Raw genomic sequence first — 107,552 nt, forward strand, 5'->3', positions numbered from 1 at the left:
AAAAAAAAAAAAAAACAACACAGACTCTTGATTCCTTAATGTAAGTGTGTTTTTCATAACTTCAGTATGTTTTTCAGCTTCTGTGTATGGAGCAATTACAAGTGCCTCTATGAAGAAATTAAGAGGCTTTGAACATATCGAATACATGTTTCTCTATTTCTTTCTCAGTTCCTTTCTTTTTGCTGGCAAGAACAGGTTTGCCAGTGCTCTTCCTCTATGTGCTGTGATTTAAGAGCACACTTCCATTTGGCTCAGGGTCATTTTGGATATTGACCTATTTGTAACTTAAAACGTGCATGGAAGGGAACATAAGCAGGAAATCTTCTGTTTTCATCTATGGAAAGAATTGATCTGAAGGTTTTGTATCCTTTTCCTTTGCCACCTTCACCGTGTGGTAGAATATACTCAGGATACTACTCTGTCGCACCTGTTCTTTCAATCTCAGCTTCAGGACCACTGCCATCCTCCTTTCTGGCTGTGCGCTTATTGCCCATGCAGCCAGTAAAATTCCTTGGGCTCACATTCTCCCTTCCTCCCTCCCTTCTTCTTCCTCTGTCTTATTCCTGTTGGCATACCATTTTCCACAGACTCTATTTCAGATCTTTTTTTCAGTAACCTAAAGGGCTTTTTTGAGATTCGCTACTAGCTTTCATGTGCTTAAAAGCTGTTGCTTGCAGCTCAGTTCTGACATAACATCCTTTATGTGAAGTGACACCAACATGAAGGGCTGCCTTTTGCTTCACTGCAAAGACTGTCATGGAGCTTCTACTTTGGAAAAAGATAGCACAGGGAAAGTAGGAGAGTACATCTGTCTCTGGTTCATAGATAAAAATCATTTTTAGGGACACCAATCTCTAAGGCCAGGTCTTTACCACATTGAACGCTGTGGGAATATTGCTTTGAGTTCAGTGAGAATAATGTGAAGCCCTAAAATGTTAGCATGAAAAGCTTGTAAAACATCAGTAGAATTATGCAATACAGTGTGTGTGTTATTTTCCTCACATTGTCCAGCGGCACTGCTTTGAACAGCAGTGAGGTTATTGTTTAACCAGGGGCATCATTCTAGCAACACCAGAAATCTCATAAACTATTGATGTCTCTTGTCTTCTGTGAAATCTTTGATATTGCAAAGGTAAGAATAAGCGAAAGAAAATATGTGAATCCCGTCTTCCATTCACTTACTGCTGCAGAAAACACAACCATTTTCCTAAGAAAGGTCTTTGTAAAAGAACTCTTTCCTGGCCAGAACCCAGGCTGTCTTGTAATTCCTTTCTGTGTACTCCTGTTGTCCACCTCAACATCTGAGAATAATGGCTGTGCAATGACTACCTCTGGACAGAGCAAGGTAGCCAGACAACAAAGCTGTCATTTCTAGGCATTGGCACAGAGCATGAAGAAAAGCAGTGTAAGAAACAAAAGGAAAAAAAAGCCATTGCCCACAGCCTGAGCGTTATGTCTGCAGTTCACATGGGATTAAACAAATCCTGTATTGTTGCTTACAGACTGATGTGATGAGTAATCTCTTAAAGGTTCTGTTAATATTTTATTTTTGTACCCGTGGAGAGCGTGGATATTCAGTATCAGTGTTACTGAAGTGGGATTCCTGCCAAACACTGTGTGGTCCAGTGATAGCTCTGGGCTAGAGCTTGAGGATCTTCTCTCTGGTTCCTAGCTCTGATGCTGGCTTATTTGCAGGGATGGATAAAATCATTTTGCATCAGTTTTCACATTTGTAAATAGTGGTTTGGCTTATAGAAAAGAAGAATTCTTTGTAAGTGCTTTTGTCTTGTTACAAAGAGGCTAAGTGACCTAGAAAACAGATAAAGTCTCCTGGTATCCAATAGGATTATGATCTGTACACACTTACAAAGTAGCTATCTACAAGCTGTCTTTCATGCTGATGGTTTTTAGACAGCATCAAACCTGAATGCTGATCAAAATAAGCAGCATTTCATTGTGAAATAAATAGCATTTTACCACGCTTCTGGCCGCGTGGAAAGCCCAGCTCAATGGCCACTGTATTAGGACTGTGTGTGGCAGGGGATCATGCAGGTACATACTGGCTGATCTGTTCTGCATGCTGTGGGGCACTGCTCAGGGATCTGCAAGGGCCAAGAACTGTGTGGTACATGTGGAATGAGACACAGGCCAAGTCCCACCTGCTATTTCTCTTGCAATTACCTCAATAGTTGTTCTGTGCTTCTGCTCATATTCTCACCCAGCTGCCCATGCAATTTTGGCGTGTTGTTTAGGTGGTCTGTGACCAGAACTGAGTGAATGGAGTTGTTCTGCACCATCTAGTCAAAACAGGAGAGTGACACTGATATTTCCCCGATATCTTCTGGTTCTGGTGGGAATGGGATGCGATTTTTCTCCCTATTCTCCTTTTAGTATGGCTTCCTCTCATCTGCCTGGTGTTAATAATCCACATATTTCACTAACATGTTTCACTCTTATATCCTAACTCCTCCCTGCTATTTTTACCTCCCCATCAAGTGGTGCCTCAGCTCCCCAAGAAAAAGGGTTAAGCTTTGATAAAGCTGAAAACAAATGGAAACAACAATCAGGGAGGTGGTGAGAGGGAAGCTCAGCTGCCCATGATACAACCAGCCCCTCCTGCCCTCATCAAGGAGTGTGGTGGAGGAGAAGGCAAATATTGGATGCACTGATATGGAGGGGCTGTCAGAATTGCAGGGCACAGAGGACAACAGTGTGGTTTCTGGCTCAGTTTCAGCTGGTTGGAACAGGGCATACAGCTACAGAAATAGGCAATGTTGTTGTTGACTTGTTGTTGACATTTAGATTGATGGGAAATCCAGGATAGATCTGCAAAAGAAATTTTTCTTTTCTTCCTCATCTGACCTGTAACTGTAACTGTAAAGGGACAGAATAATTTTTTGAGTTCAAAGAATCAAGGCTCAATCGTATCAAACATGAAATAACTTTCTGCTTAGGCAATAAAGAACTGTATTTTCTCTCAAAGCAGTGAGTTCTATAAACCATACATTGATCTGAGAAGAAAATTGTTAACTTTAAAAAATGAGGGTGTATATTTCTCTGAAATTGAGTTAGTTCTATTATCACTGAGGGCCAGCCTGCTTGGATAAATCGGCTTCTAGTGACTTAGAAGTCACAGTGAAGATAGTGTCTGGTCAATAGCTTAACACTTCGTTTCAGGGAATAGAGGCATTGTTGACCTAGCCAGAACCAGACAGAGGCTATTGTGGAAAATGTCAGCAAAACCCAGTATGAAATAGCCCAGGTAAAGTATGAATCATCAAGAACTAATGACAGAAATGACATTTTCTTTTTAAGATTACTCAATAGAAAAGCAAGTGCATTTGGTTTACATTTTAAGTGGTTTGACTTACCTTTCACTTCCTTTGAGCTGAAAATGAGCCTGGTTTAGAGTGTTTGTCCTGTGACAGCTTATCCATCATCCATCATACACTGTGCACACAGGCAAAACCATTACCAGAGCGTTCAATCCATCACAGACCTTGCACCCTTGCATTTTGGTCTGTAATTTATCCCAGAATTTGTGTGCACTTATGAAACATTTCCAGGCATATGACTGTATTTCTAGCTTTGATTCTCAGTGGCAACAGAGTGGCAAGGACCACCACTATCTTTCCCTAATGATTTTTAGAACCTTCTTTTTTTGATTGCTACATCTTTACTAAAATTTTTGTTCAGGCTGAAATTTGTTATGGTAGAGCAGCAGCAAAAAATGTAGAGCTTTTTTTTATTTTATTTATTATTTTTTTTGGCAGTTCTTCCATGTGTATTGTTGTCTGCTACAATGAAGGCATGCTCCACCCTTCAGTATAATTGCAACCTTAACTAGGTAAGACACAATTTTTCTGTATCCCACCTGGGACAGGAGCCAGATGACTTGTCATTCCGTAGGACAGCTTTAGTTGATTTGGGCAATTTTTGCAACATTGCTGGGAAGAACTTTTTGTCTCAGAGAGTGGTCAGGCACTGGAATGGCTGCCCAGGGAGGTGGTGGAGTCGCCTTACCTGGCAGTGTTCAAGAGGCGTCTGGACGATGTGCTGCATGATATGGCTTAGTGCTTGTGGCGGCAGTGGTGGTGAGGAGACGGTTGGACTAGATGATCTTGTAGGTCATTTCCAACCTTATGATTCTATTCTATGGTTCTATGATTCTATGAAGTAAAAAAAAAAAAAAAAAAAAGAGCATTTTAAGATCTCATGCTTGTCCTTCAGCTTTGATTAGGATCCCGAAAGCTTACTGTCGAGCTGCCTCCTCTGGGTTGTCTATCAGTGACAATACTGAAATACTTATGAACAAGTCGGACTGAGGCATCTCCCTCTTCCCACTGACACCAAGTGCTGGAAGTGACAGAGCTCAGCTATGTTCTTCAGTAGCAATATTTTTTTTTAAATGAAAGGGAAGGAGAAAGAGAGAATGAGACCACACCAACTGACAGGCAATGGGAACACCTCAGATTGTGACTTCTGTCACCATTACACTCCTTAGGCCAACCTTACATCCCTTACTGTATGAACCTGAGAGAACATGCATTTTGGGTGGACTGTGCTTTACCACATTTAATTCTCATATTTGTAATCTGCTATTTCCCCTGAGCTGAGGTGAGCTGGAGCAAAGAACCAGATGGCAAAGCATTATTTTCCTAAAGTAACATGCTCTATATCACAGTTACAGGAGCACTGCACTGCAGCCCTACTGTCAGCCCCTACTGGTGCTGCTGTGTCTGGGTTTAAATAAACTTTAAAAGCATCAGGATTTAGGACTTGGATTCCATAATCCTTATAGGTATCCAATGAGGGGTATTTTATGGTTTATTACTTGATTTTTATTATCTACTCCAACCCCCCTGCTAAAGCCTAGAGTAGATTACACAGGAAAATGTCCAGGCAGGTTTTGAGTATTTCCAGAGAATAAGACTCCACAACCTCTCTGGGCAACTGTGTCACTCTCACAATAAATAATTTCTCCCTCATGTTCATAGGGAGCTTCCTGTGTTTCAGTTTATGACCATTGCCCCCTGTCCTGTCACTGGGCGCACGCTGAGAAGAGCCTGGCCACATCTGCTTCGCATTTGTCCATTAGATATTAATTGATAAGATCCCCCTCAGCCTTCTCTTCTCTAGGCTGACCAGCCCCATGTCTCTCAGCCTCTCCTCACAGGAGAGATGCTCCAGGCCCTTCATAATCTTTGTGGCCCTCCACTGGACTCCTTCTAAGAGATCCCCATCTTTCTTGAACTGGTAAGCCCAGAATTGGAACAGTACTCCAGACACATCCTCACCAGGGCAGAGTAGGAGAGGAGGATCACCTCCCTTGACCTCCTGGCCACTCTTTTTAATGCTCCCCAGGATCCCATTGGCCTTGATGGCCACAAGGGCACACTGCTGGCTCGTGGCCAACCTGTCATCTACCAATACACCCAGGTCCTTCTCCTCAGAGCTCCTTTCCAGCAGGTCAGCCCCTAACCTGTACCAATGCACATGTTCATTCCTGTGGATGGTAGTCCTGATGTGAGTGCATCATTTTCTCTGTCTCTTCCTTGAACCTTGTGGGAACAGAAATAGACAATTTGACTATCTGGCCATCAGAACAAGTGCCCAGGCACCTAGCCACTGCATTTGGCTTGTGTGGGACTCCCTGCACACAGCATAAGTGTTTCTGGAGACAATTTCCCAGACAGAGAGACAAGAACCCTACCACTGGCAGACTTCAGGGGTGTTCAACAGAACGTGTGATTTACACTAATTGCTTGAAGTGATAGAAGCACAAAAAACCTCAGCAGCTGTTTTTGACTACAGGGAATACGCAATATCAGAACTACTATTTTTTTCTTTCACCTACACTAAAGTGAAAGACTGGAGCACAACAACCTGATTTCACTGAACTATGTGAGTGTATTTAAAATCTGTCACTTTAGGCTTGGACTTGCACTGAAAGGAGTTAGTAGGTGCCAGGCATCCCCACAGAGGGACAGGGCTTTCCAGAGGTCTGCCCAATACAGTGTCAGAGCAAGCTGTGACAGATGGGCCTGCAGCAATCTAAGGGAGAGGAAAGGATCACCATATCAGCATTTAATAAGTTCATTCAGCATCTTTTGAACACTGCTACCCTATATTAGCACATGGATGATTTTTTTCTATTTTTCTGCGGACCTGGAAATAACAACCTTTATTTAAGTGCTTATATTCAGCCATATCGGATCTTCATGTTCCAGCATTAAGGCTTTGAAAGGGATATTTAATATGAAACGAATATTTGCTAAGCCATCAAGTTCAAAAGCAGATTTTTGGAAATGGACATGACCTGCAAACAGCTTTTCAACACTCAGCAGTTTTGCCTCTGCCCCGTATGGTGTCTCTTATTAATCAGAGTGAGGACCAGAGTGCATTTCTAAGCACAGAGCCACTCAGATCTTACTGTTCCTTCCCAGCACAGCAATCTCTTTAAAATAATCACTTTGGTTCTTCTGTTCACCCTTCCATCTCTGACCTTGCAAGGACCAACAAAACTTGTGGAACGATAAAATCATAAATAGTGTTCTAATGGTTACAGCTCAGCCTCCCTTTTGAATGCTGCTTATGCTAACAACAAAGTACTCCAAAATAAATGAAAGTCTATTTTTTTTGCTAAAAATAAAAGACCATGTAATTAAAGGCATTGCAGGTACCATTGAATTATTGTTATACATAATTAAAATGCATTCTCAAATTCTTCAGCTTGGATTTTTGGTGACTCATCCAGTGCTTTTCTCCCTGTATCTGGATATTTTTGGAGCGTGGATTCATTCCAAGTATTAAATCTCAATTTAGACAGGATAAAAGAGATAACAGCACATTGGGAAAATGACCAAACTAAAGCCAAATTTGTATCAGCTGCTTTGGTGAAAATGATCCCTTCTTTTCTGCCATAGCATCCTGTGTTCTGGCTGAGGCAAGCTGAAAAGAGCTTCACCTGGGTTGGGGGCATTGCTGCAAGAGGCAACAAGCCCAGTCTAACTCCTCTGGAATTCTTTTTGGGAGAAAACTCCAAAGCCAGCATCCCCCATGGCCACCTCTGCTCCTTTGGTATGATACCTAACCAGAACTTCCCCTGGCACAGTTTGAGGCCATTCCCTCTCATCTTGCCGCTGTTACTCAGGAGAAGAGGCTGACCGCACCTCACCACAACCTCCTTTCAGGGAGCTTTATAAATTCAGGTAGTTTTATCCATAACTAGCTGCCAGGAAGCAGTCCTTGCATTTGGAGAGGGACCCAAGGGGAAAAGCTCACATCCCCACGGGGAGCAAAAGGCTTCATCATTCCCAGTTGCTTTCCCATTACCCTCTTCCCATGTTCAGCAGGTGCCCTTTCCTCTCACATCATTCAGCTGCTCACTTCCAGGTTTTTTTTTTAAAGGTTTCTTCTGCTGCAAAAGACAGAAAGAAGAGGGAATTTGAGTGGTTAGAAATGGAGGCATGTAATGGGTAGTGCTGCTCATGAGAGCAGTACTGGGACCACCACTCTGATGACTCTCAGACATGTAGTGCAGGTGTGTCCCAGTGAAGAGAATTTAGATTGATTGCAATCCTTACTACATATAGGGAAAAAAATGTTTTAATCATTACAACTAATATAGAAAATACTGCTCTAATCTAGCAGTGCTACACAAAAGGAAGTCCCTGTGGCTGATTTGGGGGCATGTCAGTGGTCACATTGGGTGTGAAGGGGGCACATGCATTCGCAGCAGTGCCTGTATGCTGGAGAGCTACTGGCATGCAGGATAAAACCCATTGAGCATTGTCACGCCACGTTTAAAATATGTCAAGAGTGTCATTTTTTGGTGGCTACTATAAAGACAAAGGAGTTGTTTTCCCATATCTTAACTCCCACTGGGAATTCACAAGATGTGAATGATAAGCTAAGCTTGAATCTGAAGTTACCAAACAATTTGCTCAGAGTGATTTCTGAGTAAGCGATGCTACCCTTAATATAACTGAATAGATCCTTATGAGATATTTAAAGTTGAGTATTAGTGTTTTAACATGCAGATGGAGGATGGGCTCTAACTGAAGTTCATTTGGCTAACGTGTAACGCAGGCTGGGACTGCCAGAAAGGCAATAAACAAGAAGTGGGTCCTGTGGAAACCCCTGATTTGTGATTGAGGAGTTTTTTCGATGAAACAAAGGCTGTTAGAAAGACACTGACAATGAGATGAAGCAGACAAAACACTGAAGAGTGCAGTGCCTAGCACCCTATTGCAGAGCAAGGGGATCTGAGTGGAGCTTTGCCTCTTACCTGACATGCCATGGAAGGGAAATGGAAGCTTTCTTTTGACAAAGCTTCCTGCTTCCCACTGCAATGCTGCCAAAGTGATGGGCCTCAATATTGTGGTGAATTTGTTGATTTATCGGCTTCTGGGTTTGCATCTGTAAGGTGAAAATAGGGTCTTACAGTCACGATGAAATTCATACATATTATCACGTTCTCACAGGGGTCTTCTTGAAGAGTTGGGCTTGTTCTTTTTCCTGTGTGTGTAAATAGGGCCTAATAACATCATTAAATTAATTCTTGTTGCTATGGGAACACACCATTACACAGCAAGCGTATGCAACAGATGTAGGCTGTAACACTTGCACGGAAGTACATTATCAAGCACACGTTTTCTTTTTCAAAGCAGACAGCGGAAAAAACTGACCTGAAGGCAGTGTACAGACTAACCAGCATTCACACCTGAGATGCGAAGCCACCACCTTGCACTCAGTCAGTCTTGCACTTCAAGGAGGTGAGGGGTAAGTGAACTGGGCAGTGGGAGCACGACACAAAGTTCATGACACAAAGACACATCTCAGTAATGGGTTCATCTGTGTGGGGGAAAAAAAACCCAGCCCCAAACCCGCTGAGGATCAGAAGCTTGCAAGTTTGCCTATTGTCCCATGGAAATACTGCTGACGCACTCCGGGAACAGTTGGCACTGGTATTTTTCCAGTCTCTGCTCCCAAACCCATGTCCCCTGTCTAGGTGGAGAAAGGGCAACAAATTGCCCCCTCATTGGTGGGAGCCCTTTTGGAAGCAACATAGCCCAGAGAGTCAAATTGTGAGGACTTAAGCACTGTGTTATTTGCAGGCAGCGAGGTAATGAGCAAACAAGCAGTGATTAATTCACAAACCCCACACAAGGCAGTAAAACCCCTAGTGTCAGCTACTCTCTGGTAGTGGTAGGGGACTGACAAAGGGAGGTGTGCCCAGCACATGAACCACATCTGCCCTGCAATCAGCTAGAAAGCCATACCTCCACCACAAGGGACCGCAGGTTAACACCATGTCGTCTCAGAGGACACAACCTGCACTTAAATAATTATTCATGAGTAACAACAAAAAAATTAAAGTTAAGTCAGAGGTGTATCAGGGAAACATAATTCCTTAAGACACCGTTCTGGAGAAGGAAAAGCTGCCTGCTGAAAGCAGCTGAAGTTGAAGAGCGAGGTCTGAAGATAACTGCCTTGATGCAGAAATGAAGCTATCTGAGCATTTCGCAGCATTGGTGTCATTGCAGAACTGATGGGAAAGGTATGAAGTGACTCAGAATCATAGGATGGCTGAGGTTGGCAGGGACCCCTGGATCCATCTATCCAATCGCTGCCCAAGTAGCAATACCCAGAGCAGAGTACCTAGACCCACGTCCAGGTGGTTCTTCAAGAAACTCAAGAGCTGGAAAGACCCACCACTCCAGTGCACTCGTCTAATTTAGTCCTACTCACTCCTCCACGCTGCCCAGAGCCTGGCTTATCATGTCTTAAAAATGACTGTTAATTTATATTTTAACAAAGCTTTTTTTTTTTTTTCCCCCATAACATAGATAGAAAATGTGTCTATCTGTGACAACTCCACACTCCTCTAAGTTGCATCTTCCATAAAACGGCTTCCTTCTTTAGGCAGAGATTCTACAATTTGCTCCCAAATGGCTCGCTTGGCCTTTAATTGTAATTGAAATGCATTTTATCAGCTCGCAATCTTTCAACCAGATGATCCCACTTCTCCTAGAACAGTACTTTGTTTTTCTGCTCATTACAGATTTACTAATCTTCATGCTGCCTCTGAACAGTTGTGGGTTTGTTGTTTGTTTTTTGTTTTTTTTTTTTCCTTATCATTTTTCTGAGTTGTTGATAGTAAATGATTCAAAAAAAAAGAAAAAATTATTAGGAGACATCAGTGACAGCAAGAGCCATTGACTTTCCCCTCCTCACCCCTGCACTCCTTGTTGCCATCTGACTGCGAGTCTGTTTATCAGCCCTCCGCTGCATGCCCAGTTAACAGTGCATTACACAAATATTTAAACAGCACGTCACGCAGTTTGAAGTCAAATGCTTTGGAGAAATGTGTTTTTCTACACAGGGATGCTCATCCATCTCGTCTCATTTAAGAAAAAAAAAAAAAAAAAGGAAAAATGTATGTTTTTTTGTAATGTGATTTACCTTCTACCCGCATCAGCTAGGTTTTCAGCATGTTGCACCCAGTGGAGAGAGCTAATTTTGCATCTTTGTAGAGTCATTGAATGGCTTATGCTGGAGGGGGCCCTAAAGATCACCTAGTTCAACCCCTCTTGCCCCCCAGCCATGGACAAAGTCACCAGCTGTCACCAGCCACCAGTACAGGGTGCACAGGACTCCATCCTACCTGTCCATAGAATTATGGAATCTTCCTTTTACCAGGATAGCATCCCTCCAGTAAAGTGTACTGTGCGGTGTTTGAGGGTTTATTTCAAGCTTTTTACAATATCTGTAAAGCTGAATCCTCAATGGCAACCACAGAGTGAATTTTAATGATATCCAGGTGGCATCAGCATTTTTACCAGTGCATTTATATTCCTGGTCACTACTTTAGCCTTTGGAAAACTGGCCGTAAAATGGCCAGCCCTAAATATATATCTGCCTGGTTGGTTGTGCATTCTGTTTGCACAACATAAATGTCAACAGAGCCTGACCAGGGATACCTAGGCAACAGCTAATTTTTAGGTCAGTGATTAACTCTTCTTTGTCACAATGTAATTTACCATCAAATTATCTCTTGCTGAATATAGCACTTTCTGGATTAAAAAAAATAATAATAAAAAGGGACCTGTTATTTTTAGATACTCAGTCAGTTCACTGGATGCATGTGAAGCTTGCTGTATTTTCACCTGCTGCAGGGATCTTGGCAATGGGAATGGTGCTGTGGAGACTGCCCCTTTTGCAGGGGTTCAGTTCCCAAGAAGTTGTACCAGAAGAGCAGTTCAGCTGCCTCCTGCCACACTGCTATCTTTGTGACAATAGCAGGAAGCAATTGATGTGTAATTTATATGGCACATATTCACACTTCCTTGATTAGATAAAAACTAGATGCTACCAATTAGTACACGCATGAACAGCTCATAAAATACTGACACTCACCTTACCTTGTACCTCTTCACTGCTGCTTCAGAAAACTTTGCTGCTTTCTGATCTCCAAACTGTCATTTCTGTTAATGACTCAAAACATATTTTCATTTTTAAGCTTCTGTATTCCAGCATGGTGTTTCAAATTTGTTTTGCCAACATATTGAGACTTTTGGATAAACTAGTGAAAATCAACCTCTAATGCATATGGGTAAATGTCACTGTAGTGGTCATTGCAGGAAATATAACCGTTTACAGAAATACAGGGATTGCTTAATAGCAATCATCCCTCTTCCTGAACAACCACTAATTTGTAATCTATATCACTAAGAGAGTGCATTGTTTTCAAGACGAGACATAAGGATACTGCCACATATGGGGCAAAATGGATATGGGGCTCTGCTTACTGAGCCAAGCTGAGCACATCCACACTTAAGGGGTGATGGTGATAGTAGGGCAATGGGTTTTGCTGCATGCCAGAACCTGAGTGTTGCTTTACCCCTGGATTTTTCACAGCTGTTCCTTCTACCTTGAGAAATGCAGCTGTCCACATCCCTCAATTCTGCCTTGTAAACACTGTGACTTCAACCCTGTCACTTTTACTTTTGAACTGCTTCTATAATAAAGTTGACACCACTGGGGAAAAATAAAATAAAATAAAATAACACACCAAGTCAACATTTGTTGAGAATTTACAATTCTCATTTACTACTTCAACTGAAGAATCATCACTTTGTTTCCTGCTGGCAGGAACCCAGGCTGCTGAGCAGTAACAGACTTGTTTTGAAGTTACTTTAATTCATTCCCTTAGAAATGTCTTTGCTAAGTGTTGTCAAGCAGGCATGTCAAGAAAAATGCAACTAGATTTCTTTAAAGACTTTATCACATTTAGAGCACTCAAAACACATAGAGGATGAAACATGATAAGAATCATAGGCCCTATTGGCTTAAGTATGAATTGTTAATGTCTGTAAGTAATGCCTAATTTGCCATATGATACATTTGGCTGTGATGCCTAAACCCCAGACCAAGCACCCTGAGCAACATTCCCACTGGGGATTTTGTCTGTCTTACCATTGGTCTCACCACTGTCAGTGCAGCCTTTCTCCCTTCAGTATTTTCACATCCATTTTCCTGCCACTAACTACCAGATCTTATGTTTCCTTTGGTGACTTTTCAGTAAAGATTTTTCTACAGTGTCTATGGTCTTGTAAACTTTATTGAGACAAGACCATCTATCCAGCATTTCTTGGGCAAAACTGCACAATTTGAGTTGTGTCACAAAACTCTAGCACAGAGGGCATTAAGGGCCAGTTGGACACTCACCTATTAGGGATCGATTAAGCATGGTTATTTTGTATTTAGACTGTGTGAAGAAGGACCAGAGCAAGCATATGAAAGAGAAAATGCCTGCAGCCTGCGAATGAGGAAAGATGTAGATTTTGGTCACTTCTCAAAGGATTGTTCCTACATTACAAAGAGTAGCTCTTTAATGCCACACAGTTGTTTATCCAAAGATTTGGTAGGGTATGTAGTAGTTTATTCCTCTGAGAGTTGTGGGGTAGGAAGGGAACAGTAAACAATAGGTGAGTACATAAATGGCTGCATCTGGTCAAATAAAAAATCTTCTTAAAAAAAAAAAAAAAAAAAAAAAAAAAAAAAAAAAAAAAAAAAAAAAAGCACTGCTTAGGTTTTAAAAAAATAATACTGGGTTTAGGGAGAGAGTTCTGATGCAGACCCTTTGCACTCAGAGGTTTCTGCTGGCTTGAGACAGCATTGCCTCCTTCATCCCATCCCTCAACAGTTCCACCAAGGTCAAAGTAGATGCTGAGCTTATTCTCTTTTCAGTTTAGATCTTAGAGTAGTAAGGCACTAGCACAGGCTGCCTAGAGAAGTTGTGGGTGCTCCATCCCTGGAGATGCTCAAGACCAGGTTGGTTGGGCCCTGAGCAGCTGAGCTGGGGGATGGCAGCCCAACTCACAGCAGGAGTTGGGACTGGGTGGGCTTTGAGGTCTCCTCCAACTCAAACCACTCTGTTATTTGCTGTTAATAGTTTCTTTCCCTCATCAGAGCAAGAAAGAAGGAGAGGAAAAGCTGCAAAATGTTTATCTTACTTCAGTATATTCATCACTAATCCACAGTAATACACAGAGTGGAACAGAAAATGTGTTTTTCAGTAAAGGTGAACTACACTGTGCTTTTCCTAATAGCCTGTGTACAAACCGATGTGCAACACTTTCAGCATCCATATGTAACTTACAGTCATTATTTGGAAACTAAGTCAGTTCCTCTGAAGCCCTTAGTCTGGTTGCCTGATGAAGCAGACTGAAAGATATGTGGCATGCAATACAGAGGTATAGATCACTTTCACATCCATTGTGTCCTACATTCACAGAATTGGATGGGCTGGAACCCATTGACCTCAAGAGATTGAGTCCAACATCACTGCTAAAGCAGGCAGCCTCCAATAGGTCACACAGGTAGATGTCCAGACAGGTCTTGAATATCTCCATAGAAGGAGACTCCAAAACCTCTCTGAGCAGCCTGTTCCACTGCTCTGTCACCCCCATAGTAAAGAAATTTTTCTACACAGTAATACACAACGTCTAATGCTCAAGTTTTAGGCCATTACTCCTTGTTCTACCACTAAACACCACCGAAAAGAGCCTGGCCTCATCTATTTGCATCCCACTTCTCAGGCCCCATCCAGTGTTCTCCACTCCAGGCTGAACAGACATCTCACTTACCCTTTCCTCATAGGGGAGATGCTCCAGGCCCTTTGTCATCTTTTTGGTCCTCCACTGGACTCCTTCTAGAAGATCCCTGTCTTTCTTGAACTGGGGAGCCCAAAATTGGACACAATACTCCACATGTGCTCACGCTAGTGCAGAGTAGAGGGGGAGGATCACCTCCCTTGACCTGCTGTCTACTGTTTTTAACGCACCCCAGGATTCCACTAGCATGATTAAGCCACAAGGGCACACTAATGGCTCGTGGCCAACCAGTAGTCCACCAGAACTCCCAGATCCTTCTCCACAGAGCTCTTTTCCAGCATCCTCTAACCAGTACTGACGCGTGAAGTTGTTCCTCCCCAGGTGCAAGACTCTACACTTGTTTTTGTTAAACCTCGTCAGGTTTATCCCTGCCCACATTTCCAGCCTGTCCAGGTCTTGTTGAATGGTAGCACAGCCTTCAGGTGAGTCTGCCAATCTTCCCAGCTTCATATCATCAGCAAACTTGATGAAGATGTTCAACAAGACTAGGCTCAGCACGAGTCCCTGGGGAACACTGCTAGTTATAAGCCTCCAAACAGACTCTGAATTGCTGATGATAGCAATTGACCTCTGCCTGTCAGCTAGTTCTCAAACCAGCTCACCATTCACCTATCTATCATCTATATAAGATTATGCTAGTCATAGAACACTCAAGAACCCCCAGGGAATAAACATCTTCAAGTTATGAACACTAAGAAGATGTGGTCCCAGGGCAGAGGCCCTGCCTGACTGAGCTTGAAACCTCAACACATAGGAAGTGGTAGTGAACAGGGACAGAAGGGCTCATAACCTGGCTCTATGCCACAGCCAACCCTAGGCTATAAGCAGACCCAGCATCTCCCAAAACTAATGGAATGGGGGAAGAATAGGGAAGGCTAGGGGAAATGACAGCCCAGCACACAAAGGGAATGGAGGAGAAGACACACCTGGTGGACTAGCAGAAGTAGAAATGACTGAATGAGATATTTTCTATTTCAGTGATTACACTCTCTTATGTATTTATATATATATCATATATACATACACACAGAGAAAAAAAAAATATATATATATACAATATTCAGTGATATACCCTCTTATACGGTCTAGTCCAAGATAAAGAAGTGGGTGGCTGTGTGAGCTTTCAAATTGCATACAGCTTGTGTAAAATATATTTGAAATGTTGGTTTGAGCTCTAAGAGTCCGTCCATCTGGAAGAACTAATGAGAACTCGTGTCTGCCCTTTCTCTGTTTCTTCTGTGCTACCTAGACTATTTCTAACACTTTGTTCAGTCAGCAGTGTCCTAAGTTTGTAGAAGAGTACTTTTAAGAGATTCTGTTTACCTTGAAGTTTTAATGGCGACTTATGATGCTTCCAGGACACTATTGCTGTCACAGGGTGACCTCCTTCTTTATTTGGCTTTAAGGTGCTGTAAAGCCCTTTAAGAACCATTAATTAAACCTCTTGAAAGCACTACCTGTTCTTCTACATTTCCACACATAACCACAGTTACACTTTCTTCTTAATGAAAAAAAAAAAAAACAAATAGTTCAAGAACTCCTCAGGTTTCAACCTGAAACTTGATATTAAGCATTTATTACACTATTTAAAGCAGATATAATCTGTATACATGATACCACAAAGCAGAATAATTTACGGGCTTGCTAGTAGACTGACTTCCCTAGATCTTACCTTGGTAAAGGCCCAAGAAGACAAGCAGCTGAAAGACTAGTCAAAAAAGACTGAAGGTACAGTGCATTCTCAGCACGAAGCATAGTCAAGAACCACATAAGAAACAGAATCTGCGGAAGAAAAAAAGAAAAAAAGAAAAAAAGAAAAAAAGAAAAAAAGAAAAAAAATTATACAGGATTAAATTTAAATTCTAAAAGTCAGCTGAATCTCTCTGCAGTTCATTTTGTCAGTGGCTTTTGTAAGTGTTTGCAGGTGGGCATCTGCCTAAATCTGACCAGTCAGATAGGAGTAATGTTAATGAAATCATCAGCAATACCAGGTGATATGGCTGAGTTTGCCAAGTCAGGAAACTGATGAACTTGAAGTTGTGCCTAAATGCATTCCTAAGTGCTTAAAACATCTTTTCACACCAGCTGTATAGAAAGCTCTAAAATGTCAGCACTGCTTAGTTTACCATCTGTGTTATCCCCACTCCCTCTTCCCTCTTTTATTTTAAGGTTTCTTTATGTTGCCAGAAGAAAAATGACTCCTAAATATTTTCAGCATGTTATTGGAAAGATAAATTTTTGAAGGGCTTTTTTGTTCTAACTCATGCTATGTAAAGCACGTTTAATAATGCTTAACATTTAGTCAGCCTACTTATTAATCATTAAAATAATATCAGCTATCAAAATAATCCATAGTTAACTGAAATTAAGTAATCACATATTAAAATTACACTGCAATATTGCTCTGCTTTAAAAACAGATGGAAGAATTCAAGCAAAGATTTTTAGGCCATTTATTTCAGCAACTGTTTAATGTTAATTCCGTTAAATTTTCAGAAAATTTCTAAGATAAATCTTTAATTATATTATGCATTCTGTATAGGTGTGTACTGTCAGAACATAACTTTTTTCTTTTTTTTCTTTTTTAGATTCTCCCATGACGTCTGCAGATCCAGTCTCAGATAGGAAGTCAGGGTGAAAACACTTTGATAATAATGTGAGACATTTATCTTCTCTCCCTACTGCTCTTATGTTGACATATTAAATGAATGCAACTGCAGGGAAAAACAGCTGGGGAACCTCATTTATACCCTACATGTACTCACCCTCCTTTTGTCTATGGGATAACCTTAAGGAGTAATGAAATGTTTTGTTTCTGTACTTTTTCTATAGGCTAACTATTATTCTGAATGACTGCCTACTGCAACTTATTATTAAGTTTCCAATAATGAAATGCACTTGGCTCAAAACCTGGATATTTTATGACATCTTTACCTACTTTTTGAATCCCCTTTTTGCTACAATTAAAATTAAGACCACAGCAGAGGCACACCTTTTGATGAGTGATCTTGGAATGATTGATGCAAGAAGTTGCACTAGGAAGACAAAAGATCTTTAGCAATAGTTTTGGTAACATACTTCCTGGAGAAATGCAACCATTTATTTAAGTAGGAGTTGGTCAATATTTATCCCAAATGACAGTTGGCACTGTGTAGAATTCGGCTGGGAAAGACATGGAGCAGAGCTCACAAAATGCAGTGCATGAGAGCATGACATAAGCTGTAAAAACATCCTCCTCTTGAAAGGGTTAAAATCTAGAGAAATACATGGAGTAAAGAGCCTGCCTGATGAACTCAGAATATCCTCAGCCTCCTCTTCTCTTGGCCAAAGAAACCACGGGACCTCAGCTGCTCCTTACGCATTTTGCTCTTCGGACCGTTTCCCATCTTTGTAGACCTCCTTTGGACTCTCACACCTTTATAACATACAGACTGCTACAGAAAGTATCTGTCACACATCTGTTTCCCAGAAGTAATATTTTGTTCAAAGGTTTGACAAATCAGCTACAACCAAGAAGTTTCACACCCCATTTCATTACCAAAAAGCAGATGAATTACTTGTTTCTCTCTTCATTTTATAAATGCCACAAAGTGCTACAGATTTTAATGTTTTGTTTTGGAACCTGTCTGGTTCATATTCGCAAACTTACTTGCTAAGTTTGAATGGTGTCTTTTAAAATCCATGTTGAAATTTGTTTGGAGTAATTTATTCTGTTGTAGTCATTTTAATTCATGTTGCAATAAGCCATCTCTGTCTAGGGACTAGACTGAAGGATTTCCTCTGATCAATTCCAAATTTGCACTCTACCTCAGATGTTACTTTGCCTCCTGTCACTCTCCTCTGTAGCATCCATTACTGAAGTAGTATGCCAGTGTTCTCAGTCTTAGTTTCAGTCCAAGCTGCTTTTTACATAAGCATCTTGTCCTCTATATGGCAAAAAGGAATAAGGTAACACTATATTTTCTGTACTTCAGTGGGGGTACAGGACTAAGTGCTTCAGCCATGTAGATGTGCAAATCTTTATTAAACCTTTTGGCAGCGAGTTTGCTGCAATTATAAATGATATTGTAATTCTTGCTTAGGCATAGTAGAATGTGTGGGACACTATACAGGAGGAAGGACTATGTGCACAAGTTATATTAAAGGAAATTGCAACTACGCAAAAGGAAATATAGTATTTATAGTGAGGGTGAAGCCCTGGCACAGGTTGCCTGGAGAGGCTGCCTCAAAGTTATTCAGACATGACCAAATGAAGCCCTTAAAGATAGCACAGACTTGACCCTTCTAAACTAAATTATCTGAGACTCCGTGTTTGAGAAATCCTTGGAAGCACTGCTTTGGTTTGTCTACAAAAATACAAAGTGTTCACAGGTTGTCTGGATAATAGTATTTATCCTTCAGAATGCAGATCGGTACTGAATGTAATGAAAGCTGACATTCTAATTCCCTTGAAAAGTGTTCGCTTTTAATGTGGTAAGGCCTGTGTGACTTATTCATTTGGACTGTCAAAGACAGTAAGCACATTTTCTTCTAATGATTTTTTCAAAATCATGTCTAAATGGTTTGCATGGCGTTCCAATAACAAAGATGTAATTGTATTTCCGCATTCTTCTGACTAGTAGGTATAGGACATGTTCTTCCGGACCTGGGTACCTTTTGGCTTGTTCCCTTAATAACAAAAAAAGCCACTCTATCACAGATGTGCTCTGCTTGCTGCATGTGTTTGCTATTGGCTGTGATAGTGAGTGGCATGGAGTGCTTAGTTACTCTTGATTTTATCTATTAAGATACTTCAGAGAAGATACCTTGGAAGGCAGTACAGGTGCTTGTGCCTGTAAACAGACTGATAACTGTGGGTAGGGGTTCTCTTGCACAGCGTTTTTGAGTACTATTCTTCAACATTTATATTCAACAGCACACGAAGCTCACAGCCAGGTTCAGAGCCAGTATAGTGAGTGCAGCACAGAAATAAAACTCACCATATTCTTCCTATAAACACACTGCAGCTAGTTTTCAAAGCAGAGAACTGTCTTGACAAAGAAGTAGAGGGAAATGAAAGAGAGGAGGAACACTGCTCCTCCTGAGCAAGCTGCAACAGCAAATGTTCATTCCTATGCTCCCACAGCCCCAGTCCAGCTCTCTGCCGAACCTTTCAGAGTGTGGGACTGAGAGCATTCATACACAAGAGCTGTGAAAAACGGGGTGCAAGGAATACGCGAGGGAACACCAAGACGACCTCACTGCTACCTAAGAGGCTGTTCAGCAGCCTCTGTACATTCATGAGAGGGCAGAGCCGGAGGGGAGCTGTGATTAAAGGCGTCTCTTTTTCACTGCGACAGTGAAGAACCTCCGACCCCGGGCTGCACTCTGAAACCCTCGGCACCTCTCCCTCCGCACGCACGGCGGCACAGCGAAGGTCCGACCCGCTAGCGCCCACCAACCCCGACGGCGGGCCCGCGCTCCGCGCCCCGCCTCCCGCTGAGCCGCTCCCGCCCCCGGTGGTGGTTGCCCCCGCCCCTTCTGGAGCCGGCGGCGGGTCGGTGGCGAGCGCCCTGCCCCCGGCGGCGGGCCGCCATTTACGTCAGCCCCGTGCTGCCCGGCCCGCCCCGTCGGCCGCCCGCTCCCGCCAAAGCCGCCGCCGAAGCCGCAGCGAGCGGAGCGCGGGGATCGGCGGCGGCCGGGACGGCGGGGAAACTTCGGGCGGTGGAGCCGCGCACGAGCAGAGCTTCGCGGCACCGCGGGCTGCGGCGTTCAGCACCGCGGACAGAGTGCTTCAGCACCACGGACAGAGGTGGTCGGCACCACGGACAGGGCGGCGGCCCCGCCCGGCATGCGCGCCCCGCGCCCCGCCGCACCTCCGCTCACAGCTACTGCCCTGCACTGGCGGCCCCGGCGGCGATGGAGCCAACGGCGGCCCTGAACGAGAGCTCGGCTGCGGTCCCCTGGCTGCCCGCCCGCGCCGGCAACGCCTCGCTGGAACTGGCGTCGCGGCCCCCCGCGCCCACCGCCATCAACCCCTGGGACGTGATGCTGTGCGTCTCCGGCACCGCCATCGCCTGCGAGAATGCCATCGTGGTGGCCATCATCTGCTACTCGCCCACCCTGCGCACCCCCATGTTTGTGCTCATCGGGAGCCTGGCCACTGCCGACCTGCTGGCCGGGATCGGCCTCATCCTCAACTTTGTTTTCCAGTACGTGATCCGTTCCGAGACAGTCAGCCTCCTCACCGTGGGCTTCCTCGTTGCCTCTTTCACCGCCTCTGTGAGTAGCTTGCTGGCCATCACGGTCGACCGTTACCTCTCTCTCTACAATGCTCTCACCTACTACTCAGAGAGGACGGTGCTGTGCATCCACACTATGCTGGTGTGCACCTGGGGGGTCTCCCTCTGCTTGGGGCTGCTGCCAGTCCTGGGCTGGAACTGCCTCCATGACCATGCTGCCTGTAGCATTGTCAAACCCTTGACCAAGAGCAACGTGACTCTGCTGTCTGCCTCTTTCTTTCTCATTTTTATCATCATGCTCCATCTCTACATTGAAATCTGTAAAATAGTTTGCAGACATGCCCATCAGATAGCTCTCCAGCAACATTTTCTGACTGCATCACACTATGTTGCTACCAAAAAGGGAGTGTCTACTCTTGCTATAATTCTCGGGACTTTTGGAGCAAGCTGGCTACCTTTTGCCATCTACTGTGTGGTTGGGGATCCCAACTACCCTTCTGTGTACACTTATGCCACGCTTCTACCTGCTACCTACAACTCCATGATCAATCCTATTATTTACGCCTACAGAAACCAAGAAATTCAGAGGTCCATGTGGGTTCTCTTCTGTGGCTGCTTTCAGTCTAAAGTGTCCTTTCGCTCCCGGTCCCCTAGCGATGTCTGAGTGACTTTTCTTTTTGTAGTACTGCACCAAGTGACAATCCACTTAGTGAATTATTACAGTGCCTGTTATAAACTTCAAACTCTGTTGTGAAGTCATTGAAAACATGCTTAAATATTAGCACTTTATACATGTTTGTATCTTTGAAAGTGTTCAGGGTATAAACTTTTCAGTTCTGTGGAAAAAAAAAAAAAATGGTTGTACATAAATTTGCACATCACATTGGTAAAGTGAAGATGTTCTGATACTGCTTAATTATAGCACCTTATTTCTAGCTGCTGATCTGCCAAAACAGTGTTGCCTTTCTGAAGGGCAGAGAGAAAGGGAGTTGGTTTTTGTGTTATATTTGTACCTGTGTATGTTTTGCGGGAAGGGAATGTATGTGTGAATGTGTGCAATACCTTGCTGCATAATATTGATAAATTATAACATTTTGTACACAAATAAAAGCATTTAAGATGTAAGAAAATTTGTGTGTTCATATGATTTTAGAAATAAGTGAGATGGAAAACTTTCCAGGTAAGCAATGTTCCTTTGTTTACTTTTGAAAGCTTACCATTTAATTCCACTTATAGAGATCATCATTTACTATGGAGATGAAATATTGTACCAAGAAAGGAACCTTTCTGCTTGCTTGTTTGTTTGCTCTGTTCTTCTTTTAGACGAAGAAAGAGCAAAGAAGAGAACAAACTCCTTTTTATTCTCTACTGAAAAGGTAACAAAAGACCCAGGCAAGTAGGCTACCAATCGTAATTATTCTCCAGGCCTCCATGTAGGTTTCATTTTCAATTTATAAGCTAGCCATTTATGATGATGCCATATTTAAAAGTTATTAAACTGTGGGGGAAAATCAAACTCAACACTGTGCTCTTCTTACAGTCTAACATTTCACAGTAAAAAAGAAAAAAAGGAGAAAAAATTCTCCTTTCCTAAAAGCCTGTATAACGCCATAATACATTGACTTTCCTTATCATCTGCAGTTCTGTGGGTAATATGAATTGCTCCTCCCCCTCCTTTTTTTGATAGTGCACTGCAGAAAAAATCATTTAAGTGCATCTTTGCTGTCTCCCTGTCTCAGAGCAGTACACAGTTTTCAGATAATCCCATAGCTAGCGGCTTCAAAGAGTCCATCAGAGGTCAATACTGTTCAGAGTTCGGAAAACATTTCTTCACTCAGGTTCAAATTCAAATTCACAGACAACAGATTTGTTTGAAGCAAGAAGATGCACAGTATATTTCAAAAGCAGTATTATTTCTTGTTTATTTATAGTTACCTTACATTTCCCATTATGGCTATGTGATATCTTGTCACTCTCAGTTCAGTTTGTATTTAAGATTAATCTAGTGTGCATAGTGCTGTATAAAGAGTTTGGACTAGTATGTTTCACAGCTTATGAGTGGCAACACATCAAGCACCTCCCTGCTGGAGCAGCCAGCACAACAGGAAGGCTGTAATACTGTATGAGTATTACAGTATTGAAGTAATCAGAAATGCTTTACTTCTGTGAAAACAGGTATTATAAGTAAAATTTAACAGAGAATACAAAGATATTTCATTTTAGGTGTGACCTGATTGGAAAACTATATTCCAGACTCAGGAATCACCATTATTTTTATCGGTTCAAACTGATGGATGCATTCAGGCACATTCAGGCATCAGGAGAGACATAGACTTGTTAAAAGGAACTAGAGGAGGGCCAAAAAATGTTCAAAGGATGAAACACTTCCCCTATGAGGACAGGCTGAGAGAGCTGGAGCTGTTCATCCTGGAGAAGAGAAGGCTCTGGAGAGACCTGGTAGCTGCCTTTCAGTATCTAAAAGGGGGCTATAAGAAAGAAGTAGACAGAATTTAGCAGGATCTGTTGTGGTAGGACAGGGGAAATTATTTCAAACATAAAAAAAAAGGTGATTTAAATTGGATATAAGAAAAGAATTTTATGAGAGGTGTAAGAAACACTGGAACAGGCTGCCGAGGTGGATGCCCCATCCTTGGAGACATTCAAGGTCAGGATGGATGGGGCTCTGAGCACCCTACTCAAGGAGTATGTGTTCCTGTTCATTGCAATGAAGTTGAACTAGGTGGCCTTCCAACTCAAATTATTCTGCAATTCTATGATTCTGCGATTGTTCTTCACAGTACCCTTGCAGTGTTGTTACAGATGTGATATAAAACAGATCTTATGAAAGGCCCAAATGCTGATAAGATTAAGAACTGTAAAATTGTTAGTGAGAAGCAATATTTTCCCCCTCTTTTCTGTTGTCAAAAGCAACAAAACCCCAGAATTTTTCATCTCATACATCTGAACTACTGAATGAAACAAAGCAAAGACTGCTTCTAGCCCTGTCACAAAACACATCTGAATACTTTTCCCTCTGCAAAATCAGAGTAACTGTGACTGAACTGTGGACTGGAAACATCCACTGGCATGTGCAACGCACTACATTGGCAACTTGACCAAACAGGGATGGCAGAGAACACTGAGACTTCATCCTGGCCCTGCTCTAGCAACTTGTATAGACTTGGCCCAAGGTGCTCTACCATCAATGTTAACTGCTGAGAGATAAAACCAATAAGAGCTTTGGACTAGTGAAATCTGATAAAAATGTATGGTAAAACTGGAAAACTTACCATCTCCTAGGCTTTAATTTCGTAAGTCTTTGTCACAAACGAAAAAACTACTGAAGGAAGCTTCTTATGTCTACTTCTGAGCACTAAAGTTAAGGAGAGAAAATCTGCTGGAGAAAAACACAGATGCCCACGTCCCTCCACTGACTTTACCAGGAACTTACTTTTACCACAAATCCATTAAGCAGCTACAACTCATGTAAAAATTAATTGTGGAAATCTTAGATTTCTACTTCGGCAATAAATGACTTAATCCAAGACTTGAAAACTTACATGATTTTCCGCTGTTTTGCACAACATACTCTAGCTTTGATTTGATTTTAAATACATGACCACGCTTTTATTTTAGTACTTCTCTCTGTGACTTTTTTCTACCTACAAAATAAAGTTGAACCACTCCTGTTAAAAACACAACAATTTCAAGGTATTTTCCTGAGAATTCTTCCCCACTACTAGGAAACAAATTTGTTTTCAGCAAGGTTATCCATTTATTTTATTGGGACATTACAAATGTTCTTCTTTTCTACATACTCTCTTCAGAAAGCTTTTGCTGTCTCATAATTTCTGAGAAAGGCTAATGCAAAAGGGGAGAGGGTATTTTGTTCGGTTTTGGTCATCCCTGAGAGTGGTATTGGCATCAACCTCATTACAGTAAAAACAGCCTTTCATTTCCAAAGCTAGTCTGTAGGGGTAACTGAGCAGAATAAGAGAAAGTAGACAACGTGATCTCTGTCTCCCACTGTAACATCTCACTTTAGAAAAAGAGGAGCTGCAGCCCCTGGTAGTATCCACAATTCCTGATAGGGCAAGCCTGAGAATTTTGTGTAGCATGATACCTGTATTTTTCTTGCTGAGTTTTTTGCTGAAACAACAACAAATGAAACAACAGACATTTATTTGTGAAAATGGTACTATATTTGCATTATCTGCATCCACAGACTCATGTTGTCAGACCAATGACATCTAATTTACTCATGAAGTGAGTCTTGGAAGACAAAAACGAGAATTCCTGGAATCCCCAGTGCCAGTCTGCTGCAAGACACGCTCCCTTAATCCTCACACAGACTTAACATCAGCTGTCCTTCTGCTGTCACTGCCTGTAGTGCTGCTGAGGACAATCACGTACTGTGTGTCTGATCTTGTATTTCCACAAGTCAATGGGCAATTTTGTCTACACAAGGGCTGCACAATTGCAGCAGTAATTGCTGTTACCACCAGTGAGCACAGATCTTTCCTTGTATTTGTGGGCCCATGTGCTTACTGTTATTCATGTTCTCAACTCAGTGGTATTATCTTCCAGGGGAGAAAATGTATGCTGAGTTAGGTACAAGGATCAGGCTCAACATTTGGTAATGATATATGATGTGCAGTCTTAGCTGGAAAAGAAAACGAAATTTCCAACTTCACTACCCTTAAAAATTGCTTCGTTGTTTTATTCTGAGGTAGGTAACATCAACATTGGTCAAAAAGTTACAAGTCTGTGCTCACTAAAACTGTGTTTCTGTCTATTGCAAATGAGCCAAGATAATCATAGAATAATGGCTGCATCATAATGACAGCATCTCACTGAAAACCATACAATTTTGAGATGGGAAGTCCTCAGCCTCAGCTCCGATTTTCATTACTGAACAATATTTTATTACTGAACTTGAAAATAATATGAGACTCGAAATGTCTCTAAAGGCCAGATTATGGCAATTTTACATATGTGAAGTGTCTCTGTGCTCAGCTCCATAATTTTGGTGGGAGTAATTGCAGAGAGCAGCACAGCTCTGGTGAGCAAGAGCTGGTCTGGGGCTGGTCTAAAAGCAGCACACAGCACTTGGTTTCCTGTAGGGTTTTTGCTGCAATCAGTGGTATAATACCACTGCAAATGGAATGAGAACCACTCTGCAGGCTGCTGTGTATGAATCATTGTATATTAAAAAAACCAGCAGGATTCAAAATCACAGGTCAAACAAAACCCCTTTTTTAGCTAGCCAAACAAAATGACAAAATACTTTTAAACCTAAAAACTGAATATGTGCATATTTTTATGAATGTAATGAACCACAGGTACTAAATCACACACAGAGAGGTAATAAAAGCTCTCATCTCCATTCTGCTGCAGTAATTTTTAAAGGACTTTTTTTTTTTTTAATGAACTACAAATAATTTCTGATAGTACAGCTACTTGTAAGTTCTTCAACCATTTTTCTTGACATTCACTTTAAAAGGAAAAGACTAGGAGAAAAAAACACCACATTTTCTCCTTCCTGCTGCTTCACGGCAGGGATGTGCACACTGGAGGGAAAGCAGCAACCAAGCAGCTGTGTTTCAGCTCTGCCAGGATGCTGAGAACATCTGGAGCTCACCACTGGGTGTAAATTTCTTCATTGTGGGGCTGATGCTGTGGGGAACACTGGGCTGTGAGCTGTCTCTGCACTGCAGGTTCCTCACTGGGGTGATGTGAGTAAGCATTTCCTTGGTGATGTGGTTTAAGCCGGCTGGTGGCTCAGCACCACACAGTGCACACACTCCTCCCCTTCCCAGTGGGATGAGGGAGAAAACTGGAAAGAAAGAAAGCCACAGTAGTACTCGTGGGTTGATATAAAACTATTTACTATGATAGAGAAAAAGAAAAGGATAATAGTTATGACAATATGTATATCTGTATATATGTATGTATGAATGTACATAACAAGTCACACACATGCAATTGCTCACTACCCATCAACTAGTGCCCAGCTAGCCCCCAAGGCAGCAGAAGAGAACAATGAATTCTCATCCTTTTCAAAATTCCTTCTGCATGATGCAGAATAATCCCTTCACCAGTGTAAGTCAGCTAACCTAATTCTGTTCACTCCCAGCTCCTTGGGCTCTTTGCTGCAAATGGCATTGGCTCCGTACAACACTGCTTAGTAGCAGCTATAAACATCATCGTGTTATCAACATTGTTTTTATCTTAGAACCAAAAAAATACCATAATACCAGCCACTCTGAAGAAAACAATTCCATCGCAGCTGAAACTAAGACATCTGGAAGCTGCTAGGACAGCTGGAAGTATGGGAGTCATCTCTTGGATTCCTGTCAGATGCTCCATAGAGCAACATGAATCTCCCCTGGGTGGCAAACCAGCTCACATTCCTGTGCCCTCCTCGTGTTTAACCTTCTTCCTCTGAATATACATGGAAAACACTCCCCAGGGGAAGTTGCATTTACAGAGGGCATTAACCCCGCATTAGAATTACCAAGCTGCTACCAATAGTGCCTGGGGAGCTGTAAGCACTGAGCCAGCAGTGACACTCACTGTGTCTGCCTGCCCATGTCAACAACTCTGCTGCAAAAACACAGAGAGAGGAGGGAGCCACAGCCATGGTGTGGTCTGTGTGTGATGAGTTCACACCAAATGCTGCTGGCAAAGGTATTTTTTCCCTGCAGATTAATATATATTTTATTCTTTCTACTTTGATGGTGTCATAATACAAGTGGTGGGAGAAAGAGAGAAATAGAAAAGAACATGCTTGTGTCCGCACTAGGTGGAGAGAGCAGTGGCTCAAGGTATCCCATACTACAACATGGATTTATCAGCTAGATGTGGTGAAACCTTCTAGCAATGTGCTGGTGCTCCACAAGGGAAGCCATAAGCATCTCTTCATTGCAAAATCATGCTGTGGTTATTTTAGACACCTTGTTGGACAGCTGTAACTGTGTCCTTGTGAAGGAATAACGCATAGTCAAGATCCATCTTTCACCCTGCTTTTGAGTGCAATTAATTTATAATTCACAAGGCCAGGCTTGGTAATCACCTCTAGGACATTTCCGACAGCACGATGTGCCCTTTCTACTCATCCTACCTCTCTGTGCCGTATGGTACAAAGTGTGGGGCAGAACAGAGCTGTTACCTATCACAATCCATGGTCCTTTCACATCTCCTTTAGAAACAGATGTTTCCTTTTTGTTTTTGAACAAAGGAAACACAGGCTCTGTATTTCTATGATACGTATTTGGGCTGCAGGCAGGAATATTCCACATTCAATCACAGAATCACAGAATGGACAGGGTTGGAAGGGACCTCAAGGATCTCCAACCCCCTGCCGCATGCAGGGCCACCAACCTCCCCATTTAATACTAGACCAGGCTGCCCAGGGCCCCATCCAACCTGGCCTTGAACACCTCCAGGGGAGGGGCATCCACAGCCTCTCTGGGCAGCCTGTTCCAGCACCTCACCACTCTCATAGTAAAGAACATCCTGACATCCAACCTAAATCTTCCCTCCCTCAACTTAAAACCATTTCCCCTTGTCCTGCTGTTATCTACCCTTTCAAAGGGTTGATTCCCTTCCTGTTTGTAGGCTCCCTTTAGGTACTGAAAGGCTGCAATGAGGTCACCCCGCAGCCTTCTTTTCTCCAGCATGAACAAGCCCAGATCATTCAGTATGTCTTTGTAGGGGAGGTGCTCCAGTCCCCTGATCTCTGTGGCTCTACTCTGGACCCTCTCCAACAGCTCTCTGTCTTTGTTGTGCTGGGGACTTCAGTCCTGGACACAGTACTCTAGATGGAGCCTGACAAGAGCAGAGTAGAGGAGGACAGACCTCCCTGTCCCTGCTGGCCACCCCTCTTCTGATGGAACCCAGGATACCATTTGCTTTTCAAGCTGCAGGAGCACACTGCTGGCTCATGTTAAGCTTTTCATCTATTAAGACCCCTAGGTGCTTCTCTGCAGGGCTACTCCTTCCAGTCCATATGAATGCCTGGGTTTCCTCCGGCCCAAGTGCAAAACCTTGCCCTTTGCCATGTTGAAACTCATTAATCATGGTGCATCAAACTCACAGAAAAAAACCAAACCATTAAAATAAAGAAACAATAATTCTAATGTTCCAATACTACACAAACCAAGAGACATTGTTGGTGAGTTGGTTACATTCTATTCATATTTGTTGGTTTTCCTCTGTCTTTCCATGTGCTTTTTGCCATCCACACCAACAGATTGCTCCCATGCTGTTTGATATGATCTGAGCTATGGTTCTGGTCTACATTCCCAGAAAGCTTCGTTTTGTAATGTAAATTTCTGTTACTAGAGCATTTTCTGGAGGTGCTTTTCCCTGCAAAAGTGTTATTCAATATGAGCTTCCTTTTGATCTCATTCACAGCTGTGCAAGTGTTCATAATCTGGCTGATGATCATGTCAGGAAAATACCTGGGAAAACATCTGCCAATATTTGCACGCACTTCGCTTCACAGCTTTTGCCTATTGCTAGTGCACGTAAGTATTAGATGTGTTGAGTGGAAACAGTAAATTTGAGTGAGTGTTACGGGAACATTTTCTGAGTTGAGCTTTATCTCTTGACAGAGATATCTCTTGATAGTTAAGTTGTATCCCCATGTTTATTCATAAACATGTAAATAGGAGTTATGGTTATGTAATCAAGGAAAAGGAATAGTTCTGTTAGTTGAGTTCCTGATTCTGAACATATCTGCATGTTTACCTTCACTCGGAAGGGAAAGACAGTTACTCATTTCCTTTGTTTATTATGTAAAATCTTCAGGATGGCAGCCCCAAGGGTCAGATTTTTAAAGATGAATCTGTGCATAAAAGTGAGAATTAGGTACTTAGGATCAGAATTAGAATAAGGATTTAAGCATCTATATTCCTAAATGTGGTCTCCTCAGAAATCTTTCTTACTGGCCACAAGTACCAAGGCATTGGCTTGCTTCATGCTTTTATCCCCAAAGCACTTGGAGCCAGGCACCAGCCTGCAGGCTGCCCCTCTTGTGAGGGTGAGGATTACTGGTAGCAGCCTGGGCCCAATCAGGAGATAAAGCGGCTTCAGGGGAAGAAAGGAAAAATCATAACTGAAGGAATATTTTCCTGTTCTTTTCCTGTCTCTCACTCTCCACCCCCAGGCTGTTTTAATATAGAGTTTTTTTCTGGGGGAGGAGTGTATCCAAGTGGCCTGATCGTTGGTTGACAGCTTCAGTTTATTGGTGAGTTGAAAGACTGAGGTTCTTCAGGGCAAGTTTGGAAAAAACTCTTGAAAGTAAGCTTGAAACTTCTGTCATTCTTGAGATATGGCATATCCATACCCATATCATATCCATGGATCCATATTCTCATTCTCACTGACAAGGTAATGGCATGCAGATTAATAATTACGTTTAAAACTGAGGCAGAAAGAGAGGCTCTGGAAGCATTCTCCAAAATGAAGATTGTCTGAATTAAGGTTGAATCTTCTATAAAATGTAATTAGAACTATAACACGCTTTGAATGATTGATTTTTTCTAATCATCACCGTCAGCGACACGTTATCCTTTGCGTCACAGAGAGATGTGATTTTATACCTGCAGGCAGATATAATTTGTCACTTCTAGTTGGTGTTGCTTTTTATAGAAAGAAGTGCATCTAGGTAATATTAAGGTGTTGTCAAAAGAAGTTTCTTCTGTTGGAAATTGAAGCCAAGTGTAACAGTATATCTGCAGACCGCTCTCCTTTTCAATAGCAATCTTTGAATTTTGACACCACGCTAATTCTTCTTAATTTGTAGGAAGTTAGATTCTTCTAAAGTATTTATGATTTCTCCAAACAGTACAGTATTTTGTCTTAAATGTACATGTGCAGTGGCAAATAAGGAAAACGAGAGAAAAACAACTTTAGGGTTCAACCTTTCTGTACACTCAGTGTTCTATAAATGGCCCACAGAAAATAATAAAGTTGATTGAATTACGCTGCCAAAATAAACACATCAGAAAGACTTTTGCAGGGAGAATTTGGGGATTAAATGTGATCAGTGTGCCAAGCACAGTCCCAAGACTTTGAGCAGCCTCTCAGCTCGACGTGACTCCTTTCCCTGTGTCCTGATCTGCTCCTTTCAGTCAAAGACAGTCTTCTGGGAGATAGGTATGTGCAGGGCAACCCATTGCATGAGGTTTCACTCATGATATTTAAATAGAGGGTTGTAAGAGTAATTGGATGCTGCCTATTTGCGAACTAGAACAGCTAATTGCATTATTTTCATCTGAAATGGAACTGGAAAAATTAGCCAACTTGGCTGCAGTTGCCATGCTGCCCAGCAGCATCAGTTCTACAGGCTACCTCAGCTGCGAGATGTTTTTGAAGGAAATAGAAGCCCAGCAGCTCTGCAAAGCATAGCCACCCTCTCACCTTATTTAGGTGAATGCCCAACTGCTCACTTTTGCGCTGAGACTTACCCTTACACTGGCAGCTATTGTGCCACCCAGAAAGTCTCCATTTTTCTTCTTTCATAGGGCATTTTTAGAAACTAGGAAATGCTTTGGCTCTGCCTTCATAGAGGAACTTTCTACCTAACTGTAGGATGCCTGCTCTATTGATAAAAGCTTCCTAATAACGCACTTCCATCCTGCTGTTCTTGGTCTAAAATGACCACTCATTGCTTTACCAGAGCATGTCTAATATCTGGTGTCAATGAAGCTCATTCATCACGCAGGAAGCAGAGGTGTCCTTATGAAAAACCTGACACTTACCCTGCTTCTCTCAGTGGGATTTCACTTGTGAGGAGCTGTGAGGATGTCGCCTCACAGGAGACTGGTCCCCTTAACGCTTTTGTTCTACTTCTCCCTTTGCTGCACCTAGGAAAACTATAAGAGGGTTGTGTGAGTTCATCTGGTAGAGATGCAAACAAAAACGAGGAGTCTGTCATAACTGCAGCTTTCTTTGTCTCCTGCTGCTTCTTAGAAGGATCTGCAATCATAGAATCACAAGGTTGGAAAGGGCCTACAAGATCATCTAGTCCAACCGTCCACCCATTACCATTGCTACCACAAGCATATCTCGTAGCTCCTCATCCAGACATCTGTAAGCTACTGGCAGCTTTTGTTGTCTGTCTGGAAAGCCCTTCAAGAGGAAAAGACACAATGGCAGGGATCTTCTGTGGGAATCCCAGGGTGTTATGTCCCTAAAATCTTGGGTTTTGCACTTCGGGCATAAACACAGATGGATACCTCAGATGGATGCAGACTTACTCTGCTGATGCTCAACTTTTCTCCACAGGGTACTTCTCCATGTTCACTTGTGTGTGAAGGTGAATCACCCTCAGACAGTCTCTCTTTGTGGTCTGCAATTTTCTTTTTTTGTTAATCAGAAACAGAGACTGACATGTCCACGCTTACCTCCATGACTGTCTTGCCCACAGGCAAAAGAAACGTATTTTTAAATGGTCCAAGCCAGCTTTTACATCATCCTGCCTCCACTCTTTTCTCCAATACCCTATGACACTCAGACATTCTGTCCTGGCATCACCTCTGTTTGCTTCTACACAGAAGAAAAGTTGCTGCTCTTGCTCCCTCAGATTACTCCCAAGCAGCCTTGCCTTAATATCTATATATCTACAAACCTCCTTAAAACCATCACAATTTCTCGGATGTTCCAGCACTTTGGACATCAATAAGCAACAAGGCCATGGACAACCTGCCCCATCCCTCTCCTCACCCTATCAAGATGCATGTCTCCAGAGTGAGAGACATCTCATTCATCACTCCTTCCACAAGTTCCTCTGTGCTGTAATCCTGTGGTTGCCATCTCTGATTTTTGAAAATGTTGCTTCACCAGCAGCCTTCCACAGCAAGTCACCAAAGTCTCCTGGGAGCAACACTGGGAGCTTGAGGGGAGCGACAGGTTGAGTAAACCCTTGAGGTCTCTTTCAGTGCTGCTTTCCTGAGCCACTGTTGCAGTTATTAACATACTTTACATACAGAACTGTTGTTCTGTATTTGCTCTGTACAGATAAAGAAATGGCAGGTGCTTAGACATTACAGGTATATCAGATATACAGACAATTCATTGCTTCTGTAGTAACTTTGTGATTAGCTGTGTCAGGTGCTGATTCTTCTCCAGCTCATACAGAATCTGCACTCCAGAAAAAAGTCCATATATGCAGAATTGCCTGTGAATAAATACACTGAGGGCTTTTTTCCCCCGAGGCATTTTCTACACAGTGTCAGCATCCTCCTAATCAAACATTGAACTCCGAGTTTGTGTGTGTATACACAAGTATTTTTTCAAATCGAGTTTTCTTTTGTTGGCCCCCCTTGCATGCACAGCACTACCAATCATCCATCGCAGCAGGAGGGGCTCTGCCACATTTCCTATTAACGATCGCACCCAGATGAACTCCAGGCTGTCACAGAGAAATTGAAGTCGCCTGAGGAGAGCTGTGTCTGCAGCACTGTTGCTTGGGCTTGAGGGCTTGCTGGGAGACACTGTGCAAAAAGAGTATGGAACGAACAGACTTTGTCCTTTAGCTAAATCTGGGTTTGGAAACTGGCAGCAAACAGGAAAAATATCTGAAGTGATTTCATAGAAACAAAGAATCGTAGAATCATAGTCACAGAATCATAGAATCACAGAATGGTTTGGCATGGAAGGGACCTGAAAGTCCACCCAGCCCCAACCCCTGCTGTGGGCAGGGCTGCCCCCTACCAACTCAGCTGCCCAGGGCCCTTCCAACCTTGCCCTGAGCACCTCCAAGGATGGGGCACCCACAGCTTCTCTGGGCAGCTGTGCCAGTACCGTACCACTCTCTCAGCAAAGCATTTCTTCCCAACATCTAACTTCAATCTCCCTAAATTTCCATGGAGGGGCTCTTTATTCCAAATTATCTATGACCACTGGGAGGGTGATTGCTGCTGGACTGAGCACTTCCCACCTACACAGTGCAAGTGGTCACCTGCTGGGCAGGGACTGATACTGGCAAAACTTAAGGAAGTGGAAGGCAATCTCCTGGAGAAGCTCAAGTCTGGTCACTATACATGCTCTATTCCAATCAGGATCATGTTGTAGAGCCTGCAAATTGAATCAGGAACAATGGGATAAACAAATGGGGTCAAACTCTAGTCCATATTATTAGGACACTCCCATTAACAATGGTAATTGTAATGTAATGGTGTCTGGCAGCAGAATTAAGGTGGGTGTGCATGTGTATATCTGCACAAGTCAGCATCTGTAACCTTAGAAGACCGGGTTTGTGGCTCTGAGAGAGGTCAGGATATGAGGGATTTTAAGAGATCATCTGAGTCTCTTTCTGCTCAGGTCATTTGGGAAACCTATGAGACCCAACAAAAAATAATGCTCCGAGAGACTACAGAAATGCTTTGCTATGAGAAAACTGGAGTAAAAGAGAGAAGATTGATCCCCTAAACGGGCAAACAACTCAACTAGCTTCTACAGGTGGTATATACACAGCCAATAAGCAAATCAATATGTAATAATGCAGCAGGTAACAAGCTGATGAGTGAGAAGCTGAGTGTGTTCATATGGGATGGATCACATCAGGCAAAATCAATAGTTGCTTTTGTCAAAGTTATAAGGTTGGTGAAGACAAGTTGGCATTTATCTAAATTACAGCAACATTGGACAAAGAGTCTTGCAGAAAATCTGCAGGGAGGCAATCTGTTCAGATGTTCATGCTATTGAGTTTCAATTAGACAAATAAAACCCAAATATTTCGTTCTCTGGAGCCTCTGAGAAGTACTGTACAGGATGCATCTTAGTAAGTACAATGGACCAGATGCTGCCTAATACCTATGGAGCTGTGCAAGAAAGGAACTCCAAGACCCCTTTACTTTATACTGCTGCACTAGTGCTTGGATTTCTTTAGCTTTACAGGCTTGCACTGCCTTGTATAACCTGTGTTTGCTAGGGTTCATAGATGTTCAGGCACTGAGGATAAGATATTCAAGCTCTTATGGGAGGAGCTGGTTACCCCACGCAAAATCTGCACTCATTCCTATCCTAAATATCTGTAGAGTGCAAGGCTCTGTGTGGTAGCAGAACGATTTCATAGAGACGAATATAATTTGGATTTGCCTTTCCACGTACATGTGAGCTCCATCCTATGGACAAAATGTGCAAAGCAACACAAGAACTGAAGGGAGAAAGGAAAGGTGGAAAGATGGAAGGCTCTTTCGGCACCAGGAACGTGTGAGGATGTTTATAGAGATGCCTGTCCCTGGGGCAGACAAGCAGGACATTGCAGTGAGGGCCCACAGAGAGGCTGCGGGAACACAGAAATGTTTCTGCCTGTTGTGGCTTTTCCTTGTGGAGTAGGGGAAGGAGATTCTCACAGCATTTTCTTACTGTATTGCTAAGAATACTCTTGTTAGGAAGGTGTGTGACAGAGTAACGTACAACATTAATATCCTAATCCATGGACAACTGACAAACAAATCAAAACAAAACAAAACAAAAAAGCAGCAGTTTAACCAACATAACCAGTCTGATTTATTGAAGCCTGTAAAAGGCACCTGTGCCCAAACAAGCTGAGGAAATTGCAGGCACAGGTGCCTCAATATCCGGTTGCTGATGAAGGTTCCACTGTTTACCAGAAGCAATTTTACGAGGTGGGCATCGGCTTGTTATGAATTTAATGGGAACCAGAGGTGCCCTGAGGCCACAGCATGGGGCCGCACGGACATTGCCATTGAGGAGGGGACATGGCTGCAGTGCTCAGCACAGAGCCCACACCCTGCCTCAGCTCCGGGCCTGAACTGCCCTTACTCAGCCTGTGGGCAGGAGCCCATCAAGTGGTACCATAAGAGACTTCGTAAAATGAGGGATTTGTTTGGACATCTGCACTGATGGTGTCCAAACCTTTGTAAAGAGTGCTGCCCCTGTGAGCCCACAGACTCACAGTGCTCAGCGAGGTCTCAACACGGCTCCTGCCATCTGCCTGATGCTTCCTAGGGGGAGAGAAGCAACCACAGAGGTCCTGCTCCCCTCCTGCCCCAGGGCTTCCCTGCTGAGCTCTTCTGTGTGTTTTCCCAAAGGATTCTCAGGGGTTCAGTCCAAGCGGGTCCTTCGCACAACTAAAATACTGAAGTTGTTAAAGCTGTTTCAGGATGGTACCGACCTGTAAGGAATGACACCTGTAACACCCTGCATTTCTCATGCAGCTTTCCTGCAAGTAAGAGCCCCTACAGAACCACCACCGCCATGCGGAGGAGCAGCCTGATGTGAACACAGCGATTCGTTCCTCTGCAAACCTCAACACGCTCCAGCCTCTGCCCGCAACATCAGCAAACCTCCCAGCATTCACGATTTTCTTTTCTTTTCAGACGGTATTTTTGGAAATGTTGGGAAACCCCACGGGAAAACACCGCAGGAAAGAGATGAGCTTCCCCGCTTGCGGGGCGCTGCTGCCCCCTCCCGGCCCGGCCCGAAGTGCGCTGCCGAGGGGTCAGCCTGGACCGAAAGGCCGCAGACACGCAGGAGGTTGCAGGGCTGCTGGGGGTTGCTGCAGAAAACATAAAAGATGGGTGGAGATGTTTCAGAAAGGCTTGATCGGCTGAGAAACCTCATGCTCCGCTCTCTGTCCAATGTAGTTTAGAGCTTATGCTTCATCTTTTGAAGAGGACCCGCATGAACGGAAGTACAAAGTGCTGTACCTTGGTGGGGGCAGTCCCAGACACAAGTACGGAGTGGGAACTCACTTAAGAGTAAGCACAAGGACAAGGACGTGGGGGTTGTGATGTGCAAGAAGCTGGACATGAGCTAGCAGTCTGCACTTGCAGCCTGGAAAGCCCAACTGCATCCTGAGCTGCATCACAAGAAGTGAGGCCAACAGGGAGAGGAAAGGGATTTTTCCTCTCTGCTCTGCCCTTGTGAGGCCACATCCAGAGTATTGCACCTGGGTGGGGGGGCTCCTAGCAAAAGAAAGGCACAGAGCTGGTGGAGCAAGTCCAGAGGAGGGCCACAAAGGTGGTCGAAGGGCTGAAACAGCTCTCCTACGAAGAAAGGTTGAGGGAGTTGCGCTTAACTTGCAGGCCATCTTCCCTCCCAGCACACGTGAGCTCTTTTTGAGGTTTTTTGTTCCAAGAGCCCTTGTATCTTATGCCAACTTCATTAGCTGGGTTTATGTGGTCACTAAACTGCTTGATAGAGTATTATGCTCACAGCAGAAAAACATTTGCTATTGTGGTGAAAATGAGTGTTTCCTACCTTTGTCAGCACAGAGAATTACATTATCGGGGAAATAATAACCAGCTGAAGTGGTTTTTTGATTCATGGTAATTGCTGATAATATGCAGATTACTTTATGGCTTTAATTTTTCAGTCTCCCACTGTTTGCTTGCTAAATCTGTGGGAAAAAAAAAACAACAACAGCAATAACAACAAAACCAATAATTTAAAACAACAAGGAGAGCATGCAGCATCCCATCGGAAAGTAAACGACAGGAACAATTCATGAGCTGCATCCTGGGACTTTTGGCCATACATAGCCAGGACATCAGATGGCTGCTTGTGAGCACCCAGGGCAGCCTCAGCTGCAGCCCTCACAGATGGTATTATTGGGGCTGCAGTGGTGGCTGGCCCCAATAAAGAACCAATGAGTACAAGCAACGGTAGGAAGAACCCCTTCAGTTTTACCTACCACTCATGTTTTCAAACACCAGAATAATAGAACAGTTTGGGTTGGAAGGACTTTAAAGCCCATCCAGTTCCAACCCCCTGCCACGGGCAAGGTTGCCAAAACATAAAAAGAGATTCAGCCCAAGAGTCAGCATTAAGCTATATGAGCATGCAAATTCCCTGACTCTATGCTACTCTTGTTGAGGGTAGGGGACTGGGCAGCTTGTTATTTCAGGCTGGTTGGGAAGTGCGGAGCCAAAGTCGAAGCAACATAGCTCTGAGTGAGGCACAGCAGAAGCAATGTGCGGAGCCCAAAGGAACCATGTGTTGGTGTTGTCAATTTGTGATGAAGGAAATGGCTCTCAAAGGAGTCACTAAAAAGAAAAAAAAAACGAAACAGTAAACAGGGATAATTTTGGAGGGTTTTTGTTAGGATTTGTTGTTGTTGTTTTGTTTTTTAATAATACTTTCATAGAGCTGTGTTGAAACCACTGGGTTTCAGCAGTAACAAAGTCTGCCTTCTGAGAACGTGCAAGTGATTTGGTAAGAAGACCATGCTGTCCCTCTGCCTCACCTGCCAGTGCAATGAGGGTGTGGACCATGGTGGAAGTACCCCAGATGGTAATGCATTAAAGCAGCATGTGAAGACTCTTGTGTAAAGACATGGCAAAGGGCTGGAGGAGTTGACGGACACCGGTTGCACAGCCATGTCTGAGCAATGGGCCAGAGGCTTCTCCCACCTTGCAGAGGAAGCCCTTGTGCTTTCCATGAGTCCTCACACCACGGCAGCACCCTGTGCTTGCCAAGCTGGCAAAATGAGCTGGTCCCAGTATGGCAGGGAATACCAGCTGCAACACAGCTGGGGCCACAGGTACCTGGTAGTATGCCCACATTCCACAGCACATGCCAAAGCTCAGCCCTGTGACAGTGTCAACAATCCTGAGAGCTGGGCATGGCACCCCCTGCAGAATTCACAAAGGGATGGTTTTGCCAGCAACAGTTCAAAGGGTTTAAATATGCCTCATGCTTGTCTGGTTCCAATGTAATAGGAGATTACATAATCCCTTAATGGTACTCCATATTTAAAAGCGCTGTTCACAATGTAATGCTAAAAAAGAATCAGAATTACGTCTCCTGGTCATTTTGGTTTCTTCAGTACTTTTTCTCATCCACTCATCTATTTATTTTGTGTTACCATGATGACTACTCCACTGTTACTTTACCATTTGATGTAACACTTAAATGATCACTTCTGTAACTCCGTCTTCTGTTCCAGTTCTGTCCCCCAGTATCTTACACTGCTTCTGTGCTTTTATTTTGTTCTTTGCTTTCCCTCTTTTTTTTTTTTTTTTTTAAGAGAGATCATTTTTAACAATCATCTTACAGCTCAAGAAAGGTGTGAAGTTTTACAAAGCTTTCTCTTCACTTGTTCACTGAACAGCACTACTGAGACATTTCCATGGCACACTTCGAGCCTTTGATTTTAACTAACTTCTGTAAATACAGAACCTATAAACAGTTCAATACAGGAGACTTGATTTTGCAGCTTCCAAGACACAGTGATCAATAATCTTTTACACAGCTAATAGCTGGCACAAGCAGCCCCCAAGCAGCATTCCACCAAATGAGAAGGGCAGACAGAACCTCCAGTAAGAGGACCACAAATCACAGCAACTACAGAGGCCTGGCTTTGAGTATATCTGTACATGCAAATATTCAAATCCAACAATCACCTCTCAGTCCTCGTGAATCATGCTATCGCTGGCTGGAGACCAGTTGCTATGGCAGAAAGCTGTAGCGATGGCAGAAGGCCAAGAATCCTGTCTTTGAATTCCTGCCTGAATTTAACTCCTGACTTTTCTCTGACAAGGTTCATTAACTTGCGACTCCACCAGATGAAATGAGTGCTTTGTCTGCCCTGGGAACCAGTTGGGAAGAGGTACTACTAATCACCTGGACAGTGAAACAGGTCAATAGCAACCATTTATCAATCAAGACTTTTAATATATTCAAGCCAAGTATATGATAACTGCAGTTATGTAAATTTTTTTTCCCCACACTAGCCCCTGGGCATTCTTGATGCTATGCAACACACCCAGCTCATAGATACCAGATGCAGTCAGCACACCTACAGGGCAGATGTGGTGGCACACTGAGACCATCAGCTTTGAGCAGTGCCAGCCAAGGCACCATGATGCTGCTCAGCTCAAGTGACAGTGCAGACTGCATCTAGAATATCTAAAAGGAAAACTGCAAATGTAACAAAGGCACTACCGTTGCAATGGAAAAATTCTTCAATTAGATAAAATTGCAGCATAACCTCTGAAGGTGACAGAGAAGCTGAAGAGCTGCTGTATTCCTACTTGTCTGCACTTCTGGAGATTTGCTCGGTCTCACAAACAGGCTAATAGCCACATGCCTCTGCAAATTGCTCTGCATCCTACAGAACACAGAATCACAGAATGGTTTGGGTTGGAAGAGACCCTTAAGATCATTTAATTCCAGCCCCCTGCTACAGGCAGGGACACCTTCCTCTAGACCAGGCTGCTCAAAGCCCCATCCAGGCTGGCCTTGAACGATTCCAGGGAGGGGGCACCCTCAGCCTCACTGGACAACCTGTTCCAGTGTCACAGTAAAGAATTTCTTCCTGATATCTAATCTAAATCCACCCTCTTCACATCTCATATCTCACCTTCAGAAACCCTGTTCCAACTTTAAACATTGCTTTCCCACTACTCAGTAATTCCATTTTCCAGGAGTAAGTAAGGTAGAGCACTCTTTAGCTTCTCATGCTTCCATTATCAAAAGAGTTTTGACTTTATGTTCACACTCGAGAAAGTTATTCTAGAGAATGGAAACACAAAAGCCCTGTAACTATTCAATGTTGTAACATACACAACATTCTCAGTACTTAAAAAAATCACTTTGCAGTATTACCCATATTCTTAGCAATCTATCACTGATTGTGATTTTGACCGCTGTATCTCCACTTCTCAAAATACAATGCCAAAGCTTCTAAAAAAAAAAAAAAAAAAAAACCAACAAAACACTTAAACCATATAGACCACAAGTTCTCACTTTTTTTTTTTAAACTAATGGATCACATTAAGTTTTCATCTTCTTGTATCACTTGATGATAAGAGTACATACGTTGTTTTTTTTGTTTAACATAGGTCCTTCAATCAAGTGAATACTTACTGCACCTCTGAAGGCCACAGACTGAATCTGTGATATCCAGGTATGCCTCAGTTGTAGCAGTGAAAAGCAGGCTTCACTGAAAGAGCAACAACCAGGAACATTTAAAATGAACCATTTATTAAATCAAACTGTTATTTTAACAGTTACATAAGTTACACAGCATGTTTAAGTCAGAAGATTTCACGAAGAAAAAAATTAAACTTGTATTATGCAGGCAAAAATAGTACCACACAATATGTACCTGGGAGGGAAGAAGGGAAAGGGAATCTCTAAACATTCAAATAAGGCCATAATTATTTAAAAACAACAATAAAACAATAATAAAATCCCAAAAGATCAATTTTCCTTTCAGTGTGTTCAGTGCTGCTAACTATATGTACTTCAATTGTACAGATGTAACTGAGGCAGTGATATCTCAATAGCTAGGTTTAATGTTTTTAAAACATTACAGAAGTGGAATAAGGCTCATTAGTACATACAGCTGCCCTCGGAATGTCAATCTCAGTTGCCTTCATTAACTTAAAATTCACAAAGTGCACAGTTAAGATATGCCAAAAAATTGAAACTGCTACTCTACCAACAGCTGCCCATGCTTAATACTTAGTGGTCTATTGGAACAAAGTATGTTCTTCCAAAGAAAGAGATGTGTAAGAAAAGCCACTGTAAAACATTTAGTTTCAAAAGATGCACTAGGAATTGCTTGTAAACTGAAAAGTAGAAAAACATGGATTAATCGTGTAAAGAAAAGAATACAAAAAACACTAGAAATGACCATCAAGCTTTCAAAGAACAAGCACCACAATGGACATTAGCATTCGATTTTGTAGCGTACAGCAATGTATTAATTTTACTCTAACCAATCCACTTCATCAAATTCTGAATCATCTTCCGAATCACTGTACTCTACAGCAATGCGACGAGAAAGTATGGTAGCAACATCGTTCTCAATGCGCTCATGTTTCGCTTCTTGTTCGCGCTGCTCTTCAACTTTACGCAGCTGAATACCTGAAGAACATCAAATCACAGAATTGTTACTGCCCTGCTTTATCGTTATACAAAGTATTTAGCTCATGAATCACTGAGTGCTTTGCCACCAAAGCAAAGACTGAGGACACTGCACTGTCCTCCTCAGGGGGAAGTTCTCTGTCAGCTCTTAGAGAGGGGAATGTCAGAATTACTGCTGCAGATAGGATCACCAGTCCTACTATAACATCCTGTTCTTGATTTCCAATTAGAGATACATCCATATTTTTTAGCACCATTCTAAGTGATTAAGCCGTCTTACTATTCGTGTTTTTAACACTTTTTATACTCTCTCTTCATGGCTTCAATTAAAAGTTAAAGCTATTTGGGTATCCTAGCAAGATACAATTCCCTGTAACTCAGTTTTGAATGTGCAACAGCCTGTTTTATAATAAAATATTATGTAAGTCAAATACAAAGCTGAAATAACGTACACTGATAGTATAAGAAAGATAAATGCTGTTAACATAACTTGAAACAAGACAGAGATTGTGTATTTGGGGATTTATATTCATGACACCATAGACTGACCTAAATCCTGTACTTAATAGTCCCCCCCTCTACTGTCAGGTGATAGCACATGTACTGGGGTGGAATTTAAGCTATGGTAATTGGGCCTCTTTCTTATGCAAGATTCGGTCAAAAGCTTTTTCAGGGATCAGCTAAACTGCATCAACAGGCCCTCAGTTTTTTTGCTGGTCTTCTCTACTACTGTTGGTACAGACACTACTACTCTATTCAAATGTTATCAATTCACGTGCATTAAAAATTACCTCAGATAAGTGTTACAGACTATCTATGGATATTGCAGTACAATACAGATTCCGTACTGTGTTGTAGAGGCACAGGAAAAGTAGAAGAATGTAGTACAAGGAATATTTGAGAAAGATCTGCTATTCAAAGATACCACACAGTCCAACAGCAGCACTCAGAGTGCAGCAGGGATTTGTCAGATTGTAGATCTGACAACTCCTTACCCTGGATGACCAGGAAACACTGCCCTGGGTCTCTGCCATTCACTTGCACTTTGTCAGCTGGGAAAGTGCAACTGCTCTGTTTAACACCACTGTGTGGAGACATGTTCAGACTATAATCTAAACACCTTTAGGTCTTTAGCAGCGATTTCTGATGCCCTTTAGATGTTACCGTAGTACATTGATAATATGATCAAAACATTCATTGAACTGCTCTGCTTTTATCTAGAAGTCTGTGAAAATAAACATTCTTGTCTTCTACACAATCTGCAGGCTATGAGAAATAGGCAGACAGAAATGAAGAGATAATCTCCAAAGATTATCTATAAACACATGTACACTTCTTCCGATCTAACAGAGAACCAGTTTTGCCATCCAAACTAGAGATCTGATAAGTGCAATTACAAACTGAAAAAAATAAAATCTGCCTATTTGGCAGTCTTCACGCTGAGAGAACAGAGAACAAAAACAGAGCTAAGATGCATTTCTCTAAACTAACTTCTTACATGTTAAATATTCCATCTTTTAAAGCCAATGAGGATTTATTAAGTTTCTGAGATCATTCTTTTTGTTCCATACCTTTCCGTATTGCTTCCAGCAGCACACTTCTAGCATCACTGATTACAGGAAGAGTTGAAGGGTGGCGTTTGGGTTCAGGAGCAGGAATCACTTGTGATGGTGGAGATGGAGGCATGAGAGGAGCATGAGGGCCAGGGACAATGGTTGTGGGAGGAGGGTGAAGAACAGGAGTGGGATGAGAAAGGGCTGCAACTGTGACAGGAGAAGAGGGTCGAATACCAGGAGGTGGCAAGGGAGGAGGTGGAGGTGGTGGAGGAAGTCCCTGTACTTCACCTTGAGGAGGAACTGGGTGGACTGGTACCGCTTCACACACTTGTGCAGCTCTAGTGACAGGCGGGGAGGGCTGTGCCAGGGGAGGGGCAATTGGAGGTGGAGCTGGATGTAAGACCCCAGGAGCTATCTGGAGAGGAGCTGGCGGAGGTGGCACGGCTGGGGCCTGCAGAGCAGCAGCGGGAGGTGGGGGAGGAGGTGGGACTGGGGGAGGCGGTGTGGAAGTCATCGCAGCTCGTAGTGATGAAGTGGACAAAGCAGATGGAAGAGGTGGTGGTGGGGGGGGAGGAGGAGTGGGGCTCACAAACACCGATGGTCTGCCTGTCGCTGGTGACTGAGGACGGTTTTCTACCAATCCAGTAGTAGAACTGAAAGAACATGACAAAGTTATTAGAGTAGCAGAGTGAAAAAAACAGTAATAGATTAATTTCTACAATTAAAGAATACTGAGCACTGGCCATTAAAGAATGTTATGTATTACGATGATTTCAAGGTAACCTTCGTTAATACATGTAAATTCTCAGTATGCAGTATGCATCAGTCTTCCAACACACCTTTGCTCACATCCAACTATTAATCAAGTTTACACAAACCTGCATCTTTATCAGATGTTTCCTATGGTGAGTATTATTCGATCCTCTCAACTCTGATAGAACTCTAAATCAAGGTTATTTATCTGAAGTTACTTACCTGAAGGGAACTAGTGGTTGATTAACTGCTTTAACCAACAGAACCTAAACCAAACCAATTAACCCAAACCCCCCAGAACACTAAAAGCAATGAGTAAAAGCAAAATGCATATTTAGGGTCTGATGACAGAGTGAGTGAGGCTTATATTAAAGGTCATCAGTTTTATCTACAGAAGTGTATGTTTATATTCTAGCTATTCATTACAGTGCAATGAATATGTGAATCAAATGCAAATAGGAACAGTAAAATTACTTTCCAGAAAGACCACTAGAGGATTTCTTTCAGCTGCCATGGTAAAATTAATTTTAAAACTGTTGCCATTCTGCATATATTCTCCTGGGGAGTAAAAAGACGTTCTTCTGGAGAGATGAATATCTCATGGATGAAACAACTTAACTGTCCTCTATTCCAAACTGTACATACCTGACCCTAAACTAAGATTTTTGATACAAAAGTACCAGCGGGGTGAAAATACTTTAAGTATGTATCCAGCTCTGGAAAGGCAGGGAAATGAAAATTAAAATAACAGAGGGGAAAAAAAGTCACTGTAAGTTAGCACATGGAATGAATGTGTAGTTTTGTCAGCTAATCTTCGTACCATGGAAGTACATTCTTCCTTCCATGTATGATGAAACACAGCTCAGTAGTACAAATATCAGATTTCCAGATTTTCAAAACTCCAAAGCTGAGTGTTGAGATTCCAACATCATTCAAAGAAACATTTTCCAAACAGTTATCCTCAGAAGGTTACACAGGTAAAATACCAATAGCTAGGTGGCATCTGTTTCCAAAACTACACACTGTGAGACTTAGGTTTTAACTCTTCTCCCCAACTCCTATGTGGCCCTGTGGCTGTGGAGAAGTCAGGTTTCTGGACTGACACAGAGTGTACGTACCACCCGGGCCACACAAAAGTAACACTCATAACTGTTAGTGGGGTAGTCTGCAGCATAGGAAGTTCTGCAGCATAGGAAGTTCCGCACAAATGTGCGCAAGAACTTCTTTACGGTGAGGGTGACGGAGCACTGGAACAGGCTGCCCAGGGAGGTGGTGGAGTCTCCTTCTCTGGAGATGTTCAAGACCTGCCTGGATGCCTACCTGTGCGACCTGGTGTAGAGAACCTGCTTTGGCAGGGGGGTTGGACTCGATGATCTCTGGAGGTCCCTTCCAACCCCTACAATTCTGTGATTCTGTGATTCTGTGATTCTGTAGTAGAAAACAAATTTGCCAACAGGACTGCATGTGACTTGACTGCTCTTTACCTACCTAACACAAGGAGGCACAGGTTTCACATCTCCTGCACCGTGCATTGGAGGTGGTGGTGGCGGTTCATGTGGTCGGACCAACACTCGCTCTTCAGCTCTGTTCAGAAGTTCAGACATCTGGCTATAGGGTAATGCAGAAAGAGAATATGATCCGTCCATATGGTCCACATATGCTTGAGATCTGTAGGAAAGCAGTGAAAAATGATCCTTTGTTAAATCTAAGTATTATTGCTCTCTGTTACTGTTTTATATTTCAGTTTTGTTTCTGAATTCCAAGATCACTATTCACTAATGTTGTATATTATATACTTAATGACTTTTTAATAATATATCCAATTTCCCATGCCACTGCTTCTAGCAGCTCAAAGGCTCAGTGCTTTTGACAGGTATATCAGACAATTTCTACATTATATGCCTGATCTTAGAGTTCATGAATCACGTTACTTTGATTTAGGTACACATATCAATACAACCAGGAATATGCACACAGCAGTATGTTATGCAACAGGCATTATATTTGTAATAGTTTCAGCTCCTAAAACCCAGCACATGAGCAAACACATTCTTTTGTAACATTCTTTCATAACATCCATCAAGTGGTAGAATTTACAACTGAATAATTTAGTTGATCTTGTCAGAGGATCTTCATTCCAGTACTTTAATCCATACTCCAGCATTCTCTATACTGGAGAACACACTACTTTAGATCCAGTATTTTATAGCTATATAATAGATGCAAAGAAGGTAATCTAAAGAAGATCTACTATTGAGTAGTAACATCAAATACAGCTAAATGCAAATAAAGACAGCATAAAATAATTCAACTTGCAAATTTAGACACCCTTTGAGGGCCTGATCTGCTAGAAAATTTTAATTAATCACTTAACTAAAAATATTAATAACTGCTTAAATGTCTCAATGAAATATAGACGAAATGTGTTTGCAGAACACTGCCCAATGCTTATAGAAGTATTTCACCTTTATATGTACTGCTACCAGTGTAATATCCAAGACTATTAAACAATTAGAGGGCAAAACTATTACTCTGTTATTCAAAAGCACTCTGTTCTTCTATATCTGAATAACATCTTCTGCACACGCAGTGCCCACAAGCACTACTGCATTATTCATAATTTCACTACTGTTACTGAGATAATCAAGGTCTTGGTGAGGGTCCTGGCTATAAAAGGAGTCCTGCAAGAAATGTGCCTAATATGGAATCCAGTACAACAAAAGAAAAGGACAGCAGGAAAGCAAATGTTTCTGCTAACTACTTAACAGAGTTGTTTACAGAGATAAGACACTACAAAGTTGTTCCCACAAAAACATTCTTTGCCACAGCTTAAGTAGTACTCTACTGGCTAAACTGAGATCATTTTTCCTTTATGAATTCAAACAGCTAGCTTTTCTACAAGTAGCTTTTTCCACTTCTCAGATACAGAACATTAACTCCAACAGATGCTGTAAGTTATCCACTGCTACTATTAAGTGTATTTGAAAGCCCTATTAAGTTAAACAAAATGCTTGGCCAGTGAAAGATGGGGCAGGATTCATTTATTTGTTTATTTTGTTGTATAGGGCAACAAACAACCAACAATATAACAAACAAACAAAAAACCCAGCCCAAAGCAAACTAAATCACACCAAAACCACACCTCCAAAACTGCTGACATTACTTTTCAGCCCTCTTTCTTATCATAATTTTCTCAGCTGATACAATAGAATTGGTTTTGCACAAGCATCACCAAAGGAAACACAGGAGGAATACTATGTAAAATGCTGCATTTAGCCACCTGCAAATATGTGCTGTGAAATGAAAATTCAACAGGTTGGATTTTGTAATAGATCATAACCAGAAGCATCAATCAAATCTTGGATTTGTTCATGAGTAAAGAGAAGCTCAGCGGTCTCATTTGAGTTCCAAATGGACATTTGTTCACATCACACCCACCATATAATCTTGGCAGTGTCTGCTGTAAGAAAAATCAAGCGCTTGGAATAATGGGGATTTTTGAAGGTCAAGACTGGGTTATACTGACTTTATTCCCTTCAAGTCACAAACAGATGACTTCAATAACAAGATAATAATAACTCTTGTAAAGATTCACCGACTGAGAATTTTAAAACTGACTTTTGATAGAACTAAGTCAATAATTTTCAGTGTGTTTCAAGAAAAGCAGTAGCATCTCATCATCTACCACTCCTCAAGCATGTTTGCTGTACATTACAAGTATCTATACTTAATAACGGATAGAAAAAATAAAAATAAAAAGAAACCTGGATTCAAAATGTGAGGCTGGCCCATTAGGAACTTCAATGTGCTTATGCAAGAGGTTAGCATCATCTTCTGCAAGCTCTGGACCTTGGGCTAGCTTCTGCCACTCCCTCCGTCTGTCATGAGGTGCCCTTGGCACTTTTTCTGGTTCATGAGGGCGATCTAGATTTTTCTGCTGTAGGAGAGTTGTGCAAACAAAAGTGACAATTAAGACAACTTTTTTCAACTAGTTGCATTTATACATCATGCATAAAACAGTGAAAAACAATCCCAATTCAAGAGCAAGAAGAAACAACAATAATTAAATTTTGGTCAATACAAATATATAAACCAAAAAGCATTGTAAAAGGCAGAAGATTCACTCTAATGCATAAGTTACTTATAAGGCAGGGGAAAATAACTGCCTAGGTAGATTCTTATACTGCTTGAAATGAAACGCTGAATCAGTTATACTTATTGTCTTTACGTATGAAATATACAGAATCATGAAGAAACAAAAAAAGTAGCACTATCTTTTCAAAACTGCTTATTTAAGAAAATATATACAAACTGCTCAATTCCTGCTAATTTCTGCCCTGTTTAGATTTCATTTGGGTGTTGTTGCAGTTGGTGGTTTCGTTTTTTTTTTTTTCTCCATCTGTGAGACTGTCAGGGTTTTGTACCATCAAAAAAAAAGTGGTCTAGCAAAATTTTTTATTTCTTTTTTGATCTTTCTTGAGTCACTGTAGGTGATTTATAGGTTCTTATAGCTTCTGGCAAACCTGCTTTTATTTACTTTAAGGCAATATGAAACCTTTAGGCACATTCATATTATTATTAAATATTTGTTTGTTAAGTCAAGGGAATTTGAATGAACAAAAGTAGTTTCAGTTGAATGAAGATGACCATATTTCTGTAAAGTCTGTATTGTTATTAATACCATAACCAAAATTCACTGTATAAGCAAGTGAACCATTTCCAGGAAAAACAAACAAACAAAAAACAACCAACTACACAAAGCTAACATACATACCTTCTGCTTCCTCTTTTCTTTTCTTTTGTCCTCAGTGTCCTGTAACATTTTTTCCTTCCAGAGGTCAAAGAAGTATGAAGGATTGGTATAAAACTTCAAACCTTCTTTTCCATCATCCCTGCAATACAATGACCCAAACAGGATATAATGTTTATTCGACAACAAGCGTTAACACAAAAAATAAAGGCTTATTCAAGAATATGTGCTATTTCATGCCTGGAAATATTTTGCCACAGATGAACAGACAGAAGTTAAAAACTGATCTCCTACGACATCACTCTTTATCATCTTTCCTTGTATCAAGGTTCAGATTCTAGAGAAGTGACTTTAACACAAGTTAAAGATAAAATGAGCATCCTTAATAAAATAATTCTCAGTCCAACAATTCAAAAGTAAATCTGAGTGGCTAGTGTTGCAACTATTGATTCAGACTGATTTGGATGTAGCAAAGAATATTCACCTCTGCTGAAGACATTTCTTTCCATGTATTCTACCACTTGTTTTCATCTGTTCTTATTCAAGAGCATTACTCAGCTTAATATACACAGATAATCGAAAATACTTTTTCTTACCATTGTTAGGTTAGAGTAAAATTTGAGTAAACTAGAATAAGGTTTTAACACGTTCAATATCTTCTCTTATCTGTACTCCTCAAGCAGCTTCACTGTTTTCCAGCGCGGCTCTTCCAGCACTACTCAACATGAGCATGATGACTTAATATAGAATCTCTACTACATATAACTAGCTAGAAATTGGTTTTGATTGGTTTTTTATTTTAACTAACCTGTAAGGGGTGAGAATGTTAAGAGGAGGAGGCTGTTCACAAATGTCATAGGTTTCTTGCAAAGGAATAGGCAGAGTTTTGCGGTCAAACAGCTGCTGATCTTGAGTTGTGGAACTGCGGAAAGCTTTCCTCATGGTAATGTCCTGCAGTGACACTGAAAGGGGATACGGCCATGTAAAAAGAGAGGAAAAAGCTAAATACACTTTATTTGATTTAATCTGGAATTGCTAAATGCTAGTTAGAACATCAATATTAAGCATTACTACTAATATTGTATACCCAGTACAAACGCATGTTCAACAAATATAAATTCATCTAGTAATAGTAACATGACAAGATGTTGTCAGATTACATGAAAAACACGTTTGAAATGTTCCAGCATATCACACTGAATTTAGTTTTGCAGGAAACTTCTGCTTACCTGGACAGATCATCAGAATCCTCTCTCTATCTCTCCAAGGTAGTTCAACAAATTGCTTTCTGTAGTTTAAAATAATTCTCTAGCTTGAAAGGACCTAATAACATTCACCCACTCCACAATGTTTTGTGTGCTCATCTTGAGGTATAGATTTTACCTTTATCTGTCATTAGGACTTCTCTTCCTTGCATGTAGGTAGCAGTTCCTAAGAAGGCCCACTGAGATACCAAATTGGCAAATCACTTAAGCTCACTGTACTGTTATCAGAGAGTTTTAATGAGAGGTGATACTGTGTTCCAACACATCAAAGCAGTCAAGTGTTGGCTTTTATCAGACTGAATAGTTGAGATAAGGCTCTTCTGTTTAATTCAGGTGAGTCACTTGGAGTTTTTAAGCACTTATCAATTATCATCACGCAAGATTCAAAGGAAAAATAACACTAGGTGAATTCAATAGATTAAACAGTGATTTGAAACACACTGACTTACTGTTGTTAAAGCCTCTTCATCTTTTTCTATTTCACAATCATTAAAATTTAGATTAAAAAATAATGGGGAAGTGACTGTGACCAGTGAAACTCGCACCTTCCATTTCTGGAACAGTGTACCTTCTCAGTCCATGTTAGCCTTCCTCCCTGATACTCAATTACTATACTTGTGAAGCCCCTGGCATTTCTCAAAACGGATTTTGCAGCCTGTGTCGAACCTTCACTAAATAAATCAGCAGCTTTGTTCATTCATTCAGATATTATTAAAAATAAAACCCACAAAATTTTATACATACGCACTAACACATTTATGCTGACCGTAGTGCCTGCGTACTCAAGATGAGAGAACGCCCTCCCTATCTCACTGCTTTAGAGAAAATCATGAAAGCCTTTGGCAACTGTTTTCTAAGATCACACTGGTTTAAGCTGAAAGCTGCTTTTACTCTTCTTTCCTGTAACACATAGAAGTGTATGTACACAGACAGAGATGAGGTTCTACTCTATGATCAAAAAAGGGGCAGGATATTTTCCAGCAGGCTTACAATTCCTGACATGTTCTTTCTTCTTACCTAAGCATATTGGCAGTATTCTTTGTGAGGCTAAAGATAGGTTTTATTTGATTTTCAGTTTGCTGTTTGAGGTTCATTGCAGTTGGCAAGGTTATATGTGCTGGAACAGTTTGCTCCTGTTTATCCTTAGATTCCATTTTGTTACTGTATTTTTTTATTGTTTTAATACCTTTAATTAGCTGCTCAGAAGCCTTTTTACATGCTACATGAAAGAAGTACTATAATGCATGGATATCAGCTATTGTACCTGTCATGAAGTATGCACTGTTACTTGCTGCCAAAAGTTCACGCTTAAAATAAAAGACTGGGGTTTGCCTAGTCTAAAATGCCATTTTTAGATTCTTTCATACTTCAGCTGCTTCTCCTTTAGGTTGTTGGTCTTACAAATTTCACCAAATGTACATGTTCAGAGTTGCTTGACAATTCCACAGGTCTTCAACTATTCTTTTATTGGAAACTATGTCAGTTAAAAGAAATAAACTGCTGTATTTCTTAGAACCCGCATATGTTCTGAAAGTAATAAAAAAAGAACACTGCCATAAAGGCAGTTGTTTTAATATTAAAATGCGCATGAGGTATGCAGCACCATATTCCTGAGATATATATTACCCTATAAACTATTCACATTCCCTATTTAATCTCAACTGAGCAAATACAGTTGGTCAAATTCATAGCCTGCATTTTGTTGTTTTAATTTCCAATTTTTGTAATCATGTACAAGGGAACATCACACCTGAGGATAATCAATCCCTACCTAGTGTGTGCAGATTACTTTCTCTCTAAAACCAGACTAATGTGCAAAGGTCTTAAGAGAAAACTGAATTTCAGAAGGCCAAAAGCATTCCCTGCATTGATATTCAATGAACGGTATTCAATGCAATCATTCAACACAACTGAATATATTATTACATTATGAAGGAAATGCAAGGACACAGAACACAAAATACTGAGAATTTTGACACTGATATAACTAGCCTACAGAAAAAAATGATTGCCTAAATTGCATGTTACAAACACAGCATATAACTCTGGGCTGTGTACAGTTTGGCTTACAAAGCCATTCATGTAGCTTGCCAGCTGGCTGAGGAACAGCAACATGCATGTGGCTTCCCACCGGGGTGAGAAAAACACAGAAACACTGCTGGTCATATGGCCATTTAGCTTTGGTCGAGTGACAAATTAGCACAGCAAGAGAGCAAACAAATTGTACATGTGAATTCAGGTGAGGGAAGACATAGGATGCTGAAGAAAGAATTGGAAGTGATTCAGGGATTTAACTTGATGCCAATAAAATTAAACTTCTAGTTGCCTAACATCTAATTAGCACCGTAGTCTTTGTATGGCCTGTGATCTTAAATTTCATATACCTACATTTCTCAAAAAGTCAGTGTGTTACACCACTTGTGTTTACTGCCATGTACAAAAAAACAACAACAAAAAACAGCATCTAGGGGGCCTTAAAAGTTGAGATCCTCACGCTTTAGTTAAACACTTACCAGGTTTCTCATTCTGACCACTCACCACAGATCTAATACTTGCTAAGCAGAGAGACCACCTCTCCAGAACAGATCGTGCTCACTTTTGGGTTTACCCCCAAGATGAGCAATGCCAATATTCTCTAATATTCTTAAAAACAGCAGCAGATTAAGTCATCTTTGGATAGGGAGTTTGTGTAACTTAACTATTACAAATAAAGAAAGAGAAGAGAAATACTATAGCAATCATTTTAAGAGGACTCAGAAGTTGCTTTAAATGCAGCACACAGCACTAGGAAGCCCAGGGCAGCACGTGAGAGAACACAATCAGCCAGCTGCATCAAGCAATGAATCTGCTGGTGGGTCTCAACAAAACCCTTACATTATTTAACAAATGACATTCTGTCCAGATCCCTCTTTATATACAAAAAAACACCCACAAATTATGCGAAATCATGGCTTTGACACTGAGCTATTGAGCTTTGGACACACTAATTTAAAATTGATTTACTTACAAAATAACACACAACATGAATTGAGGACTAAGAACTGGAAGAAAAAAAAGAAGAAAAAGAAAGCAGCTGGAACTCAGCCATCAGAGGGACACGTGCTCAAATCCAACATTGAGTTGCACAGCAAAGTTCCTAGGAAAGGGAGCAACTGTGCAATGTTATTTAACAGTCCTTTTCTTTATTTGATTTTGGTCAAAATTATGAATCAATTTACAGCACTATTATTCTTCATGTTGAAACATTACATGAATGTAACGTCTTGGATGAATTTCATGTGTTCTGTGTATAGAAATATGAGTTTAGAACAATTCACCAAATTCCTCTTCAGGAGGCTGGAGATCCTAAATGAGCTGCCTCTTCAAATGGGATTTACTGTATCCTTTGATCTGAATCTCACAGTGGCCTGACTACACTGATCTGGAAGTTAACCTAGTCTCCAATTTCTGTATGTCCATACAGACCACACTTATTTCACTGCTTTTCTGTGACAGGGTTGTGTGCAAAGAGTCAGTTTCCTCAGGATACAATTCTAATCTTACTTTCATTTGATTTTATTCTTTACAGAGATATTAAATTAACTGAAAACAATGAGAAAATGCACAGACTATTTAAACATGCAGAGCTTTTTTCCTATCAGAAAAATCTGTATCTTCTCTATCAGAAACACCTGTCAAGTATCTGCACCTTTTTCAGTGAATCTGACTTGGGCTGGTCTTGTTCATGCTGCTTAGCTTTAAATGAATCTTTTTATTTTCCTCTTGTGTAATAGCACTGGGCCCAAAGGAACCCATTACATCTTTCATTACTGCCTGCTGGCAAAGAACTATCAAATGAGACTCATTTTGTAAGAATAGCCCATTTTGCACATGCTGTTAGCTGAACAGAAATACTGAAAATTGCTTAATTCTTGCATAGAGAGTAAGGAAAATGCGAGATAAATTCAAATGCCTTCCCCAAATCTTTAAGCATTACCTTTCTCCAGTTATTTCAGCACAGGCCAGGGCTAACACAAGATCATTTGTGATAAACTTGTAGATTTCAAGCTCAAAAGAGGACACTGAAAGTGAAAAGGTATCCTGATCCCTGGTTTTTGAGAAAATACACTGTTTTCTACTCATCTTCTTTATTCTCATCTGTTCCTCATCCAGGGCAGACATTTGTGAATAAGGGAGACTAGATATGGCTCAAGGACTTCTTAGGTTAATAAAAGCAGTCATTTAATAGCTCCTGACACTGAGGATTGCATGTGTTCTTCTGATGCATGAGCTGTCACTCCTCTCTTATAGAGTAAGAGACAAATCCAGGGTATCAGATTCAAGTCACATTTATTCACTCTGGACTGGATCAAGTAGACTTCTCTGCAGCCCTGTTTTCTTTAATTGCAACGTCTGCCCCTTTTCTTATATATACACTTTAATAAATACATCTTACAATGTATGCAGTACTGTGAAAAGTTATTACCAGTACATCAGGGATATATTGTCTTTAAAAATATCTCTGGCGATTCTCTAGCATCAAATAGGTATGAATATTTAGTAATGAAACCTACAACCAAACTTGTCAAAGGCCACTTACTGGAAAGTACAAATTTCCATCTTGCTGTCCTGTGACATCCTTAAGACACTTCAACTGTATGATCTCCAAATTTTCGAGGAATGTGAATGGTTGCCATACCAGACCACTTACATCAATGTAAATCCTACCCTGATTATAACAGAAACTAGGCTGTCCAGGGTAAACGTGGAAGTGAAATTAACAATCTGGTGTGTTATAGCCATTAAAAGATTACAATTGCTGACAATCTATTACTGTACACAAAAAGGATTTTTGCCATTATCCAATCATAGTAAATATGGCATTTTATTGGAAAAACAAGTATGTATGATTAATGCTCAGCTGTCAAGAGACTTGGAAAATCCCCTTTATGTAAGAATTCCCCTAGGCAAGTCATGGTTTTGTGGAAAATCTGCTACTAGCTGTTAACAGCTGTCTTTTGAAACCTGCTCTAAAATAACTGTCACGCAAGGTACAGAATCTAAATTTCCTTAATTTGATTTTTGTTAATACTGAAATTTCAACATAGGTAAAAGAACACAGCCAAAGACCACGTTACTGGTTTGACACTTCATTTTTCCTGAATTACACACCACTATCATACCTAAACATTCAGAACTGAAACAGCTTTCTACACTTTATAACTGGATCTCACAATCCATCTGAAGTTATTTTTCATGACCAGATGTTGCTCTATTTTCCACATCTTAACCATATAGTCTAGAATACCCTTAGAACTGGGGTTACAGGATCTTCCATTTTTTCACCTGTAATAAAAGATATCCAGGAAAGCAAAAAAGTTTCATATTTGCATATTAGCTAATCAATGTTCTCATGGTCATCACAAAGCTCAAGTGCTATTTAAATCCAATAAAATTTCTATTTTGTAAGCACAAGCCACAACCTATTGAGTGTCAGAAGTAACTTGTCTTCTCAGAGCCACCAATCTCTACACTACTTAAAGCAATTTAGGAAGAATTCAAGGGAATAATTCATCCATTGTAAATGGAGCTATAGGAGTATAACTTCACACACAATCTAAGATGCTAGCAAGTTAAATGCAAAAACCCTACCTGAATAAACAGTTACATACCATGGCAATCATTAGGAAGGTTAAAAATATAAAATGAAGCTGTACTCCCAGGAATTCCCATGATGTTACAAAGTAATACTATTAATATGAATCACAATAGTATTAAAGTTTCAAATGATCCTCACTGTCATATTTTGCTCTGTTCTTATAAATGTAATTTAAACTATAATTATTTCCATTTTATGGAATGAATGTTATGAAATAATCACATCCATATTGGTGATGTTTGAGTGACAAAATAAGAAGTCTTTAACACAGGTCTTAACTTACATTCCTCTTCCTTTGGATCAAGTTGTGTAACACTGACAGATAAGCGATCTACACGTTCTTGTAAGGAGTTGACTCTAAATGAGAAACTGTGTGCTTCATTGAAAAGCTCACCAAATATATCTTCAGCATATTTACCTAAAACAGGAAAGGAAAGCATAGATAAGCAAGAAGATAAGCAAGTATACCCAACAAAATGAGCTTGCCTTTAGAAAGATTTCTAATAATTACCAAATAAGTAAATTTAAGGTGCATGATTATCAGTTGCAACAGTCTATACTCACTAAGCTAGTTCAGAATGCTTCAAAAACGTAAATAAAAGTTAAATAGTAATTTCTAATTTATTTATGATAAGTGAAATTATTTAATACATTACAAGAGAGACATTCAGCTGGTTTAAACTGACTGAACTATGCAGATATCCAAGGAACTAGACCAATTAGTTTCTTGGATTTGTATAAAAGGATGATTTACAGCATCTAAAGCTGCTTCTGTATAAGCATTAACTGAACTTTCCATGTGAAATCAATCTCAACACTTCTTAAAGCACAGCTCCCTCTCCTGCGGTTCAAAAGACCTTTCAAAAATGAAACATCAGATGTCTACAACTAAGTTTATTAGAAACAATGTATTAAAAAATGCACATTAAAATAATATATTATACTTTGGCAGGTCAAAATTCTAGTAACTGATTACTTTACACTGAAGTAAAAGAAGAAGAATTTCTTTCATTCAGTTCAACGGACATCACACATTTAGTCCAGCAGACAAGGAGATTCAAGTCTGAGAAAAGGCTCAGTAATTATTTCTCTTGTACAGATGGAGTGCCTCATAGAGTGCTTCTAATGCTCCCTGGTTTGAGGAAAATATTTTTATGAAATCTTTGCCTTCACTGCACAATAGGTCTAGATGAATAAATAAAAATGAATGCACAAAGACATAAGGAGGAAAAGTTAAATTGCCACAGGTGGTGTGTCAACTATATAAGGATACCACATGGATGGCACGTGGTCAGCACGAGACTAGTGCATATCATTTATTAATACTTAAGTAATAGGAGAAAAAAAGCACAACTATAAATACAACAGATTATAAAAGGGGGATTTATAATTTATATGAAAATTATCCAAGGAGCAACTATCAAGCTACTAGCAAACATTCCTTCAAACATATGAAGAATAAGAAAGCCTGAAAAGGAATCTGTAGAGTCAGCTGATAACAAAGATATAAAAGGAACACTCAGAGAAGACAAGATCACTGCAAGCAAGCTGAATTAACACCTTCCAGTAGTGTGGCAATGAACTAGAGACATCCTCACACCAAAACTCTTCATTGTGGGAGACCTGTCAAAGCAACTGAAGTGACTATATACAAATCAACAAAACAAATTAACAAAACAAAGAGTACAGAATCAGTAACAATTTGTAAAATCTCCATAATACACACTGAAAGGTGGCAAGCACAATACTAAGTTTCAAATTTTTGTCATTGAGTATATCTTGAGAACTTCAGGCCTGTAAACCTGACATTCAGGCAAATTAGTACAAATTATTATAAAAACTGAATTGTAGCCACCTGGATGACTTGTTGGAGAAGAGTCAACACGGCTTTTATAAAGGGAAACCTCATCAGGTTCACAAGCATGAGGATGGAGTGCAATGACCTAGATTAGTTCCAAGAGTTAGAAAGTCCCTAAGCAAAGCTTTTCAAAAAACTGAGCCAGAATGTAAAAAGTAAGAGCCACAGCAAGGATAAGTAATCCCTGAAATGGTATAGAACAGAGGGTGGGAATAAACTGGTCTTCACAGGTGGTCTTCAAAAGGGGAGGTTTCACTGACTTCTGTACTGGGATCTATGCTATTTTAGATATCCATAAATGACCTGAATCAGGAGAGACAAAGCTTTCCAACAGCACTAACTTATGGAAAAGAAACACATCGATCATCAGCAAATGCATAGAAACCCCAGCTAGTTGAAGAGGTTTTCAAACTGGAAGCAGTTGAAGGCTAAGAGAATAGTAGAAAATGGGGAACGTGACCAGTGAGGATAAGGAAAAGGCTGAAGTTCTCAATGCCTTCTTTACATCTGCCTTTAAAACTATGACCAATTATCCTTGGGGTTCTCTGCCCCCTCACCTGGAAGTCTGGGATGGGAAGCAGAATAAACCACCCTCGATTCAGGTGGAAAAAATTAAGAGACCTACTACTACTCTACCTGGACTGTCACAAGTCCAAAGATTCAGATGCAATCCATCTAAGAGAGTTGAGGGAACAGTCAGAGGTGATTGCCAAGCCACCTTCCACCATCTATTTGCATTCCTGATCAACCAGAGAGGTCCCAGAGGATTGGAGGCCTGCCAACGTGACTCCCATCTAGTAGGGCTGTAAGAAGGATCCAGGGAACTACAGGTGCATCAGTCTGATCTCTGTGCCAGAAAAGGTTATGGAGCAGATCACCCTGAGTGATATCACATAGCATATGTGGGACAACTAGAGGATCAGGCCCGGGTAGCACGGGTTCACGAAAGTCAGGTCCTGCTTTTTATCAATCTGATCTTCTTCTAGAAGAAGACCTACCTGGAGGAGGATGAGGGAAAAACTATTGACACAGTCCACCTAGATTTCAGCAAAGCCTTTGACACTGCCTTCAACAGTATTCTTCTGGAGAAGCTGGCAGCCCACAACTTGGGCAGGTACACTCTGCCGGGTACAGGACTGGATTGAGGGCTGGTGGTGAATGGAGTAAAACACAGCTGATGACTGGTCAGGAGTGGTGCCCCCAATGGGGTTGGTACTGGGGCCTGTCCTGTTCAGTATTTTTGTTGATGACCTGGATGAGGGCACTGAGTGCACCCTCAGTAAGTTTGTAGATGACATCAAGTTGGCTGGAAGTCTGCCAGGGGGTAGGAAGGTCCTTCAGAGGGATCTGGACTGGCTGGATCACTGGGGGCTGAGGCCAGTGGGATGAAGTTTTGGACCAAGTGCCAGGTCCTGCACTTTGGCCACGATAATCCCAAGCAACGCTATGGGCTTAGGGTAGAATGACTGGGAGACTGTGCAGAAGAAATGGATCTGGAGGTGGTAGTCAACACTCAGATGAACATGAGCCAGCAGCGTGCCCAAGTAGCTAAGAAGGCCAATGGTATACTGGCTTGTATCAGAAATAGCATTGCCAGCAGGAGTAGGGAAGTGATCATCTCTCTGTACTCTCAGAACTGGCGAGGCCACACCTCGAGCACCGTGTTCAGTTTTGGGCCCCTCACTGCAAGGAAGACATTGAGGCCCTGGAGCATGTTCAGAGAAGGACAACAAAGCAGTGAGAGTTCTACAGAACTCTGCAGAACTCGTATGAAGAGCAGCTGAGGGAAATAGGTTTGTTTAGTCTGGAGAAGAGGAGGCTCAGGAGACTTTATAGCCCAAGTTCCCCATCTCCCCTGTCGGGGATATTAAGATTTGATGTTAGGAAAAATTTCTTCTCCAATTTCTTAAAATTTCTTCTTCTTCTTCCAGCAGTCAGGTGCCGTAACAAGCTGCCTGGGAGATGGTTGAGTCACCATCCCTGGAGGTGTTCAAGAAACTTTCAGATGATGTACTGAGGGACATGGTTTAGTGGGGAAATATTGGCGGTAGGTGGATGGTTGGACTGGATGATCTCGGAGGTCTTTTCCAACTTTGGTGATTCTATGAAAAAAGTATCACACATTCTTATCTTGTTCTCATAATTCTTGAGACATCTGTTACTAGACACAGTAAGAAGAGATCAAAGGCACAGCCATTCTGGGAACCATATTTCTTGAAGTTCTACACCACTTTAAAAGAAACGGAAAGTTAACAATAAAGTCTGTTTAGCTAGCAACTCGCTTAACACAAGACTTTCTTATACACGTCTTGAAACTCTGAAAAGCTTATGCTCTTTAACCTGTATCTAAAGCAAGAGAAATTACTTAAAAATGAGCAGGACTACTAAATTTTTAATATAAATTTACTATAAGCAGGTTTAATCTATTCTTGATAATATATTCAGATATACCCAATTATTCAACTTAATTAGACAACTCATGTAATATTCAGAGACATACACATTAATATCAAGTATTAAATTTCATGTATGAAATAAAAAGTAAATTGCAAGCTCTAAAATTCATTGACTTTTTACAGATGTATTCTAAGGCTAGTTTATCTGTATCGTTTCACCAGGCTTACAATTCATCTCTCATTAATGAGCTCCAATTCCAAATAATATGTCTCAAAATCTTTTTATAATGTTGCACACAAATATAAACATACTGCACAAAATAATTGCCTATGCTTACGAACATTAATCCTCAAATGGAAAATACATTAAAAGCAACCTGTCACATTTGAAGTGGTATGCAACCATAATGTCTCTACCTACAATCCTGTTGCCAATTTATTATTTTTTTTTAAACCTTGAAGCATATGGAACTAAACGTTCTAAGCAAAACAATGTTTGCTTCCAGAGAAATGTATAACTTCCTTTTGAAAGAGTACTACGTATAATACATATATAACACTTTTAATACAGTTTCTTCTACTGTTCTTTTTTGTGTACTCCATTTGAATGTATCTTCAATTTCAAATGGTTTACAAAAGATATGATTACAAGTCATAACAATGACAAAACATGACAAAAACCCACCAAAAAAAAAAAAAACCAACACTGTTTCAAACCCAACAGTAGGATATCCAGTATTTAACAACAACAAAAAACGTTGCTCAAATTCCACTTAACTTATACATGATAGGTTAGAATAACAAGAAATCAAAACTAATTCAATTTCATAAAATTAGTACTACCAAAGTATTGTTAACAGACAGAACACTTACACCATTATGGGACTGTTTGCTCAAAAGCACTACTCATGTTTCATGCAGTACAATAAAGAGAATGACAGATGACTATGACAATAAAAATAATAATGCCTTGGGGTCTTGGTCACAGCTGGATACATAATACCAGATTAAAAAAAAACCAGTGATTTGTTTGGCTATTAAATTACAACAGATTTCTGTAAATAAATTATTTTAGCATCTGTGAAAAGCTTATTTTTATTGTATTTGTAAAACTTAGTTTATTGATCAGAAGTACGCTTAGATTTGTGATTTTGAAAAGGCAAGTCACATTGCCACAAATGCTACTTACTGTTGTTCTCAGTCTATCACTTTGCCATTCATTAAGACAGCACACTTAAATAAGAGGATATACTACAATTAATCTTTAATTTGGGAATGTATTATAACACCTTAATTTTTTTGCAACTTCTCTTGTAACAATTGGCTCAGTAATAACCTGCAGTAAGAAAGCAACACCAGAATGCAGCTCCCTCTGGTGTCAGTGTCCATTTTTGTGACAGAGAAATAAAATGTCCTGGAAGCAACACATAGTCCTTCTGTTCTCCAAGAAGGTGTGCATGTTTTGATCGCCTTTTTTGGACAATTCTTTTCCTGACATTTAGAACAGACTTACAAGCTGAAAATCGCATACTAGTGTGTAGCTACTAACTGTAATAGAATAAAAATAACAATACTGCCTTCCTCATTCTTTTAAATTAAACCTACCAAAACATGCATCATCAACTCCTATTCATCACTATAGCAGTAAGTATACAATGGATTATAAAATCTGAAAAGGCTATGGACCAGTTTTACAGTTCTCATCTTTCACCATTTTTCTCCTAGTCTTCCCCTATAATTGCTTAAACCTTTGTCCAGAACTGGCTTTTCTGCACAAATGAATAATCTCTACAAAGCCAGTACAGTAGCAAGAAGGGATACCGTGGTATAAAAAACACTGGTTTTGTCTGGTTCGTAAGACGGGAGGATGTATCAGATGAACTGAAATCAACTAGAGTCTCCACATAATGTTTTGAAACATATTTCAAGTTAATTAAAGACCTCTATTTGCTTGGATTAGTTTAAGTAATAGACGGTGTTATACAAATTCCTATGGAACCACCTAAGTACACTGTTGTATCAGGGTATAAATCAGTAGTCTCACTCAAAATTCCAGTCCTTAAATTCACCTGAATTAGTGTATACTTCGTGGTGTCCATTAGTAAAGTTTATGGAAAGGGCGTTTTAATTAATCATTTTACAACACTAGATCAGTTACCTTCAGATGGAGTTACAGGCTGTCAGAAAAGAGAGAGACTTGAATCCTTATGCAGGGGTTGTGGAAGAAGCCACTTCTTTTCTTCAGAAATGCAAAAGGATAGTAAAGACATCCTAGGCCCTTCAACTGCACCTAAACCTGAAACAGCATCCCTCAGATGCATTACGATACAAGCAGCCTTCAGGAACCACGGTCTAACTTTTAAGTAGATATCTGAATAAATAAATAAATTGTGCACTTTAAGTGCTCAATACCATAACACATCACCATAATTGCAAATACAAGAAGATTACTAGTAAAACCCAAGCCAATTGTTTGATTTTTGAAAAGGATGTAGAAATTCATAAAATATCAGAAAGAATAAGCTCAGAATTCAGTTTGTTACCCACTTACATGCTATCATTCCTTGATTTCTTTTATTTCAATTCCATTCTCACAGTAAGCAATGTTTTTGTCTAGTGAGTTTTGTAACAAGAGAAGCACAGAACAAGAACAGAAGTAAAAACCCATGTCCTACTTCTCTATCCATTCCCAGTATTTCACACTATGCAGAATTATTTCACTAGGTACTGAACAGTTCCTTCTTACACAATTTAGTACAGAAAATAGTCTTTCAGGATAATTAATTACTACATAAGCCATAGCATTTATAATCAGGGTCCCTTTATGTAGCAGAAGAAGAAAGTTTTCTCTCTATTAATGTATTTTTTCTTCCTCCATTAATTCTGACACATAATGTAATATATTCATTGGCTGTTAATTCAACTTCAGATCTTCACTCCATTAATTTCCTTTAATTAAACGTTTTAGCAAAAAGCAAGGAGTATTCGAGTTTTCTTGGCTTGCTTCTCATCAGGATCATTTCAATCTCAGCTCAGTGGCTAGAAGTCACAGAATCACAGAATGGTTTGAGTCGGAAGGGACCTCCAAAGATCCTCTAGATCCATCTCCCCTGCCACAGGCAGGGTTGCAACCACCAAATCATGCACTAGGACCAGGGCCTCATCCAACCTTGCCTAGGAGACAGCATGGAAGTTAACAGACTGAACTGCCTTCCTAGCTTGGAGATTAGATTGTTAGTAGCTCCTTGAAAACTTCAGTGGCTGTGGATGAGCGCGGTCTGGAAAACCACATACTACATATATTTCATCTCTGCTAATTAGGAATCTATCATTATGAAGATGTAAAAGCAGTCCACAAGGACTTACTGTAAGGACTGTAATGGGACAGTCTGATTATGAAGAGACAATCAGGTTCCTGTAGCCAGCAAATCTGGACCAAGAATAATATCTTACAGGCATATATCAGACAACTTAACCAGGGTATCAAAAGTATCAAACACAAGCAAAGGCCAATTTTGGAGCAGGTCAGAGTCTGAGCAGAGAAAGAAATGGGGGAGAAAGAACATGTTCAAATTAAGCATTTTACTCCAAGAAATTTATGAAAAGGGGCAAGAAAAAGAAATAACTGATTAGGACAACATGGTAAAACTCGGAAACAATAAAAAGAAAAGAAAGGAAGAGGGGAAAGGCTACTGAAGTACAACATTAATTGAAAACCGTTTTCACTAACATAAAGTGCACTCCAACTTAGCAAAGTGTTAAGCAGCATTCTCTTTCTTTATACACATGTAGAAGATTAACAGGTAACTGACAGCTTGCTATGACTGAATAGAAGCTCCAGTCCGAATGCTTGCAATATAAATATCCATAATGTGAACACATAAAATACTCAAAACGAGAAACACTTCACTCCCCAGATGGGAGTGTCAGACTGGGAACACACTATCAGTTATGTTCCTTATGTGATACAGACATTTTGTCTGCAGAGAACAGCTGTATAAAAGGAAAAACAAGATTGGCTGGTAGTTGCAAAGTTGCATCCACACAAGAGAACTATTTATCCATCTTCTAACAACAGCACAGCTGCACAGCGATATCAGTTGTGCTTCACACATGATAGGCTGACATACATCAACACAGGCAGTACTGGAGTCCTAACACATCTGCAATATTGCTAAAAAAGTAGGTAAGCATTTATCTAAAACAGATATGATCAGAAAGCAAAAAATACAGGAAGGAACAGATAGGAAACAGACAGCTACTGCTGCTGTCCAGAGAGTTTCTGTTGCCACAGCACTCAGAAAAGCTGTCAGAAGACAGATCTTTTTATGAAGTTAGAGAAAGCTGGGAACAGACAGGAGGAAAAAAAATTACCTGCTGGCAATCTTGACTATAGGATCAAGGCAGACTGATGTGTTTTTACGCTCCAGGGAGAAAGGCAGGGCTTATCACTCAAAGAAGATACAATTATTTATGTTCTTTCATTTCTACTTTTTTTTTTTTAAGGTCAAAAGTTTTCTCAACTCGAACAATTAAAAGCAATACAACTAACAAACTATGAAAGGATTAAGAATTTGTACAGAGATGCGCAGCAGCTGGCACATACTGATGTAAAGCTCTTTTAATTTTACATTAAAACAAAAAACAACCTCACAGAACTCCAGTCATTTTACAGGAATTGTTTTTGCAGGCATGCTCTACTTGCAAATAGCATCCAGAATTACGGAACGGTTGAGGCTGAAAGGGACCTCTGAATGTCAGCTGATCCCACACACTGCTCAAAATAGAATAACAGAATCCTTAGAGTTAGAAAGGACCTCTGAATGAGGGCACCATAGCTAGATCAGGTTGCCCAGGGCCTGATCCAGCCTCACCTTGAAAGTATCCAGTGATGGGGCCCCAACCACATCTCCAGGTAATCTGTTCCAGTGCCTCACCACCCTCATCATAAAATATTTTTTCCATTTATTCAACCTAAATCCACCCCCTTTGAGCTTGAAGCCATTTCCCTTTGTTCTGTCACCACAGACCCTGGTAAAGATTCTGTCCCCCTTCTTTCCTGTAGCTCTCCCCTTTAGATCCTGAAAGGCCGCTATCAGGTAACCTTGCAGCCTTCTCTTCTCCATGCTGAACAACCATAGCTCTCTCAGCCTGCCCTCATAGTAGAGGCACTCAATTCCATGAATCATTTGTGTGGCCCTCCTCTGGATGCACTCCAACATGTCTATGTCTCTCCTGTAGTGAGAACTCCACATTTGGATGCAGAACTCCAAATGAGGCCTCACCGGCACTAAGGAGAAAAGTAGGTCTAATGAGATCCACCTGCTGGATTAATTCAGTTGAGTTATTGTGAATATCTCTAGGAATGGAGACTAAACTGCATAAATGACGAAATTATACACTTGGCTTTTCTAAATACTGTTTTTCTATATCATATAAGCACTGAAATCTCTGATTTCATCATAGTGCTATTTGTCCAAATCATATCAGAAGAAAGGTTAATAATGCTTTGTTCTGAGAGTCTAATGGCAGAAGATTAATCCTGTTTGAAAGTCAGTAACAGAAAAATCTTAGAGGCAGAAATGAAAAACTGCCAATCAGATTAAAGAACATTCATTTCAATTTGCAAAACTTTACTGTGAAAAGCAAAAGCAGCTTTAGTTTAAAGAAGATGAGGCTCTACAGAACACAGCGTTTCAGCTCTGAGAGAGAAATCTAGCTTTGTCAACAACAGAAAACAAGATGGAAAGGACTGCAGAGAAGCTGGTTGCCAAGGCATTGCTGCAAAACTATTTCAGCTGGCTACGACTCAGATGGCTACTAGAATTTACCTGCATGTCAGCAGGCCTCCCTGAGTACCAATAACAGTGAAAAACAAAGTACAGACTGGTTATTTGGATTAAAGTAAGTAAGAGACAATGTTCCTAAGCCAGAAGGACTCTCAAATCTTTTTGAATCCATAGTACTACTAGCCCAAACAGTCAGAAAAACTAAAAGAATTCTGGATTAACATATTTTCAGAAGTACTCATACCTTTATAACATGACATCTGTTTTTGTAGAGCAATTCTTAATGTGGCTGAGAAATAACATTAATTCTGCCGAACGGTTTCTATTTAACTGTAGAGTTAAAATGTTTTTTATTGAAGACACACACAATATAAAACAAAAACTTACACTTTGAAAAACTGAATCAGTTGACTGTATTAAACTGCAAAAAGGAACATTAATAATTCAATAATTCAGTCAGTATACATACTGGCCATAAAAAAAAAAAACTATAAGCACATGATACTATTTCAAAAGAAGAACAAGAAGCTGAATTACAGCTCATGCTCATCAGTTGTATGTATTAAAAAAAAAATAATAATCAGAATGACCTGCACTGGTCTTGCTTCTGTAAACTAGTACCTTTTCGTTCCTCTTTTGCATTCCTTGCTATCTCCAGCATTCCATGTATTTTTGACCACTACTGAGCCACAAGGTCATAAAAGGAGCCCCTCCCAGGTGTGAACAGCTAATTTAGGGCTCACCACTACGTATGCACACTTAATGTAGACACACGCTCCTCTTAGAAAAAAGAAGTTTACATAATTATTGTTACATTCCCTTGAAAGTGCTATCCTTAACAATGCAATACATGTGGATTTAATTTTATCCCTCAAGTTCATTCTGCTGCAGTACTGCTTCTTATGAAGAGCAGCTGAGAACACTGAGTTTGTTAAGCTTGGAGGAAACGAGGTTGTGTCGTGATTTCATTGCTCTCTACAACTTCTTGAGGAGGGAAAGTGGACAAGGAAGTGCTCATCTTTTCTCTCTTGTATCTAGTGACAGGACACTTGGAAATGGCACAAAGCTATGTCATGAGTGGTTCATTCTGGACACCAAAAATGTAGTTAAACACTAGAACAGGCTTCTTAGAGATGTGTTTTATGCCCAGTACCTACCTTTAGGTACTGTTTAACAGGTATTCAGATACCGCTCTTAATATACTGCAATTTTCAGGTCAGCCCCAAGGCAGTCTTACAGCTGGACTCAATGATCTGTGTAGGTCCCTTACAACTGAAACTGTTCTTTTCACCCCACCTTCTTTCTGAATAGCTGTAAAAACAGTGTCAGGCATGACGTTTGTAAAAATCAAGAAACCACAGCAAATGCAGCCAAATTTCAAAAAGCTAAGCACTGACACCACTTCTGTTGAGTTGGAAGTTGGTGTTCTTTAAAACTGAAAAGCTAAGCGACTGGTTGTTTAAGACCATGCATGGTGAACATCTACTGAATCCCAATCTGATATGTTCTTGGTTCACTGAAAGGAATTTAAACAGCTATTTTTTTCTTTGCTGTTGTAGCAGCTGCATTAATAATGTTCATATGTATGTGCTGGAAGCATTCCTGTCTCAATTACATAATTCAGTGTCCTCAGTGAGTGTCCTATTAGGCTGAAGAGACTAACAGCTTTGAAAGGCTGCCAAAGCACAGCACTCTACAGTATACCCTCAAACCAATAACTAAATCAATCTAATTAACAAATTAGGCTACATCACCTATGGTCCTAAGATATTGATGGAGCTGAAAGGCTTTTCACATTATGGATGTATATGCATGCACATTTTAATATTTAATGTGATGGTAGGCTGGAAAATACTAGTGTCCTACTGATTAAAAAACAACTGCAGTACTGGAAATTCAAAACACTACTATGCTGGTACACCTAACATGTTTTTAAAGTTGCTGTAACTTTAAGAAAACAAAACAAAACCAAAAACCAGCCTTTGCAGAAAAACTCCCTCAGACTTGCAGGGCTTGAGAAGAATTCAATCCTTTAAAGGATGCACTCAGGGAAAAATTGTTGACAAATAATGAGATAAAATTTTTAGCTGCTTGATATCCTATGTAACAACTATGTTTCTGGTTTTAATTTTAATTTAATTAATTTTAAAAGACTACTACTTTTTATTTGTAATGACCACAACACAATCAATCTGACAACAAAAAGCATTAAAAAAAAAAAAAAAACAGTGGTATATTCCTCATTATGCCATATTCCTTACTCAATAATTGTTCCAAAATTAGCAATTACTAACTTTATTAGCTACCAAATATCATATTCTGTCATTTCCACCGGTAACAGAAATATACAGCTCAACAGTTCCGAGATATGCTACTTGTAAAATTCCTTCCACAGAAGTCAGTGCTAGTTGCTAGTCAGAAAGGAGCAGATTGAAGGCTCAGCCAGAATCTTCTACCAGGAATTTGAAAAAAGAATTCATATTTCAGCCACAGAAACTGCGAACGTACAGTGTATCAGCTCAGGTATACTGAGACAAGGTACTTACTTAAGCTGCTCAGTTGTCTGATTATATTTGCCAAGGAGATATTGGTGACACATTCCAATTCATTTTTGATTCCTCGGGGCAGAGCTGTGTGGCACAGATGCCTCGGGTCTATGTTTCTTTTTACCAGCGGCATTCTGAAATGTATCAGAGGATCAGCAAACCTGTAAAGAAAGAAGACAAAATATTGTAATAAATTATATTTTAAATTCGGATACTGCCCAATTTAAATTACTAACCCTCCACAGTATTAATGGAATTCATTGCTTTGTAAGTACATAAACCTTTTCTTCACCCAATGAAAGATTCCATTCCCTATCTTCAAAGCTTTAACAGCTTTTTAGCCAGATGCCAGTGAAATGACAGATTTTTTTTTTAAAAAAACCACTCTTCCTTTCCTCTCAGGGAAAAATAAAAAATCACAATAAAAAAAAAAATAAATATATATATATATATATATTTCTTGATGGACTACTTCCTTACTCAGGCCAAGCAAAGTCCAGTTTCACATTCCTTTTATTATGCAGTCAAAGTCAAAGTTGTTTCCTATTCCATCTGAAAGGCAAATATGCTCAGTTCATTATCCAATGTCGTATTACTAGCAGGAATCATCCTCCTTCTCTATGCACTACTTATAAATCATGCCTAACCAAAGTAAGGAAAAAGAGGAGTTTTCCCTTCCACCTCTGCTGTTCCTGGCAATAAATTCAGATGAGCTAAGAATGCATCTTCAAGTACAAAAGTCTCCTTGGTAAATTTGTGGTGCAAAGCCTCCATGATTGAGAAACCCTACTCCTGCACACCTCTTCACCACGTTTAATTAATCAAAAGCCTTCATCAGATCTGCAATCACTTGCAATTTTCTGCACCTACAGCACTGACTGGAAGGGGTTTTCCAGTGGGCAAGTCGCATGTGTGGTATCATCTCATCTTATTAGAGCTGATTTTTAAGATTATATACTAAATATTTTCTTTGTGAAAAACACATTTCCTAAAATTGAAATTTTTTCAGTGATCTGTTGCGTACAACTCTGAATGACCAACAACAGAGGGTTGGAACTAGATGATCCTCAAGATCCCATCCAACCCAAGCCATTCTATGATTCTATGATATCTATCAAACAGGTATACTTAGCATCGGCACAACTCAGCCTCCTTTAACATTGCAGAAGAGACTGCTCTTTCCGAGGACAAGTCACCCACAAGGTGCTGTATGGCCTTATGCCCTCAGTGGGATCATCTGACTCTGCTTAGAGGTTTCACCTCTGAAGCTAGGGCTTCATGTTGCACCACAAAATACATCTTCCCTACCATATACTTAGCCATGAGAATCTTTGCTTGGTTGAAATAAAGTCATTTTTTGGTGACATGAATGAAGAAGATTAGAGCTAGTGGTGGTAAAGTTGAAATTTTGCTGACTTAGAATGCAATAGGGAATTATGAGACTCAGAGAAGATTGTAATAGAGTGGTGAGGTGCTGGAACAGTGAAATGGAATGTGGAACAGGCTGCCCAGAGAGGTTGAGGAAGCCCCGTCCCTGGAGGTGTTCAAGGCCAGATTGGATGGGGCCCTGGGCAGCCTGGTCTACTATTAAATGGGGAGGTTGGTGGCCCTGCATGTGGCAGGGGGGTTGGAGATTCATCATCCTTGAGGTCCCTCTTCCAACACAGGCCATTCTGTGATTCTGTAATAGAGTTCTTTCCTCTTGCTCACTGATTAGATTTCTCCTTGCCAGTTTTCCTACAAGCCTATTCTATCACTGAGGGTCAAGCTTGTATCTGAGGGACCGAGGAAGGATCCTGAAGTCCACATAAGAAAGTCCCTTCTGCTTCCAGGATCTGATTAGACATAATTCACAGCATTTCAACAATGTGCCTACTTCCTCAATTTTCTTCAGAAGATAACAAATATTTCATGCTTTTGAGGGATTTTAAAAACATATACCTAAAATCTAAAAAAAAAGTGTGAATATGGTAGGGTAAATTAAACAAAAATATTTTTAAATTCCAGGAATATCCCAAATCTTTCAAGTACAAAAATACCTACATACTAAAAAGCTAGCTACTAGACAAGCTAAAAAGTGCAAATATGAATACAGCCTCTGACAGAGGCATTGAGAAGGTGCTGACAGTGAAAGTGAGACTTTATATGCCTAGTGCAATATGTGGGAGCAGCACAAGGTGAGGCAGATTGAGCAAGTCCCACCAGCTGAGCTCTGCAATCCTCGAAGCATGCAGCCCTGAGGAGCAGTGAGCACACAAAGAACACTGAGCTGCAGGCTCATCATCACAGTACCCTAACAGAAAATAAAAGAACTATTCTGTTGCTGGGAAAGTAATGCAGCAAGTGATACGTGAGCAATGTTCTCCAGAAGCAATTAAATATTGATGCCAAAGTTAAGCCCTTTCTTGATTACTACTTCAATGATGCTGCTGTATAAACAGCAAAGAAGGTAAGTCTTCACAGAGAGATCCAAACATGCACAGGAAAAAAAACCCATTTCAGCTTCTTTTACATGTCTATTTTTGCTTATCCCTTTTTATCTAACACAGTTATGAACTACAAGAGTTAAAAAAAATAATCACTAAATAGAATAAAAGTAGTTAATGGGTAATGTTCTTTTTCTTGCATAATTTAATCGAAACAGTATCTTGTGATAATACTGCTCTCCCTTCTTTATTTTACGCCCTGCATGAAAAAATGTATGTAGCATATGCATATTGTAAATATGCTGAAGTGATAAATTCTTTATAAAACTGTGTAATAACAAGAAAAAAAAAAGTCTTAAATCAATGGCTAGTTAGATTTCAAGTAACAGCATTTATGTGGTGCCCCTTAAGTATCTGATTTGCCTCTAGGATAGAACATGTAACAGAAAAGCTGAGAAGATTCAGTACTGGCCCAAATGTTTTCTCCAGTGGGCACAAAAAGAAGCTGGACTAGCAAAAAAATAAGCCAGAATTCCTTGGCCCTCAGAATGTACAACTCTGAACCTGAATAAAAGTCTACTTAAGACAACAGATTTTAATTACTTTCTTTCGCATTGACCTCTTCAGAATTAGCAGAGAATTCACTTGTCATCCTTTTTCCTCCCAAAGACACATACATCATTTTTCTAATATCTGACTAATGCAGCGCTGGCTGTCCTACCCAAAGATATTGCGGAACAATAAAAGGCAGCACAGGGAACATAAATCTGGTAGAAGGTACCAGTTTTAACTACAGATGAACTTGGAAAGGAAACAGAGGACAGAAGAGGAAACCGATGCCTTCCAAATTATGCTTCATATTTGAAAATTACACAAAGACTGAATAAAGAATATTTCTCTGTTCCCCACAGTAACAAGAAATAGGAGGCAACCAAGGAAGATACCACTCAATCATGCTTCAAATAAAGGGAAATGCATTTCATATGATGTTTAACAAACGGTGGACCCCTGGGCCAAAGGAGCTGCACACAGCTGAAGTGTCTTGGTAATATGCCCACTGCAGGGCACATGGTATTTGCAGTTTGTGGTGACCACCAGCAGGCCCTGTCAATTCCTCTCCGGGGCATTTAGTGATCCCAGCACTGGGAATCCTTGCTTATGAAACAAGGTATGAGACAGTATGGGAGAACAAACAGAGCCTTACTGCACCTAAACAATTTCCTCTCTCTTACAAAAGGTACAGCTCTCATCCAGCAAGCTGAACAATTCTGAAATGCCTGTACATATTATGCAGATTTGGAGCTGTGAAAGAGTAAAGAAAAAAAAAAAAAAAGGAACATCACTATCTAGTCTATCCTCTCATTTTAAACAAAAAATCCCATACTGCCTCCCCCTCTGCTCCCAAATCTTATGTTAACCAAGCCACTCTGGCAGCAAAGAAACTCATCCTCAGACTGTCAGCATGCTGCTCCCACTCAAGCCCACAAAACTGCCAATAGCCATGGCCAGATATAAGAGAGGATGCCTGCCTGTACAGCTGAGCATCCCTGCTGTGAGGTAGGAGAGCTGACACCATCTGAGCCTGGAGCAGGTCCCCCCTCCTCGCTCTGAAGGCTGGGCTGGCTGCCTTAAGAGTCCAGCTCTCCCTCCTCCCTGCTCACCCATGCAGAGCTGCGAGCCAGCTCCAAAGCACTGGCGCTGGTGTATACTGCAAGCACTCCGCTCCATGGAGACGTTAATAGGAAGTGCACCTTCTCAGAGGGATTAGATCTCTCGCAGATTCACTCCTGAAATCTCCTCCCCCTTGTTCTCTATACATCTTTTGAAGCACCCTGAATCCAGCTGGAAACCCAGTGCTGGCTGCAGCTGAGGGACCTGCTACAGGGCACCTGCCCAACACTGCTGGATCAATGCCAGTCAGTGACACTGCTGTCAGAATCATCATCTCCTCTCCAGCGTTCCTTCAGGGAAACATCTCAGAAGAGCAAGATGTGTGGGAAATGGTAAACCAGAAGTAGCTTGTAGAAAACATAGAGTCAGCTGTCACAGTGACAACTCAGGTTTTCCAGCAAACACATTGAGACCACCAAGAATGAAAGCACACCACTGAAGTGGGGAAAAGTAGCTAATTAATCTGCCCAGCAGTTTAAATGGTAATTAAACAATACTTCAATTTAACTTTCAGAAGACTAGTAAGATTTCACAATCACAGTATCTTCTTTAATGAAGGTTTACTTTTGATCGAGTTACACTCTGTCATTACTAAACTTCTTAGCAGTAATGAAAAACATTCCTGTGTAATTTTTATGCATATCAATAATGCAGCACTGAATGCTCTTGCTTTAATGGGGTTAAATTTAATTCCAACCATTTCTATAATGTATCTTTACAGCTTGGTATTACCATACTAGTAATTTCTTTAACAACATACAACAGCAGTGCTTTTCATTTCCTTGATTTAATGGATCCCATTCCAGCTGCTGGCAGAACAGATCAGTCTGAAATGTCAATTTAACACTTTTTTCCTCCTTAGAAGAAGAAACAGATTATGCAATAGCTTTTCTATTTGCCTATGTAGTCATGTACTAACCACATCTATGCTAAACAGACAGACTTCAGAACAGAATTAAAGTAACTAACAAAAATCCTTCTCTCACTCGCTTCCATATCTTCAACTTACCATAAAATTATTCCAACCTTATCACCAGAATTTCCATAACTAAGTTTCCACAAAAATATTCTGCACCAATAGCATCCCCAGCTACCATTGGAAAATAATTAACTTATTTTATAACAGCCTCTAATTTTCATCAAATTCCCACATCTTTGTTTATGACTTCTATGTTATTTTTCAATTAATTTTCTTCCATTGAGAGAGCATTTCCTTTAATTTAATCTCTTAGAAGAATGTCATTCCACACTCTAGTAAAAAATTGATATCAAACATATTTATACAAATCAACTGTGAAGTGAAAATCAAATGAGAATTTTGGTCCAAACTTATTTTGCTGCTCATGACACCACGATTTGAGTGTATTGACATCAGACATTCCAACACTATCAAAAAGAGCAGTGAACACCAAAATGAATCCTGGAAACTATCTAACTAAACTATCTAAACTGTACAAATCAAGCTCATTCTCTGTCAGATTTTCTTAGAATTGTACTACTGTTGTACTAGATGCAGAAAAAATAAGATCCACATACACCTTTGGTATGAACAGGCAAATATGCAGACTTCATGCAGGTTGTTCCCCTGTAGCTCTCACTGCAAGACCAATGTGCACGTAAAACCCCAAGGATCACCCAGCAGCATGAGGTCCTTCAGCAAAGCAGGACACTCTCAGACACTACCAGGGCAGTGCAGTGACTTTTAAAACCCTAAAAGTACTTCACGTCTCTTTCAGGTGACATCAACTTTCATCTGATGAACTGCATCCTGAATTGACAATTTAACAGAAAGCTGTTAAAGCTACAGTTTTGTAATCTTCATATAATGAATTACATTACCAAACTGAAGACCTTTCTCTTTGGAATATTTTCCTCGTATCTCCCTCATCTGCAACTTGCTCTGAAAAATATTTTTGACTGCAGATGACTACAAAAAGACGAGCTTATTGTACCTAAAAATCAGTGTCAAAGAGAACAACTGGAGAAGATGTTGCTAGAAAATGAAGTTGATATCACTGCTGTTTAAGAATGACTAAATGTCAACAATTCATTTTACATCTTAATATCTTCTACTCTAGATTGTTCCAAATAGTTGGTACACATTTGGCCAACGTGCAATGTGATGACCAAAGCAATAACAAAGCACTCCAACAGGTTGCTTGGAGAGGTGGTGGATGCAGGCTGGACGGGGCTCTGAGCACCCTGACCTACATGTAGGTGACCCTGTTCATTGCAGGACTAGACAATCTTATGGGTCACTTCATGGATGAGAACAATTGAAGCCACAAGTTATTTATATGTTGATTTTTAAAAGTTTTACCTATAATAGACTATTTTTTTCAAAGATCTTAAATATTTACTGTCCCTGAGGTAACTCCAGTGATGGTAGCAAGCCCTGCAATAAGCAACACTAGTAACAGAGCAGTAGTATTGCTGATGTGGAAAGTAAAACTTCATTAACACAAACAGCAGCAAGCTTCCATGGTAGAAAGCAGACATACCAACTCATAATAAACTGCCTACTTCAAGTTTTAAAGGACGTAACAGCTGATTTTCATTGACTGAAATGCTGCAGTTTGAGTCAAGTCAATGAGTTGCATGTCCCAAAACAGAGCACAACAGCAGGCAGCAAAACATTTCTACTGAAAGAGCCCAGAAGAAAGTCTCTTAGGACTCTCTGACCACTTGCTTTTTTGTTAAGTCAGGTAAGGCCTGAACCAAACTGTAGCCTACTACATGGCTATAGGCTTCCTGAAGGCTGGGCTGGGCCCAACCACACTAAACATATGCAGCGGGGGCTTCTGCACCCTTATCTGAAATTCTTCTGTGTTTTGTTTGGGCTATTGCCCACCATGGCTGCTTCGATATGCTGATGGCACCGGCACTTACCATTCCTTTTACACAATTATCTCCTGCCTTCGAGCCCTAATCGAAGATTTCATGCTGATCACGTGTAAAGAGCAAAATTGCAAGCTATCTTAAATAAAAGGAGAAAACATTCCGTTCAATACCTGCTTCTTTTTCCCAGCACAGGTGCAAAACACAACAGGGTTACATGAATCACATGCCACTTTAGCCAATCTCTTACCTTATGCTAAAATGAATTAAACTTCAGTACTATGAATAACACAAAAAATTGAGAATAAGCAGTTTGCAAACCATGCCTTTTTTTTTTCTTCCTACAATCCTAAAATCAGCTTAATTTCACATAATTTATCTTTTTCCCTTTATTTTCACCTCCTATTTTCTGTAATATAAACCAGTACCTACTGATTAGTCAGTTTGTTAAGCATCGATGATCTTAACCATGTTGTTCACATCAGTTTTCCCACCACCAACAGCATCCATCTTGTTAAGGTCAATGTCTTTCAAATGTAAGTTGTTCATATCAAACTTTAAAAATTCACTGCAAAAATCATGCACGCAAAATAATCCAGCCACTGTAAGTGCACATTTAGCTGATGCCCATCTTACTAATAAATGCAAAATTGTTTCCACTCATCTTAATAAAGAAACTAATTTAATGAACTGCTATTACAAAATATCAAGTTCAACAGTTTCTACCCTAAACAGTCAGGCTACTGGAGGCTATGAGCCTCTAAGACAGTTGCATTTCTGGCTTATAGAAAAAATTCAATATATTAAGATAGATGTGACACAAAGCAGGTGCATAGCAAGAAAAATTAACACTTACAAATTTACTTTACATAAAATAATTAAAGTAAAAACAAAAATTAAAAGTGTGCTTTAGTCCAACACCATAATTTTTTTTTATATATATATATATATATATATGAGAAAAAACATGTAAGAATAAAAATTCTTACTTTAAAAAATCACATTAAATAAAAATAATAAAATTAAAGATTTCTGAAGATTTCCAGGTGTTAGAGTAGAATGAATTGGTACTAGCTTATCTCTTGCAATTCTGAGTAGTTTTAAAAACTTTTAAGAATTGTAATTTCCAGTACTGAAAATACAGTATTAAGCTACAAGGAGACTCACAAAACCAGTCTTGTGAATAGGTACAGAACAGAAGCATTGTCTTCAACCAGTTGCAAGCTCTAATGATATCTTAGTAAAGAAAAAATAAATGCATCGTGTGTTTCCACATATTAACGCAGAAATATTTAAGTCATGTAGAGCCATACTGCATTTTATTGTTAGGACATTATTCACAAGAAAAAAAACATCTTCTGCTCTTGTATTTCCATTAAGCCTTTTAAGCAGTTATTTTAAAAATATAAAGCATGCGTGTAATTAAACATGTATTTGCATTATATATATGGGCACATACATAGTGATAGCTCTAAATAATAATCTTTCAAATTATTACATAAAATATTTGAAGAGCTGCAAAATTTGCTGTCAGCATTACTAAATATTATTCAGGTTACCTTGCACTTTTTTTTTTCCTCCTAGCGAGCTGTTGTCAGGTCATTTGATTAAAGACTATTTTGGAAGCACCCTCGGTTCTAATTTAGGTACAACCAAGAATGCCCAAATTATTTTCTGATTACAAGCTTTCCTCCATCCCCAAAGGCTAAAAATATACGAGTGCATAACATACATTGCGTTTTGAAATTGCTTTTTTGAGACCTATGGTTTATCTGATGACATTTTTTCTCTTAGCATTAATCTCATCTTCCTGTTAACAGCTTCTACATACAGAGTAGGATACAAAAGCTGTGTGATGAATTGCAACAAAAGCTCTTTATAGTCTTGACAGAGACAGATCACTAATCCAGTGTTAATTTAAAATCCAAATACCAGAACTGTACACGGAGCTTCTGTTGCTTTAGCACATCTTTCCTAACAAACCACGCTTTTTTTTCCCCGAAATGTTAGTATATTCACAATTACTCCCCTTACCAACTCAGGGTAACACCTAGTGTAAATGCAGATGTTTTATAACTTCATTTCATAAAATTCCCAAATCAACTTGAATACCCAGTTTGCTACCACTGCACAGAGACAACCACCTGCTTCTAAAGGATGGCACATTGTGGCAGTTGGGAATAGATACTGATAGATAAGGTACCTGAACCTTAGAACTGCTATAAAATGCCCAAAGCTGTTGGGTACGGGGTGGATAAGCAGCACCCACCCCAGTGTGGCACCATGCAGCCCACCTCTGGGCCTACTGACAGTTGTGTCCCAGTCCTGGGAGCACCGCAGCCCTGCGCATACCTCTGCCATCAGGCCTTACACCGGCCGTGTCACAAGCTGCCCCTCTGCACAGGCATTAGGAAGCAGGGTATTAGGATTCAAGGCATGGTGCCTTGCCTTAACCACAGCACTGGTGGTATGGGGAAAACACACAGAGCTGGCCCTCAGTGACTGAAGCCTTCTCTGTTCCTGCTGGCACAAGAGAATCCCCTAAAGGCAAAGGAATTAAGAGATAATTATTCTTTTGGTACCAAGCTACATCTGGTAAATATTAAGTTATGACACGCCAAAACTGAGAGAAATGAATGGTTGTGCGTGGGTGAGGAAAAGAAGGAAGAGGAAATATGACAGTCCGTGCCTTTCATTGCATTGACCTTGCTGATGAATCAAAGAAAGAAACTGGATGCTAATGAAATAATAAATTATGTCAGGAATCCATGGCAGCACTACAGGAACCAGTAATACAGTTGCTGCACATTAATCCAGCAGTGATAATCAGCACACTAACAAGTACTCACTCACCTGGTAACAAGTGCCTGCCATGACCATCAGAAGCTTTCCGTGCCACAAAATGTTACCAGAGATCTGAAGAAGTGATGTGAGCACCGCAAGATTTGCAATAAGCCACATATACAAAATATGAAGAATTTTAATGCATTTTATGCTATTGTATCCAAACCAAGAACAACAGATTAATGGGTTTGATTTTCTTTTTCACAGTCTTAAAGGAGGAATTATGATCTGCCAGGTACCAAGTTATACGTACAGATGTAAAATAATCACCTTATTACTGCCTGAGCTTCTTTGCAGATTAATTTTTCCTCTTTGTGAATGATAAAATTCCTCATAGAGGCTTTGATGTTAAAAGTGTGAATGTGCATAAGCAATGCTTTGCACTACCTACTGCTACTTAACATATTTGAACAGACATGCTGCTAGAACAAAGGTATTAACATTCAGAGAAGTTGTTTATGTTTGAACAGAGATGTTATTAAATATTCAGCAGTCCAGAAACGGGGCTAATTTATATTGTTTAAGGCTAGAAAGCGATCATTTGATCCTTTGCTCATTATCATGTCTAACCTCCCCACTAAAGGCAGTAGCACATTTGCTAAGTAAACACTTGAGTGTTCAAATCTGCCAGTGCTGAGATGCCCAGGACAACAATTTTCTAGCACCTTCCCCATTCTGCTATCATCATTTTAAGGGGCTGGGGTTTCCAGTAATTTCTTGGGTAAACTCTTCTACAACCAAGCATTTTTAAAATACAGGAAAATAGGTCAATTTTCCCTTTCTCTCCGTTTTCTTCCCTTATGCCTTCAGATCACTATTCAGATAATCAGTTCTTCTTTCTCACTGTTTGCAGCCTTCAGGAATTTACAACTGTTCTTCCTTTGCTAGTAATTCCACCAAGTTGTTAAGCTTTCTTCTTACTTACTTACAAGGAAAAAAAAGTCTCAAACTGTCACTAATTCCAGTAATGCTTTGGCCTTACTCAAGCATCATCTAATTTATCAGTACTCCGTCAGTAATGTGGTACCCAAAGTGAAAATGCATTTCAGATGCATTTGCGTTGCATGATCTTACTTAAAATATGTCTAAACATCATAAATTCTTTCAGTTATGCCATTATTTGTTAGTGCCACCGACTCCAACCTCACACTTGTATAAATGCAGTTTTGCAAGTTCGGTGGTTTTTCTCCCAGTTAAAATCATAGTTTGTGTGGTGACTGCAGGTTGAGGTCTAGGGTCCAGATTTGCAAGCCCTTGGTTCTTTAAGTAGCCAGTTATTCTGAATTAAAATGAGATTCTTTGCAGGATAACATTAAGAAATAGCAATAGGTACTTTTTTTTTCTTAGCTCTAATTTATGTGGCCTAAAACAAATGAACAGTCTTGAATGAATAGAAAAATCAAAGGAACTACACACGTCAACATTATTAGTGAGAAACGTCACATTATTTGCCTTTCTGTTGTAAAACTCTGACAAAAGATGAAGAATGCTGCATTATCTGGCCTACAAAAGAATCACTATTCATTTAGCAAACTTACGTAGTAAGTACAGATTACTGGCAGGAAAATCTAGAACTTGATAAATTTTAACCAACTCTAACTTTTAATAATCTCTAAACAACAATCTAAAACATTAAATTTTTAAGGGAAAACATTTTACTGACAAAATTATGTTTCTTCATTTCACAAGCATTTAAATATATAACATATACATTCGTGTTTTTATCCTTAAATACTAAAAGTAATCCTTGCCAGCACTTACTTTCAGCGTCTCCATCGCTGAGTTTTGAAGCCATCCTTGTCAGGAAAGGAATAAATAGTACAGAGCAAACTAATATTTTTGTGAACTGGAACTAATTAAAGTTAGTCCTCTCAAGGTTTTTGTGTGATGGACGATCGTGAGCTTTAACTAAGGCTGTTCTCATAATCAGGATATCTGTAAGATGCCTCTCCTCTCTAGTTTCCTGTATCTATTTACATGTAAGCTAACACTGTCACCTTTCCACTGCCACTAACATTTGCAAAGATACACATTTTTGTAGTGTTTAAAAAAAGTTTTGAAAGTTTAAAAAACTTTCAAATATGTTTCCCTATAAAATTTAGCTCCAATCAAACACCAGTTAACAAATTATTGGAAAGAAATAGAGAACATAGACAAACACACAAAGAATGAATGCATTTGCCTCCCTTTCTTAAGCCTCAAAACTTCAACAGGTTTGGAAACAGTTATTAAAATAATTTGCTTTAGTGCTATGCTTCAAACAGTACTTAATGAAAGTTACTAACTTAAATAACAGGAGACACTGAGGTGAAGTAAGAACATTCCTATATTCATGCATTCCTTTATTACTTGATCTAAACTGAATTTGAGCACAGAAATAGAAAATACACGGGAATGAAAGCTACAGTCGCTAAACTGGAGATGCCACCTCAGTTCACAGTTGGAGGCTCTGTGAGGAAACTTTCCTCTATGAGGTCAGGAGACTGTTTTCAGTTGCATGCTCCTCTTAAAGCACTATTCTTAACATTCAGTAAGGGTAATTGCCTACGGAATCAGTAGGCAGTATTAAGCACTAAGTAACAGTATTAAGCCACTATAAAAAATAATAATAATAATAATAGTGTATACACATTTATCAGGGAAAATAAGGTGTTCTCATTCTGCAAGGAAAGTATCCACAACACTCCATATTGTTACATGTAACCATCAAAATATTCTCGGTGAAGAGGGACACGCAGAGCAAACTCTCCGCTGGCTCCTGAGGAAACAGAGCAATTATAGATAGATACAGGAAAGAAAAGAGAAGGTGGTGAATCTGTTTATTCTCTACAACAGAGCTTAACAATTAGCTCAGCCAGCCAAGAGGAGGGGCAGACCCAAGTTAATAAAGTTGGCTCCTTTTCTAAGTACGTATTTAGCAAAAGAAAGGTAGTGACCGAAAAAGGATGCAGAAATGAAATTATCTTCAGCTGTCTCTCTCTGCACAAAGCTCTGAATAAGATAGCTCAGCACTGTTAAACTTTGAGCTACTACACTTAATTATCAAATAATGAAGATACTCATTTGCTTTCAAAGTAAACAACATAAGAATGGAATAAATCATTAATTTCAGTAATTCATTCTGCATTTAAGATGTGCCAAGTGTAGATATTCAGAGAACCTTGGATGCGGGATTGGAACAGAACTGAGAATCCTGAGAAATAAGAGGAAAAAAATCCATAGCACAAACCACAGCTCACAGAAGGTAAAAACAGGTGAGAAAAGAAATACAGAATGGTTCTGGTATTCTCCAGTGGTATGCATAGGAGCTAGTAAAGATATATATATTTTTTTATATTTACTAAATATCCCAAAGTGATTTGCAGGATGACTTCAACTAATACAGAAAAAAGGGCTATGTTTCTTATACCACCAATGAGATACTCAAGAATGTAACAGCATCAATGTCGTGCCCTGAAGAAAAAAAAATAAATAACCAACTAGGATGCATTTTCTGCCAGGCAGAGAAAATAGAAATAAACAAACCAAGAGACATGGGCCAATATTTCTGTTGATGAGAAAGCATCATGACATCTTGCACATTTAAAGATATGGTTTAGTGGGCAACACTGGCAGTAGGTGAGTCAGAAGGACAGTTGGATGAGATGATCTTAGGAGTCTTTTTCAATGATTCCATGAACTATGCAGGCATTCAGATTTCTCTGATCCAAGGTTAGTCTGTTTCTCTTTGGCTTGAAGATATAATTACAGTAAACTCCATTATTGAAATGGACATGATTAATTCCATTTCTCTCCGGTTAGAGAGTAGCTTCTTGCTACTTTTTTGTAGGCTGTTTTGTTATTGTTTTTTGCTTTTGTTTTTTAGAAAGGCAGCTGATAAAAAAAGGAGACAGTAAGGCTTCAAGATTGAAGAATCAGCCCTTCAAAGGTGAATTTGCTCTAGACTTACCCCAAAGTGGTGGCAGAAGGAACTAGCCTGAGCTAAGCAGAAGCATCTCTGAAGCAAGAATCCAAGACGATGTCTGAGGTGTACACTACATTAAATTGTTGCAGTGTAATTGCTGTCTTTCTCACTGATGATTATGAATTCCTAATAAAATATACTCCTTTGGAAGTAAAGAGGTCGAAGAAAACAGGTTGAAGTAAAAGGAATATTATATTCGGAGGAAGTAATACAGAAAGAATACTAACTAGGGCAGCTACAGACTTTAGAAGAAAGTTAAAATAGCATTTCACTAAATACTGTCCACCAAAAAAAAAAAAAAAAAAAAAAGGTATACCTAAAAACCAGACCTTGAGCTAGAGGTAAATTTATTATGCTAACCCAAAACTGTTTGCCAAAAGCAAGCATTCATAATATGTAATCAGCACTGTTCTGCAATTTACAAATTAGCACGCTTTCATTAGTATGCTTCATGAGTGAATACAAACATAGGCAAAGAAGAAGTCAGCTACAGATGCTGGAACCTGCTATTTTTCATGACTGATATTATGACTACACTTGCCAGAGGAAACTGCATTCTGCCCAAGCTATCCTACATATTCAAAATCCTTAGTGAGGAATACAAAGGGGAGAAGACCTGAAAGAGACTCTGAACACACATAAGAGCTAGAGATTATGCAGTAGGTATCCTTAGGTTCTATTTGTAGAACTTTGGAAAATCTGCAGAGTTAACTGAAGGTTAAAGAGTTTGTGTTCTGGTGACACAGAAATGAGGTAAGATAAAAAAAAAAATCGGACAAAAAACAGAATTGGGAAGGAATCCCCCTAACTTCCCAATTTAAGCATTTGTGACAACAAATGACTTTGAGGTATGCGTAGCCAGTGAAAACGTAGCTCAGCACTGTTAAACATATTTGAACTCTGTTGCTTTTTTCCTCCCTACTGGTGTTCTTGGCTGTAACTGAAGACTGGTACCAGCTTAGGTAACTAATATTTAATGCATATGGCAACTAATACATAATTCTAGTTTTTCTGTTAGTGTTGAGATGATCTGTGCCACACACGAGTCACTGTGATGGAAGAGTATAGTAATTTGAGTTTCAAAATTTGCATCCCAATCACGCACAGAAGTACTTCTCTCCCAGCAATTAACCAGAAAGAAGGTAACTAAAGGCAAAGCAACGGGTAAAACAAAACTGTTCTATTTGGCTATTTAATTATAGTGCAAGTTCAGAGCATCTTCCCAGCTTTTATCAGGCACCACAACACAGACAGTATTCTGCTAACAAAAGAGGAAAGAGAAAAATAATAAAAAAGCAACCATATGTAAAACTCTAAAGTAACAAAATTAAAATTCCTAATATGTAAACATTTAGAGAAAGGTTATGTATATCTATGTATAAACATATAAATACGTATGTACGCACATATGTATGTACATATTTGTATAAATTAAAGGATGAAAGTGACTGTCCAGTACTTACCTGCAAGTCATACAGTTACTCATAATGTAACCCATAAGTTTACTGAGCTGTACTTATTCCCGAAAAAGGGGTTATTTCCTACTACTGCTGAAGTTCAAAAATACTACTACTTTTTGATCAAAGGGAAGCGTCACACAAAAAGATAAAACACTAGTGTACTTGTGTATAAATAACCAAACAATAACAGCATACTTATATTGAGTGTTAACTTTGAGAGCAAGGATAAGATGTTTTGTTACCAGTCGAGGTAACAGATGAGTATCAGCTAAACAGAAACAAAAGAAGCTTCAGGAACAGGCATTTGTCACTACAAAAGCACATCATTTCACTTCAAAGCTATTTAGCTGACTTAATCTAAAACAAAGCTTTCAATCACTGCCACCATTTTTCAGTGATTTCTAGTAGTCAGCATTCTGCTTAGTCAGTGAGTTTTCCAAGTCCTCTGAAGTTTTCACAAAACTGATATTTTACGTCTTCAAGAGGCCCTGTTTGCTACCTGTCACTTCAAATTTCCTTAGAAGTCACACACTCCTTCTAAACAAAACTGTAGATGGGAACACACTAGTTTGAAAAGTCTCCCTTCAGCACTTGGTCAGGCTTGCTGAAATAGTACTCAAACTATTGTATTAGGTACACTGCAGGAATCCACAACAAGCAAATCCCAAGAGGAATCTCAGTGTAGTTTTAAAAACACTTGAACAATCACAAAGCCAAGTACAAGAGCATGGAAAGCTCCAGGTTATCTGATGTCCATTCTCTCATTCTAAGGAAGGATCAATTATTTGTAAATTATTGCCAACAAATGATCGGTCAAACCTGTCTTTGAAAACACACTGGTGCCCCAGAAAGACTGGCAAACTCCCAAAGAAAGCCACTGCAATATTTCATAAAACCCACAGGTCAGCTGCTACTTGAGAAAAAGTATTCTTCAATTTAGCTCAGAATAAATCTTATTCAACCAAACAAAAATACTGAGAAAAGCCAGGAAAAAGAGAAGCGTAGAAGGAAAGTTCCTATAGCATAAACATTTTATCTAGGAAAACAGAATTGTTTTCAGTCACAGACCTAGGACATAGCTCAAACTCAGCTTGGCTGACTCTCCTTATGTTGATGCACCAACTGCTGGGCAGTGAGGAAAGGAACTATAAAGACATTTGTATTCACCAACTACCATTCCTGTTAAACATCTTTTACATGAAGATACTAACCTTACTCTGAAATATATAAACAAAACGACTAGATGAACAAACTGAGCCTATCTTTACAGAAAGGATTTCTGGATTTTGAAGACGAGTTCAATTTTTGAAATCACTTCCTACACTTGTGATTCCACTGTTGGTGCTGATTTCCAGTTGTGTGCTGCCCTCAGTCAGAGGAGGGTTGGATGCTCCCTCATTTCTGACTTCAGTGGTAAATGAGTTGAAAACAGAATTCTGAAAAACTTCAGTCATAGTCCCCCCACACCCACATGCATTTTTTTCACCTCTGTAAGCTGAAACAGGGAGAGAAAGATACTACTGTCAAGCAAAGTTGCACACCGCACAGTGTCCTGTTAAGTCAAAATTGGCTTACTTCTGACCAAGCACACTAAACACTATCTGGCACTGCTGTCACAGCAATAAGCTGCCCAGTTCTCAGTCTGACATTATAATGAACAACTCCATCACTCAGCTGCTGCTTGGTGATTGCTGCTGCAGCAGCTACAACATGGAGTTCGGATGAGTCTGCATAACACAACTTTTCGTAATCTTTGAAACACGTGTCAAGAACAGGGAAGCCCTTACGGCGGCTGCAGCTCCTCACAGGGAGCGGAGGGCAGCGCTGAGCTCTGCTCTGTGTGGCAGCGACGCGGCCCGAGGGAACGGCGTGGAGCTGCGTCAGGGGAGGGGCAGTGGGGTTAGGGGCAGGGTCTGCAGCACAGGGCATGGAGCGGGATGCACGGGGCAGCGGGCACGGCCCTGAGTGCCGGAGTTCAAGAAGCGTTTTCTTCTAGAAAGGGCCGCAGAGAGCTCTTACAAGCATAATGGAGTCAGTACAAAGTAATAATAGTCAAAGTTACTCTCAGGGATTAAATTAAATAATCAAAAGCAGATAAAACAGTACCTCAACACAATATTTAAAATATTTAAGTTTTAGATCTATGAAAATTTCAAAATTAATATTATTTGAAAGGCGAATTTCAAGAATGAGATATTTTGTACCGACGCAAAATACAACTCAACTTGAAATGGCTGACTGAATTCTTCAGTTACATTTCTTTGTTGATGAAAGAATGAGCAAATTTCACAATAAAGCTAAGCACAAGCAAGAGTTTGAGCAGTAAAATTGCTCTGAGAAACTCAAGTTTAAGTTGTTATCAGAGAGCATACAAGGTAAACAGTATAGTCAGTATTTAATACCTTCTAAATTATTGTATTTAGCTGGAGACATATTGCAACATTTCTATGTTAATTTTTTTTTTTCCAGTACTGAAATGGACTCTTCCAAGATGCAATAAAAATCAAGCAAATTTACTTTGAGTAAAAGCAAAGTAATTTATTCCTGTGTGCTACAGAAGATTTCATCCTGCATTAGTACAACATAAATATATAAAATAAGGCAATTAAACTGCTAAAATACATCTAAAACTCATTTGCTACATTAACAATTCTGGTTTTGATTCCTTCTGACAATTGTAGAATTGCAAGGTTGGAAACGACCTGCAAGACCATCTAGTCCAACCATTCTCCCATTGCCATTGCTACCACAAGCAATGAACCACATCTCGTAGCTCCTCGTCCAGACGCCTCTTGAACACTGCCGGGGACGGCGACTCCACCACCTCCCTGGGCAGCCATTCCAGTGCCTGACCACTCTCTGAGACAAAAAGTTCTTCCTTACGTCTAACATAAACCTCCTAAGGCACAACTTGTGGCCATTTCCTCGGGTTCTGTTTGTTGTGTGGGAGAAGAGGCCTCCTCATCACAATCTCCCTTTAGGAAGTTGTAGAGTGCAATAAGGTCACCTCTGTGCCTCCTCTTCTCCAGACTAAACAATATAAAAACAAAGAAAATGGAAGGACTTCATTGCACGACTCTGAAGGGTTGCTAAGTTTCAAACAAACAATGTGGGGGGACACATTCCTCAACTGTGTTATTCACATTATTTAAACTGCAAGGTTCTTGGAGCTTGATTATTGCCATGAGGGTGATTACTCAAAGTATTCACAAAATTCCACAGATCAGCTGAAAAGTCTTCTGGAACACAGATTAAAGAAGTTTCATCTAACATCTCTGGCTCATGCATGGGGAATCTGTCTCGGAGAATCATGTTCTAAATATGGGTTTGTTAGCAAAGACCATTCACAACAGATTCTGCTAGTATAATTTTACATTTTTCAGGGTGTTTAAAAATTTAGACAAAATTTATAAAAAAAATACTTTTTGTGGGTTCTCATGCTAGATCACAGGAAAAAAAAAAAAAACAACGAAATAATCATAAAAATTAGAAAAGTTCTTTCCTTGTATCATTTTTAAAGCAACAGCACGTTGAGACTCGAGCACTGGATGTTGAATAAAAGTATTACTACTGCTCTGAAAATCTATCTTAGGTTTAGAAGTCAAAATAGCTGCGGAACACTGACCATACAGGCACTGCACTCGTCTAATAATAGAGCATCATCTTTCTGATATCCGATTATGTGACTGTTTTTTTCTTCACTAATTGAGTGAAAATGCCATTTTCTTCTTTTGAATTAAATAATTTCCTCCTTAAAATGAGAGGTAAATAAATTTAGCACAAAATATTCTGTAAAATACATCATTCTAATGTTACAGTTCTAGCTGATCTGTTCAACGTTTTGTTCTATTTTATTATTCTTCACTTTCAACAGAATAGCTGGAAAAAGCACACATTTGCATATTTCTACATTACCAGCATTTCTACCTTGACAGCACATTTTATACAGCTCATACTTTTAGTACATAGCACTTAAGATATTTCATTTTGTTCTTCTCAGTACCATTTTTTTCTCTTATTTTATTTTATATATAACTAAATTCTAAAATGTTTCAAGTGCATATTTTTACCAAATTATTAACATGACTGTCTCAATATTTGTGGAACACATTAATAATTCAGAATACGTTTATACTTTAAGCATTAGAAAATGCATTGAAAATTCCAAAGGACCATTTTAGATCAATTTCTTGTCCTAAATTAAAAACTTAATGTACCAGGCACATTGGAAAGTATGAAAGTAAGACTTGGACATAGAACACACAGTTAATAGAGGAAACTGAGCCAGATGTTCAACAAAATTTCATACTAAAAAAAAAGATTTAAATTAAATCTAAGTTGAAAAATACCCATTTTGGTGACTAACAGAAAAGGTGTGTGGATTGAAATTTCAGGTAGAAACAAGTTTTGCTGCATACTGCAACCTGTCCAAGCACCAACCACAACAGAGACATCATCTGCTATGCGATATCAAAGATGTAGCAAAGGCAGAACACTCAATTGTACTAAGGCATACAGATGGAATCAATATCCTAAATAAGATATTTTTAGATCCCACCAGTGATTATTTCATCATTAGCAAGTACATAATAGGAAATACAATCCATAACTTGTTTGCAAGGAGTAATGCACAGAGCAGCACCCCAGAATTTGTGTCTGTGGACAACAAGAATGTAACACGCTCCCATTAAGTCATGGAAAACGAGAGAAGCACTGAGAGATTTGCTACAGATACCTAAATAGTGTAATCCCACTAAGTTTACAAAGCCTCCAAACTGAAAATGGCCAATGACACACCTTCCTGAGAGGAAAACATTTTAACTAGAAATTGAACTTCCCTCAGGTTATACACAAAGTCTGGTTACTTTACATTATACCCCTTGGATGAAAGAATGTACAGAATACAGAAGATGCTCATCATTCATTCTTTCTGTTATGCCAAGTTACAGCTGTAGACCATGGCTCTGTTGAGCCACTCAAACAGCAACATATAACCAGATTAAGGTGAGAAAGTTCAATATAGCCAATTAAGTCATACGAGTTTTCTTTAACCAAGTTCTTATTTTGTATCTTCTGCAGGGCTACAAAACTAGCTGAAAGTCATGCCAGATCCATACACGTATGGTTAAACACTACTTCCAATTTCCACCCCACTCATCCATGCCTCACTTAGAGATATTTGCCCTTTTGCCAGCACTGTGGTTTATCTTAACATTTCTTCCTTTAGTGTTTACCTTCTCATGTACTTACAGAAAAGAGGGAAAAAAAAGATCAACTCTTTTAATTTATGTTGCCAAACAAATCATGCTCCTAGTCCTTAACTGCATGCATGTCTATGATATGTCTCATGCTTCATAACACAGCATTATTATATTTCTAGCTATTTGAGAAATACAGCCTACTATCAGATATGCCTTTTACAGAACTTAGATTTCAGTGGTCAATTTATCATTGTTAGTTTTTCTCATGCACGCTCTTACTGATAAATTCAAAAATTCTTTTTTACTTTTTCAGCTTTCCACTACATTTCACCCTAATCCACCAAGACCTCAGAACCATTCAGTTTCTTTTCTATCATACCATAACCTCTCATCTACAGACTTCATCAACATATTTAAATATAAATTTATGTAATTTAATGTAATTCATAAATTATAAAGTAATAATTATTTAAATACATATTTAAATATTAAAAAGGAAACAAAAAAAATATATAAGATGGAAGAACAAAAGGATGCTGGCATTTGTATTGCCTACACTTGTTCAAGAAGATACTGAAAGAATTATAAGGAAAATTTTGATGGACTATAATGAAGTTTTTATTTATTTTATATTTTAAATACTGAATAACATTAACACATGCATGACAGCCAGTACAGTTCTGTATTATTACACATGCAAGTTGTACCAGGGAAGTTTTCTTCATGTATACACTATCCAACTTATACTCTGCACTGAGACCCTTTGAAATATATTTTTTCATAGCTTACTTATTTTCCACTAAAGATACATTCATTGGTAATCAAAGATAAGGTTGTTTTCAGAATGCTTGAGATAATTTTTTTTTATAAAAGTGAAAAATGCAGTCTTTTGTTCTCTATATACAGAACCATCAAAGTCAATAAATGTGTGCTAAGTGATCGCACTGAATTTTAACTGTACCAGCTTTAACAGCTCTTGTTCAAGAGAACGCAAGGGGTCAGGACCAAAGTAAGGCACAGCACTCAAAGCCAAAGAATAAGAAATAAGGCAGCTGGTTATAGGGAGAAAGCTGCAGACTGCATTAAGCTCCTTCATTTTCTATACTATGAACGTAAGAGTCATAGGTATAGAAAAAGAGTAGTCAAAATACTGTTTCCTAAGTAAAAACCTATACCAGCCAAAAAGAAACATGTAAGAGAAAGCATTTCTGTAATGTTCATTCTTTTGTGGATTTAATTACCTAAGCTACACCTGAAGCAAGCATCTCAAACTATTCTAAACATTTCCCCACAGTTTTTTTTTTTAACCACAGTATCTGCATCCAGACAAGTGGATGAATTGATGTTATTTCCCACTTTTCACAGAGCACCCCAGGCTCACTAAGCAGAAACTCCCTGTCTATTCAAATCCATCCTTGCCACTTTCTACAGTAACTTCATGATTAGGATACAGGCACTGGTATACACTCTCACTCTCTCTCTCTCCCTCTCTCTCTCTCTGAAAACTGGCAAAGAAAGAAGAGCTGTGGTTTGGGCTCAACCTCCTATTGCCTAGGCACATCAGAAATGCTCAGCTGACTCCTAGTGGCTCGCACCGTTGAAAACTGAGTAGCAAGAATGTGCACACATGCTTTCCAAGCAGCCCTCAGGCACCTGAGTGGGCTAACAGCTGCATCTCCAGATTCACAAAGGCTTGACAATTTATGACAGCTTTTGCTCAAAATGTTATATACCAGTGACAGCTAAGCAGCAGTGTTTTTGTAGATCACTCTCTTGACCTCAGAAATTCTGAATCCCATGCAAACCGTCCAGTACTGGAAGCTGGGCATGTGTGTTAGAGAAGAGCCATACGCACACCTTCCCTGTTCTCATTCTTTGCCAGCGCCATAGACAGAGACTGAAATTGGTTTTCTCTGCTTTGTGTCAGCTCTGTACATCCACACTTCACCCCTTCACATAACCATGTCTTGCTGAAAATTCCACCTGCAGATCTGCAAGTTTAATTAAGCTGGAAAATTCACATCTGCTTTTCCTAACATTACTGTCATCTTTCCCAATACAACTGTTTCTCTACATTAACAACCTCAAAATTAATATTTTGTCTGGAAAGAGAGCATTTTCCACAGTTAAAGGAACATTACGAGTATATGTTAAATCTGTATTTATTACCTCAGAAGCCAGTTGTCATCAACTGTGATGACTGCGTATAAAGCAGCCATGTTCAGCATCACACTTTCCTTAATATTATTTTATTGCCTTTACAAAGACCACATGCATTTTGATACACCTATGCACAGTCTCTAGAATTCTGAAGCGCCATTTATCTTTAATTCACTTAGTCATCTAATCCTTCCTGCTACAGTGAATTATCCTATTATAAGGCACATCTCAAATCCATATGTTTTCAAGACTTCTGACAGTTTCTGTGGCTACTTCTTTTTTAAGTCAAGACTGCACATGTATTTTGTATACAGCTGCACATAAAAATGATCTCTTCCCCCCTTCTGCCTCCTCATGAAGAAAAATATGTAGAGCTTACTATCAACAGATAAACCATACAGGAATCTTTACACCATAAAGGAATTTTTAAGGCTTAGGAAAATAAATTATTTTGCAAGTCTTGCTTGTCAATTTTCCACTGATTATACATTCCTAAAATTCTAGAGCTCACTAAATTTGAATTATAAAACAAACAAAAAACTCAACAACAACAAAGAAACAAATGCCAGAACAAGCAAACCACAAATTATTCATCCCTTTGCTTTCCAAAGTGCCACTCTGTTAGTAGTTAGAAGGTTTTCTACAGGAGTCTACCAAAAGCCTGCATTTACAGTTAAGAAGTAAAAATAGCTTCTATTATTCACTTTTGTCACTTCATCTATTAGCACTATTTATTGGTAGTAGTAGATGTGAAAAACTCAAGTGTAGATCATCAAGTAATGTTAAAATATTTTTGCTTTGTGCCTTGCAGAGAAGCAGGAGTATATCCTGTAAAAATAAATCTGTCTTAATCCTCTTGCCAAAAGATCTTGAAAGTTCTTTTCAAGCACTTTAAAGATAGAGTTTCTCCTTAATAAGCATTAGCAGAGAAAGCAGCATTAATGGAATAAACATTTCAACCACTCTGGCTTAAACATTCATTGTGTATCTACTCAACAATGAAAAAGGAATAGATGTTTGCATCTGATAAGCTGCTTCCACTGATTAATAGTTCAGGAAGTAGTGCTACTCTGTCCTTAGACTTCTTAGGAGAGTTCTGTGGAGTAACTTTCTCAACAGTTCTGGCAATGAAGCATGAGCTGACCCTGAGGAGGAAAGGAAGGAGAAAATTAAGAAATGGGTCTTTTGTAGAGGAGAGATCCAATGGACGCAGTTGGCAAAAGAACTGTTTGTTAGTTTAAGGCCATAAAGGCAGCACTTGGTCAAACTTGTGAACTGAGAATATGGGATGGTTTTATAGCTTTTTTTTTTTTAAAAAAAAAAAAAGTGAATTTATCTTCAAATTCAGAATCCTAATATCAAACCATTCCAAAAATCATACATAATGCACATATTTTGAAGAAGTTTTTATCAACATGCTGGACAGAGGTCCAGCAAAAGCTCTGATTCTCAAATAATAATAAAACTGAAACATAATACACAGTGAACTAGCAACAATAAGAGTTATTTCAGCACAGACAATTCAGATCACTGTAGGATTTGCAAGGTGTTCTTTGACCTGCCTCCTGTGGAAGAAGTCTCTTCTAGAGCAGCAAATCCCAAATAATTATACACATAGCTCTTACAGTATTGTTCTACCCTTGAGAGTGTACACAGTCCAACACAGAGCTGTAGTTTAGACAGCGGCATCCACTCCCAGCAAGATGTACTCCACAAAAAAATAGCTTGAAAAACAGTATCTTAAAATACAAACTCTGAAAAGTGTTACAGAAAGACCAGTCACCCCACCTTAAGTAGTTTATCATTAGACAGTAGCTAACAAAAACACTGTCCTTCTTCCATGTAGATTATAATACATTTAATTACAAAATGTCATTTCATTCTTTCTTTTGCTGATGGTACCAGGATAAAACACCTTTACAGACCAGCCCTGAAGGACAGAGTTGTGTTTAACTAATCTTGAAAGTGAAGATAAAAATTTGTGAAGAAAAAGAAATAATACTGTTTTCTAAGCCTTCCTGAAAAGATTCAGAGATGAGGATGTTGATTTTTCTTTGACAATTATTCCCTTAAGTAGGTGGCACCAGCATCCACCTCACTACTGCAGTGACTATCTTCTGCCACTGATACGAATGCTTAGCTGAATTTTGTTCTAGAATGCTAGCGTTCACTGACATCATTTGGAGGGCAGGCTCACAGAATGTTTTCTAAGTGCCAATTCAGCTGAACAAAACCAGAAAAAATGGCATATACACCAGAATTGGTATTATAAATATGTATATAGAGTTCTTAGTGTTATTAGATGACTGTGATCACACCAAGCAGCCAGACTAAGAGCACGGAAAATGACTACTTCATAATTTTTAAGAAGCCAAAGAAACAAAACATATAACGAGAAGAAGTATGAAATGCCATAGCTAAATTTCTGGATATAAAACTGCTTTTACAATTATTACATAAAAAAAAAGATCATAATAATAAGCTTGCCATCAGATATATCATATAAAGAATAAAAGGTGCTGTATGTGCCCTTTCTGAAATCACTAACATTGTCATTCATGTTGCAATGCAGAATCAAAACTGGTCTAGGACACGGTTATCAACACAATTCCATTACGTCAAAAACATGATGACAATCATCGTGAAACAAAAACATTCATCACACAATTTTTAGAATTCTACTGTGTGAAATCTCTACTACGCCATATAAAATAGGAGATGTATTCCTAAAAAAAAAAAAAAGCTCAAGTTTGCTGTTATTACATCAGCAGGTGATTTCCCACTTTTTTCTTCCTATTCTCCTCTTAGCAAAGAAGCTTTGAAGCTTCAGATAGCTAACTCGGTTATTATTTAAATAAGAAAGAAAAAGAAGCACATGGATCTCAACTGTTCTCTTAAAAATAGAACCTCATGCTCTACTACAATGACTGAAAGGAAGCCTCTAGTTTAGAAATAACAGATCAGTCTCCAACCCAAAACACTGTGGAAGCTCCAATCCTAAAAACAGACTTAAAAGGAATGCTTTTGTAGCTCCACTCTGTCAAAACAATTCCTAGGAACGAGGCCAAAAGAAAACAGATAAATATACTCAAGACAGAAGAAATTAAAAAATAATATTGTGGTCAAGATAAACAGAATCTTTATTTTGTACGTACCAGGCATTAAGAACAATGGGTTTTTGTTTTAGTTAAAAAAGGGGTAATAAATTACTATTTTCAGTTATCCAGAATTCCTCCAACAGATTTAGGTAGTACATAGTTTTCTTCTTATTTTTAATCTGCAGGCAAAGCACTTTGCATTTTTACTGTGTTTTAATCACAGCTATGACACACCTCCAGACAAAGTTGTTGGGTTTTTTGAAAAATATCTTATTCCTCTTACACATGCATTTTAATAGGTACTAATCTGCAGAAGCTTTCTTTCCATTATTTTCAAGCCTTCTTTTTTTTTTTTTTTTTTTAAATAAGCCTTCTCCAGAAGAGCTATCAGACCAACTCAAAACAGCCAGCTCAGAATTGAGTTTCTGAGAGTGGCTACCTATGGATTTCTAAAGACAACTTTTATGAAAACTGACTTAGCAACTTAAACAAAGAGCAGAAACACAGAAGTGGTGTAACTTATGATTTAGGGAATACCTGTCATCTTCCCAATCAATTCATACTGCCAGTGTACACATCCACTACTAATGTCACAAATCACATGAAAACTCCTTGCCATAGTTTTGTTACACAGTACCCTCATCTACACCACAAACAACTTCTCATCCATCTTCATCTTTCAAATGTCTGAAATCTACTGTTTTCACTAAAATACTATGCACGTGGCGGGGGTCAGAGGAGAAATCTTTTTATTATTCTTTATTCCCCTTAAGAGACTATCCTAGCTTCTCTACTCCATTAGAGAATACATCCATGCTCAGTAAGTCTAAACATTTCCATATATAAGCTTATCAAAGCACTTGAAGCAAGATCAAATGGAAGCACGTCATGTTTACCACAAGTGGTCAAAACTGAAATATGGTGCTTCTTATGGGAAACAGTGTTATTTTCTTATTCCTGCAAGTTCCTGGCTCATCTCTCCGTCACAACTTTATTTTGTCTTCAAGATCAGACTTGAAAAATAAGAAAAAAATTGAAAAAAAGCTCACCACACTAAATCCATCCCTCTGTAAATAAAGACAAAAACCATGTTTTCCAAATCATTATGTCTCCCCCTCAAAGATTTTCAGACAACCATGAATCCAGTTATTCAACTAGAACTGAATAACTAATTCATGCTGAACGTCATGGTATTTCATGAGTTCTTTCTACTGGTTGCAAGTACAAAAATCAAAAACATAACCTTCACCTTTGCTCTAGGCAGGAATTCAGCTTTTTCATATCAGGTTATTTCCCCTTAAAAACAGTAAGCCATGCCAGTGCAGAGGCACAATTAAAATTCATAATTTCCATATCTGTGCTCTTCCCAGGGAGGTGGTGGTGTCGCCATCCCTGGCAGTGTTCAAGAGGCGTCTGGATGAGGAGCTACGAGATGTGGTTTAGTGCTGTGGTAGCAATGGTAGTGGGAGGATGGTTGGACTAGATGGTCTTGCAGGTCCTTTCCAACTTTGAGATTCTATGATTCAAAAAACAAACAAACAAACAAACAAACAAACAAAAAACTAAAACATACCTGCAAGTTACAAACAACTAATCATGTTTTGTTGTGCTCAAGCACATACTGCACACTCTTTCCTTCCAGTTCTACAACTGCATGTAAATACCACTGAAGTGCTTTATGCAACCCAAAACAATAGTTTCCTTGTGCGTGCAATTTTGCCCACTTTAGATCTTCAACTATGTAACTAATCTGCTGATTTTCAAAATAACTCAAGACATACTGACTTTATAAAGTTAATGTAGCTTCCTGACTCCTCAGTTACTGCAATGAAGTTGAAAATGAAACCATTTTTACTAGAGCATAAGGTATGCTTTAACAGGCAATCGGCAAGCTTTCTCACTTTGTGTCCTAAAAGCCATTAAACTAGTATTTAACTATTTCATTGGATATTATCAAAAGGAGATGAAGAGAGCGTACTTAAAACTGTTTTCAAAAATTGGTTTGGGGAGACTTTTTGCATTTCTAAGGAACCATAAACCTACAGGTAGAATGAGATGCACCAGTGATATTTGTAGCAACAGGCAATGAGGAGGGAAGAGGATTTTTTTTTCCTGATGTTTTCTTTTCTTTATATCCACAGCTGAAAATGACAAACCTGCTCTGAGATCAGATTATCTTCATTTCCATTGTTCATATCATTACACCAATTTCTGTCTTCACCTTATATCCTCACGCATTCCCTCCTTTATTTTTCATTTATTTAGTTCAATAAACTGTCTCTCCTTTGCATTTCAATTCAGTTTGGCATATTGGATCTCTGACTGCCCCTTCTGCCAGTTGCCACAAAGCTTCACGTTGCTGGGTGAAGAGAATGCATTACCTCACGCAGAGAGGCAGAGGAATAAAAAAGGAAGCTTAGGTCTGAGATCTCCCAGCTTCTGCAGCCCACATGAAGACTCATAAAAACGAGGAAAAAAAAGAGAGATTATTTATTTAAAGGCACCAGTTGCTTTCCTACTAGCAACACTTAATCTGTATATAAGTACATGGATATCAACTTTTAAACTACTTAAATTCCCACGCCCTGTATCTGTTTAAATTAGCCTCAGAATTTTCAGAAATGCTGTGCACAATGTAAGCTGCCTAAAGTTCTATTTACTAGAAGTAATTTCCATATTTAAGTGTTCACCTTTTATTGTACTGATCGTAATTTATGACACCTTATTTCCACAAACAAAAAGGATATTATAAAGATGAGCAACTAGTAAAGTCTTTATGAATAATAAAAAAAATTAATGCAAGACTTAAACAACCTGACAGAAATTCTAGAAAACTTCTAATATTTCACATAGATTTCAACAACTACTGCAGTAAAATGGACAGATAGAACTATTTACTATTTTCAGAGTAATAGCTGCTAACACATAGAAATCCTGCTTTTCGAGTTTCCAGTCAAGCCACCGAGAACAAATTATTGTCCGAAACCAGGCAGCTAGCTATAATTAGCTATATGCATGAGAAATACATTTTTAAGTCTTCTACCTCAGACTGTATACTCATGCAATGCACTTATTGCAGAAGAACAAGTAAACAGAGACTTACATGCAAGTATGTGCACAGCTAGGCAACTGGATCGCTCAAAGAAGTGATCATAACTTCATTGACTGCATGGAGTTAAGTCAGCTTCAGAAAACATCTCTCCTGAGATGCACAAAACCCAAAATCACTCACAAGATGACATACTACAATACAGTTTTCAGTACAGCCTCATTCCTCCTTCCTTCCCACCTCCCATCCATTTCATGGCAAACAGAGAAGAATGAGGACAGTCTTCCATTTGATAATCAACATTAAAGCTTAACAAACAAGCCCCATACCCAGCCAAGACATGAAAAGACAAGAAAACATACAATTATCTAACAGCTAAAGTGACAGTAGTTAAAATGAAAGCTGGTTAGCAGCTAGCACGAGAAGATGTGATTATTCAGTATTGTTTGAGAAGAGTCTGGCTCCATCTTCCTTCCTCCCCCCCTACACACGTTGGCAAGATACTCCTAGCCTTCTGCCTTCCAGACTAAACAATCCCAGCTCTTTCACTCTCTTCTTGTACTACAGGTACACCAATCCCTTCAATGTTTTTATGGCTTTTCACGAGACTTACCCCAAGATGTCCATTTCTCCTCCGCAATAAGCAGCCCACAAGTAGATCCAGCTGTAACGCCTGAGGGGGGGGATTAACTCCCTTGACCTACAGGAGATTCTCTGCCAATCTTGCTCAGCACACAACTGGCTTTCTTCATCACAAAGATGAATTGCTTGTCCACACTTAGACAGGCCTCCAGTTCCTTTCCTACCAGGCTGCTTTCCAGCCAGTAAAGACTCTGCACATGCCAGTTGCTGGAATTATCCTTCCCATCAGATACAGGACTTTGAACTTTTCTCTGTGGAAATTTATGAGGTTTCTGCCAACCTGTTTCTCCAGCCTGCCCAAGTCCCCCTCAAAACAGCACTACCACCTCATCTATCTGCCAACTGGTTTTTGTTTATATCATAAAATATTTCACTCTTCGGTAGTTTCTCTGCTTATGTGTAGAGTCAGCACTAAGCTAAAAGACAGCAACAAATTGGGCTGTGTCTATTTCAATAAATTTCATTGAGACGATCATAACTGAGTTTTTCTTCTCCCTAAAAATCCACAAAATCTGCCCCAGTCCCACTTAAATGTGCTGACTTTAAAGTCTCTAGCCCTACGATCTCCAAATACCTCAATGGCATTGTTATGTATGTAAAGGTTAGGCTCTTCAATTAACATTTCCTCAGGTGGAGGCAGCTGAAAGAGCAGGGAGACTTCTGGGAAGTTTCTTGGTTTGGGAGTACAGTTCATCTCTCTCTACAGGTGCTCAATGTCCCCTCCCTATTCTCTACACTGACCAGGAAAAAAAATGCAGAAATGAAAAAACCAGAGGTGTCAGAAAGATATTTATTTAATAGAGGTTTATTTCCACACCCCACAAATGAAAAAATATATGTATTTATTTTAGAGTAATTTGAGCCACTTTCTACGCATAAAATGGTCAAGAACCAAGTGCTTCACTAGATTAGAGTATACTCATTTCTGACATTTCAACACAGCAAATCCAGTGCTTGGTTGGTGAACACCAAATAGAGAAAAGCACGAGCATCAGAATATTTCCAGCCCCTTTGGAATACAACCATTTCCTGAATGACCTACTTGAAGATACACTTGTAGCCAATCATCCCAATTTGTTTGGCATGAAGTCCACGTTTTATTTAGGAACTTTTACACAAAGTGGAGGGAAGGGGGCTGCCAAAGAATCCAACTGCATTGTGAATGCAGCCTGCTCTTCACTGACACCTGGCTGTCATTCCCTCCCTGTGAGACACACAGGCAGTCCCACAGCAGAGACCATACAGCTGCAGGAGAAAAAGAGAAGATGGAAGAAGACCTCACCTATATAACCCAGCACCCTGATGCTGGTACTTTGCTGTACTGCACACGTAGAATGCAACAAGTATTGATCATGTCAGAAATACAGAGACCACCTCCTAGAATCGAGCATATGACAAGAAAGTGTCTGTAACCTAAATGCCTCTGGCCTATAAGCCTATGGCTCATATGAAAGACAACATGCAGAAAAGTCTACCTGACTATAACTTTAGAGAAGAACAGATGTCCTCCACAGGAGTTGGTCTTATATTATACTTCAAGCCAGAAACTACCACCTAACAGATCATTTCCAATGATTTCACTGCTTAGTTGCAGGCTAGCTCCGTTAAGGCTTCACTCAGCCAACAAACTGTCCATTAGATGTCCACTGTCAACTGGCAACATTATCTCTGAATTTCAGTGAAACACAGTGATGCTCCCAGCATCTTTTTCAGTCTTTTTGCCATTGAAAATGTTGACAACAACAACAGAACCCAGGTCTGTCAAAACACACACACACAAACACACCCACACACAAAAAAAAAAAAAAAAAAAAAAACCACAACACAAAAAAAACCAAAACTGACTAGGTTGGATGTTAACACCAAAAGCTAATAAGTATGGTGTTTAAGTCTGCACTATTCTGTAACCTGCATTTTTGCAACTGTCTAAAAAAAGACTTTGAAACTCAATTCTGGATGCCAAAAAATGAGAAGGAATAATTTTGAGATTAGGGTATAAGGAATCTGAGGACTTGGCTCCTCTGCCAAGAGTCTTACAGTGTTAGTTTTAAGTACTCCACAAAGATTCTCTATCCCTTTAAGCTTTCTAATATGACAGAAAATAGATAGTTCCCATGCTTCTCACATGTGCTACTAAATCCAATTAAGATTTGAAGTATATAAATACCTTTAAACAAAAAGATGCTGCATAAACCAAATTCTTCGAAGACAAATGAACTGCAGATACATTTCATGCTAAAAGAGAAAAGAAATAATCAGGTTGTACCGTGTTTGCGTTTTTCTTCATAAAATTAGAATCTGAGCTAAAAACTCAGTTAACAGTTTCCATATCCTGTTTTGAAAAGTATTTATTTCCTTCTCTATATTAGGGTAAGAAATACTCCGCTAATTTATAAAACTTCCATAAATATTCAGCATCCTTCTGCAGCAGTTACCTAAGTACAAAAGCCCCCTCCAAATTGATGATGCCCACACAAAATGATTACTCATTTAAACTAGAAAGAGAAACTGTAAAAAAGCAGTGAGCACTATCCTTGTACCAAAACAAATTAAAAGAAGGGGAAAAAAAAGCCTGAGGAATTGGAGGCAGCTGAAAAAAAAAAAAAAAAAAAATAAAAAAAAAAAAAAAAATCACCCTTGTAGTCATTGCATGAGAGCTTCAACTCTTAACTCCTTACTGATGAGGAAGGAAAACTGACTGTAGGCTGCAAGCTGGGTAACAAAGGGACAGAGATCAGCATACACCAACTGGCCGACGAAAAGGACTGTCCTTTCCAAATGGTTCTAAGTTTTCATGAAGAATCATTCGTGACAGCAGGCGTGCTTGAGACCACAAAATGTAAAAACATTCTGCAGCCTACACCATCTTCACTGCATAAGCTTTGGAATTTTACAGATATAGCAGTCCCTCAGACGGGTCTTGCATTAAAGTCACATATGAACATCCTCTGCACAGCTCAGCCTGCTCCTCAGTAAATCCTGAGCAGTTTGGTTGTATTTGCAAACACCCTAATGCTTAGCTGAAGGCTGAAGTCTTCACATACTTTTTTATTCTTAAGTTCTGTACATGTCTTACTGCTGAATCAATCTGAAGGTACGTTTAAACAGACTATGATCCACTGCACACTTACTAGTGATTTTTTCCTGCACAAAGTATTGGAGACAAAAACACTGAAAGAACTGCCCTTGCTCAAAGTTTGTTTGTCTTTGCTATGGTTATTACTATGCTTTGTATCCAACTATAAATGGTGAAATTAAGACCAAATGATAAAAACTTCAATTGTAACATAGTTTCCCCTATGCTGTGTGAAATTGAATCAGCTACACCCCAGACCTTCAAAATAACAACGACTAGTTAGTGTGTTTTCCATACACCTGAACTTCCACAGTGAAATAACTTGTAAATTCAATTGGCTTCAAGAGAATTCCTGAACATCCAGACAAGAGATACGTTACGTTTTCTCGTCCACGTATCCAATCAAGTGCTCATCTGATGAGGCTACAGAAGGCAAAGTTTTTTTTTTTTTTTATTTCCCCCATCTTTTCTTTCCTTGTCCCCTTTAGTTGTTTTTGTTGCTTATTTTAACTCTTATCTCTCTCCTGCTGTCATTCCAGGTTTCACTAAAATGATTTTGGCTAATGAGAACATGAGTTGCTGGGAGAAGTCACCCCTCAGTGCAAACTCTAGGGTAATATTAAGCAACAGTTTCAAGAGCAACAGCAGTTAGTATGCTAACTGATCTGAAATCCCTTTACCACAGGAGTATTTGCTCCATCTCTGAGATTTCCATAACCTGCTTCAGCTGCTAAGCAACAAATTAAATATGATTTGGCATATTTAAATGAATTATTCCTCCTACTGCTCTTCTGAATGAGAAAATACAATTATAAAAACTCTCTTGTCACAGAGCAATAGCATTGAGGAAAAACCCTGCATTTCAGCAGGTGTACTAATTGTAAGTTTAAAAAACACATTTGTTTATCCTGCAGTCAAAATCAGGAAGTACAGACATCCCAGCATCCTATCATCCATTCCCACAGTCAGTACTGACATGATATCTAAGGGGATTACAGTTTTGTTTAACCTGGCCAGCTCACAGAATCACAGAATGGCCAGGGCTGGAAGGGACCTCAAGGATCACGAATTTCCAACCTCCCTGCCACATGCAGGGCCACCAACCTCCCCATTTAATACCAGACCAGGCTGATGGAAAAAATAAATAAATAAATAAAAGGCAAGGCAAACATAAGATGGATAAGCAACTCTGCTTGGGTTTTTCTTTTGAAATCTTGCAGCATATTGGAAATTCATCCCTTCTTTCCACAGCTTCAAACAACAGGACACTGTTTCCAGCCAAGGAAAACCAACCTTCACTACGGATCGAGTGTTCCCTGCCTGGGATCAGAAGCACCACACTTCCCAGCCTTTTGGCTTCAATACAATACCACTGTACCAAAGCAAAAATACTTGAAAATTCACTACAGATTTCAAATAGTAGTGCAGAAAAATCACAACAGGCCTCTGTCATCCCATTTGCATTCACTACAGATTCAGACAGTTTTTTGGAATGCAATAGAAATCATCCGTATTTGATCACCTTCAATTTACAGCACAGAATGAAGTGCTGTCAAAGGCAGGAGAAAACCAATTTCAGAGACAGAACATCCAGCTTCTTTTTACACCTCTAAAGCAGCTATCCTGGATATGAATTTAAAGAAAGAAAGAACATCTGGTGTGTGCACAGGAGGGTTGCATTGTTACTAGCAGTGTTTGTTGTGTAGCTACTGGATACAAGCCTTTTAGGACTTAGCTTGCAGTCCTAGCTGATAAACTGGTAACAAAATCAGAGTTGAGTAACACAGGAAAAATATATTTGTGTAATTTTTTTTATTATTCTTATTTTTACACAGAAGTACAGCTGCGTTCTTCCTCTCAGTTTCATTAATATCAACTACTTCAAACTATTTGCTACTCTGTTATTAATAGATGAACATTAGACTGCAATGACAATTCTAAGGTATATTTTATTTTTCCTATCCACAACACTATGATGGATGCTTTTAATTTTATCTGTAATATCAAAAAACAACCTACTAGATCATGTTGCCAGGCAAGCTTTCAATTTTTTCCCCCTTTACAATTTTAACAAACAATAGATTAACAAAACCTAATTTCTTCAAACACAAATACATCAAACCTCATTCCCTCACCTCCTGTTCAAATTCTATCTTCAAAGGAAAGACTTAAATATAAAAGTGGTAAGAAAGAAGCTTAGTTTGATCTCATTATTTATGCTGAAAAAATCCCAATATTAACTGTACCAATAAAAATACATCAATAGTTGCATTTGAAATAAGCAACTATAAAGCAGGTTTCAGTGCAGATACATTCTGACTGTACCATTATCTTTGAAATATCTGCCCTTTTTTGCCATCCTTTCAGTACAAGTAATGCCTCTGAAAGCTGCTGGTATTTGCATCCCTAAAACAGAGGGATTAATTCCTTTATAAAACATACTCAGCACACGTAGTATAGACTGCCAGTCCACTGGGAGGACATCCTTGAAGACCGGCACAGCTAATACCATGTAAAGCAACTGTCTGCCTACCACTGGTGCTGCTACTACAAGAGATGCCAGGCTTACCGCTACACAGCTCTTCAGTACCATTAACTTCCCATCACTATAAAGATCAAAATTAAAATACAAATACTTCTTTTTCCCTTAGAAAAGGAAATTTTTTTAGATCCAAAGACAAATATTAAAAAGCTCCATCTTTGGAGTCCATTCTTGTAAGCGTTCAAGACTCATCCCCACAAAGATGGTGGGCAGGACTCATGTCGGCCAGATTTCTTACATCTGAGTGGAGCAGGAAGCTGGGCTTGACAAACCACACTCCCTAATCATCACATCCATAATTCTGTTTTATGAAAGTAATTAACACAGCTACAAAGTTAAGAAGAAGAATAGATGGAGACAGATACAGACAAACGAACCTGGTTTTCTAAGAATTACTGGACTAACTCCCCTTAAACAGTAGCATTTAATACAAAATGAAATGGGCAGGAAGCTTGGAATTACAACCACAAAAAACCAAATCCTTTCATTTGAAGCAGATAACTGAACCACTCCCGATGCTAAACTAAGGAATTGTTTGGTGAGACCAGTGTCACACAAAAAACCTCTCCTGCCCATTAACTTTTTAATATAAACTTCATATTTTGTTCTCCCTGTAAAATAAACAATTAAAGAAGTCTGTCTGAAATGGCATTTGATTACTGATAATTACGCACACAAACTGCTTATTTGATTTAGAACAGTCTCCTCCTACTGCCTACGGAACTGACAACATAAAATCTTACTACATTTTAACTGCCACCCTTAATGTCTATTTTATTCCAAACTCCCTCACACCCATAGCTCATCAACAAAGCTTCCCCATCCATAATGCTGCACTTACAATCAAGTTCATTTAAGGGACTCTCAGATTTGGACATTTCTAGCTTGGAAAAAGCATATTTACCATAATTATTTTATTGTGGAACAATCTGAATTTAAGAATAAGGGCTGCTTACTTCTATAATTGGAGGAACAACATTACAACTGCATAGAATGCTCACTAGAGTTATTTCTAACAAAAGATCAACTGATGCACAACGTCACCCATTTCCAAACCTACACGGATGCCTTACTTTTTTTTTTTTTTTTACTCCACTGGTGTAAAACTAAGCAAGCTGTGATTGAAAACTGACAGGAGAAAAGGCTGCATCCTGAAAGCACCTCAATGGTCTTCTGACCACTGTAGCCCACTCATTTTTATAGGAAGCCTGGTTCTACCGAAATTGCAAAGTTCCCATAACTTCGTAAGTGCAGAAATGCATTTTAAGATAATTCTCAGCAAAGTGTTGCTTAAACCTGCAATGAATACTTTGGCAGTAACTTGATAATCACTTCTCTTTTTTAAGCAGCAGACAATATTCCTGCAGTTTCCTCTCCTAGCTTTCCACTCCTGCCATAAAGGTTGTCTAAGAACTAACAAGAGATGAAAATTAATCCAAGTTAGAAGTAAACTGTCAAAAGGAAAAAACATAAAAACCTTGGATAAGTACCTAATCCAGTTTATCCTAAGACCCCAGATCTGCAGGTTGATGTGATTTGCAGGTGCTGCCCAATGAAATTGATACAAGACTTTCTTGACAACTCATACTCTTACAAGCGTATTTCTGAAACACACTAAGCCTACAGGATAAAAAAAAAATCCATATCAAAACCATTCCTTTTTAAAATACAGACATTAAAAAGACACAGAGACAAGGTTCCTGCCTCAATTTCAGAATATCAATGAGGTAAGAACTTCATACAACATATTAGCCTAGCCGTGAAGTTTCAGATTTTGTTCTCAAAACCACACACTGCTGAGGCCTTGTGTAGATTGTTAGCTTGTTTAGCCAAGCAAAACATAAGCTACTGAAGCTTCATACCCATACTTAAATAACTGGCTCCACAGCATCTTGTGTTGCTATCTTTCAGAAAAAGAACGTCTACAAGAATGAAAGATGAAAGCCTGACTGGTATACAGAATTACAGAATGAATAAAAAAAGGCCAAAAAGATATCAGTCTGCCTAGATGCTTGTGTGAATAAATACAGACCACAAGACGCTCTTAGTGACATCTATACACCATTCAAATCTACATGGGATTTCTAAACTCAAGTAGAAATTTAACCTAATTCTGTATCCCATATTCCTCCTCTCATATTTTTGTAAGACTAATTAAATTCATGTGTTTTTCCTTTCTTAAGTGGCCCTGTGGCTTAGGATGAGTACGTATTTTGATCCTCTGCATGCACTGTATTTTTTTCCCCCCTTCTTTCTCTGCTTACATACTCCTCCAATTTTCTGTTCTCAGTTACTTTTTCCTCCCAGCCAATTATATTTCTATATAGGATATTGTTTCCCATAAGGCATTTTCCTTTCCCTTACTGTTTCTCTCTGTTTATTCTCAAATGTATCTGCAGGATGTTAGAGCTTTCTTCTAAAACTCCCTTGCCTTTTCTCCAAGCACCAGATTTATCTTTTCTCCATTTTCTAGCTCCCAGATTCAGTTCCCCCTCCTAATACACCTTTTGGCCTTTAATCCCTTTCTGCTGTCCCATTAACATAATCTCTTCCCAGCCTGGTCTAGTATTAAATGGGGAGGCCCTGCATGTGGCAGAGGGGTTGGAAATTCATGATCCTCGAGGTCCCTTCCAACCCCGGCCACTCTGTGATTCAATGTAACACTCTATATAATAAAAGCACTGTATGAACATATGTAATTACAAAAAAACCTTGACAATATTAATACTAAAATCAAAAGGGTCAGGGACTTAAAAGGATGATTTAAGAGAAAACTGTGGCTTTTGTTTTGTTTTTTAAAGCTACACGTTTTCAAGTTGCATCCATTTCAAGCTGAATCCATTCCTTTCTAAATTAACTAGACTCTCTAAATTTGCACATAAGTCTGGTTTTAATAGGCCGGTAAAAAAAAAAAAGTCCACTCTCCATACCCTGGATTACAGCTTTATTATGTTCCCACTAATTCCACACAGACTTACAGTGAAAGCACAAGCAAGTTTTAAAACTAACTGTATTTTTGTTTAGAAAGGTATTTTCTCAAGCCCTACACATACACAAATGCACTGAGTTAGCTAACTTCTTTCCTGAGCAAGCTTTAGATAGCATAACATAAAAACTACATCTGTGCGGGAAGTGTTAACAATTTCAAACAAAAAAATATTTTTTAAAACTGCATCATAAGGAATTCAAAATTCCTACAGCAAATTTTACCTTCCCTTCACATACATATCCATCGATCTTGAACTTATACTGATTATTTCAAAATTAATCATCTGTACATTCTAGAACTACCAGTCAAAACACAATTCTTTTGCCATCCTCTTTATCTTGCTACAAATGTTAGCTTTCAGTGTAAAATCCTGCTGCTACTAAATGCAGTTTTCTGCTTGCTTACATTAGGATGAACTGATGCTTTGCAAAAATAAGCAAAGGACAGCACATCTATCAGCGTTCCTACCTTTAAACTGTTTGAAAAAGTGAAAAGCTTCATTTTTAATATTGTGAACTAAAATAATAACAGAAATAAAGTTATGTATCATAATTTCTAGCAACTAGGAAAAAAAAAATCCAAGCAAAAATCTTTAATTTACAACTTGCATTATGGTCTGTTACAATAAGTTGACTTCTACATACTTGTATCCAAGCACCCTGCCAATGTGAAGTAGAGCTTGACACCTGCTTCAAGAGTTTCTAGTTGGAATACACTGGCCCTGCATGGTATCTGCACACTGAAACTAGTCCAGCACTCTGCTTCACCACACACAAAATGCTTATTTCTACCACAAGAAGAGAAGAAAGCATTTTATATACGAGTTCACATATCAAGCAGAGAAATGGCAAGAACTGTCAACAGAAACTCACTTTCCAACTTAAGCTACTGCGTCTTGCTCAAACCACATACTTTCTAAGCAAAAAAATACAGCAATTCAGCAGAAAAAAACAAAGAGGAGAAATGCGAAATGAGGAAAAAATCAAAAGACAAAATAAGGACAATATAAGATAGCAGCAACAACTCCTAGGAGTTTGTATTACTGTGGTGCTTACATTTCTTTTATTTTTTAACCTAAATGCTTACTCAGAAAAGCAGAAATCAACATTTCATCACTGTCTGCTAACACATGCTGTCAACTTTTGTCAATTTTAATGTTGGGAGGAGAATTACTTTTAGAAGAATCAAGAAAAATTGCATTCAGGAGTTAGTTAAACCAGCCTGTTTGCATGGCACTCTATTTCTTAATACCTCCAGCAGTAGCTATTGTCTTTCTTTTACGGCCATCTTCAAGAAATCCCATTAAGAAAACTGCACTCTTGAGAGCAGAATACAGCCTTAGAAGTTGTTTAACCAGCAAATGAATGCAACTCCCATTCCAAGCAATAATGTGTATTGCAGAGGTCGGCAGAGGATGGACTGAAACGTTCGCTCCAATTAGACTGCTGTACCTGAAGCTCAAAATGTTCTGACACAGAGCGACTTACGAATTCTACAGAATATCCATTATAAACGTGTCACAACAGAACATTAAAGGAACTGCAGGTTTTTCTACTCTTAAAAATGCAGCAGTCACGCTACATTTGGAGAGATCTTTCAGAGTAGCCATCAATCTGGAAGGCTTTTAATGCCGGGCTCAGGTATGCTATTGAGGTGATCCCTTGCAGCTAAGGCTCTCTTCACAAAAAGTGTCTGGGGCCACCCTGGGCTGGCAGATGGAACAGGAGAGAAGAAAAGCACTGCACTGCTTGTCCTCACCTGTGCCCTGCAGGTGAGCACAGGGGTACA

General features: G+C 39.5%; 2 protein-coding genes across 5 annotated transcripts; one reads left to right on the plus strand and one right to left on the minus strand.

The window, feature by feature from the left end:
- The first annotated feature begins 20,077 nt into the window (after positions 1 to 20,077).
- GPR6 (G protein-coupled receptor 6) lies at positions 20,078 to 21,064 on the plus strand. The gene has a single exon (XM_042824730.1). The coding sequence runs from the start codon at positions 20,078 to 20,080 to the stop codon at positions 21,062 to 21,064; it is 987 nt and encodes a 328-aa protein (XP_042680664.1).
- Positions 21,065 to 40,344: 19,280 nt separating this feature from the next.
- On the minus strand, positions 40,345 to 99,358 carry WASF1 (WASP family member 1). Of its 4 annotated transcripts, none has more exons than XM_042829420.1 (10): positions 99,325 to 99,358; positions 68,285 to 68,356; positions 67,805 to 67,965; positions 55,499 to 55,633; positions 49,121 to 49,274; positions 48,337 to 48,454; positions 47,327 to 47,499; positions 45,051 to 45,230; positions 42,825 to 43,462; positions 40,345 to 41,253 (listed from the first exon to the last, which is right to left on the minus strand). In XM_042829420.1, the coding sequence occupies exons 3-10, from the start codon at positions 67,935 to 67,937 to the stop codon at positions 41,096 to 41,098; spliced, it is 1,689 nt and encodes a 562-aa protein (XP_042685354.1). In that variant the 5' UTR covers positions 67,938 to 67,965; positions 68,285 to 68,356; positions 99,325 to 99,358; the 3' UTR covers positions 40,345 to 41,095. The 4 variants fall into 4 exon arrangements, with proteins under 4 accessions (XP_042685354.1, XP_042685346.1, XP_042685362.1 ...); XM_042829412.1 differs by lacking the exon at positions 99,325 to 99,358 and adding an exon at positions 95,848 to 95,918; XM_042829428.1 differs by lacking the exon at positions 99,325 to 99,358 and having other exon boundaries at positions 47,327 to 47,496; positions 68,285 to 68,875.
- Positions 99,359 to 107,552: the final 8,194 nt, after the last annotated feature.

Source organism: Centrocercus urophasianus, unplaced genomic scaffold (genome assembly GCF_019232065.1).
Source record: "Centrocercus urophasianus isolate 14NV4802_14NV808 unplaced genomic scaffold, USGS_Curo_1.0 seq_10, whole genome shotgun sequence".
Classification (NCBI taxonomy): Eukaryota; Metazoa; Chordata; class Aves; order Galliformes; family Phasianidae; genus Centrocercus; species Centrocercus urophasianus.

Coding starts and splice junctions, on each gene's coding strand:
- GPR6 (XM_042824730.1), top strand. CDS start 20,078: ATGGAGCCAACGGCGGCCCTGAACGAGAGCTCGGCTGCGGTCCCCTGG.
- WASF1 (XM_042829420.1), bottom strand. CDS start 67,937: ATGCCGCTGGTAAAAAGAAACATAGACCCGAGGCATCTGTGCCACACA. Junction 47,500..48,336: donor AAGAAAAGAGGAAGCAGAAG/GTATGTATGTTA, acceptor ACTCTCCTACAG/CAGAAAAATCTAGATCGCCC. Junction 45,231..47,326: donor GCCTCACATTTTGAATCCAG/GTTTCTTTTTAT, acceptor GCTTTCCTACAG/ATCTCAAGCATATGTGGACC.